Genomic DNA, 144179 nt, shown 5'->3' with positions numbered 1-144179 from the left:
TAGGGTAAGTTTCTAAGATAGTTTCATGTGTTATGAAAATGGGTAAATCTTGTCAAAATAGCCATAAGAGAATGTGACAGAGCAGGTGTGAAGAAACCCATTAACATAAGGGTTAATGATGGTGACACAGTTCAGTAGCAAGAATGACCTTTATTCAGATCCCGAGTAGAATCCTTTAATCCCTCTGGCTCAGAGGACACATCTGGTCTGCTGGGGAGCATAAGTGGCATACTGTAGGATGTTATTTCTGATGACTGTATATGCAAAGAGCACTTACTACCAAATTTTGTTCCAGCCTTTTGGGCCAGGATTTCATACGCAAATAAAGGTAGAGAGGGTTTCAAACAGCATTTCCCTATTAGGCTCCTTGAAGAGGGGATTTTGCCAAATTCCAGTAAAAAGAATGTGAAGCCAGCGAATCCTCCTGGAGCTAAAAGTCTTAAGGATAATGACAGAAATAGAATTGCACATAGAGGAGAGTATGTGTTCCGCCTCATCCAAAATAAGATGATCCAAGATATCTTTGGATATCTCCCTTACCTAAGCCTGGTCTTTAGAAATAAGAAGTCTAATTCCATAATATAGGAAATGATTTTAAAATATCTTTAAAAGAGGCGTGCGTGGGTGGTTCAGTCGGTTGAGTGTCCAGCTCTTGATTTCAGCTCAGAGCATGATCTCACAGTTCACAGGATCGAGCCCCACATTGGGCTCTGCACTGATGGTGCAGAGCCTGCTTGGGATTCTCTCTCTCCCTCTCTCTGCCCCTCCTCTGCTTGTGCTCTCTCTTTTTTCTCTCTCTTTCTCTCTCAAAATAAATAAACATGACAACAATAAAAATATCTTTAAAATGGTATGTGTATGTGTCATGCCAAAAATGGTGATGGAAAACATGTTCTGCTGAATCTCCTCTTTTCTCTCCTCTTCTGGCTAGGTCCACACACTTCCCCTCTGCGGAGCAGCCCAGACCCCCGGCTCTTCCCCCCTCTGGTGGCCTCCTGGTCCTTGACAGAGCCGTACTGTCTTACACACCCTCTGAAGGGCCAGGGCCCACTCGCTCATGGCTGCTGAACCTCACTCTCCTTCCTTTACCCTCTTCCCATGGTGCCACCTGCTTTCCCTTCAGGCGCTTTTAGCTAACACCTCACTCCTGTGACTGGCAGAGCACAGCACTGGCCTTCCCCGGCATTTTATAGCCTTTTTCCACCTACTCACTCTCTTGTCCTAAACTCCAAAGGGGCCCTTCTTTCTTCCAGGCCAACATAAGAAGCCTAGCACGTCATCTTGCTCTGGAATTCAAGTCCAGCCATTGCCCCTTAGCATCTAGTCCTGATTCTTAGATTTTCACAGACAGGATTTAATATTCAAATGTAGTAGGTAACACAAAATTATCATTCTTTTGATATTGCTTTTAATAAATTCACCAGTGTCAGGCATGTACATACACGCACACACACACGCACACACACACACACACACACACACACACACACTAGGCACCAGGACCTTAGAAAGAACTAATAACAAACAATGTTGCTGTTGTTAACTACTTTTAGGCTCTCTTAATCCGTCTCTGAATAGCTCAGACAGCATAGCTGAGTACTTAAGAGCTCTGATTCTGGAGCCACACTGCTGGATCAAATCTCAGTTCTGCTACCTTGACCTAATTTGGCAAGCTAGCTAACCTCTCCATGCCTCAGTTTCCTCGCCTGTTAAATGGGAATAATTAAAGGTGCTACCTCATAGAGTTGTCTTGTTGGTTAAATGAGTTAATCTTTGAACAGACACAGAGGTGCACTGTCCAGATCCCCCTTCAAGGGAGAACTTGACACTCAGGTACAGAGAGGGTGGTAAGAAGACTCCAGCCCTCAGCAACTTCAGGGCATCTGAGCCTTGTCTGAGGCCACGCCATTCCCAGGGGTGCCCATATCTGGGGGGAGGAGATAAAGGCAATCCATTTGAGTCCAGTGCAGGACACTGACAGGCAACGCTCCCCTCAGGCTCCCTGCTGGTGGGCCAGCAGAGCCTTTGTTGAGTGTGCACTGCAGTCTGATATCTTCCAGCATTCTCCCCTTCTCTTCAAAGGTATTAATTCCTAATAAGCATCGCCCATTGCTTCTAAAGACCTCAACCTGAGACAGCATTTGCCAAGTATTTAGACAGGTACCTGGGACACAGTGAACACTCTGTAAGTGCTTGTTAAATAAAATTAAACAAGGAATCTGGAAAGGCAGTACCTTCACTGCTCACCTCTCTTAGAGAAGATGTTATATTAACGTTCAGTATCAGGTTACTTTAAGAGCCTGAGGATCCCCCAGTCAGGATGAGGAAACAATACCACTAGCATAACTGTTGTATTGCTATGTTTATGCTTTAGGATTTTTTTTTTCAATACTATCCTTTCTGTGCTTGATCTTACCAACTCAACTTGTTATTTATTGCTTACAAGGGTATTTTCTGACATTTTATTTTTTTTAACGTCTATTCATTTTTTGAGAGACAGAGCATGAGCACAGGAGGGGCAGAGAGAGAAAGACACAGAATCCAAAGCAGCTCCAGGCTCTGAGCTGTCAGCACAGAGCCTGACGTGGGGCTTGAACCCATGAACTGTGAGATCATGACCTGAGCCAAAGACGGACGCTTAACCGACTGAGCCACTCAGGCGCCCCTATTTCTGACATTTTAGGTTTAATAACATTTCCCAACATTTCCCAAATTTCATGTCTCATGTGAATTTATCTATAACCCCTATATGGCTTCTAGAATCAAGAACATTTCAGTGCTGTCTTTACAAACCAAGATATATTGTTCTCAGGCTGTATAACAGGAGGGAAATGAGTGGACTCTGGCCTTGGGACCCTGGAGTCCTCAACAGCTCTGAGATTGTATTTCAGCTGCAAATTGTGGTTGTGTCCAGATTCACTTCGCTTCACAAAGAAGAAAGAAAGGACTCTGCTCTCAAGGCCCTTACCCTCTGGTGTGGAAATGCCACACCCAGTAATAAACAGGACAACCAAAGATGGAGGTGAATACTGTGGAGAAGTTGAGGATACAGCAAGAAGCCCTGGTCAGGGTCTAAATTAGGAAAGGCCTCTCCTGGGAGGTGACATTTAAGAATTTAAGGATGAGAAACCAGACAAGTGCCTAGGGAAGCACATTCCAGGCAAGAGGAAAGCAAATGAAAAGACCCTGAGGAATATGTGCACTTGGCTGTTGGGAGAACACCAGGGAGGCCAGTTTGGGCTGAAGAGCGGCTGAGGGAGAATGCAGCCCCCAGGTGAAGTTGGGGACATGGGGCCTGATCCTACAGGCCTTAAAAGTCACAGAGAGGAATTAGAGTTTCATCCTAAATACCATGAGACCCCAGCAAGTGATCTTAAGGAGTGTTGACCTCACAACTTATTTTTTAAAAGACCATGGCCAACTAATCACAAGCACTGAAGAAGGAAGCTGAGTTACAATTTACTAAAAGACATGGTTTCTCCCAGATTCCTGGGTGATGCTCTATTTTAGCATTGTATAATTATTTCAAAGGGCTTTTAGATGAACCTGGGGCTGTTTTATGTGGTGTTATGAGGGCACTGCGAATGAACAACACTGTAGGTTAAAACCATCACTAGCCCTGAAAAAAACACTCCTCCTGCCCACACTCACAAATTGCATCCATCCTCTCTTTTCACCAAGCCCATTCCTTCTTGTTTCTAATTATAGCGTATCACCCGGCATTGGCCCATCTGTATAAATCATCTAGAGCCAACCCTTGGTGGTAACTTCTCTAGAATAATTGTTAGCTATATCACCTTGGCTTGAAATGGGATGATAACCATTTTTAGGCCTGTCCTAGCTACGGCATCAGTCTGTCAATGGTGACTAAAAGAGAAAAAGAGGAGCACTGGCCTCCTGAAAGATGGGCACTTCTGCCTTCCAAAGAACTGAATGTAAACAGGATGTGTTTGGTTGTCCTTAATTTTCTTTCAGGCTGAGAAGCTATTCACTCAGGCCAGGTGGAGGAAACCGTGTCCAGGGAAGTCTGGAGCTGATAGAAAGAGTAGGGAGGGGTCTTCAAGACCACCAAGGAGGTAGACCAACCTGTCCAGGGGAGAAGCTGGGTTCCCAGGGAAACGAGCTATTTTGCATCAAGTTCCCACACAACCAATGTGTCAGGAATCCAGTTGCGGGAGGGCAGATTCCAGATCAGTGTTAAGGGGAACATCTGTTAACAGAGAAATTTTCAAATGATATAAATTTAATACCCGTGTCTCTCCCTCACTCATTTAAAAAGAAATAAACAAACAAACAAAAAAAAACCTTTTTTTAAAGCAAGAGTTTCCTCTCTTCTCTTGATTGAGTTTTCCCCGGCATTAAAGGGATGGAATCAAAAACATGCACAGGCAGCTACTTTGTTTTCTCTCCCCAACTTACTTGTGTTTATTCTTGGTAATTACAATGAGGACTGGCTTTTCAGAAAAACTGAAACTCTCCCTCCCTCCCCATTCAACCCAGCCTGACACACTCGCGCAGGCGCACCAGGCAATCTTGGAAAGCCATGCTTACTCCAAGCCCTCCTGAATTCATAGAGTTCCAACTAATTCTTACGTGTTAGAGCAACACTGAGCCAACCCCAGCCAAGGTTGTGAATGAAGGAAACGTGGTGAGTTTCATCAGTGTAGACTGCCAACTTGAACTTCTCCTGCAATTTAAAGCATTTCTATGAGTCTTCATTTAATTTTTCTCTGTGGGATAAATTAATCGTTTGAACAATTCAGGCCTAAAATACACGCGTAGCAGATAATCTAAATTTAGATAGAAAATGTGTTATCTGATTGGAAGTGGAATGTAACCAACCTCTTGATCCAAAGCCTTTCATTTTTATTTTCCGGGCTATGCTGCCATGTTGGCAAAGAGCTCTTAGACCCATTCTGAACCCTGTCAGATGGAAGAGGCAGGGTGCAGGGGAGGAATGTGCAATTGAGGAGACTAGAGATACCTTTAAGAAACTCATATACAAGCATGTGTATGGCTGCTTTTACTTTTTTTTAAAGAAAGTAAAAAAATTATCATAATGACAACAAAAACAGAGCCCGGCTCCATAAAGAATAATAAATAAATAATAAATGAATGAATGAATACATAAAGTCTGTTTTCTCTGAATCTCTTTGGTTGGTTAAATTTGGATGCCAAGTGTAAATTTCCGGGTCAGTTCTGGCTGGCAGTGTGAGTTTAGAAGCTACACTATGAAATTTAGAAGTCTGGGTCATCCAAACGCATTTCCTCTAAAAACCAAATGAACGCCCGGCAGCAAGTCACCAGAGTTTCCCTGCCCACGAGCTGGGATTTCCAAGTGACCGCTACATCTGAACCTTGGTCTCCTCCCACCTAGCTGAGCTGTGCAAGTTTCTATGAAACTACAAAATCAAGACACCCTGTATGCCACTTGACAACAAGAAAGTAAAAACACAGAGGCAATAAAAAGGAAGACAATAAACCCACAATGAAAACACAAACATCCAGCATAATGACAAGGGTGAAATTAGGCCTGGGGTGCCGTCCCACAGGCCTGCCACATTCCTTATTGAAAAAAGACTGGCTGAAGTCCAGATCCGTCTCCTGCAATTGCCGAAAGGTGAGGCTGGGGAGAAGGGGCAGACGCGCATCCCCGGCTCTCAGCTCTCAGGATACGCCCAATGCCATGCTGGAAAGAGTCTTAAAATATCTTTCATTCATGCTGCTGGTTCCAAACGCTGAAAGCAGTGTTCTTTCTGTTTTCCTCGGCAGAACGCATTCACTGCTCAGTCAGCTCTCCTCACCCCTCCCAGGACTGAGCTCTCTCTCAGGACAGGGTACACCCCAGTGACGCTCAGACACACTGAAGGGCCCACAGTCACCTCCCCGGGGTAGGAAACGCCAAGTAATTCTGAAGCCCCAAACTCCTCCAGGGAATGGGTTCATTATTTTCTTCTTCGGTATGGAGGGTTTCTGAAATCAATCGTTCTAGTGCTAAAGTAATTAAAACACAGGCAGGAGGCTGGTTCTAGTTTCCTCATAAATAAACTGAAAATAATGAAATGTTAGGAACTGACATTGACTGCCAAGTTTTATAGCTGTCCCCCAATTACTTTCGTACAACACAAATTTGTGCGTGGCTGAAATAATTATTTGATAACGGTGACCACAGTTCCTAAAATAATTAAGAACTGTAATCATGTATTGAAATATAGAAAAATAGCTTAATAAATGTTTGCCCTCCTAACTAGATAAACAAAAGAATGTTGACTTTGTCTATTTTGCTGCTTACATGAATCTTTATCATGAGCAGAGACTGGCCTGACAAAAACAATTATGGGGAGGTGAAAGGCTGAAAGGCCTATAAAACTGAGCAGTGTCTTATTCCTCAAAATGGGCTGCAACAATTTGGGGGGCCTCGGATGGGGAGGTCATCAAGCCATAGTATAAAACAAGGTAAACATTTGGGATACTTCCACTTTACTGTATTTAAGGGGATAGAGAGCACATTAGGTTTATCAAAAATAAACATGGCAATATTACAGAGCACAGTGTAAAATCCTCAATATCACAAAGGCATTCGGAGCTAGAGGCTCTATATCTACACAAGCCTTCACAGGCCCTCCTTCAGATCAGGCCTTTGTGGAACTACTTGGGAAGGTCTCTTGCGATGACCTGTGAACTACAAAGCTAGGTGTTTCTGCTATGCAAATTTCTACTCTTGATTAGATTGGAGAAATCTCATTTCTCATATAAAAATAGGAATAATAGGAATCTTAAAGCACAGTCCAGACAACTGGTCTTGAGCTGGGGGTAACTTTGCACTCCCAACCACCATCCCGTCAGGCACATATGTCAGTGTCCGAGGACACCTTTGGTGATCACAACTTGGAGTAGGAGAGTGGTGCTACTGGCATCTAGTGCTCAGCATCCTCTGATGCACAGGACAGCCACCCAAAATGAAGAATTTCCCAGCCTAAAATGTCCACAGCATTGAGGTCAGAAATTCCTGCTCTAGTCAATGTATATATATATATATATATACACACACAGACAGAAAACTAGTGGTCTGAAGGTCAAAGTCAGGCCTAGGAGATCAGGGTCCACAGAAGGCCTGTGAAGGTAGTCACAGTGCAAGGGAAGGAGGCACATGTCTTCCTGCACCAGGCAGGAGACAAAAGCAGCCTCTGGGGACAGGAGTTCAGCTAGTTGCTGGACCAGGGAGAGGTGTGGATTTAGACATCAGGTCATAAATGAAACTGCGATGTGGTGTTTGAAGATGTGCTTTTGTGGGACTGTGAAAGTTGCTGTATGAATTTGATCAGAAATTTGCCATCTCCTCCAGAAAGCTGCCTTAGTCCTCCAAACGGGAGTGAATCGCCCCTCTTAGTGCTCAGGCTATAGGTCTGAAGTCTTAGTTACCTTACCAGCCCCTACATTCTGCGACTGGTCCCCAGAGTAAGCTGTAAGCTCCCTGAAGACAAGACTTGTGCCTTTTCAAATATGTCTTTTTGGTTCATGGGATCATAGAACAAAGCAATCCCCGTGAAGTGGTTGTTGAATTTACACCAGTGTTGTAGGGTCGCCCCAGTTAAAAATGTTGCATGCACAGATGCAAATAAAGCACGTTACACGGGAAGGGAAAAAGGAAGTGATCTACCATTTTCATCTGGGAAGACCTCTTAGCAAAATCGACCATCAAAGGCCTGTGTATACTTCTTTTTGGATGCTAACCATCTGCTTGACTGCCTTTCCCCCTTCTTTAGCCTTTTTAGCAGTTTCCAGTAGCAATGCGGTTCATCTTGAAATTTCACTGTTGCATCTCATAAAAGGGTCACAATCTTCATTAATGCTTTTAGACACAAATGCCTGAGATCAAAGCACAGAGCAGTTTGCCTATCCTTCACTACACAACTAAAAACAAAAATTAATTAGGCTCTATAATTAGTCAATTTGCTAATGACTTTTCCCTCTAAAAAGTAGTTTGACTCTGCTCAGCTTTAACTGTAACAAAATTTGATTTAGGTTTTCTCCTTCCTCTTCATATTCGAAACAAGTCACTCTGTAGACTGAGAAGGAATCAAGCATTTTTGGAAAAAAGGCAATTTTCTACATTAAAGTATCCTGGGAAGGTTCAGTACCTTCCTATTCTTCACATTCCCAAGATGTAAGCAACTCACCCCAAGCAATCCAAGCATCTTCAACTCCACTTATAAAACACATCAAAGGATTATTCTTCACCTTATAAAGGTGAAGATTCAACCCAAGATTGCTTTCATTCAGCAGCACTAACTCTCAAAGCCATTCAAATTCAGCTCGTACTTACACATCTTTTCAGGAATCAGAAGAACTTTCTAAGAGCTAAGAAGGAATGACGAAAGAGCCCAACCCTTTAATTTTGCAGGTGAAGAAACAGGCTCAGAAGGCAAGATGAACTCTCAGAGCTACATAATGATAACAGCTAGGACTTATCAAGGGCCCATGGCTTCTCACATCTTTATCACCTCCACCCTGTCTAAGCCGCCATCATACAGTTGGTGGCCTGGTACAGGAGCCCTGCTTCTACCCTTCCTCCTGTGCCCTCCTCCCCACAAAAGTCACTCCACACAGTAGCCAGAGGGATGCATCTACAACAGAGGCAAAACTAGGTCACTCCTTTGCTCAGAAACTTTGAGGTCTCCCCACCTCTCTCAAGTAAAAGCTAATCCTCACATGGTCTACGCACCTAATCTATTTGTCATTATTTACCTCTTCTGTCAAAGCACCCAACACTTTCTTCACATACTTCACCTGGAACTTCTCCCTTGCGGTTCCCTCCACCGTTTGAAACCTCTTCTTCCAGACTTCCAAATGGTTCCTCCTTCCCTTTCTTCCAGGGGCTTCTGAAACATCACTTTACCAGAGGGGCGCCTGGGTGGCTTAGTCGGTTAATAGTCCGACTTTCGCTTAGGTCATGATCTCGCTGTTCGTGGGTTCGAGCCCCGCGTCAGGCTCTGTGCTGACTGCCAGCTCAGAGCCTGGAGCCTGTTTCAGTCTGTGACTCCCTCTCTCTCTGACCCTGCCCTGCTCACGCTGTCTCTCTCTCTCTCCTAGAAATAAATAAAACATTAAAAAAAAAAATCACTTTACCAGAGGCGGCTTCTCTGACCACCTCTATGTAAATAACACCCCTCCACTTCCTATATCTCTCTTTCCCACCTTACTTTCTTTCCTATTTTTTCTAACACTTTTACGACCTGACACACCACATATTTATTTGTTCATTGACTGCCTTTCCCTTCTAGCAGATCAACAATAACAACAAATAGCCCTGCTGGACCCCCAGGCACTCAGTATTTTTGAAGTGTAAGTGCTACTATATGCCAGGTACTGTTCTAAGGGACAAGAACCGATTTACTCAATCTTCCCAACAAGAAGGCTCTATTGTCATCACTGTCATCTCTGGTTCAAAGATGAAGAAACAAAGGCACAGAAAAGCTTAGAGACTTGTCCAAGATCACTCAGCCAGTAAACAGTAAATACAGAATTTGAACCCAGGGCACAGGCTCTTTAAGCACCGAGATGTATTGTGTCACACTTACCTAGTGACTAAAAATGACTTCAACGTTTTTTTTCCCCATACCACACTCTCAGAAGTTGGGATATATCCAAGTGTGCTTTCAAAATGTCAGTAGTTTCCTACAACTGCCTAATATTTTAAACAATCGCGAAGACTCATAAACAAGAGCAAAAATGTGAGCCACAGTTCTGCTGCACTTGAGTCTCTAATTCAGAGCCCACAGAGGCTAGGGCTGTGGCACACAGATGTGTGCAGGTAACTCTCCATACTGGGCTGGGGTTCCCATGATTAGTGCTGGTCCATAAGGGGAAAGCTAAGACACAAAAGCTGCAGTGATGTTCCAGGACACGCAGCCAGTAACAGTGGCTGGAGGGGAGCCATGGAGGGCCCCTTGGGACTGCAGCAGGTCACACATGCTCCCTGCTTATTAGTGTAAAACACCCTGATGACTCACACAATGGAATGCCTAAGCCAAGATGTCACCTAATAGAGGGTATGTTGATACAGCTTTATCTGAGAAGTTACATAATCATCCCAGCGTGGAAATGTCAAAAAGGAATTTGTGCCTTGGAATAAAAGAGGATGTACCCCTGGGAATGACTCCACAAAGGATATGAGGAGTTTTCCAGTGAGAAACTTATTACCCCAGACAGGGCAGGTGACTTGTAAAACACAGGTCCCAATGGGGGCTAAGGATTCACTGTGGGCAGTTCCACTTGGTAAGACTTAGCCAGAGGCCTGCCCTAGACAGCGTCTAGTGGCCCCCGGACCTGCCCCCACCCACAGGGGAGAGAGAGGCCTGGTCTGTATCTAGCCTCCTGGGATATAAAAGTCCTTTCTTTGAGTCCTTTCTGCCTCTTGTTTTGAGGTCAAATATTTATTTATTCAAGTCTAGAGACTTCATTATCTTTTACCCTAGAGGACAGAATGAATCTTCCCTTCCACTCTGTAGGAATTCTCTTAAAGAGCTTATTCTCCGAAATGTATTTCGAGCTCTGGAATACGGCTCTCACCCTCCAGCCTTCCCTTGACCTCTGCCTCCTTCGTCCCACCTACCCCAGGACGTGATGGAAGGAGGTTGGCTGGAAGGGAGGGGTCAAAGTGTCACAAGCACCTGTCACCTGGCAGGCCCTGGTCCCCACCTCCCCAGCCCCCAAGGCCTCCTCCCTCTGTATCTATCACACGCCCCGACTGCGACTAGCCCATCCCTCCCGCCTCAGCCACCCTCCCCAGCCTCCCGCCACCTTCCAATGGCCAAGGGGCAGGGCAAGCCGAGCAAGCCGCGGCAGCCCAGCTGGGTCCCCGCCCTGTTCCCGGTTCCCGAGCCGGGCCCTTGCGACCTTTAAATGCCGCCCAGGGCCAGCGCGGAGCGGCCTTCACCACCTTTCTTCCTCGGGCGGCGACAGTCAGCCCCAACCCCACAGCGGCGGTCCGGCAGCAGCGGCCACCTCCGACCTCCCGGCCCGCGCCGCCTCCCGCTCCCCTCCCCCCTTCCCCGGCCCAGCCTGCCGGGTCGGCGCCTGGCCCCAGGCGTGCGCGCCCGCGCGCCCGCGCGTGTGCGCGCGCCCGAGGCAGCCTCGGACCCGCGCCCCCGCCCGGCGCAGGACCGCCCCGGGATCCCCGCCCGCGCGCCGCGTCCCACGTCCCCCGCCGCCGCCGCCGCCGCCGCGGGGCCGCCAGCCCTGCACCCCGGCGCGCAGTGCAAGAAGATGGCGGGATCGGTGGCCGACAGCGATGCCGTGGTGGTGAGTGCGGAGGGGTGCACGCAAGGCGCCCCCTTCCCGCGGCCCCGCCGCCTGCTCAGCCTGGCTGCGGCGGAGAGGCGGCTGAGGCCCAGCTCTGCGCCCCCGGCGTGGGAAGGCGCCCGGTACCTGTTAACGCGCGCCGGCTGTAAGCCGCAGGCCTGGGAGGCGGGCGGGGCGCCCCGGGTGCACCCGAGGGAGAGTGTTGGGGGCGGACGGCGGCATAGGGGTGACCGACAGTCCCCTCGGTGCCGTGCAGCCGGCGGCCAGGTGTGTGCACGTTGCACGTGTGAGTGTGCGCGTGTGTGAGTGTGTCTGGGGCGCGCGCCCCACGGGCGCCTCGGACGTCCTGGGGATTCCCCCTTGGAAATGGGACGGGCTCGGGGGCTCCCGAGAGAAGTTGAGCGCTGCCCTGCACTCCAGCCACGTCCTTCGGGAAAGGACTGGGCGACGGCGGGTCCAGAGGCGTTTGCGTTTGAAGAGGGGCCTGTCCTCCACCGCCGCAGGGTTCTGGCCCCCAGGTGTGCCTCGACCTGGATTTTGATCTAGATCTGAAGGTCTGGGGATCTTCAGAAGCTTAGCTACCCGGTGGGAAGGACGGGTTTTGTTCCGGGGCTTTCTGCGGTTATTCAGTGGGCTGTGAGGGTGGCAGCATCTGCAGCCGCTGCCTGTGTCCTGTGAAGGCTGCTGGATTCAGCCAGATCTGTATAGGTTCTTCTCCACTCCTTCCCCTTCCTCCCTTCCTGCCCCACCCCCCAAAACTAGAGCCTTTGGAAAGCCAATCTATGTGCTTCTATTTTTAGAAACTAGATGATGGGCATTTAAACAACTCCTTGGGCTCTCCAGTTCAAGCCGACGTGTACTTCCCACGACTGGTAAGTGATTTAGTTCTGTGCTCTGTGTCTCTGCCTGTCACCCTTTTTCTTTCTAACTGCATTTCCCTAATGGGTCGGGTCCTCAGGATCTGAGGGCTTGGCCCTTCCCGTGCAGGCTGTCAACTTCCTGCTTCTCCTGTCATCCTTTGCAGATAGTTCCATTTTGTGGTCACATTAAAGGTGGCATGAGACCAGGCAAGAAGGTGTTGGTGATGGGCATCGTAGACCTCAACCCAGAGAGGTAAGACAGAGAGTCCTTGTCACCGGAAGGCTTATCAGGCAGTTACAAGGCGGTGCCCACTCTTGCTGTGGTTCATTGCTCCTCCTCTCCCTGTGGCCAGCGTTGCTAGTTGGAAGTGCCAAGAAAGTACCATGTTCCCATGAAAAGAATGTGTATGAATCCTAGCCATCATTTCTCCAGACAGTTATTTATAGCAGAGATTATAAATATAGGCCCACATCATTTTCTCTTTGACCCTTAGGGAGGACAAAGGATTTTTTTTTTAAGCGTTTTTAAACATGGTGCTTAGAGCAAGAACTATCAATATAAATGACAAGCAAACTTTACCAGATATCATTTCCCCTGGTCAGTTTCTGGGGCTCTTTCTGACAAGTCTGAAATGGATTAAGATACAGATGTGTGGGTGGTTTGAGGTACCGGAAACCCCTAATATTAATCCTTTTGCAACTCCACCAAAGTTTTTACCAAAGGCTCCTTTAGGTATCAAAATGCCTGGCTTGATTGTAATCCTCCTTCTCCATACATAGTCTGATTCCCTGTGTAAAAAGTGGCTCATTAAAAGCAAACGCACCCTGAAAAGAAAGAGCAACAATGGGGGCCTGGGTCATTGACAAGTGTCGTTATAGCCAACCCTGAATGAACGAGGTGATTTTCTCTTCAGCTTTGCCATCAGCTTGACCTGTGGGGACTCTGAAGACCCTCCCGCCGATGTGGCAATTGAACTCAAAGCTGTGTTCACAGACCGGCAGCTACTCAGAAATTCTTGTATATCTGGGGAAAGAGGCGAAGAACAGTCAGCCATCCCTTACTTTCCATTCATCCCAGACCAGCCATTCAGGGTGAGTACTCGAGTGCCTCAGTTCTAACCGCTGGCTGGGTGATGATGTTCTTCTCCTGCAGTGCATGCCAAGAATGCTTTCAGCAGCCAGAATTTTTGCATGTCCAGGAAATTTGTCACCTGATGATGAAAAAAAGATCGAAAGAGCTCTGTTTGCTGATAGGAATTAATACCATACTAGCTTGTGGCTCTATTTAGCCAGTCCATTTAGTAAATACACCCATGTCCGGATGGCTAAGAGTTAATACTTTTCTATGTAGTACTCAACCTAGTACTGGGCACATAATTTATAGTGGCCCCCAAATATCTGGTTAATAAATAATAAGTGCTAGAATTTTCCTCAACCTGTAAGGAACAGTAAACCTTATTGGTTGTGACTTTTTAAAGAATATAGGGATGATCTTTTTATTGTTTCTTACTGCTTTTTGCTTGTGAGGCCTGGTCCTTGTTTCTCCCTCTGGTTAAGTAGCCTCAGTCTATTTTATTGTCATAGGCTGTGTGGCTGACAGACTCCTTCCCTTGGGCCTCAGTGAGTATAAATTGGCTCTCCACTATCTAGGGGGCAGGAAGCACAGCCCAAACTTCCCATCCAACCAAGGAATATTAGTAGCACCTTCCTCTATAAAGGCCAATGCCAGAAGAAGCAAGTCGTGTGGGTAACGTGTTAGGAAAGGATTTACTGAACTATTGGGCCTGGTGATGACGTCTGCATTACACCTTGTTGACATACATCACAATAATGACAACTCAGTTAAAAGCTCCATGTTGCATATAAGCCTAATAAAGCACAGCTCTCCTTAACCTTCATTTTGAAATTTACAAAGGCCTTATAAAGAAGTAACCATTTTTCTTCTCCTCTTCCCATCTGGTGGGAGGAATAAGAATCCACAACGTCTCCATCAGTGATATAATTAAGATTGTTGCCATTCTGCTCATAGTCTGGGGAAGGCCCCCTATCCATGACCCATGCCTTCCCCCTTCTCTAGAATGGTAATGACCCCTTAGGCTCCTCCTCTTGACTGTGTCAGGTTTTTTTTTTTTTTTGACTGTGACAGTTTCTCAATGATGAATCTTAATTCATAGGTCATGAGTATGAGTAACCAGAGCTTCTGACTGCCAAGAATATAATGTTCCCCAACAACCAAATTGAACTGAAATCGGCCCTTCTTGGTGATACAACTTTAGTAATAATATGTATTAAATGTGACTAATATCACATATGAAGTCTCATGGTAGCCACCAATGCTTTTAATAAATACATAGCACAGAACCAGTGATTAGAATGTATGGTGAATTACTTGAGGAAAAGAGGAAGAAAAAGCTTTTACCATATGGAATCAGCATTTCTGTTTGGCTTAACAAAGCCTTGTTAATTACACATCAACCAGTGGTAATTACCTCCTCTTTGCTGTAGTGTTTACCATGTTTGAGTGTCTAGACTGTTATTACATGCTACTAAGGGGGTACTGGTTCTGCTTTGTTAGGGTCTTCTCTGAGGCTGGGAAAAAATTGTTCAGGGGCTAGGGGTACCTGGGTGGCCTCATCAATTAAGTGTCCAACTTCAGCTTAGGTCATGATCTCACGGTTCGTGAGTTTGAGCCCCTCATTGGCCTCTCTGCTGTCAGCCCAGAGCCTGCTTCGGATCCTGTTTATCCCTCTCTCTCTGCCCCTCCCTCTCTTGCTCACACTCTCTCTCAAAAATAAATTTTTTTAAAAAAAGAAAAAAAATTGTTCAGGGGACGACAGTGGAGGCATTATATGCCACATAAATGAATGTATGCCACTTTATGTCCGTTTCCAGAGTACTAGGAGAAGGTAGAAATTAAAGCATGAGTAAATCTTTAAAGGATATTAAATAGTGGAGAGCAGTGGTTCACAAAGTGTGTTCCTCATTCCAGCAGTGTCCACATCGTGTTGGAATTTGATGGAAATGCAGATTCATAGATCTTACCCTCGACCTACTGAATGGATAATTTGGGGGGTGGAGTCCAGCGAGCTGTGTCGTAACAAGCCTTCTGTAGGAGTCCAGTGCACTCTGCTGCTTGAGAACCACTGAAGCTGGTGCCTTTCTCTAAAATGAAGTAGTATTTGTTTTCCCCAGCGGGGTTCAGTGAAGCTGTGAACTGAGATAATGATGTTGCTTCTTCCAGGTGGAAATCCTCTGTGAGCACCCACGTTTCAGAGTGTTTGTGGATGGACACCAACTTTTTGATTTTTACCACCGCATTCAAACGTTATCTGCAATTGACACCATAAAGATAAACGGGGACCTCCAGATCACGAAGCTTGGCTGACACGGTTTAAACCACCTCTGTTTCACATAGGATCAGGTGCCACGACTCTGACTATCGGTCTGGAAGAAGTGTCCTCGCAAGATCTAGAGACTTAAAAAGAAAACAAAAACAAAAAGCAAGCTTCCCTGTCTCTTCTTTCTGTGCAGTTTAGACCCAAAATGACAACTTCAGACTGTGGTTGACCCTTAGGGAGCCGTCAGAACAAAGACACCGAGCCATTATTTCCAGAACCAAGTAATACATTTATTCTGGATATTCTTCAGACTAAACTAACATGGATTTGCGATAATTTGTGATTTGGTAGCAAGTTACTCATCTTTTCAAAACAAGGTGATACTTAGAAACAAAAGTGCTAAAGACCTAAAACAACACCACCACCAACAAAGACGGTACACCGAAATCAACTCATTTCTGCACTGAAGTGGGATTGTGTAGCACAACCAACATTTTAGTCAGGGTATTTGCATAGAATGTAGGTTGTTCAAGGTTTGGTTGGTTTTGTTTTTTGGGTTTTTTCTTGTTTGTTTTTGTTTTTGCACAACATAATGTCAATTCAGATTTTGGAAGCTTTCTCAGAGTTATTTATTTATACTCAGTGTACGTATTAGGGAATGATTAATGTCTCAAAAACGAATTATGAACTTTTGAATGTACAAATATCTTAGGTCCAAAGGGGAAAATTACATACTACAATCATGAAAGAATTGTATCTTCCATACCCCTAAACTTAGGATCTCTTGATATAAATTGCTGTAAGTGCTTTGGGGAAAACTTGGCAACATTTCAATAAAACTGCTTTTCAAGTAATTGACAATTACATAAATTCTATTTACATGACTTTTTCCCCTTACTGTGAATTAGCACAGTATTGGCTTCCTTAACACTAACTACTTTTCCCTAGGTCTTTATGACAGCTCCTTAAGTTGTTATTAAACTAATTGAAAACATATAACAGGTGATTGCACAATTTTTAAAATAACTGTTATATAAACTTTTAAAAGTATACTATGAAAATGATTCTGGAATGCAATGTAAAGCAGAAGCAAGTGGCCCCAAATACCTTACTTGGAAGTAATTTATATCAACTCAAGCTGTTAGCTCATTGTGTTACTTTTTCTATGTGACCCTCACCAATGTCCCTACGCAATGCCTTTGGAGCTTCAGAGAAGGGGATACTTCCTACCGTGTTGGCTGTGCTGAGACATTAGGGGAGAGGATCCAGATTAGGAAATGATCCAATTAGTTTATCTGGAAGGTTAACTCCCAGAACTCCAGGTCTCTTGAGCCCAGCCAATAGTACGAATGCTTCCAAGTAAGCTGGAGGAGTTTCCGTGCACCTGTGGAAGGGACCCGGCAGCAGGGTGTCATCAGGAGGAGCCTGCAGTACATGTAAATGTCCCCGCACGGCAAGTCTGGAGTCCCGGCACTGGACTTCACACACTGCGTTGGCCCTGGAGAGAAGGACCCTTGGCATTGCTCTGGTCAGGTAGTGGGGAGGACAGAGGGATGCAGGGGTGGGGGTGTATTTATATATAATTTAGGTTTTGTTTGTACAGCATACTGCATCATGTTATGACACGTCCTTGCCCTGCTTTGGAGTTTTTTTTACACAACATGCAGAGACACGGGAGTGGCCACGTCACTTCCACGTGTCGAGAATGTAGACAGTGTTTCAGTACCAAAGTCGAAGAAAAAGCAACTTAAAATTGTGAATTTCTTATAGGTGATGTATCTCAGCTTTGAAGCTGTTTAGCACAGTTCCATTGTGTTATATAAGAAGATACTCAATCCAACAAGACTGGCTGAGCATTGAAGAGCTTTAGGTACCAGCTGACTTAATCAGCCATATTCAGCCAAGAGGGCTCTTCTGTGGCTCCAGGTATTTTCAAGCTGGCGATTAACTTCTCATGGCTTTTAAAGCCACTAGATTTTGAGGAGTGTTTGTACAGACACTTAGAGGGCACCCTGAACTATATTTGTAGGGCTTTTGGTGGAAGCCCCCCACGGGAGGTTTCCTTTGAGTGGCTGTCCATCCCCATGCACTGCATAATTCAGCAGAAACCAGAGGAGCTGGGTGTGTGGTTGGTTGGAAGTGACACTGTTCTCTCTACCTATCAGCTAACTGCTTATCGGCCAAGCCCCTAGGCAGCTTAGTGTGAAGGTACACTGTTAACCCTTTCTCTGGGAGGCCAGTGGGAACCTCTTGGTTAAGCCTATCGGAATCAATCTAAGTGATGTGATGGTTTGATTCAGGTATAGGGAAATTAGCGGGACGTGGGGGGGTGGGGGTTGTGTTAATCGTTAGCTGGAAACTGGAAACAGTGTTCTTGCCTCTCATTGGCATGTGAGGTCTAAGGTGGGAATTCAGGGTGGAAAGTGCAATTTAAAGCTTCACAGGAAAGCATTGGGTATGTAAGGAGTTATTTCTGACCAGAGCCCTAATTTTGCAGTATGACCAAAACCAAGGAGTATAAATAACAATCAAGCTCTGGGGGAATAAAAGGCAGGCTTTAGACAATCTGTCCATTTCTGCATCAAAATTCAATTGAATGTGTATACCTACTTAAAAATTAATAGAAGTGACTTCCACTTTCTGGGCTGTCCCAGAATTGTCTTAAAAGTACTATTTTTTTAAAATTTGAAACCCCATTTCAAATCTTGCTAACCTCAGTTCAAAACCCCTAAGAGATCTCTCTTAGAATTGATGGTGACTTGTTAAAATGGCAAATCCTTTCATTTGTATTAAATATATATCCAAAAAGAGGGAGGGAGCCCTGTTGCCTTGACAGAAACAGCCTTGGCATTTTCCGGCATTAACGTAGAGATAATGTTCTTATGATGACATATTTTCAAAGAAACACTTTCTTATTTACTGCGTGGTGTACAATGTTGCTAAATGTGTTCTTACATTATTATGTCACTGCTGAAAGTTATTTGCACTATAATAAAGGAATTTTCTACAAAATGGCTTCTAGTTTGTAACATGCTAAATTTGGCACCAGATATGATGTACTTAGCATAAACCAAACAGTATAACAGTGTTCCCTCACTTTGATGTATACTCCAAGACCTTGTTCACATGTTTTCCCACCTTGATAAACTGATCAAAGGAAGGAAAGTACCTCAGACCTAATGAGTTTATGTTGTGTGTACAATGGGGTTTTTTTTTAAGTATAATTTATATATGGTAAATTCACTTTATTTGATGTGCAAGTTCACGGGTTTTAACACGTGCATAGATTCCTGTAACCACCACCTCAATCAGGACACAGAATTGTTCCATCACCCCCAAAATTCCCTTGTGCTACCCTTTCACAGTTAAATTTGTCCCCCACTCCTAACCCCTAATCAGGCAACCACTGTTCGCTGTCTCCTCCCTATAGTTTTGCCTTTTCCTGAGTGTCCTAGAAAGAAAATCATGCAGTACATAACCTTTTGAGGTCGGCTTTTTCCCATTTGCATAATGCATTTGAGATTCATGTGGTGTGTGCATCAATAGTTTTTATTGCTGAGTCGTGTTCTATTGTATAGATGTACCAATTTCTTTATCCATCTACCTGTTAAGGCTGCAGTGAGTTCTTAATAAATCATTAAATATAGTCCTAGCACAATATATATACAAAAGCAAGACTGCATACCCATGTCTTCTCCTTCCTGTGGTTTGAACGATTAGGAAGGAAACTTGATTCCTTGGCTATTCTGCCTACAAATAAAACTATGGCTTATAGAAGTTTGCCTAGCTTCAGTCTGGGAGGTGAGCAGAGCAGAGAGATACTTACTCACATGCTGGACCTGGGTCCTACTTATGCCTTAAATGTTTTTATTAATCCCTTTTTTCCATTTTTATTTTTCGAAGATGCAAAAGCTATGCAGAGGCAGGCAGGACTCTGTCACAGCTTTCGCAGTTAAGTATAGGCAGGGAGACCCCTATATGGGCACCTGTTAAGGTGGGGACAGTTTGCTAACACTGTTGGGCAGAGATAGGGGAGCTTCCCTGCCCCGTGGCCTAGTTAGGAAGATCCCTTATGGAATATGACATTATACTTCCGTTGTGACAGCATTGTGGATTAGATGATGTGGAAAATAGCTATAATTGGAGCCTCCAAGTGCCTCAAACAGTAAAGATCTTCATTCATGCAACGGGTATTTATTGAGCTGGGCCAGTTGCTGCTCTAGGCATTCAGATAATGTATCAATGATAAAACTGACAAAAGTCTGGTAGCTTTAAACTTTAGTGTTCTTAAGAATCACCCAGAAAGCCTGTTTAAAGGCAGAAGTCCAGGCTCACCTCAGGAGATTGTTTCAAAAGATCTGGAGTTGGTCCCAGGAGTTTGTATTTTTAGGAAACATCCTGGGTGTTATCAGTTTAAGAAACATCCTGGATCCCAAAATTAAGCAGCTCTGCCTTGGTGAATTCCATAAACATTGACCTAATCCAACTATTGGATTGTATGGGGCTGTGATACTCTGATCTGTGCATATCTTCCTGTGAAAATTGCATTTCAATGCAGGGACATCCTTGCACCCCTCCCCCCAAATCCTGCAACTGTCACTACAGCTCTACAGCTGTGTGCCACCATCCCTGATTTAACCTTCTCCCCTTCTCACTCTGCCCTTACCTCAAATATAAGACACTGAAGTAAAAGAAAGTTCCTTTCAACCAAGATTTATAGAAATCTTCCTTATTGGGGTTGGCTTAGGACCTCAGGAGGATCCGACACCTGTTTTAAACAGTGGATGCTCTGAGAAAGATTGAGGTTCTGGGGGAAGCTAGCTGCCTTCCTTATTGGTAACTATTTCAATCAGTTATTCATTGGAGAATTGCCAGGGTGGGACCCAATTGTTCTCTAAGACAAATACACAGAGTGGCTTATAACTTGAAAGAGGGCAGAGGGCAAGTAGTAATGGCCCAAATGAACTGTTCCTGGCATTTTGGAAATGAATTTATAGTCTTTCTTTCACAAGAAGATCCTGGGAAGTTGGTACACAACACTGCGTGCACACCTTGTTTACTAACTACCATGTTAATTTCACAATGATTCTCCCCTTAAAAAAAAAAAAAGTCTCCTGCACAAGGCCAAGAACTGCCTTGCAAGACAAACACTAAATAATTTATTAAAATGGGTATATACAAGATGCCAATACATACTCAACCAAGACAGAAGGGGAAGAAATAGCCACTGATGCTTTCTCTTGCTTTGATATACCTTTCATCTCCCAGAGAAAGATGGTGACCAGGTGAGCAAACACAGATGTAAGGAGACATCATTGTTTGAAAGGGCAACACAGATCGTCCCTAAATAATAGGCCCTGGGAAGCAGCGAGCCAGCCACAGGCCTTGGGGATGATGTGAGGTTTTGGGGGCCTTCCAAGGGTTCATGAGTAAGAACAACAGCAAACATTTGCTAATGACCCCAGCAACTCCCTCTCTGTCAGTATGGTGATTAATTCTAAACCGATAGATGAAAATAGTCAAAGCTTGCCTAAACAGCTGGCCTGGGAACAGAAGGGAGAGAAGCATGGAGTCCGTGGTGAGAGGTGAGAATGGGGATTCCTTGTGTAAGCTTAGGTAGGCACTTTATTTACTTTTTTTGAAAGAGGGAAAAATTGTTTTGTTGAAATACATTGGTAAATTGAGTAACCTGCATTGCAGCACTAAGTGCTAGACACAGTTGTCATCAAATTAAGAACCTTCCAAATATCACACTAACCTTCAGTCACCAGTTCAAGTGGGCACTTTAAACATCCTGCTTTACTTTGCCTCCTGTGAGAAATGGAAATAATGACACTTGTGTCATCGTGTTTGGAGAGCCAGAGGTAACAGCAGTTTGTGCAGGAGTAAAACCTTTGTCACAATTGATAAAGCCAGAGTGAAAATAATCATGATAGCTATTCCTGTAACAATTCTCCACAACGTTGTAAAGCAGTGAGAAAAGTACTAGTGTTTGAGACTGTATCTAATCCTTCAGAATAAGCTTTTAATATTGTTTCATTGAAGTCTATTTTGTTTAAAATCTAGCCATAGTTAGCGGTGTATTAGGCAATATTTAAAATGATGTTTGTAAAATATAATTAGAGATTTTTATGCTGAATTATTACATTTGTTCCAATATTAGAAGCATGGGTTTCTTCTAATACAGTAAAAATACTTTTTAGTTCAATATAAAATGATTTTTCATGTTATATTAAAAAATGAACAAGGAAGACATGCACAGAAAGATAAGGAACTATGAAAATAGTTCTTTTAATGAGAATCTTCATGAAGTAGTGCAGTCTGTTACTCTAAGGTGCTAATTCACTGAACATTCATTTATCCTACTTTTTTTTTTTTTAACTTGAGAGAGCACACACACAAGTGGGAGGGAGGGGCATAGGGAAAGTGAGAGAGAGAGAGAGAGAGAGAGAGAGAATCCCAAGCAGGCTCCATGCTCAGCCTGGAACCCCACATGGGGCTCATTCCCATGACCCTGGGATCATGACCTGAGCTGAAATCAAGAGTCAGATGCTCAACCAACTGAGCCACCCAGGCTCCCCTATCTTACATTTTTTAAATCTTTAAATAAACAAAAAAAACCCTCACACATTATGGAGCACACTGCTTTTGTAAGCAATGTAATTTCCTGACTTCCCCTGGCAATCCTTAAGAACTTTGAAATGATGTAAGTGATTTTTAAAACTTCAGCTTGCTAAGTTGAAAGGGCAAATGCTTTTATACAGTTTGTGCTCTTAAAGCATGTCTGTATAGTTATTCAGGCCCATAATTCCTCTCTCTTGTAAGAGAATCACTCAAACCGGATGCTAACGAAGTGAAACTGAGATTAAATGGAGCACTTTTATATGAAGGCTCCAGTTGGACACTGGGGGTTATAAAGAGATAAAGGACAAATGTCATCTACCTTTGAAGAGTTTATGATCTAACTGGAAAGACAGGTAATGTACACATAAAATGTACGTAAAGATAAATGTCAATAAAGAGAGCCGGTCTGAGTGGGCAGAATGTTACATGCTATAGGAGTTGCAGTGGGCAGGGCTTGCTAGTGTGACCCAGGAGGGCGTCTGGGTCCAGAGGAGTTCAGCTGGTCTTCCAAGGGCCCAAATGCTGTTCACACATCCATGCTACACCCAAACCCCCCTGTACATACCAGCTATGGGTTTGAGCTGAGTGTCAGTGTTATGATTTCTAAAGTTCATATATAGCTGAAATTCTGGTCTCGTAAGGCAAGTTCAAGGAGAGGGAGCCTGGATGGCTCAGCCGGTTAATGTCCAACTTTGGCTCAGGTCATGATCTCACAGTCTGTGGGTTCAAGCCCTACTTCAGGCTCTGTGCTGACAGCTCAGAGCCTGGAGCCTGGTTTGGATTCTGTGTCTCCCTCTCTCTCTGTCCCACCCCCTCTTGCTCTGTCTCTGTCTCTCAAAAATGAATAAACTTTAAAAAATTTTTTTCGAAAGCAAGTTCAAGAAGGAATTTGGTTTTTTAATTAGAAAACACATGGGTCTCTGGTAGAGAGAAGACCCTTCCTTTCATGAAGCCTCTAGCAAAGAAAGGGCTCCTTCACAGAGTATCTATGGAGAAATCATAGCATAGAGGCATTTCAGGTACTCAACTTCAGCCTCACATATTTGAACCAAAATATAAAACAAAGCAAAAAAAAAACAAAAAACAAAAAAAACACCTTGTATAGAAAAGAACCATTAAATACTATGGGCAACTCCATCCGGCATCCCACTGGAAGAGCAAAGAGCCTAAGAGTGAGAATGTGACCCAGATGTGGCCTCTGTGATTGTGCTTCCTGGCACTCACAGCTGAGCCCTCTGTGCCCCCTGCCATACAGGGCCCACATCTAAATATACCACTGATCTTTCCTGTGCATTGTTCCTAATTACAAACCAGATTCTCCTTCTGGTGCTCCACTAAAGGAACAAAGATCTCCAACACTGAATGAAGAACTGCAGTGTCACATTTAGTGAGAAGTAACCTCCAAAGTGACCCCTTCCTAAGGAATTTTTTCCAAGGGAAATTTTGTCATTAAGCTTTCCATGCTGACTTTTGTGCCTAGCACCTAACCAATGTGTGACAGACTGCCACCGTTTAGCCCAAGTAAACAGTTTTCTTGTTCATGCATGATAGCCAGCTTCTTGATAGCAGAATCTATTCTATGAGCTCTGGCTCTAGCCAGGGCTGTCCAGTAAACTTTCTGGGGCATTGGAGAGATTCTATAATCTGCATTGTCTAATATAGTAGCCACTAGACATATATGGCTATTAAGCACTTAAAATGTGGCACGTGGCACCAAAGAACTGAATTTTATTTTTATTTTTTAAATATTTTTATTTATTTCTAGGAGAGAGAAAGAGAGAGACAGAGTGAGCAGGGGAGGGTCAGAGAGAGAAGGAGACACAGATTCTGAAATAGGCTCCAGACTCTGAGCTGGCAGTCAGCACAGAGCCCGACACGGGGCTCGAACCCACGAACCGCGAGATCGTGACCTAAGCTAAAGTCAGACACTTAACCAACTAAGCCACCCAGGCGCCCCTTAAAGAACTGAATTTTAATTTCAATTAACTTTAAATAGCCACAAATGGGGCTAGTGTCTACCATATTGCACAGTGCAGGTGTTGAACATCAGCCAGGCTTATGTTCGGTCTAGACCCTCAGGGAATGTTGTAGGTAGCAGAATTTCCTGTTTGAACCTCAGCTACATTCACCCTCAAATTCAGGAAAGTCTAGGTACTTTCTGAAGGCCTATTCATAGAAGAGACCAGGGTGCCCCTGAGGAAGAACACACCGCAGGGGAAGAATGAGTCCATAAGGCAGTTTGTTCTAGGAAGGCAGGCAAGCTTCGGGAGAAAGCAATACCTTCGCAGTCACTTCTAGGTTGTCACTCACACTGTCCCAGGCCCACATCCGTGGAGCTATATCTGAATCCTAGAACAAGGGGATGCAATAAACACTCTGCTTCTCTGGAAACCCCACCTCCGCAGAGTGCTGAAGAGAAAGGTAGCAGCAGCATGGGCAACATGCAGGGCTATATCCACTGACATTTCCCACTCACCTCGTATGTTCCAGGCATGGTGCTAGATGCTGGCAGCCATGTGGGCAGCTGCCGGGGCACCTGCCTGGGCTTTAGTCTTCAGCGGCCTCTTCACAGCTGTCAGTAATACCACAGATGTCACCGAACAGCATCAGGAGCATGGCTGTCCCTCTCAGAATTGCAGTGGTGGTCAGAAGCCTTTGTTCATTTTTATGACTACCACCATTGTGTTTATGCGTTTGTCTAACCCATAAGTGGTTGGTGTCCTGTGACTGACCGGAAGCCAGTATTGAAAGAGGACCCAACGGTTTCTCAGATCCTCAAAAAGCCAACCTCCTCCAGAAAGCATTGGGGAACCAGAGATTTTATTGGTCATTGTGTGGGAAGAAGAGCCATTTATCTTATACCACTCAAAAAACAAAGGAATAAAAATCCCTCATAGGCATTTTTTTTTCTCGCCCAGTCCCTCTTTAACTTCTAGCCCTCTCCAGCCCTCTCCTAGGCAGTGTCTGCATCTCCCCAATTCTCTTCCTTCCGCAGAGCTATTTGGTCTGTACCCGCTCTCCAAACTGGCTTTTAAAAGGCAATTTTCTCCATAGGGGAGACTCAGGCCCCCAAGAAAACTACGAACTCTCTACCGTTTCATTTGCTAGATTCTTTAACACTTTGCCTCATTTCCAAAGCAACTCAAGGCAGCAAAGAGTGAGGACGTCAAAACAGGTAGGGAGGAAAATGCCAGAACCTCCTGGTTCTTCTGTCAAGACTTGGGTTTAATGTCGCTTCTTCAACTTCCACAACAACTTAATTTTAAAGAAGTTGCCTCTTTCTCAATGTTCGCTGATCCTTTTGTTTGCCTGTTTAACATCCGTCTCTGCTGCTAGATGATCATTTCCATCAGGGCGGCTGTCATACTAATCTTGTTCACTACTGAATTTCAAGCATTTAGCAATGAGCAATTAATAATAAATAAATGTCTGTTGGATGACTCCATGGTAGTCAAGATGTTGTATTAGTCATCTATTGCATTGCAACAAATTATCCCAAAATTTAGAGGCTTTAAAACATCAGTAAACATTTATTGTCTCACACAGTTTCTATTGCTCATAATTTAGGAACAGCTTAACTGGGTGGTTCTGACTTAGGGCCTCTCGTGATGTTACAATTAGGCCATCAACCAGGGATATAGTCATTTGAAGTCTTGTCTGGGGCTCTGTAATTGAGGTGCCTTCCTTATATTTGACAAAACCTTGGAGAGAAATCACTTTCTCTCCACTCAGAAATCCTGTGCAAAGGACATCGGTCAACGGAATAGTATGGAAAGCCCAGAAATAAATGCACATTTACATGATAAATTAATCTTTGACAAAGGAGGATAGAACATGCAATGGGGGAAAGATCAGCTCTTCAACAAATGGTGCTGGGAGAACTGGACAGCTACATGCAAAAGAATGAAATTGGACCACTTTCTTACACCATACACAAAAATAAATTCCAAAGGACTTAAATGTGAGATCTGAAACTATACAAACCCTAGAAGAGAACACAGGCAGTAGTTTCTCTGACATTAGCCATAGCAACTTTTTTCTAGATATGTCTCCTGAGGCAAGGGAAGCAAAAGCAAAAACAAGCTATTAGTACTACATCAAAATTAATCTTCAGCACAGTGAAGGAAACAATCAACAGAGCTAAAAGATAGTCTACTGGATTGGAGAAGATATTTGCAAATGACATCTCCGATAAAAGAATTAGTATCCAAAATACATAAAGAGCTTATACAATTCAATACCCAAAAACAAATAATCCTTTTTAGAAATGGGCAGAAGAGGGGCGCCTGGGTGGCTTAGTCGGTTGAGCGTCCGACTTTCGCTTAGGTCATGATCTCGCGGTTCGTGGGTTTGAGCCCCGCGTCGGGCTCTGTGCTGCCTGCCAGCTCAGAGCCTGGAGCCTGTTTCGGAGTCTGTGACTCCTTCTCTCTCTGACCCTCCCCTGCTCACGCTGTCTCTCTCTTTGAAACATAAAAAAAATTAAAAAAAAAAAAAAAGAAAAAAGAAATGGGCAGAAGACATGAACAGACGTTTCTCCAAAGAATAAATACAGATAGACACATGAAAAGATGCTCAACATTACTCATTATCAGGGAAATGCAAATCAAAACTACAATGAGATATCACCTCACTCCAGTCAAAATGGCTAAAAATAACACAGGAAATAGCAAGTGTTGGTGAGGAAGTGGAGAAATAGGAATCGTTGTGTACTATTGGTGGGAGTGCAAACTGGTGCAGCCTCTGTGGAAAACAGTATGGAGTTGCCTCAAAAAGTTAAAAATGGGGGCACCTGGGTGGCTCAGTCGGCTAAGCCTTCAACTTCAGCTCAAGTCATGATCTCGTGGTTTGTGAATTTGAGCCCCATATTGGGCTCTGTGCTAGCAGCTCAAAGCCTGGAGCCTGCTTGACATACTGTGTCTCCCTCTCTCTCTGCCCCTCCCCTACTCACGCTCTGTTTCTCTCTGTCTCTCAAAAATAAACAAACATTTTTAAAATAGTTAAAAATGGAACTACCCTATGATCCAGTAATCACACTGCTGGGTATTTACCCCCGAAATACAAAAACACTAATTCAAAGGGATACATGCATTCCTATGTTTATCGCAGCACTATTTACAATAAGTCAAATTATGGATGCAGGCTAAGTATCCATCAAGACACACACACACACACACACACACACACACACTGGAATATTATTCAGCCATTAGAAAAAATGAAATCCTGTCATTTGCAACAACATGGATAGAGCTAGAGAGTATAATACTGAGTGAAATAAACCAGAGAAAGACAACCATATGATTTTGCTCATATATAGAATTTAAGAAACAAAACAAATGAGCAAAGGAATGAGACAGACAGAGAGAGAGAGGGAGTGAGGGAGAGAGAGAGAACACAAAACAGACTCTTAACTCTAGAGAACAAACTGGTGGTTACCAGAGGGAAGCTGGGTGGGGGATGGGTGAAACAGGTGAAGGGGGTTAAGAGTACACTTATCATGATGAAAACTGAGAAACATATAGAATTATTGAATCACTATGTTGTACGCCTGAAACTACTATAACACTGTATGTTAACTATACTGGAATTTTTTTAAGTTAATAAAAAAGAGGGGTACCTGGGTGGCTCAGTCAGTTGAGTGTCCGACTCTTGGTTTTGACTCAAGTCATGATCTCATTGTTTGTGAGTTCGAGCCTCTCATCAGGCTCTGCACTGACAGTGTGGAGCCTGCTTGGGGTTCTCTGTCTCCCTCTGTCTTTGCCCCCTCTCTAAATGAATAAACAAACAAACTTTTAAAAATAAAGAAATACTATGCAAAGGAAAACAGCATTAGGACAAACAGATTGGGGTTCAAATCTTGCTGCTTGCCAGTTCTGTGATCTCCCTGCATAAGTTTTGACAAATCTGAGCCTCAGTTTTTTTCTTCTGTAAAATGTGGCTGCAAAAATCTTTGCAAGATTAGGGGCGCCTGGGTGGCTTAGTCGGTTAAGCGTCCGACTTTCGCTTAGGTCATGTACTCGCAGTTCGTGGGTTCCAGCCCCGCGTCGGGCTCTGTGCTGACTGCCAGCTCGGAGCCTGGAGCCTGTTTCAGTCTGTGACTCCCTCTCTCTCTGACCCTCCCCTGCTCACGCTCTCTCTCTCTCTCCTAGAAATAAAAATAAAACATTTAAAAAATAAAATAAAATAAAAAATAAAAATCTTTGCAAGATTATTGTAAGGATTAAGCAAAAGATTGTCCGTATGGCACTTAGCATAGTGCCTGGAATGTAATGAGAGGTCAACAAACAGTTGCTGTTAGAACCACATCAGAGGGTGGTGGTGGGGTTAAATGGGTAAGGGGGATTAAGGAATCTACTCTTGAAATCATTGTTGCACTATATGCTAACTAACTGGGGTGTAAATTAAAAAAAAAATTAAAAAGAACTACATCAGATAGACACCTGGGTGGCTCAGTCAGTTAAGCGTTGGTCTTTGGCTCAGGTCTTGATCTTGTGGTTCGGGAGTTCGAGCCCCATGTTGGGCTCTGTACTGTCAGCTCAGAGCCTGGAACCTGCTTCAGATTCTGTGTCTCCCTCTCTCTCTCTGCCCCTCCTTCATTCATGCTCTCTCTCCAAAATAAATAAACATTAAAAAAAAAAAAAAAAAAGAACTACATCAGAAATCAGACTCCCTCACCTGATACTTTATGGTCTGGACCTCAGTGTAGCAGTTCTGAGGCTACCTGAATAGCCGAGCTTGCTAAGTCCTCATATGGCAGAGGAGAAAAACATGTCCATTGAGCATAAGTGACTTGTCCGTGGTGTGACTTTGTGCCTCACTGCTTTTGGGATCCTGGTCAGGGCTTTCTGTGGAGACACAGTGAAAACCAGCTGAGGAAGGGTAATGAGTGGCCTGAGATAGAATGGCTCCCTGGGGTCATTCTGGGGCGAGCTGGGGCCCCGGTTGCTGCCTTGGTTGATTCTTCAGGAGAGGCTTGTGTGCCCAACCCACCTCCCAGCAACAGTTTGAAGGGATTAATTATTGTCTGGTAAAACAGCAGTGACAGGGCATCCTTATTCCAACAAGCCACCCGAGTGCATCCGGCCGCCATAGCCAGATGGAAAACAGCCACTTAGGCCTTAACGAGCTTGCTCGGCTGTAATTCTGGGGAGTCCTCAGAGCCTTACTCATTATCCCATCTTTTTGTTGTTGTTTGGGGCTTTTTGGTCTTGTTTTGTTTTTTGTTATAGGGTTCTTTGTTTTTTGTTTAAAGTTGCCTCACTGGGAAGGCTCCTGTTTGGATTAGTCATCCATGCTTTCTGGGCAAACTTTTAGTCAGTTGCAAATGTGAGATCGTGACACTGTGTTTATATTTGTCTGGTCTCAAGCTCTCTTCCAGTCACCCGAATGGCTTCCATCTTCATGCCCCCCCCCCACCATGAGCACATATTTCTTTTTTTAATCCATGCTAGAAAGCTACCACAACATATCCAGGGCTCTAGAGGAGAAAAGGGTCAGATTTTCTCTTTTCCACAAAAAGGAACTCCCTGGTAAGCAATGAACAAAGCACCCAGCCCTTTTTAGGTCAGGAGAGTAGAATGTCATGCCCTGCACAGGCTTTTATTTAAAAAAATTAAAAATAAAAAATTCTGTCTGAAGCATCAGCATGAAAGTGAACATGAAGTTGATCTATGTTCACACTACACTAGGTTAAAAGGAACACCCGGCCCCGCCCCACAGCCTATGAGAGAGAAAACTCCTACTTATGCACAAAGTTTGCTGCAAGTGAAGGGTCTGGGCACAGCCAAGAGTACCACTCCGACAATCAAGTTCTGCATGGCTGAGTGTTTGCGATGGGTGGTAGAAACCACAAAATCATGCTGCAGAATGCCACTCACCCACCTGATGCAGGCGTGGTGTTCCCACCGGCAGAGTCACACTCCACAGGTGAGGACTGAGGCTTGGAAGGCTAGGTCTAAAGTGAGGGAGGGGGACATCTGGGTGGCTCAGCTGGTTAAGCGTCCGACTTAAGCTCAGGTCATGATCTCATGGTTCGTGAGTTCGAGCCCCATGTCTGGCTCTCTGATGTCAATGCAGAGCCTGGTTCAGATCATCTGTCCCCATCCTTCTCTGCTCCTCCCCTGCTCATGGATTCTCTCTCTCTCTCTCTCAAAAACAAACATTAAATAAATTACAAAGCGAGAGAAGGAACTGACAGAAAGCACAAAACTCATTCTTGAGGTGATCCAATATTGCCATTTTACAGGTGAGAAAACTGAGGTCTAGGGAGATGAAGTCAATTGCTTTAAATTACAGTTTGCCAAAGGTAGATGTGGAGGAACACCTGGGTGGCTCAGTCAGTTAAGCGTCCAACTTCAGCTCAGGTTATAATCTCATGGTTCATGGGTTCAAGCCCTGCACTGGGATCTCTGCTGTCAGCTGAGAGCCTGAAGTCTGCTTTGGATTCTGTGTCTCCCTCTCTCTCTGCCCCTCCCCTGCTCACATTCTGTCTCTCTCCGTCTCTCAAAACTGAATAAACATTAAAAACTTTTTCAAAGGTAGATGGAGATGCAATGTAGACATCCTTCCGCCCAGGAGTCTTTGCAGGAGGAAAGTCAGGAGCAGGAAGAGGCTGTATGACAAGGAGAGGTGAGATGGGAGTTCCAGGCTGCTGGAGAGGCACTGGGAAGCCAGGGGTTGGGTCCGCCAAATACTTCCCGTGCTTTCCAAGGATTATTCCGGCTTAGAGAGTAATGAAGGTGGCCCTCCAAGAAAATGAATTTTGCTTCAAGGGTAAGGAAAGCACATACAGAAAGAGAGAAGGGCCTAGTCAGTTTAATCAGCTGCCCTACAAAAGAGAAGGGCTGAGATGGAGCACTGCTCGCCGAACTTGGAAAGCTGCGTGCAAATACAACAGTCTCCTGGAGGCATTGTAGATGGTTCAGCTCTATAGATGATTCCAGCACAAAGTCTGTTGAAAGAGAACAGAGATAAATTTATAAGCTGTGAGGCCTAAGCATAACATAGCTATCCAAAGACAGGTGTGAAAGGCCACCTTTGCCAGGCATGCCCACTGGCCACGCTCCAAACAGGCATTGGTTTGCAGAGATGGCTCACTCATGGGTCCTGGGATTCTCCACTTTGGGGAGGACTACTCATCCCTATTAGGAAATGAGGGAGAACAAGGGTTCCTAAGAGGCCTTCCAACTGGGTCAGAAAGTGGGGGTATGAATGCCGAGAGGATTTAAGGTCGGGACAACAGGAAGGATGGTTAGACCATAATGAGTGTATTGAGGCCCCCACTCATACCCTGCAACAGAGTCCTGTGCAGTCCATGTGGGTGAAGGACAGTGCATCGCCCCCTGGTGGCAGGAGGCCAAATTGCAGAGCCCACTGCACCTGCATGTGTCCCTGACGCTGAGAACAGACAGGGCACTGAATTCTGCAGTTCCACACACCTTCCACTGGGCTACCTGTGGTTCTGAGAGGTGGACATTTGTCCTCACAGCCAGACCCTCCAGTTTCTGGCCTTCTCCTCACCACCCAAACTCCACAAAAGATGAGCTTTTCATTTCTCCTTTCAATAACTGACCCATAACTTAATGCGGGAGTTGCAGGTGGTAGGAGACACCAAAGCCAAGTGTAAGGTGGGTCTTGAGGGAGAAGGTGCTAAGAATGGCCAGCTCAGCTGCTGGGTAACTTTCTCTCCCTCACGCTCCACTAGCCTCCCCAACCCCCTTCCCTTTAGGGAGTGTGCTGTAGTCATAAACAGTCCTTGAATTTCAGTGACTGAAAACAACAAAGGTTTATTTCTTGCTTGGTGCTACATATCTGTCTCAGGTCGGTGAATGGCATTGGTTTCACACTAGAGTTTTCACTCTAGAGTCTGTCTTCCCCCTCAGGACGGCTCTGTTGAAAGTGATATAATCCCGGATGCACAAGATAAGAATATTCACCACAGGAGAGTGGAAAGGCCAAACTGTACAGGTTTGGGAAACTTATTCTCAATTTTAAAACTGCCAGGTACTAGCTGTGTGACCTAGAGCAATTCGTACGTGTTACGAAGAGTTTCCATGACCTTGATTTTGGTACCGTGGTAATTAAATTATCCTCATGTGAATACGCTTTAAGATGTAGGTTTTACCGTCATGGAGAATACATTTCGCTTCTCAAGTCACTGATGGTTCTCAGGTCATTGATAATGAGCCTAGTCATCCAGGGCTTTGGCACAAGCAGGACTCAGGCCCATCTCCATTCCAGATGCGAAGGAGCCAGGAGCAGACTTGTGTGGTCCTCGGACTCAAGCTACACTTAGTAGATGTCACATGCCTGCAGCCAACCTTTCCAGTGACCCCTCATCTCAATAGGGCTCAGTTTCTGGTGAAAGCGTTGTAAAAAGAAGTGTTTCCTTGTCGTGCAACACTTGATGAGCTTCAGAGTGTGAACACGGAGACTCTTTTTTCCGCTCCTTTTTTGAACTGCAGAGAGCAGCTTCTGGGCCGAGAGGCTGCTCCAGACCAAATCGCCACTGCTGACAGAGTCCCAGGTACATGCGGGCACACCATCTCCCGAAGGTGCCAAAGCCAATTTTTCCCATCAGGAGCCCCACCTGGACAGGCGGGACCAACAGGCGTTCCAAAAACATTTGATGAAGCAAAAGAGAAAACTTTGTAAAGATCAGACCTTTGAAAATAGACATTCTCAAACCCACACTGGAGCAGCCTTTTGGCAGGCCATGTAGCAAAAAGCACCCCAAGTGCATCTGCCCTTGGAACCGGGAATTCCATGTCTAGGAATGTACCCCAAGGAAACGGTCTAAGGTATGTCTCAAGACTGAGATGCCAGGGGATTCGTTATAGCCTGTTTCATGTAGGGAAAAATCTGGAAACAACCTAAAGGGGAGAGCGTCTTCAATAATTAAATGTGATCATAGAATGAAATACTACACTGCTGCTTCAAATGATATCCCGAAATACTGTGACAGGAAGAGAAAGGAAGGAAGGGAGGGAGGAAGAAGATAACAAGGTATGTAGAATAAAATCCTATTTTTATAAAAATGTATGAAGGACAATTTCAAGAGATAGTGGGGATTACGTGAGAACCTTATTCCTTATGCTGCTCAGTACTTTCCAGTTTTTCTGCAGGAAACAAGTTCGTTCAGTCTTTCAATAAATATTTATTGAGTAACTAAGTATCAAGGACAGTGATCTGTGAGTCAAACTCACAGATAAGATTCCTGTCCACCAGAATTTTTTGGTTTAATGCTACTTGTGCAATTTTTAAATAATTATTGTTATTATCATTATCATTATTTTAGAGAAAAAGAGCACTAGCAGGGAGAGAGGGAGAGAGAGAATATTAAGCAGGCTCTACACTCAGCATGCAGCGCAATGCGGGGCCCGACACAGGGCTTGATCCCACGATCCTGGGATCATGACCTGAGCTGAAATCAAGATGCTCAACCAACTGAGCCACCCAAGAGCCCCTTAAATTATTTCTTAATCAGACTATTCAGTACTATAGTCCTAATGGTAGTAATCATACTATTTTGTTATTTGTCAAGCTAGAGTCCAGGAGGTAAGTTATATCAGAGGCTCTCAAATAGTTCTAGTCTTCAAACCAGCTTCGGAGTGCTAAAAACCCATGGGCCTCCTGGCTCTTTCTTTCATACCCCACTCCTGCTTACCATGGCAAAGTCAGGCAAAATCTTCAGAAGGGTTGTAGGGAAAACCAGATCTGCTTTTAGAGAAGGCTATCCTTTTGTTAAATATCCAAAGACAATTACTGATTTATGTGGGAAACAGCCAGATGCCTGTGGTAAGGAGCAGAGCAGCTGGAGGGAGCGCAAGGCTGGCTGGGGTAGAAGCCCTGCTCAAGCGCCTGGGTGGCTTTCAGAAGTTCATTAACGTCTCTGTGCCACACTTTCTTTGTGGGGAAAATGGGCACAGTAATGTCTGCCCTGCCTATGTCGCCCCCTGCATGAAATGAGGGGGAAAACATGTATGGGGAGTAGGCTCAGCTCTCACTGACCCTCTTAGGAGCCAACCTCCCCTCAGCAGCGTGTCTGTACCCTGCGGCCACCTCTGTCTGGACCAGGAGTGGACGCCAGCCTCAACAGTGCCAACCAGTCTTCCCCTCTGGGGATCTTAGAATGGGTACCAGGAGCCTCAGGTTCAGTCTGGGCTAGTTTTTTGAGAGGGAGAAATAACATCCTCAGCTTCTGAGTTTGGCCATCTTGGATCAAGGAAGCTGGGTTACAGAAGAATGCACAGCTTGCTGAGACACAGAGCTGAGACATGGTCCTGATGGCCTTCCAGTTTGGGAGCCCTGACCTGACCTGAGGGTAGCCTGAGGCCGATCTTCAAATCTGTGGAAGTGCCCCTAAATTTTTACCATAAATTCTCCCAGAGTTGCTGATCTTAGCTGAAATGGTCTCTGTTTTCTAGTAGTTTGAACTCACGGGTTCTAGTACCTTGCTCACAAAGCTTCTGTGAGAATCAAATAGACTCATTTTATATGAAAGCTTTGAAAACTGCTTTAGAGAGATGCCTGAGTGGCTCAGTCCATTAAGCATCCAACTTCAGCTCAGGTCATGATCTCACGGTTTGTGAGTTTCAGCCCTGTGTCTGGCTCTGTGCTGACAGCTCAAAGCCTGGAGCCTGCTTTGGATTCTGTGTCTTCCTTTCTCTCTGCCCCTCCCCTGCTCGCACTCTGTGTCTCTCTCTCTCTCAAAAATAAATAAACATTGGGGCGCCTGGGTGGCTTAGTCGGTTGAGCGTCCGACTTTCCCTTAGGTCATGATCTCGCAGTTCGTGGGTTCGAGCCCCGCGTCGGGCTCTGTGCTGACTGCCAGCTCAGAGCCTGGAGCCTATTTCAGAGTCTGTGTCTCCCTCTCTCTCTGACCCTCCCCTGCTCACGCTGTCTCTCTCTCTCTTAGAAATAAGTAAAAAAAAAATTAAAAAATAAATAAATAAATAATAAACATAAAAGAAGTTTAAAAAAAAAAAAGTCCTTTAGAAAGGCCATCCCCTGGCTTTGCAAAGTTAAGGTGGGATCTTAGCAATTTGAAAATTCAAACAACTATGTTGATTCCAACCCCACCCCCACCCCACATTCAAAAGTATATGTTGTATCCAATTCCTGGACTTTCTGGTGGGGGGCAGGGGAGGGTCTGTGGCACAGAGTAACATGACCCTTAGGTTCTATACTGGTTACAATAACTAACCTGGCGGCTATAGCAGACAAACCCCCAGTCCTCAGCCAGTTAGAAAAAAAGTTAATGGCTACTTCATGTCAAAGTCTGATGACACTGGCAGGAAAGCTGTGCCCCACCCTGCTATCTGGGAACCCAACAAGTTCCTTCAACCACCAGCCTGCAACTTCCGGGGCCTCAGAGTCTCCACCACCTCTGACCATACCAGCCAGCAGATAGAGAAGAGCCAGTGAGAACACAAACACCAGGCTGGAAAGGGGCATAACTTTTTTCCCTATATTTTGCTATTCAGCGCTCAGTCCCACAGTCCCACCTGACTCTGAGGGGTGCTGGAAAAACACAAGCTAACACATGTCTGTGCAAAAATAGGGCTTAGTGAAAGCATACCTGTCCTTGACTCCATTCCCGGGCCCTACTTCCCCACTTCTGTTTCTGGTTGTCTCTGGCCTGTCGTCACTTAACTATTAACACAAGGACTGGCAAACAACGAATGGCCTGTGAACCGTATCCAATCCATGGCTGTTTTTGTAAACAAAGTGTTGTTGGAACATGGCCATACCAGTCTCTGGCTGCTTTCATGCTACAATGGCAGAGTTGTGTCGTTTTGACACAGAACCACATAGCCTACAAAGCCTAAACTATTTGCTATCTAGACCTTTACAGAAAAAATTTGACAACATGTGCAAAAATGCATCAGCCTTCCAAATTCCAAGACTGTGTTCATCTCTCTGGACTGTGTCTTTTCTTCTATTTCTTTCCTGGTGGGGATCAGCACGGCCCACCAGGCAATCCACAGGATGAGACCACCTCTAAGGAAGCATTCCAATGTGCTGGAGAAGGATGGGGATGCTTGTCCACTTTTAGGCTCACTGGGGCGTCGTGGTCGTCTTGTAACATGGGTGAAGTTTCTCGTGGTGTTTAGACTTAAGGAAATTCTTTCTGAATTTAATTCCTTTCTCTTATGCACCCTCCAAAAGAAGTTCTCCTATCACCTGGAAGTTTTCTATATATTCTCAACTAATGGAACAGAAAGGAAAAAATCTGAGTGCGATCAACTAAAAGACAAAAAATGGGTTACAGGAAGGGGCGCCTGGGTGGCTCAGTGGGTTGAGTGTCCGACTTCAGCTCAAGTCATGGTCTCACCATTTGTGAGTTTGAGCTCCACATTGGGTTCTGTGCTGACAGCTCAGAACCTGGAGCCTGCTTTGGATTCTTTGTTTCCCTACCTCTCTTGTGCTCTGTCTCTCTTAAACATAAACATTTAAAAATTCTTTTTTTTTTAATTTTTTTTAATGTTTTATTTATTTCTGAGAGAGAGAGATGGTATGAGCAGGGGAGGGTCAGAGAGAGACAGAGGCACAGAATCTGAAACAGGCTCCAGGCTCTGAGCTGGCTGTCGGCACAGAGCCCGATGTGGGACTTGAACCCACGAGCTGTGAGATCATGACCTGAGCCGAAGTCAGACGCTTAAACAATTGAGCCACCCAGGCACTCCAAACATTTAAAAATTCTTAAATAAAAAAATAAAATATGTTATAGGAAGAGCAAAAAGTGGGTAGAGATCACAGACTGCATTGCCAGTCTCTAATATCTTCTAATTGTTGTTCCTGAAAAAGACCAACTATAGAATATGATGCATTGTGTAAGTTCTGCTTTCTTTATAAACTCAGAGATTATATGTCACTGCAATCATTTTTAGTTAACACTGTACGTTGCTTCATTCTCCATATATATATATATATAATGTTATTAAGCTGTGCTGTATGATCAAGGCTTCCTGGATCCTTTATTTAATAAAGATTTGGAGACTTCAAAAGAAGCTGCATCCTGCTCCGATGGCCTCTTCTCGCCCGGGGTTCCTGTGATTCACAGCAGCACCATCCCACTCCCAGGGGCTCTGCCAAGCCCTTTTGCGGTGTTTCTAAGGACATAGGTTTGATTTCACAAAGCACCGACACCTCCCTGCCTCTCCCAGCACTCAGTAAATAAGTTTTCAATCTCCTGGTTTGCTGGCTTTGGCCGGAGCCCGCACCCCGTTCCACTGTTTGCAGGAGTGCCTGCCAGAAGGGAGGCTGGGTCCTCTGGCAAAGGCACTGTCCTCTCATCCCCTAGAATTGCTGGTGGGGAGGCAGTGTGGACGCTGCCCTCCCAAGCTGGGTGGGGTTGAGGCTGGAAGATTTAAAGGCTCTTACTCTGGGCCCCACCTGAAAGAGCTGCTTGTATCTACCAAGTATCCAAGGAGCTTGGTCTTTCTGCTTTCTGGGGCTTTTTCACTTATCTCCCCTTTTGTGGATGGATCATCAAGGCCAGCTCAATAGCGTGAAATCTGCCCCGCCTCCTGCTGAAATCTTCCCTTCCTTCGTCCCCTAAAGGGTCCTGCTAGAATGTAAGGTCCATGAACACAGGGCCCTTCGTGGATGGATCCTAGAATAGCCCAGTACATATTAGGTGTTCAATAAATATTTGTTGAATGAATGGCTCTTAGATTTACCCATATGTCACTTGGGAATGACTCTGTGTCTACTTACTGGTGTTCCTTTAGACTTGTGCCTTTTTATTTCTTAGACAAAAATGATTTTATTTAGATCAACTTTACACACAGCAAAATGTCAGGTCTTTGGTGCACAATTTGGTGAAGTTTGAAAATTATATTTCCTATGCAACCAAAACTCCAGTCAAGATTTATAACAATATTGGGGCGCCTGGGTGGCTTAGTCGGTTAAACGTCCGACTTTTGCTCAGGTCATGATCTCGCGGTTCGTGGGTTCGAGCCCCGCGTCGGGAGTCAGAGTCTGTGACTCCCTCTCTCTCTGACCCTCCCCTGCTCACGCTGTCTCTCTCTCTCTCCTAGAAATAAATAAAACATTAAAAAAAAAAGAAAAAGATTTATAACAATACCATCACCCCCGAAAAGAAAGAATGCCCTTTATTAGTCAACTTGGGGGTCCTACCTCACTTTACATATTCTCTTTTAGAGTTCTTATTTCACTCTACCCTTTTTATAGGGACTCCTGTCTGCCTTCACCTACCAGAGTATAAGCTCAGTGAGGCCGGGGATATCATGACCTTTCCTTTTTTTTTTTTTTTTTTTTTTTTTTTAGAGATTTCTTTTTTTTTTTTTTTAATGTTTTATTTATTTCTAGGAGAGAGAGAGAGACAGCGTGAGCAGGGGAGGGTCAGAGAGAGAGGGAGTCACAGACTGAAACAGGCTCCAGGCTCCGAGCTGGCAGTCAGCACAGAGCCCGACGCGGGGCTCGAACCCACGAACCGTGAGATCATGACCTAAGCGAAAGTCGGACGCTTAACCGACTAAGCCACCCAGGCGCCCCTATCATGACCTTTCCTAAGCCAGGCAAATGAATAAACGTGTGGAAGTGCACTCCTGGGTAATCAGAAGATGAAAGCTACATCAGTGATGCACTGGAGTGTGTATGACCTATTTCTGGGTACAGCACTGGGTGCAGAAGTATAGAATGCAGATCCTGGCGGAGAAGGAGGAGAAGCTTCCTAAGTTGAAGAACAGAACAGGGTGCAGGAAGTGCCACCCAATGGGACACAAAAACCTCACAAGTTTGCCTAAAGTTAGATCTGCTATTTTTATAAGCAAAAGGATTCTCTTCTCAATCATTCAATGAGTGTGGTTCATCTCCACACCAAAAGCTACCCCGCAGGTTTGTGACTTAGTAGTGCTTTGCACCCAATACATGATTTTTGAGTAGAATTTATTGAATGCCTTAGTCTCATGATATAGTTGCACCTGGCCTGCTGATAACTACGACGGAAAGGGCCCTGCAGGAAATGGGCTAAGATCTGGAACCAACCAATAATGGCATTATGGTGACAAACACAAGCTCTGGAGCCAAGGTCACAGAGGATTAATGAGAACAACATGCATAAAGAGCTTAGCACAAGCCTTGCATACACGGAGTACACAGGAAGGGTGCTCCTTATTAACAATTCCCAGAGACAGCTGGAGCCTTCCAGAACAGCCCCGGCTGCAGGAACTAGGTAAAAAAAAAAAAGTAGCAATTCCATTCTAGGGCCAGCTACTGTATGGGCAGGATGTGAATTCAGCAGTTCAGATCCCAACAGAGAGGGAGCCTTGGAGAATCTGATAGGAGGGAGCAGAACAGCCCAAGAAGCAAGGGGAAAAAAACAAACCTTGAATTCAGGGGCCATAGGGATGGAGGAAGAGGCAGAGAGAAATCCTTACGGGGTGGATGGAAATTGAAAATGAGTGACTTGTCCCAGACAGAAATGGGAAGTCAGCACAGCCTTCAAAACTCATGCATCCAGTTCCTTCCCCACTTTTTTTAATTTAGCTATGAGTACACACCAGGTATGTACTTAATATTAGTGTGTGCACAAATATACCACATGTTCATTGAAAATAAAAATGGAGGAAAAAGAATTTGTGATGCATTTCTGCCATAGCAGCCTCTGCTGATGGGTGATTCCCAGCTCTATGAACCAGATACGCAACACAATTGCAAGTCTGTGAGTGAGAGCCGCAGTCTGGAAGCCCGGGCCAGAGCTTCGCTGCATCCCTAGATCAGAGCGACGCAGGGAGGTGGGTGGCACAAGTCAGAGGAGAAGCTGGTTCCAAGTAATTTTTTCCTTTCCAGGCGACTTTCCCAACATCGCAATTATTAATTATCCCTCTCTGTAGTCCCTATGAGGAGCACCCCCTCCAGGGAAAAAGCAGTTGACCTTTAAAAAAATGTAGTCCTTTAAAGGTTTAGAACTATGACTGTCCCCCTCTGGGATGTTCCAAAAATGCTTCCCTCGGCAGTTCAGCCGTGACTCATATGGCATAGAAAAGCATTGCAGGGAAATTATTTTTCTCGGTCTCTGAAGCCAGGCTTATGGGCTAGTTGCTGTTGTCTTGCTCAGCTCTGGTGGCTTTGTGGTGCCGTCCCGGTGATGGAGTCAGCGACGTGTCTGCCTACAGGACTGCTCCACTCTCTCACCGGTCCCCATGGGGTGTGAAAGATGAGCAAGGTTGAGGTGTCCCACTTTGTGTTGTGGAGACCTGGGACATCCTCTCTGGGCCCTGACATTCGTGGTTCACCTTTCCTGCCTCTGTCCTCAGTAAACAAGGGCTGTCGCACCGGTGGGGGCAGGCGGCATTCTGCCCTCCCTGGCATGAGCAGTCTCTGATGTAGCGCAAAAACAATTGGACTTGGAGAGGGACGAAGGGATTCCCTCCCGGGGGATGTGCTCACCTGGCAGCAAGGCTGGTTAGAAATTTACCCGTTGGCACAGAGCGAAAAGGACAGAGGACTTCTGTGAAAGCCGTCCAATCAAACTGGTCAGCCCTCTCGGAGCGAAGGCCAGACGTTGGAGTCAAGCCTCGAGCGCCATCAGCAGAAACAAGTGGACTTATTATTGGCTAGAACAATTACGTGCTTGCCAGGAGGCAGCATGCTACAGTGGGGCGAACGTGCTCTGCCCGTGTCCCAGCACTGTTGTGTCCCTGATAAGTGATCTGGACTAGGTCCTGTTGCGTCTCCAGTCTTCAAGTTTCTCGTCTGTAGAAGAGAACTAATAAAATTAATAGGGTTTGCAGGGAATGACTAAATCAGGTCAATCATGGAAAATGGCCTGCCAAGTGCTTGACACACCTTGACCCTCATAATTGTTAATGTCTTAACATATTTCTCTTCCCTATTCCTCTCCCTTTCCTGCTGGCTCTTATGAAAGTATGAAGAACAGGAAACTAAATAAATAAGAGTTCTGAAGGGAAAAAAAAAAAAAAAGGATAATCCAAGCAGGGAGGAAGACAGACATGCAAGGGAAAGTCTGAGATGAAAAGCTTAGGACATTCAAAAGCCAGAACAATGATGGCATTTTATAGGTTCATTTCCCTGCTCATTCCTGGCAGATGATATCTTAGTTATCTTTGGGTTCCTGAAGCCTAGATCAATGCCAAACACACAGTAGGAGCTCAATAAATCCAAATGGCCTGATAGCCACCATGAGCCTCTCAAAAAGAACAGACAGGCTGCTTGGTACATGACCACACCTTCTGGGTTCATCGCCTCATTAGGCATGAAGGTTTTTGTCAGGCGAAACTCTGATGCGTGTTTGTAAAAGTGCTTCTCAAATGAAACCACCAATTGCTCAAGTTAAAAGTAACAATTCCTTACAACTAAGAGGCCAGCCCATCAGTAACCAGTGTGGAGCCCAGTGTTAACGGGTGCGGTGCTGCTGGCTTGGAAGCTGACCAAAGAGACAGTGAGTAAACATGACGGTTGCCCAGGTGCATAAACACAGAACCAGCGTCTCATCGCCTCATTCCTGAGACACTCCAGTCGCCGCATCGGTGACACCCACAAGTGGTTACTTGTCAGCTCCTGTCAAGTGCAGCGGCAAAGGCTAACTACCCCCAAATGCAGATATTCAGGACAAAAACACAGCACTAGTAGTTTTTATCAAAAGCTAAATAATGTGTATGTGTGTGTGTGACTGTTCAGAAAAAAGTTTTCTAAAGTGAGTATAAGGGTCTGTGTTTAGAAAGGAAAGGTTTCTCTTTTTTTAAGTTTATTTATTTTGAGAGAGAGAGAGCACGCACGCGCTCTTGGGCACATGGAAGAGGAACAGAGTGAAAGGGAAACAGAGAATCCCAATCAGGCTCCACACCGTCAATGCAGAGCCCAACGCTGGGCTTGATCCACGAACCCGTCAGATCACGACCTGGGCCAGAACCAAGAGTCAGCCACTCAACCGACTGATCCACCCAAGCGCCCCCATTTCCCTACTTATGAGACCATATTCTTTTCTCCAACTAGACGCTGGATAGGGCCAAGAGGGAACTTTTGTTGGAAGTACCCACCCAACTGCGTACAGAAAGGCCCTCTGGACAACAGTCTGCATGCTACATGGGTTTGACCAGGTGGTGCCTTATTTCTCATCAGTGCAGATCTTAGGGAAGTAGTACAAAGTGCGTTGGGAATCTGTAAGGAGAGTAGGGAGGAAATGAGAAGCATGCGAGGCTGGGGTGCCATAAATAAGGAGTAAAAGATGTTTATTATAATTTCTATTCCCCTCCGTTGATTGGAATTCAACTTCAGGGCACAGTGGGGGTTATGGGATTGCAGCAGGTGGTCAGTCTCCCGTGCCATGACCGGAGTAAGGTGCAAGTCTCTTACCCCCAATTCCTCTTCCCCCTCTGTCTGTTTCATTCATTCACTCATTCATTTGTTCATGCCCTGCCTGGTTCCTGAAAGCTATGCCACCTCATCCTCTGTAGGTATGGGGGAGCAAACAATCGTTTTGAAACAAGAGAATTCCATCATCAAATATGACTTTTAGATCATCTGGATCCATGTCAAGAATGGAATTAGAAAAGACAGAGGCCAGCAGCCATCCACAGGAGTCCTTATTGGTGGCCATGGAGGGGAGAGGACAGAGATTATTTAAGAGATAGAATAATCCACATTTCTTTGCTGGCTCAATGTGGATGGCAGAGAGAGAAAAAAAACCTAATTGGAGAGTTTCCTGTTTAGATGTCTTTGTGAACGATGGCAGCACTAAAACAGCTTGACCACAAAGGTGGAGGACCAGCATCAGGAAGGGGTGATAAAAAGCTCAAGGAACTGGTGTAATGAAAAGTGGCACAAAATGATGTGTCCCCTACGGTGTAGGGGACAGATGGTGTTGCTGAGGAGTCTCAGGCATTGCTGCAGTGGTCTGTGGTCCAGCTGCCTCACTCAGAAGTACCCACCCAAGTGCATACTCTGTCCTACATCCACAGGCTTGTCTTACATGCTGATCGTGTCCCGCGGCGTGACGGCTATGGTCTCTGGAGGAACTTTGAGGGCGTGTGGGAACAAAATGGTAGTACAAGCCGAGGGCCACCCTCACAGGCCCAACCAGCAACCTCTCCTCCTGAGAGAGGGCCCCACGTGGTACCACCTTTGCAGGTAAGTATCTGGAGACTGGACTGAAATCTCCCTGTAGTGCAAGAATGAGTACAGGGGGGTAGACAATATGACTGCTGTGATTTTTCTCTGGCCCTCCCTTGAGTCTCTACCCAAATCTGACTTCCTAGCCCGAGGAATGGACCAGAGAGAAGAATCTTTTTAAATTAGCCTACTTTTCTCTCTTTCACCCAAAACACCTTCTTTCCACCTCAGAGCCTTGGCTGCTCCTTCCATGTCCCCAGACATGGAATGCCTTCTGTTTCCACACTGGGCAAGTCTATGGGCCAGCAGATTCCTTAGTAGGAGGATTGTTATCTGCTCCATCAATCTACCTCTGGATTTGATAGGCTTGTGTGTTTGTTTGCAGTACAAACAGAATACTGTCGTTCAGCTTGTGAATGTTTTTGTGTATTGCTTATTTATCCTCACCTTGTTTTAAATAAAGGGTTGAGGCATCTTGCAGTATAATAGATTCCCCCCCTCTCCCCCCCCAAATAACATAAGGACAGGAGGGGAGGCCTTGCATGGGGCCGAGAGCCTAGGGAGCAAATGTAGAGGCTCCCCCTGCTGGCTGGTTTTGGTCCTGCAGCCCGCTGCCCGAGCGCCTTAGCCCCAGGTGAAGCCCCATGTCTCAGCACAGGGGAGAAGGAAGCACCCAGCGACCGAAGACACGCTCGCTTTCACAAACAGCGGCTGGTGTCCCTGGTAGACTGACCATGTTTAGAACTCGTTCCGTCCCTTTCTGCCCTTCTCTTTCACTGGCTCTTGCACAAATATTCAGGGTCTTAACTTGCTCGTTTGTTGAACATGTGTTAGGCCCTGACGCTGAGTCAGCGCTTTGCTGGCAGCGAGAACACTAAAGCGGAGGCAACCCACTCCCTTCCTGACTTTGGGATTCCCCCACCCCCACCCGCTTAGCAAGGCACCCCTCATCCTGTAGTAAAGCGCTAGCCAGCCCACGTTGAGAACACTCAGACTGAAGGGGCTCCCCAGCCAAGGGCCCAGATAGATAACATCAGTCCGGGACTTTTAGAAAACAGGAGTATTTTATCATCAGTTAACTTGGAGGTTATCCGGGTCCTTCCTGTAGGCTGAGGCAGAACCAGGCTGCCCCCTACAGGTGGGAGGGAAAGGTAATCATTCCGAAGGCTGCAACCCTGGTTGAAGGCGGGCGGGGGCTGTGCCTCGCCCAGTTGACCATCTCGAAGGGTTTCTGCCCCCTCCACATGGGTCGGGGGGGGGGGGTGTCTAGAGCAGTGCTTCTGAACTTGTGATCCCCAGCCTAGCGCCGGCAGCAGCACCTGGGAACTTGTTAGAAATGTAAGTTCTGGGGACGCCTGGATGGCTCAGTCGATTAAGCGGCCAACTTCAATTCAGGGCATGATCTCCTGGTTTGTGAGTTCGAGCCCCGCTTTGGGCTCTATGCTGACGGCTCAGAGCCTGGAGCCTGCTTTGGATTCTGTATGTGTCTTTTTCTCTGTCCCTCCCCTGCTCACTCTCTGTCTCTCAAAAATAAACATTAAAAAAAATTTTTAAGAGAAAAGAAATGGAAGTTCTGAGGCCCTACTCCAGTCCTACTGAAAGGCAACTCAGGGGCTGGGGCCAGCAGTCCCTCCAGGAGATTATGATGAACTCTGAGGTTCAAGAGGAGGCATGGCCACCCCTGGGAGCCCTGCTTGGTAGCTTGGCTTCATGAGACTTGGCCCTTCCTGCCTCATATCAGCCTCAGAACCACAACATTTCAGAGGTACCAACTGCTATCCTTCCCTTAACAAATGGGAACAGTGAGGTTGCAAGGAAACATCGTTTGCCTGAGGTCATCCAGTCAGGGAATCTTCCCCCATGCCTCCCAAATTACAGGAGAGGAAAAGGGAGGCCGGTACAAGTGACCATCTGGAGTTCCCCAGACCTAACCACTCTGGTGTTCAGGGCTGCGCACTAGTCCACAGCCTCTCATTGTGGTCTGCCTCTCCCAGGCCTTACTGGATATCTGGGAGCCCTAGGCCCAAGCCACGTGGCACCCCACCTTATCCACCTCTCCTCTCCTCTAGGATCATGTTGCAGCCAGCTTTCTCCTCTTTGATCACACTGGTCCCAGCTGCCACTCGCTCCAAGATGAACCCAAGAGCCCAGCAGTGAAAAACAAAAAGATCACAAAAGGCCTTGGTCTTGTTTTTATCAGTCTCCAGCAGCTGAAACTACTTGTCAGTCATCATAAGAAGTCGCTAGAAAGACCACGTGGAGAAATTGGTTGTGCTTGCATAGACGGGTTAGAAAAAAGCTTCAGGCAGAACGTTGCCACCACGGGCAAAGGGGCAAAAGCGCCCGAGGTTAAGTAGCGAGAAGGTGTAATGAGATCACAAGTAACTTGTTATATAACCTGCAGAAAATTACTCCCCGTATGACGCCGCTATCACGAGCTCCGCTTGCCCCCCGACCCCTTGCTTACACACACAAGTTAATGATTACTGTCTAATTGTTTTCTCCACATTCACGTGTGTAAGATCTTGTTTGCCTCGCATTCACCACGTGGATAATAGCTGGTGAGCTCAATAAATACGGAGATGAAAACGCTGTTCGGGTTTCCTGTGGCCTTCCATGCTGTTAGTCTCTCTCGTTTTCACTTCTGTGTCTGCTCTCTCTCTAGCCAAGCACGCGTTCTCAGATTCCTAGTCTGCTACAAGGCAGGAAACGTTTGATGGAAACGCAGCTTCCTGCATTTCCCCCCTTAGCCTGCTCCTATGGCACAGATGTCTTTTCAGATAAGAGCTAGGGTCTTTTTGGCAGTCTGGCATGAGGAGAATGCTCTGGCCCTTTTTCCCCCCAAAATTCAAAAGTGTTGTTTTTCTAGAAGGGAGGTCGGGGGAAAGGAGAAATAGGGGAGAAGGATAGCATCTTTAGTATTTGTTAGTATCAGAAGCATTGTGTTATAGTTGTGCTTTTAAGGCCCCGCTTTCTCTCGGGGCGCCTGGGTGGCTGAGTCTGTTAAGCGTCTGACTTCAGCTCAGCTCTTGATCTCCGGGTTTTTGAGTTTGAGCTCTGCGAGCCTGCTTCAGATTCTGTGTCTCCCTCTTTTCCCCCTCCCTGCTCACGCTCTGTCTCTCTCTCAAAATACTTAAAAGTTTTAAAAAGCTTTCTCTCAAAGAACAGAAAAACTCAGCCCGCTTCTCTAAGCACTGCCTGCATAGTGCTAAGCTCAGCCACAGACGGTTTTTCTGTACCTTTCCACCTGTTAGGGCCTTTGCAGCAGGTCCAACGTTTCTTTGTTGCTCAAACAACACCACAGACCCACTGCTGTCTCTTGCCCGGTGGGCAAGGCAGGGAGTGGAGGGGACTTTATACAAAGGAAAAGCTATTTTTCACTAAGCATGGAAGAGTCATTTTCACAGGAGGCTCTAATCGAACGCGGTAGCCTGAAGTCTTGAAGCAGCAGCTGGGGAAATCACTAACAGGACAGTCTTTTTTCACACTTTGAGTGGGACCTCCAGACGCCTGGGGGCGGGGGGGTGATGGTGGGCTTTGCACAAAACTGTTCCATTCAGAGGGGTTTCAGCAGGTATTGGTAGCCTGGCTGGACTTGGGGACTAGAATTAGGAAGAGAGGAAATTGTAGCTGGTGTGAGAAGGAGCTCCGGGTATAAAAGCCTTGTTCACCCTCTCACACACGCTTTTGAATGTTGTGTTTTCTGGAAATGCCACCTCCTTGTAAGTGGTCAATCCTATTTTTAATCTCAGGAGCACGTGCTAAGTGGAAAGCTGATATTTTCAGAGAACTGATTCTTTCCCTGTCCTAAAGGAAAGTTTAATCTCTTTGAGGATACTACATTATTCCAGAAGTAGGCAGCGTTTGGGGGAATGGATGAGGGTTTAACTATAGGGATTCATTAAGGATTGTGACCCACTCTCTGCTGTTTGTGTCCCAGGGATACGGCAGGGAGCTTAAATCTAGGTCTGGGGAATACCTAGTTCAGAGATAATGCAGTGGCTAAAAGAAATCAGGTGGCCTGCACTTGAACCCAAGCTCTCCCACTTGCAGATTATGTGACCTCGGTTAGCTACTTCCCTTTGTGTATCTCAGTCTTGTCCCCTGTAAAATACTTCTGTATCCCACAAGCTTTTATTGAACTATATGCTAGGTGCTGTCCCAGGGATTTGAGAGAAGTAAAATAAAGATCCTACCTTGTGGAGCCTACATTGTAATAGGGAAGGCAGACAAAACACTATTAGTATGTAAGTCGTAAAGCATAGAAGAAGGTTCTGTGAACCAAAAGCACAGCAAGGAAAAGGGACAGGTAGCTGGCGGGCGCGGGGAGGCGGGGTTGAGGCACAGGTGAAAGTCAGAATGAGCCTTACTGGGAAGGTAATAATTGGGCAAAGACTTGGAGAAGGTGAGGGAGAACAGAGTTCTGGAAAAGTACGTTCTAGGTCAGAGAGTAGTTGCATCCTATGAAATTATTTATATAAATCCCTGGCACTTTAGAAACATTATATAAACCTTAGTTATTGTCTTCATGCCCAAGTGTGGCCCAGGAGCTACCAGACACAGGACTACTGTGGTGGGTGGAGAAAATAAGCATATCCACGGTGACCTGCATGCCCTGAACTGGGGGCCCCCTCCAAACGTTTTGCTCTAAGATTTCTAGGACCTTTGTCTAACTCTGGGATGACCAGAGGAATCCTTAATAATGACTAAGCCTGACTTCCCCACCAGTCCTGCCGGATGAGAACTCAGGGGCAGGCTCTATAATGACTGAAAGAAAATGATAGCTTTTTAGCCTGAGTTAGTAAAGTAAGATCCCTGCTTATCCCGAAGAAAAATGGAAGGAGGCAGGAAGGGAGGAGCCCTCTAGGTACACAATAGGGTCCCAGGATGAGAGACCTGAAATTTAATTTTACTTGGCAGTTTAGCAAATGAACAGGACTTTACGGAGGCATGGGACAGGAGTAGGAGGGAGGCGCGAGTGGGTCTGAAGGAAGAAAATGTGCCAACAAGGATCGTGTTGAAGGACCTATCTGGTGACACCAGAAGTGGTGTACGAGTGGCTCTGTCAGTGGAGCGGGTAGATAACTGGAGTCAGAGGGGCTGGGGTGATAGGGCAGAGTGACGTGTGGCTCCGCGGAAGCAAGTTCGCCCACAGTCAAAGCTGTCTGGGCTCTATAGGCTGAGGGCCTTAATTGTGTTAGAATTCAGAAAAGCTGAAATCCTAGAACAAGCTGTAGTGTTTATCTAACGTGACCTGCTCCTTTTTATAAGTGAAGGCACCGAGACTCAAACACCAGACAATTTGCCCCAAGTCACCTTCAACTTGTCAGGACTCTGATTCACAGTGGCAGAAACCCAACTCCAACCAAACGAATAAGCAAAAGGTCCTGGACTGGCTTCATAGAGCTGTGAAGACCCGGACTGTCTACACTTCAGGTTCTAGCCAGACATTTAGGAATGAACAAACCCAGGATTTAGAGCAGAGATGAGATGAAACGTTGTTGCTGTCACAGTAAGTAGTCTGTGAAGACAAAGGCAGGCATGGGGCTCCCTGGAATTTACAAGACTTTTCTCCAAACTCCTTGTGGTCCACTCCTGGGGGAAAAAAAAATCATTATTTTGAAGGAAACAGAACTGTTAGCAACTCAAAATGGCATGTTTCTCCAGGAGTGCTCGATGGGGCTCTGAAACAGAAGCTGTCAACTGATGGTCCTTAAACCAAATCAAATCTCCAGGTGTGCTGGGTGTGCCTCACACAGTGGGATGTTTTTTAAAAACCATTTACTTAACAAATGTTGGACACTGCTAGGACTGTTCCAGGGACTTGGCTTACGAAATCTAACAAAACAATTTTTGCCCTCCTATACTTTATCATAGTAGGAAATGGGCAGGCCGATCAGGTTTTTTAAATTATTTAAAAGGTGATAAATAGCATGGGGGAGAGGAAAAACAAGGAAGCTGGACTGAGCACAGGTGGGAGGGTGTTGCAGTTTTAAAGAGGGTGGTCAGGAAAGGCTTCTCTGAGAGGACCAGGTGTTGCAGGTATCTAAGAGGAAGACCACTCCAGACAGAGGAACCAGCAAGCGCAGAAACCTTGAGGCAGAGGCACTCCTATGATGTTTAGGAAAGAGCAAGGATGTCTGGTTTTTGGCTTCAACTTCATTTTGTTTTGAATCCATATGAGCTGCCAACATTAAAAATTGGGAGATTTCACCTGGATCTTCAGATTTCCAGCTTTTCTGAGGGGAAAAAAAACACATTAGTAAAGACCCAACAGTGCTGTCCCCAAATGATTTCGTAAGAGAATCAGCTAGAGCTGAGCCCTGCTTGTCTCCTACATGGGACAGGTGCCTCCGATCCAACACAGTTCTCCTACCACCCCTAGTTCATTGATAGCTACTCTATTCATTTTAATTGCCTGCTAGTCAAGCTCCCGCAGGCATTTAAGCCCTGTAGTCTGCCTATTAGACCAGGCTAGGCTATAGTCGTAAGTAAACCCTGACAGCTCATTGGTTTAATTTAACAGATTTCTTATTCACACAAAATCAGCAATGGTGGGGTAATTCTTGGAGGCCTCTGTCCTTCATGCAGTGACTTCAGGATCCAGATTTTTTCCATCTTCTGGCTCCACCATTTCAACTTCTTGGCTTTGGTCACCATGGACAGGAAAAAGAGTGTGGAAGGACACACTTACCCTTATTTTTGTGCTGAAAAATGACACGCCTCCTCACATTTTATTGGCTAGAATCAGTCACGTGGCCTTGCCTAACTGCAGGAAAGCTGGGAATTGTAGTCTTTAGAATCTAGGCAAGGAGAAATAACTGGATAGAGGGGAAAAAAAAGTTTTGGTCTTTTCCCTACTCCTATTTAAAATTGTGTTTAAAAACTGCATATAGTCCCAGCCAGAGCCACCTGGTTATATCTATATGATGTGAGGTCATTGAGAATTTTCTAGAGAGCTGAGCTAGCCAGCCAGATGGCTGATTTATCTAAGCAATCTTTGGTTAAATTATACATGACACAGGTTGAAGTGCATGCTCTGGAATCACACAGCCTCTATAAATTATGGTTCAGTCATTTCTAACAGTGTGACTTTGGCCAAGTTCTTTAACCTCTCTCAACCTATTTCTCATCTTTAACTTGCAGATAGTAAGAGTACCTGCCACACATCATTAATGTGAAGATTAAAAGATACATAAGGTGCTTCTAAGAATAAAGTATCCATCAAGTCTTCAATAAATGCTACTTACTAGATTTTTTAACTTTATATTAAGTAATTCAAGAGTGAAGAGCTGCAAAAAACTAGTGCAAAAAATTTCCACATACTTCTCTCAAGTCCCTCAAATGTTATCACCCTTTATTTTCAGCCTCTTATACATATGCAATTTTTTTTGAAATATCTGAGGGTAAATTACAAATATGATCCTGCTTTACCTCTAAATATCTCCTTGTGTATTTTCTTTAAAAACAAGGACAGTTTCTTAAACATAGTATAATTGCCAAAGTCAATAAGTCTGCATTGAAACAATATGTGAGCTACACACCTTATTCAGATTTTGCCAATTGCCCCACTAATGTCATTTTCTGGTCTGGGGTTAGATTCCGAGCCATATGTAGTGTTTCCTTGTCATGTTTCTTTAATCCCTTTTGATGTGAAACTGTTCTTTCATGACTTTGACATATTTTAAAAACACAGGCTGATACTTTTGCACAATATTCCTCAGTTTGGGTTTGTCTTCTGTTTCTTCATGATTAGATTGAGGTTCTGCATTTTTGTCAGGAATATTCTAGAAGCCATGTAGTAGCCTTCTCAGTGCTTCAATGTAAGCACCTGATGCCTTTTTGTCCCGTTAATGATGTTGTTTGTCCCCTTTGATGACTTGGATAAAGTGGTATCTTCCAGGGTTCTCCATTGTATAATTACTAAATTTACCTTCTCAGTAAATTTTATGGGGAGAGAGATACTTTGAGATTGTATAAGTATCCTGTTTGTCATCCTCCTCTTTGCCCATTAATTTTAGCTTTCCTTGATGAATCTTGCCTGAAGCAATTATTACTGTGGTGGTTGCTAAATGGTAATTTTCTAATGCCATCATTCTTTCTACATTTCCTCATTAGTTATTACATATCAATGCATCTTGAGCCTCTCAAAGGAATGGGCCCTCTGATATGAGACTCAGAGACCTGCCATTAAATTAAAGATGAACAATGAAAGAATGTGCAACATAAGGGACTTGTGGAGTGAGCACTATTTCTATAGGAACATGTAATTTCGAACATGAATGAATGTGGCCACCATCACTACCCACAGCCTTCCAAAGTGGTGAATCAGGGTGGAAGGGACCTGGTGCATGTTTGCACATCTTTCAAATTATTCAAAATAAAATGCACTTCCTAGGACCTAATATACTCTTGGTCATCTCAAAGCAGGAGGGAGTTTCACTAGGCTTTCAGAGAACATAGAAATGAAAGCGAAATCCAGGGTGGACATACTGAGAAGAGAGGAATAAGCCTGAAGGGGAACCTTGGGGTGTTTTGACTTTTACAGCTCCTGCAACAAATGAGCCAGTGAGAGATACCAGAGAGGGAGGAGTAATATAGTGTTAGGGAAACCATGGTAAGAATCTGAAGAAAGAGAAAGCAAGCAAGGATATCTTCCACTTCTGAGTATAGTCTTGGATTTGGAGGAACTTGGGTGCTTTAGATTAGAAAGACTTGGATTGAATATTTTCAATATTCCTGACTCCACAAAGTAAGGGGGAACCCCCCTGTGGGCCTTGGGGTATCTGTCCAACTCTTTCCCCTAAAACAAAAGTCATCATGGCCATTCCTCTCCCCAAGCAGCACTGTACTCGAGTGCACAAGGATGTACAGGGCCTGCTGTCCTGGCTCTGACAATAGAGCCTGGGAGGCCACTCTGCCCCCCTCCAGTCTCCACAAGAAGGAACCAAGGTCCTGGTGTGTTTGATTCAGCTTTACCTCATTAACGGCTGCTTGTAAAAACTGCACCTCCTTTCTGGAATCTCCTATGCCTCCTCCTTACTCCCCAACCTCCTTTGTCCCCTTTTCTTAAGCACAGCCCACAGTTGGGAGTATCAAGGGTTACAGCATGAGTTCATTGGATATGGTATTTAAGCAGTGCATTGATGTTTGAGAGGCCAGTATTAAAAACTATAATTCCAGGTAAATAGCCTATAGCCTACATTTCCCAGAAAGACAGGGAAACACAGCTGTGGTGTAGGTTTTTGCAGTCAAGACATCAGAGCATGCTTTTGAGAAGCTAGAGGAGAACAAGAACTTGAAGATACCAGAAAGGAGATAAAGAACAATGGGGATGGAAGTGGAGAATCATTGGTAAAAGAACCCCAGGAAACAATAGGATGTGGCTTCTCTAGAAATAGGAAGAATGAAGGGGGGAAAGCAAAGGGTGGATGATGATGTAGACAACATTGAGAGAGAAGAGCTGAGGCCTTGACTTCTCAGTAAATCAGCTGTAGAGGTCATCTGTGGGAATAGAGGAACCCCCAAAGTTCTTTAAGAAGAGTGAAATGAATTTGGAACAGCTGCCTTGAAGAATTCAATAGAAGTTTAAGAAGAATAAAAAGGCTGCTCTGACAACAAAATGACTTCTGAATCTGAAAAATAAACATGCCTGGATAATGCATTGAGTACAGATTGATTTTTCTCCAGAAAAGTCTTTACAGGTCTCTGCTGATTGTAGTGCTTGTTGGATCATCTATCTGAATGTCTGTCTGATAGGAGTCTTTGGCAGACTAACTAATGGCTGGAATAGCTATTAGCATGCACTTCTCAATACTTAGAGAAATGAAATTTTCCACTCACGGTAAGCTGTTAAAATCCTAATTATCCCCTTGGAGCCTGGCCCTCTCAATTTCAGAAACTAGCTCCTTTACAAAAGAAGGAAATCACACACACGCACAAGTAGCCATTCATACACACCATGAATAAAATAAATCGATCTTCATTTCCTCATCCAGTAAGATACTCTAAGTCACTCCTTGACACATTGACTTTCTGGTAATCTCATCATTGATCATTTCCAACAGTAAGCTTTCTACTCCAGTGACCGCAGCAGCTGGTTTTTGTTGGAAGATGCATTTATGTCAACTGTGGAGAACATTTACTCCTCCTCCCTGCACCCCATACCACACAGTGACCAATTATGGACGAAAGGCTACTTTCTTTCCTCCTGAGCTATTGTGGAGAGACTGAGAAAGTCATTTCCCGGGGAAATGAAGGCTGAAAGCCCCGTCAGGGAATGAGACGGTTCTCCAGAGAGGGGTAGGTAAAGGTTGGCAGAGAGAAAGCTGTTCAAGGACTGATGCCAGAGATAAGGTACCAAGTGTTGACAGCACCTTCCTCCAAACCCTAGAGGGGTTCTTTGTGGGCTCAAGCTGTGAGCTAAACAAAGGCAGCTTTCACCAAGCAGTGAGGAGAGTTGTCCTCATTTGGTCCTGAGAAGAAAACACTGAGTGATGAAGCCTTGGAAGCCCCAGATCAAACAGAAGCAGGTTGCCCAAGGCAAAACCCAAGAACAGTGTGGAGGTCCGAGGAGGTTTAGGAAGTAGAGCCATGCTTCAACCAGAAGGTGATGAACAATAGAAGAAAAGAGTCTTCTGTGCAGTTATGCCTGCATAGAAAATTGAATTAAGACTTTTAAAAAAGTAGCATTAAAAGACTCAAATATAGTCAATAAAATTGAAAATTGGCAGCATTTTGTTTGGGGGCTTGTGTTAGATGTGCAGTCTAGCACAACAAATCATATTACATAATTTAGCATATACAGATATATTACATATTGCTATAATTAGAGTTACCATGATCTTTGCAAAATCTGCCTTATAGGCAATGACCATCTCCCTAAATAAGGGATGACTGAAAAAGTGGTGCAGGGGGAGGGGGGTGATGTAAAGTCAAATGCTTTAGAAAAGTCAGGCTTGGAGGCCAAGTTGTACTTACCTTTAGAAGTTATGCTAGAAAATGTTGCAAATGTGCATTCTGAATCTACCAATAGTCAAAAAGAGAAGCAACCACCAGGGCTATGAGAATGGGGGACCCCATGGGAACATAGTTATAGACAGTAAAAGTACACATAGTACAAAGTTAGGTGGATAGAATGGGGCTACCCCTGGAGATAAAAGTAAACAATTGAGTTGAAACCCAACCAGACAGTTGATGTATTGTGTTCTTTCCCGAAGCTGGCTGTTCTTCCATGGTTGGCTGTTCTTTAATTGTGCTGTTTATCTCCTAAGAACACTTGAGTGGCTGCAAAGCGAACTTCGAAGTTAAGATCTGAAGTCTCAACTCCAGCACAATTCATTAACAGCTTCCGATTGCTGTAACTTCTTGATGCATAATTTTAAATCCTCCACAAATTGGTTTCGGCTTGCCTCCCCAAACTAAGGCATAGAAAAGCCAGCCAGTAGAGCATTAGGTTGAGAAAAGAGGAGTTAACATTGGGCTAACACCATGTTGCTAATTGATGGAATTCACTGGTCACCTAAAAAGGAATGGGATGCTGAGAAGAACACGACCTGGCCATCGGTCCAGGCATTGATCCTTTTCCTCTGCTACCCTTTCAACTTCCTCCTTCACACAATCCTCCATTTCCAAGGCATCCAGTTGCATTTTGGAGGTGACTTGCTGTACCCAAAACCAGTCTTGCAGCCCTTTGACATGCTCCAAAGTTACTACTCCCCTTTCCTTCCACTTGGTACCCCACTCTCCAGATTAAGAAATCATGGCATTATTTGTCACTGCAAAACCTAGAGAACTGAGTTTTTGTGGAATTAGTAGCTTTTAACATATATTTGACCACATTATGGAGTACCATGCAGCTATAAAAAAGTGCTGTAACGAAATAATGGGAAAATGTCCATAATGTTAGAGTCCGATTCCATCTTTGTAAAATAAATGAAACAAAACTACATAGATGTCTTGAGATCCCAAGGTTATGACTGAGGAAGAACAGATGATCTGCTTGGCTAAGGCCTGGGACTCCTGCCTTGCTGGGTTGGATTGAATGCACACACCCTGAGTGAAGGTGGTAGAGAACCAAAGTCAGGTCTGGCGCAAGGAGTCTGGGAGGAGGCAGGTTTGGAAGAAGGAGGGGCAGGAGAGAAAAAGGGTAAGAGATAGGTCCCACAGAGAGAACTACTTTGGGGATATCCTGTCTGACACTCTCTAAGGCATGTGGGGTTGTGATGTGATAGCCACTTTCCACAGCCAAATCCTCAGATGTGAATATTTTTTAAAGCACACTATGGAAGAAACAAAACTCCCTGAGTTTTAGGTTTATAAATTGTCAAAAGAACTTTTAAACCAATGCAGAGGGGAGATAATGGAATTCGTATTTGCTGCTCCAAACACCAGAAATCATACCGTATGTTCTTAAAGAAGTGATCAGTGATCACTTTGAAAATATAGTGAAATAGGGGCACCTGGGTGGCTCAGTAGGTCAAGCATCTGACTTCGGCTCAGGTCATGATCTCACAGTTCGTGGCTTCGAGCCCTGCATCGGGTTCTGTGCTGACAGCTCAGAGCCTGGATCTTGCTTCATATTCTGTGTCTCCCTTCTGCCTCTCCCCTGCTTGCTCGCTCTCTCCTCAAAAATAAGTAAGTATTAAAAAACTTAGTTTTCAATGTAAACATGTTGTCTGTAGGAAATCTTGAGAAGTACCCCCACCAGAAAGTGGTTGCCCTACATGCCAAAAGATTCGGAATCTGTAACTGCAGACCTAGATGGTTGATCTGTGATGAAGCTGGCAAGAGTGAACTTCATTTCCCCTGGTTGGGTGTTAACAAAAGATGGATAACTTGGATTCGGTCAGCAGGGGCAGGTGAGTGCTCCAGTATTCAGGATGGACACATTTCTGTAGAAAATAACAGACTTAACACGCTGATGCATTCAAGACCTATGTGCTCATTCATTCAATAAACATTTGAGCATGATATGTGCTTAATACTGATGGAAGGATAAAAGCTCCCAGGGCTTGGGAACCACCAACATCATTTCCTTAGTGTATGTTACTTTACAGCTTCTCTCTTACACCTGAGTACAACCCAAGATTCAACCCTGTTTCATCCCAGTCCAGGAACTGCTTTGAGAACAAGGAAGGAAGGGTCTTGAGACACCTGGAGCACTGATCCACTTGAACCCGTGCTCAGGAGTCCTCAGGAGTCCATCTTAAACTCCACACAGCTGATCCCAGTAGGAAGAGATCCGTTCTATCTCCCAGTCAGTAGGGATACAACACTCAGGGAATACCCATGTCAGTGACAACTAACATTTGCTGGTACTTACTCGGTCTCAAGCCCTGTGTTCAGTACCTTATTTGTAGCATCTTATTTAGACCTCATGGGTCCCTAAGGTAGAAACGATTATATTTAACCATTGTTTTGTTGAAGTATAAAGCCTACAGAAAAGTGCACAAAACATGTAAAATGTTTGCATGTACCTGATACCGGGTTGCAAACTCCTGAGGGATAAGGAGTGTCTTGTTCATGTTTATGTCCTCATGGCACCAGGGATGGAGCATTCACATACTAGTTAATGTTGTTTCGAGGTTAAATTATAAGCCAATAGCCAAAAGTAAATAAATGTCCTTGTCTTAATCGTTCTCAACTTCAGGTGCACGTCAAAGACCTGCCCCAAGCCTGGTGATCTTGATGCAGTGAGAAAGTCCTGATTCTGTAGCTGGATTCCGGGCCATATAAATATTTTCATTAACCTCTAACCCTATGCTGTTCTCAAATGAGCACTTTTGCCATGACTTCCCTAAATCGTATGGCTAGAAGCTTCATAATGTCTACCTGTCATTTCTTCAAAGATGATTTTTTTTTTTTTACACAATTCTTCCCTCAACTGCTTGAAGTACTCTAGGGAATATCACTAAAAGGATTTTCTAAACCCACCTTTTCAACATTTTTACAGCAAAAATGAAAGTAATCATTGGGCTAACAATGAAAATGTCTCTGGCAGTGCATAAAAGGGAAATAGTTACTAGATTAAGAAGGAATCCATTAATATTATGGATATCAGTAGTATTCAAAGAACTTACAGTGGTATTTTATAAAAGCAATACTCTAAAATTTGCTCTATTTTTTTTTTTTTTTGGTCAGGAGAACCTTACCAATGTTCTATTATGACAAGAATGTGAATCATAAAAAAAAATGCAAAAACTTGGAAATAACTATGGCTATCCAGAGTTATAAACACTAAATTTCATACCATCAATTTCATTCAGTTAATAATTCATCCAACAAATGTGAGATAAACACCATATTAGACACTAGAGCTAGAGATAAACCATTTTTTCCCTTTATAGTTATGAGTTTAGGGAGGGAGACCGTTAAGGAAATTGAAGTTTCAGGTCACCTGGGTGGCTCCGTTGGTTGGCTCAGGTCACAATCTTTTGGTTCGTAAGTTCGAGCCCCTCTTTGGGCTCTGTGCTGACTGCTCAGAGCCTGGAGTTTGCTTCACGTTCTGTGTCTCCGTCTCTCTCTGCCCCTCCCTTGCTCACACTCTGTCTCTGAAAAACAAATGTTTAAAAAATTTAACAAGGAATTAGAAGTTACCAGGGACGTGATAAGCAATATTATAGATGCACACAAGCCACTGCAGGGACTTAGAAGAAACAAATTTGGGGGTAGGGGGTACAGAGAAAGATGGGTCAGTGAAGGTTTCTAGGAGGAGGAATTTTATGGTTTGAATTGCATCTTAAGGAACAAATAGAAGCCAAATAGTTTAAGGGAATTTAAGCGCGTTCTCGGTCACCAGCAACAGAAATCCATATTGGCTGAGAGTGAAATTTTATTAATGTTAGGTAGCTAAGAGAATTTTCTCTAGGACTCAAGAACCAGTCTTAGAGTCCAGTTAGAAGCATCTTCCAAAATCATGCCAGAGATGTGGTCCAGTGAGGATGCTGCTGAAACTGGAACTGCCAGTGCCACTGGGCCCGGACATGCAACAACCACCAGCCCCTGCAGAGTTCAGTCTTGCTGAGACCTCACCATCAGAAAATTCCCTGGAGCTCTTGATTCTATTTGTTAACTACCTCCTCAAAGCCTGGGGAGCAGTCTCTGTTCAGAAAAGCCTGGGTTGCATGTTGCACCTAGCAGCAAAGGAAGATGAGAAAGTATCTGCCTGTTATTCGTTGCCCACTCCCGAACTCTGTGGCTTAAAACCTCAATGACTATTATCATATCTCAAGATTCTGTGGAATAACTGGGATCAGCTGGTTGGTTCTTCTGCTCTAAGTGGTGCCTTCTGGGTCTAAAAATCCTCTGCAGGCTCCTCCGCCTGGAATGTCTAAGATGGCTCACGCCGGGGCTGGCTGTTGGCTGAGAGCACATCAGAGCAGGTCCCTTCTCTTCACGTAGGCTGGGCTTCCCTCACTCAGGGAGGTGTAGTACATTGTACGTGCTGTCTCTCTTCCAGGATGAGCACACCAAGCACCAAAGTCACAAGCTTCAGATAATGCTCAGCCTAAAAAGTTACACAGCACCACTTCCACCCATTCTGTTGGTCAAATTAAGCCACAGGCTAGCACACACTCAAGAAGAAAGAAACTCCAGCTCAAGACTGCAGCATGACAAAAATCTGCAGCTGTCTTTAATTCCCTACACCGGCCCTTTCAGCCTTTCTACTAGGCAGAAGGGTTTGTCTCCCACCTAGACTTGTAAGTTGGTGATTTTCCCAAACATAGGAAAGGGGTTCCGATACTGAGCTCTTTAAAAAAATCAAAAGGCAAACATGAAAAAAGCAATTGTCCACTCTAAGAAGCAGGGAGAAGGGCATTTAAATAGAAAGAACAGTATTAGAAAGTCACAGGGCTTCAACTACTACATCCACTTAATAAATAGTGCACTACTTTTGATAATGTAATTCCTGCTGTTCTCTTACTAACACTGTATTAGAGCTGCTCCTTGCTAAGCAGAGCTGTAGTTCTACTGAATTTGTACATATTAGAGGATTTAAACTAATTACAATTGATTTGGAAGTTGCAGTCCTTGGTTTTTTTTTTCCCCTCCTTTCCACATCTTTAAAACCCTTCACAAGATCACTGTTTGCAAGATCTGCTCTAGGATCAGAACTGTGTATTTGACAATGATTGCCTAGGGAATGTGATAATTTAGAAAGAAAAAAAAGTAAGGAAAATCCAGACCTCATCTGTATACTCGTTTTTTTTTTTTAATAGGTTTATTTTGAGACCGAGAGCATGCGGGCACACAGGAGGGGCAGAGAGGTAGAATCCCAAGCAGGCTGGGAGCTGTCAGCACAGAGCCTGATGTAGGGCTCAAAGTTACGAACCGTGAGATCATGACCTGTGCTGAAATCAAGAGCTGGACAGTTAATTGACTAAGCCACTTTGGTGCCCTGCCTAGGGTATTTTTTAAATAGCCTTTTCTTTTGCTTCTCATTATGAAATACTCAAAATAGCAGAAAAGTAAAAAAAAAACACACACACACAATAAAGACAAACATTCATGACCTAGTTTCAACTTAATTTCTAGCATTTTGTCATACTTGGTCTATGTATTGGGGTTTCTTAAACCATTTTTTAATAATTACACATCATTACAGTTCAGACATCTCCAAAAAGTAAGGATGTTCTTATATCCATAACTTCATTACTATATAAAAAAATTAAAAATAGTGCCTCAAAAACATTTAATGCCAGGACATAGATTTTTTTCAAGTATCCCCAAAAGCCTTTTATAAATGTTTTATTCAAATAACGATTCTATGGAAAACCACAGATTGCATTTGGTTGTTAGTTCTCTTATGTCCCTTTTAACCTAGATTATCTCTTTTGAAAAGAACAAGTTATTTGTAGAATAATCCACATAAGGGATTGGTGCAATTGTTTCTTAGTAGCCCTGTTTAACTCGTTGCTCCGGTATTTCCTGTAAACTGGAAGGTAGTTTTAAAGGCTTAATAAAATTCAGATGAAGTACATCTGGCAGGAATTCTGTGTACTTCTGCCATCTCCGTACTTCTTAATCTGTGTATTTCACACTGCATCACATGAGGCGGCTCATTGTGTCCAACTGCCTTTGTCCTTCAGTTTGGGGAGGGAGGAACAAAAATAATGAACACGGTTTGGCTGAGACAAAACAGACTAGGACAGAGTTACAAAAGGACCAAAGGTGTGGAGAGAAGTGATGGCCTCCTGCGGATGCTGTCTGCTTCTTAGCCCTTAGCTATGGGCTGACTCCATTACCTGTGAGGAGAGATGCTCATCCTGATGGCACTAATGGAGGGAGGCAAACATTCTGAGTGGCATCCGAGAACAGTCCTCCTCTACCTCAGAGAAGGGTAAAGTCCTAGCATAGCCCCTGCTCAAGTCTCTCTTGTCCTGCTCTGGGAGACCTCTGGCTTGATTTCTTCCCCGCAAAAGCACCACAGCAACATTTACTTCATGGGGTCTACAGAGCTGTAAGAATTTAGGGTCCAGGGGGCGCCTGGGTGGCTCCGTTAAGTGTCTCTCTCTGGATTTCACCTCAGGTCATGATCTCACGGTTTGGGGTTCAAGCCCAACATCAGGCTCCAAGCTGACGGCTCCAAGCCTACCCGGGATTCTTTATCCCCCTCTGTCTGCCCGCCCCTCCCCCCATGCACGCACATGTGCGCGCGCGCTCGCTCGCCCAAGATAAATGAATAAAACTTTAGAAAGTAGGGTCTGGTGTACTTAATATAGACCCAGAGGCTAGGACACCTGATTTATTGTTCCTCTCTGCTCTGACATACCAGTAGAGGCCCAAAATGCCAGTAGGAAGCTCTCCAGAAAACCAGTGTGGCTCTTGGAGTGATTTTTAAGCTTGGGGGGGAAAATGGCAGACAACTGAGCGACCCTACAGGCTCTGCAAGGACTGTGTGAGAATCAGGAGAGATAATACACTTAAAAAATATTCTGGAAAGTTGTACAAATCTGAAACATTAGCACAATATGTCAGGACCTCTCTCTAGGATGCTGCTGTTCACACTCCATGGTTTTAAATTAACTGATTCTGGAAAAACTGTTTTTTAACCATGAAAAAATGAATACAAAACATGTCAATTATATATACCAAATACCCATGTACCCACTTAGATATTTTGATCAATCCATTTATATTTAATTCTAATTGTACATCCCAAATATATTTTTGTCACTTGTATCTCAACAAAGCTGGAAAAATGTAAATGGATTGTCACATTTGCTTCAGATTTTCTTAAAGATGCAAAGCATTGCAATTAAGGTAAGTCTACTTTAGTGTTTTCTGACCCATTCCATACTAGCCCTTCACAGAATTTTGCATATGTCATTCCAGCCCATATTTTTATGCTTTATAATAAAAAAGTATATGCTAAAGTATTGGTTTATTTTAAAAACTCACATTATAAAATTCCTATCATTTTGCCCATTCTTAAAACTTCATTCACTTGTTTTTATAATCTAATCCTATTGATACCTATAGCTCTAGTTTAAGTGCTGGAAACTAATCCATATATGAATATATCACAATTTATTTGTCCACTAAAAAGTATTACTTAGCCATAAAGTGTTTAGTGGGTTATAAAATAAAATATTAGGAAAACGTGTGGATGAAAAGAACCCAGGGTTTCTGAAACTGCAGTTCATAGACCCCTTTCCATGAATGAGCTCTAGGAAGTCTAAAAAATTTGAAATGAAATTTGAGATGAGCTTTTTCTGCAGAAAGCACCAAAGCTTTGACCATATTCTCAAAAAAGGACAAGTAACTAGCACATGTATCAAGAGTTGAGAACCTGTGGTCTAGTTTCACTCTCTCATTTGACATATAAGAAGACTGAAGTCCAGAGAGATTAAGTAATGTATATAAAATCATAAAGATAATAGACCCAGGTCTGCTACTGCTTTTCCAGAATATCACATTACTGGGGTTTTGTGTTTGTTGATTTCTTATACAATACAATGTTAGTTAAGGTCCTTTCAACTTTTAGTATATAAAGTAGAATTCAATCTTTTTCTTCCAATTATCTGTTTTTGGTAAGGAGGTGGTAAAATTGGTACCTTCCTATATTACTGGTGGCATTGTGAATTGATATAGCCTTTTGGAAAATGTGAGATGACAAAGTGCCAATAAGACATTAATAGCCTTTTGGCCCATTTTTACATTGAGAAAAAAACCTAAAATTGGACAAAGCCACATGCATACAATTCATCAGATTATTTGTAATAGTGGAAAATATCTACTAATAGGATAATGGATAATTCAGTGTCCCCACTCCATTGAATATTATGTAGGCAATTAAAATTCACGTTTTATAAAATGTTAAGCGATAGAAGAAAAAGCTTACAACAGAATAGGAAAAGGGGATACAAAGTTGACTTACATTATGATGACAACTTTGTAAAAAATCTACACAGGAGGAAAAACTAGAAGAAAACACATAAATGGTCATTTACTTTTTCTTGTTCCAATGTCTCAGGTAAAAGTTATGGTCATAATTTTTATTTTATTTTTAATTTTTTTAACGTTTATTTTTGAGAGAGAAAGAGACAGCATGAGTGGGGGTGGGGCAGAAGAAAGAGGGAGATACCATATTCGAAGAAGTCTCCAGGCTGAGCTGGCAGCACAGAGCCTGATGTGGAGCTCGAACTCATGGACCACAAGATCATGACCTGAGCCAAAGTTGGAGGCTTAACCAACTGAGCCACCCAGGCACTGTGGTCATAATCTTTAAAAAGTAAACAAAAATACTATCATTAGATCCAAATGCACGAAATTTTCTTCCAAATGCAATGAATTTTAATAATTGTTTCCTACAGATTTATCAACTTAAACATTCAGACTGTCTTGTACATTTTCATAGGCTTTGGAATGCTGTCTTCAGAATCCTGTGTGAGACTACCAATTACAAGTTGGTTGGTTGATTACAAGTCAGCTGACCAAGTAGCTACTCAATTTCCATATTCAAAGTTGGACACTGATTTCTAAATTGTACTTAAGTGAACAGAATTGGCTTCTGCATTTACCTGACAAAAACCATCACTTTGTAATCATATGTATGGATCAGGGAGATACTTTTCCAAAAGCAGGGTTTTCTTTTTAACGTTTTGATGTTTAAATTCATTCTTCCAATTTAAACATTTTATTGGCATAGGGTCTGCTTTAGGATTTCTTCGTATGCTTTTTCTTACTCCAATATTTAGTAGAGCTATCAAACTAAAACATGTTCATCTAAGATCAATTTCCAGTCTCTATATACACACACACTTTTCTTTCTTTGTCAATAAACACTTATAGTGACACTTTTTTCAAGCTTGCACGTGAGCTACACCAGCAGGGGGCGGAAATACAATAGGAATTTGACAAACCATATAGATTTTTCTTTAGTGACTGAGCTGTAACAAAAACTCCAGTACCAGTACCACCACAAAGCAATTTAAAGTGATGCAGTCTCCGTACTGCTTACGGCAATTGACTTGTAAAAAGACAAGTGCGGGTCTATTTTATCGCTCCAGGTTAATTTGTCTAGAATATTACAGAGGCGGGATAAACCGTGATGAACTGCTTTTGTCCTTATCTTCCCCCCCGCCCCCCTCCCGATTTGTATAATTTCTCCACGCAAGGGGGTGGACACTTCTCTGTGCCTGAGGGGGTGTTTTCCATCCTGTTTCTTTGCGTAGCTGCTGCGCTTTGCTGTTTTGGAACTATTTTAAATTACTCGAATTACCGGTGCAGGTTTGGCAAAAGTGAGTAGAAGGAGCACTCAGCAGGGCTCATGATGTGCAGGGTAGGTACCCCAGGCTCATCATCCCGGACGATAGCAATAATCCTTGAAGCCACCGCTATTCACAGTGGTCGGTGTTCTAACATATTTATGATGAGAGGGAAAGGTTCTAAAAACGCAAATAATCAACTGCTCAACACTAATGACAATAAAAGAATCCATTATGATCCCCTGCTAGAGAAATGCGTAAGTTCATTTCATTTCTTTGCTTCACTGGATATTCTGCAGCAGGTATGAAAAATTACCATCGTCTCGGTCTGTGAGCAAAATTCCCAATTTTTTGTTGGTGGTCTCAAAGCCGATTTGTCAGTTTTCAGCGGGTGCTTTCCCTCTTAAGGTTGATTTACAACCATCTCTTCTTTGTTGTTAACTACCAGCTTCTCTGCTGTCAGTTTAAATTAAAAGAAGAGGAAGGGACTTGGAACGCAAAAGTCGTTTTCCAGGGAGAAAAGGGCAAGCTGATAAAGGGTCTCCGAGTAGGTTTTTGGTAGAAAAGATCTGGTTCTATATTACAGTTTTATTTAGAGAGCAAGAGACTTAGTCCCTACTGAACGTTATCGTTAGCCCGCTGAGGAGCACCTGTCTGTCGCCAGGAGCGCTGCTTCACGGAGAGGCGGAATGCAGGGGACGTCTTTCCCGGCAACAGCTCGATGACTCGCAAGGAAGTAAAGGAAAGGGCAGCTTGCCCGCACTCAAAATGGCGGCCGGCGCTTTGCGCGGCCGCGCCTGCGCAGGAGTAAGCGTTCTGTGACACTAATTCCCCCGGAGTGTCCTCCCCCCACCCCCAACCTCCCTGCACCCACCAGCGCCCGGCCCCGACCTAGCCACCTGCGCCCGGAAGTGACGTGCTGGCGGCAGCGGTTCCCCCGCTGCATGATGGGAGAGTGTGTGGAGTGGGCGGGGGGTCTCGGCGGAGGAGGAGGTGGAGGCGGCGGCGGCGGAAGAGGGCGGAGGGTAATGGGATGGGGGTCCCGCGACAGCGCTGAAACTCCGGGTGGGCGTCCATGGCGCTGCTTCGCTGACAGGGCTGTGAGCAGTCTGTCTTCCGCTCTCACCAGCTCCGCGTCGGACTAGCCGGTTCTTCCCCGGGGAGCCTGTTCCTCCCCGGGCCCCTGAGCCATGCCCATCGCGGCCGCCCCGAACGAGCCAGGTAAGCGCCGCCGCTCCGCTTCTCTAGCCGTTTGGGGGAACAGGGTGCGGGGACGCGGCCCAGCCCAGCCCAGCCCACCGGCCCGACCCTTGCCCGGGCCAGGAGCACCTGCCTGCCGCGGGGCCGGGGACTGCGGGTGCGGGGACGGTGCCGGCTCTGCGGGCCTGAGGGCTCCGGACTTGGGCTCTGCCCTCCTCCGCGGCGGGTGCGGGGACGCCGGCGCCCAAAGCTCACGGATCCCTCCTCCCCAACCCGGGCACCGGCCGGGGAAGTGTGAGCTGTTCCCGCCTCTCCGGCCGCTGCCGGCTCGCTCTGCGCCTCCGCTTCCACCTGCCCACAGCTCCGACCGGCCGCTCCCTCTCCGGTGCTGTAGAGAAGTTTGGGGCTTTGCTTGGGCTTCCTCTTTTTCCCTCCCCCTTCCTCGTGACAGGTGTAAACACTGCCTGCTTCTCCCAGGCCCGAGGCCGGCTGCGACCGGAGTGTGGCTGCTTCAGAAGGTCTCTGAAGCAAGCGGATTTTGAATCCTCCAGCTGCCAGAGGAGAGCCCCAAAGCCCATGCATCCCCTCCTGGAAGGATCTTTTTTTGCTCCTTTCTTGCACTCCTCAAGAAATCATCCGCGTCTCCTCCCCAGATTGCGTTCGCAAAGTTAGACCATTATTCTTTAAACTCCCAGTTTGGCAGGTGCAGTGTCTTGCTTAGGCAGAGGACAAGACTACGGGGTGAATGGTGGTAGGGTCTTTTCTCCATTAGGAAAGTACTGAGAATGGCTAGATTTTTCTTACTGGTGAATGCAAGTTTTAGCATTGTTTCTCACCGAGTCTTGTTTTGGGGTTGAGGAAAGGACTAACTCCTACTTGTAAATATTTTAGTGGGGGTATGGGAAGGGGAGGCAAATGAAACAAAAGCAGTGGTTCCGTTTCAAAGTTCTGACTTTAGGAGAAAAGTAAAACTTAACTTTTGAACTTTAATCTTTCCTCTTCACTGGCTTTCACGGAGCAGTTCTACTCCAAATTGGGTTTTTTGATTTCGGGGTTTTTTTTGTTTTTGTTTTTTGCCCTTTGAAGGTGGAAGGAGGGGAGACCGTTTCATCCCTGATGTTTATATTTAATTGTTACACTCCGTAAACCTTTTGAACGTTGAAATCTTTATATGCTTTGTTTGCCAGCTTAATTGTTGGCTTTTGTAGTAGTCGTTTTTAACTTCGCAGAAGTATGTTTATACAGAGGATTTACGGTAGTCTTGTAAATTTTGTTGAAGATGTTGCACGTGGATTAAAAGATCTTGTGTAAAATCTTTAGTCCAGTAAATAATACCTAGTAAATGCTCATTAGATCGAATCTCGCTATGTACTAATCAGATATATTGATATTCAAGTGTAGATATGTTTCATAACCTTTAGAAAGCTCTTGTAAGACATTAACTAGAATTCACATAAAATGTGTAGGGCATTTGTTTTTTCTGATTTTCATTATAAAAACAATCCTATATCAAATGTGTCCATAATTGGATACTGTGTCCTTAACTGTATTGATAAAATTTACAGAATCCAGTTGTCTATATATATAATTTTGTAATCTAGATAAATCCTATCACAAAGCATTTAAACTTTCAATTTATTATGCTTAGAATTAGTTAAATCAGAAAACAAGTGAAATTTGAGTGTCAAATATTTTATCTTCGTGTGAAATCTAAAGTGCTTCCCTTAAGAGTCTAAAGTCTTGGAGTGGAGTCTCATTGAGGAATTATCCCTTCTTTCCTAACCCTATCCTCCAAAACTCCTAATAGGAAGCCATTAAGTATTTAGGTATTTTTTTTTTAATGTTTTATTTATTTCTAGGAGAGAGAGAGAGAGAGAGACAACGTGAGCAGGGGAGGGTCAGAGAGAGAGGGAGTCACAGACTGAAACAGGCTCCAGGCTCCGAGCTGGCAGTCTGCACAGAGCCCGACGCGGGGCTCAAACCCACGAACCGCGAGATCATGACCTAAGCGAAAGTCGGATGCCTAACCGACTAAGCCACCCAGGCGCCCCAGTATTTAGGTATTTTTAAACTCCTAAATTATTTAAATCAAATGTTTATGCTGTTTGTTATCTACAATTTGTAAGTTAAGAAATAAGGACTTTCTTTTTTTTGGTTCCCTCTTAGCGCTTTCAGTTCCTCTTTACTTAGGCTAGTGAACCTTTCCAGCCTGCACTTTTATAAGTATCGATAGTTTTTACACAATTTGAAAAAATATCTGACATACTGTGGGTTGTATATTATCAATTCGATAATTCGTTTTCACAGAGCGTGTATTAATACAATCACAGGTCATTTTGCAACTTATGGTAATTGCTAACTCATACACTACTTGCTGTGAGTGAGATACTTAATCTAAGTGACTTAATATAGAATATATTAACTCATTTGATCTTCTTAACCCTATAAACTTATAGGTGCTATTATTCCTATTTTTCAGAGAAGAAAATGTTAACATTCAGGCACAAATGTTAAGCAGCTTACCTAACGTCAAACGGCTGGTAACAGAGCCAGGGTATAATAGTTTTGCTTATCATACTTGCATAGTTTTATGATAGTGATTAAAATATGCAACAGTATACAAAATATCTTTTGGGACTCATGGGATATATAGCAAAAGTATAAAACATTCATGAAATGATAAATACCAAAAGAGAATAAAGTTACAACTGAAGAACAGAAGGAGGAATAAAGGATCTGTGGTTTTTCAGCTGTAGCTTTACGGTCTTTAAAATAAATCTGATGCAGATTTGGTAGAAGGTAAGATTTAACACAGCTAAGTAGTGGGTCCTTGATCATTATGTTTTTTCCTAAACTTTGTTGTATGCTTGAAATGCTAATAAAAAGTCAGCTTTTTCATTTTATAAGTATCACATTTTCAGCATTGTATATTTAAAAAGAGTAGGGAATTAGTTAAGTGTTATTTTCTTTTGACTTCCTTTTAAAACATCAGGAGCTTCTAACTTGAAAATACTTAAGTCAAGAAATTGTTCCCCTCCCAGGCTTCTCTGTAGTAACCTCCCTTGCCTGGGCTCTCCTCTTCCTGCTGCCAACCAGCTGCACAGCCCTGTGTCACACTCCTAGTTTTATTGCTGGCCTTACCCTGGGGTAGGAGCTCATGGGTCTAGATTCGACCTCTTCCCTAGGAAAGGGAGAAAGTCAAACTGTACGCTGGAGAGGAAGCAGAGAGGTGGGGAGTCATTGCTCATTAGTTTGGGAGAAATAAAAAAGGAAAATAGGTTTAACACTCTGTCCTTTCTTCCTCAGCCACCACCCATCCCTGTTTCAGATAATTTAAGTAAACGTTGTAGAAATAAATTGCTAATGAATTAAAGGTTGTATGCTCAAAACTTATTTTATAAGTACTGTTTTGGTGAATAGTTCCCAGAGGAAAATAAACTGGTAAATTAGAATAAATTCAATGTAAGTTCTATTTATGTAAATACTTAAAATGCCATAAACCATTTCAACTAAATATCTAACACCATGGTATTCTCTTCATTTTATAGCAATGTGTGAAGCCCTATTCTAAGTGCTAAGGATCCTAAAATGAACAACTAAGAAAAACCGCCCTTATTAACTTCATTTTCTTATGTGTGTGTGTGTCCATGTACACACGTATTTGTGTAGATATATGGGGATTAAAAAAAGAGATGGCAAATAAGGATCGTAGAGAAAAACATCCATTTGGAGGGATACGGGAGTTCAGACTTTTTGACTTCGAACTAGTAGTGGGGGAGGTTGTTGGAGCTTACTGTTCTATATAGGATGGGGTCAGAGAAAGCTTAAGACCTGAAGGAGGCGAAGGGAATAAGGGGAAGAGTGGTTGAAGCAGAAGTATGCCTGGGATATTCAAAGAATTGCAAGGGGAAGAGTAGTATATGTGATCAGAGAATTAGAGGGTGAGAGAGCAGTATTGCAGGGCTTTGTAGAAATACTAATGACTTTGGCTTTTTACCATGTGAGATGGGAAGCCATTGCTGAGCTTTTGAGTAGAGATGTGACATAATCTATGTTTTAAAAGGATCTGGCTGGCGACTGTACAGAAAATAGACTGTAGGATTTAAGGAGTGGAAGCGGGAGGATTCCATTAGGCAGTTATAGTGATACAGTCTCTGGAATTGGAACCTGTAGTAATTTCAACCATTGCTGAATTCAAAAATACTTCTACTCCCTTCTGAAAATTCAAGGCCCTCACAGCCTACTTTTCCAGCATACTACCTACTTCCTTCATATATCCTACATTCTAACCAAACTCTGTTATGTGACTTCCTGTTCTTTGATACTTGCCCCATACTTTATTTTTAGTGCCTGCTGTTACCTCGATCATTTAAAATCTTTTTCATTTCAAATTCTGTCTCCATGAAGTTTTTTCTCATTTTCGCAATTCTTCCTCTTCCCAATCAGGTAAGATCTTTTCTTAGAATCCTTACAACTACATTTTACTTCAATTGCTGTTCATATTCTGGCTTGCATTAACTTTATTCTCTTCTGTTGTTCCCCCTAATTGATTGTAATTTTCTTTAAGCTTGTGGCTTCTTTTACTCATTTCTACCCCTTATAGAACCTAGCACAGTTTTGTATGTCGTAGATGCTCAGTAAGTAGTGAGTGTGTATGTAAATACTTTAATTTTAAAAGTATTTTCTTATAGGGGCATTGTAGAAAATTGGGAAGAAAAAAATCCATTCTTCCTACCCAGAAATCCCCACTGTTAACAATTTAATGCATATCTTTCCACACATTTTTTACACACCTATAAATGTGCACTTTATACCAAAATGGAGTCTTAGTGCACAGGCTATTTTGTAGCTTGCTTTGCATTAGTCAATTAAACTTTCTTTACTGTTTCAGAAAATTTTTGTCTAAGCTAATGTACGAGGCTGTATTCAAATTCTTCTCCAGGTGACTCCATGTTCCTTTACAGCTGATTTGCCCAAATCAGCATCCACTCCATATTTTTCTGGTTATTACAATTATGAAAGAAAAATGTTTATTATAGAATATTTGGAAAGTGTAGAAAAGTGTAAAGAAAACTGGTATGCCCCTTGATGGCAGGGACCCATCTGTTTTAATGCCTGGCACAGAACTGCACTCAATAAATGTATATTTAAAGGAAGAATATGTATTAAAATATTGGTCATCACATTACAAAGAGATAACTAAACATTTTGAATTACGTTCAGTTTTTCTTCTAAATTTTGAGTGTCATACACATGTATCTATGAATCCTATTATATATTGGTGAACAAGTTTGTAATCTTTGACTTTGTTTTGGGTTATTTCCACAAGATTGAGTCCTAGAACTGGAGTTACTAAATCAGAGGGAAAACCAGTTGCTTTCCAAGAGGCTGTAATAAAATCACTCCTACGAGCAGTGGCTGAGAGTACCCATCTTCCTTTAATCTCAAGTGATCAGTTAAATATGCAGTTTTTAAAGTGTTTACCTGGATTTTCATTTTGGATTTAGGCTTTTCAGGAGTACAGAATATTTGACTAATTTAAACATTTTTTGAAGGGCTTAAATGGGAGATGTATCCTTGTTTGATAGGAGATTAAAATTGCTTGATGTCATGCTCGTTTTAAAATAACTGGTTCTGTTAACAAGCTATTTAAAAGACATACAATATTCTGGACCTATGTTCAGTATAATAACCACTAGCCACATGTGTCACTTTTAATAAAACTAGTCCAAAGTAGGTGTGCTCTGAGTGTGGAAAGCACACCAGATCTCAAAACTAATTTTAATATATATATATATATATACACACACATATATATAAGATTGATTACATGTTAAAATAATACTTTGGATGCTTTGGTTTAAGCAAAGTATAGTTAATTTCATAGGCTTTTTTAATTGGCTCCTGGGGAAATAATTGTCTATGTGGCTTATTGTATTTCAGTTGGACAGTGCTGATCAGGAGCAGGACATAGACTTATTTTTATCTATGGAAAAGAAACATAAGATGAACACTATTCCGGAAAGCAGCAAATGGGTTTTTAAAAATCAGTCCTTAACACTTCCGTCTGTCAGTATGTTTTGCATTGGATACTTATAATTTGAAAGATGACTGTGCAAACTAAGTGTTTTATTACAGACTATTCTGCAATTTTTATGCTCTGAAACTAATACACGTAGGAGGACTTGGGGAAAGGTATTAGATGAGGGGTCAATTCCTCAGGCAAGTTTTCTAGGAATTAAAGGATGTGTGGGAATGTTTGAGGCAATGGGACCACAGGTGCAAAGGCCCTATGGTATCAAAGACCCTATGGTATCAAAGACCCTATGGTATCAAAGAATGTTATCTGCCCTCAAAAACTGAAAGAAGCCCTGGTGTAGTGCATTAGAAACAATAGGGGAAGGGAGGAGGAGGTGACTGGAGAGGTGGGAATGGCTTATGTAGACTTTATTAAAGTTTTTTTTTTTTTAACCTTTATCATGGTGTGCCTGGGTGGCTCAGAAGGTTAAGTGTCTGAATCTTGATTTTGGCATGTATCATAATATCATAGTTCATGAGTTCGAGCCTCCCTTCAGACTCCCTGCTGGTGGTGCAGAGCCTGCTTAGGATTCATTCTCTCTCTCTCCCTTCCCCACTCTGCTTCCCCCCCTTTCCCCACTCAGACTCTCCTGTGCATGCTCATGCTCTGTCTCTCTCTCAAAATAAATATGTTTTCAGTTTGTTTATTTGAGAGAAACAGCGCAGGCAGGGAAGGGGCAGAGAGAGGAGGAGAGACAATCCCAAACAGGCTCCAAGCTGCCTGCGCAGCCCCATTTGGGGATCAAACCCACGAAACTATGAGATCATGACCTGAGCTGAAACCAGGAGTCTGGCACTTAACCCTACTGAGCCACCCAGGTGCTCCAAAATAAATATACTTATAAAAAATTAAATCTTTACCACAAGGAGGGGGAATCTATGTGATCAGATTGACTTCTAAAGAGATTACTGGAGTTGGGCATGATTGAATACCAGTCAGGGAGAGACTGTTTAAATGATAAGGCAGGTTAGACCAGAACCAGAAGGGTGTCTGGGGAGCTGAAAGGAGGTACAGATATTCTTGAATTGAGGGATTTAGGAGATAAAAATCATTCTTTAGAAGATAGGGGAGGGTGAGGAGCTTTGTCAAGGGTAGCTCTTATGTTTCCTACTTAGTAAGTAGGTGGGTGGAGGGGGCCATTCCCTAAGTTAGCCCTGGAAGAGGACCAGGTTTGAGAAAGAAAAGCTTGAGTTCTCTTAGCTCAGTTTGTTGAGGAATTCAAGAGGAGAGAACTTGCAGAGTTGGTGTGGCTGGTCTGGAGCTCAAGTTTAAGGACTAGGCCGTAGGGATAAATGTAGGAGTCCAAGAATATGGTAACTAAAGCCATAGGTGCCTGAGATTGCTTGAGAGGGGGAGTTGAGTAAAAAAAGAGCCTGGATGAAACCTGGAAGGACTTACACTGCTAATTTGAATGTTTCTTACTTATGAGAAAGTTTCAGTTTGTTTTGAGATGTACTTGTAAAAGTGAAAGGAGTAAATTGGATCAAATAAGTTAAATATTTGTTTGACGTGTGTAATCGAGCACATAATCTAACATAATGCTTATTTGATTACTTGGAAACATACTTTTTCCTGTAGCAGAAAACAAATTGGGTTCCCTAACTATTGAACAGGCTGAAAACAATTGTGAGTAAATACTGGTATTTTTGTTAAATTAATAGATCTAAGGAAAAATTATGCATTTCTCTCCGTAAATGCTGAAAAGGCATTTGGAAACTCATTTAAAAAAAAATGTTTTTAACAAAGCAACTTAAAAATTATTAGATAATTCTGTAATATGACAAAATGTATATACCTCAAACCAAAATCAGTATCTTAATTTAGGAGGAAATACTAATGCCTGCTATCACCACTACTATTGGATTTGGTATTGGAGGTATTAAGCAAGCATGATCTATAAGGAGTAACAGAGACCTAAGAATTGGAAAGGAAATGATCAGACACTCCAGTTTGCTTAAGATGTGATGATATACTTTACAGGTAGCAAGAGCTTTCAGTTTTATAAATAGCATTCAACAATTAGAAAATAGAATTGGAGGGGCGCCTGGGTGGCTTAGTCGGTTAAGCGTCCGACTTTCGCTTAGGTCATGATCTCGCAGTTCGTGGGTTCGGGCCCCGCGTCGGGCTCTGTGCTGACTGGCAGCTCAGAGCCTGGAGCCTGTTTCAGTCTGTGACTCCCTCTCTCTCTGACCCTCCCCTGCTCACGCTGTCTCTCTCTCTCTCTCTCCTAAAAATAAATAAAAACATTAAAAAAAACTTTAAAAAAAAAAATAGAATTGGAGACCCCATTTTACATGAGCAGCAAAAACATAAATAAATACCTGACAAGTTTAACAACAAATGTGAAAAAATCTGCATTGCTAACGTTGACTTATGTTAAATTTAACAATTGTGTATTTAGGTAATAAAGGACACCATTCCCAATTCACATTCTTTAAATACTACTTTAAGTGATACTTTGAGAGAACACAAGTGGGAGCGGGGCAGAGGGGGAAAGAGGAGCTGAAGCAGGGCTCTGGGCTGACAGATGAGCCCGATGTGGGACTCAAACTCCTAAATCTTGAGGTAGGTCACAACCTGTAAGTCAGTTGCTCATAGGACTGAGCCACCTAGGTGCCCCTAAATGATACTTTTCAAAGCAAGACTTCTAGAGGTAGGATCTTTAATATTTGCATATGTCTTAATGAGATCATAGTTGTTCAGAGAGGTGAAATGAGGAATTTTTCTGCCTCACCCATCCTCCCAGGTAGATATTTTTGTTGTTTTCTTCTTAATCATTGCTTAGGTTTTATACTATTTTGCTGTGGTTAATCATCTCATCTTAATTGTTTATTGTTTGGATGCAGAAATGTTGACCTCAATAATTTGTAGGTAAAACAAACACTTCTGCTACAGTGACACTCAAAATCTGAAGCGTTGATTTATTTTCTTAAGGCTTTTTTTAGTAGCTGCTTACAAAGTAAAAAACCTACATGAAGAGATAAATTCTCTTTTTGCAATGAATTTTTTAAATAGCATATTTGTTTCTTAAAAAAAAAAAAAAATCATACCAAGAGTTTCGGGTATCAAATTCAAATCTTCTCCTACCGGAGCGCAAGTGAATGAATATTCACTACTTTTTACTTGTGTTTTAAGTCATCATTTCTTACTCCTTTCATATTCAGACTCCGTTTTTCTAGATCATAATGAGCCAGTAAGTGATAGGTTTCTATCTCCTTAAGGTTCAGAAGTTTAGTTAAAACAAATGCAAAGTATTACATCTAAATAAAAAGTACAGGTTTTAATCAAATTGCCAGTGACTTTGGTTTCTTGAAGTAGAGAAAAGTTTGTTACTGTTGCTATTCAAATATTCATTTAATATTCAACTGCAACTGAAACTGATCATTTAAACATGATTTTACTTTTTCCAAGAATCCTGTAACATTTATGTTAATTATGTTTCAACTATTGCAGTAATTTAAATTTGTTCCTTTAAGGAAGATTTCCAAGTGTCATTTTTAAGAAAAGTAATAAAAATTTATGTTGAGAACATTCTTTTTCCTTTTTTAACTTTTCAATCTTGAGTGTGGTGTTTCTTTGTGACATTCAGGTAAATGTGTGTGGCATTTAAGAAATGTTTGTACAGGGGCGCCTGGGTGGCTTAGTCGGTTAAGTGTCCGACTTTCACTTAGGTCATGATCTCGCGGTTCATGGGTTCGAGCCCCGCGTCGGGCTCTGTGCTGACTGCCAGCTCAGAGCCTGGAGCCTGTTTCAGTCTGTGACTCCCTCTCTCTCCGACCCTCCCCTGCTCATGCTGTCTCTCTCTCTCTCTCTCCTAGGAAAAAAAAAAAAAAGTTTGTACAATCAAACCATTGTAAGTTAGGGAAGAGTTTGTGAGAAAAAGTACAATTTCATTTATTTACCTGTATCCGTGAGTTCAGCAGTGAAGTTTACAGATGTTTATATTACCCGGAAAGTTATAAAGTCCAGCAGCATTCTTACCCTTTGGTAACTTAATTCAATCATGTTCAACCTTTGCTAATAATCAGCATTTTTGAAACTTTTGAAAAGACAGATCTTTAGGTCTACCTGTTATATTAAAAAAAAAAAAAACTTAATACAAAGCGAAGATTGAGAAACATTAGTTTGTAGGCTGGTAGAGGAGAAAAACATGGAAACAAATTTGGTGAATGTAATAAAACAGATAGATATAAAGAGGGATTAATTGGTTCAGAAAGGCAACCTAACAGAACGAAAAGAACACTGACTTTAATGTTAGAGCCCTACTCTCCTACTTACTCTTTAGGAGACCTTGAGCAGATTATCTGACCTCTCTGAGCCTGTTTTCTCCTCTATAAAATGGATGGTTGAGGTTAAATTGGATAGTGTATGAATAGCACCTTGTGTTGTACCTATTACATAATAACTTAATAAATATTGGTGATATCACTTCACAGAAAACTTCATGCCTGAGTAAGTTTTGGGGTTTTTTGTTTTTTTTTTTTTAATTTTTTAAGGGTTTTTTTTTTTTTTTTTTTTGAGACTGCATGAGTGGGGGGAGGGGCAGAGAGGAAGACACAGAATCTGAAACAGGCTCTGGGCTCTAAGCTGTCAGCACAGAGCCTGATGTGGGGCTTGAACCCACGAACTTTGAGATCATGACCTGAGCCGAAGCTGGACGCTTAACTCACTGAACCACCCAGGCACCCCCATGCCTGAATAGGTTTTGAAGGTATAGTAAATGGGTTCTCCAAACAGGTAAGAATAGGAAATTAGAAGAAATGACTTGTGATAGTGGAGGAACCAGGGGATAATTTTGTCTGGATATAGTAAAGCGAGAACATCTTAGCCATGGGTAGGATAGGAATTTCAAGTGGACTCTAGTAATCCTGGCCAAAATAATGAGACCCTGAAATGAGACCCTATTGGTCATGTGATGTTAAAACAAATATAATAAGAAATATCAAAGATTTAATTTGTGGGAGGAAGATGGCAGAGTGGGGAGCAGTCAGGCTATCACTCTGATTTCTGGACTTAGAATTCAGAATATTGTATAGGAACAAGTAGTTTCTGTTCTCTGAGTACAGGTTGACTTCAGTTTTGGAATTGGAGAATACAAGATCTCTTTGGGACAAAGATACACAGAAAGGCATTTGGGTAGACAGATGTCGAGGTTGGGCAGCCTATAGATTGGGGTTTCAGCATTATGAACATATAAAAACAAAAGGTGGGTGAGATCTTTCTGGGATAAGAATATGGGGTGGCCAAGGCCTGGGAAACACTGAAATGTAAGAAGAAAGCAGAAAAAGACAGATCTATTGAAGGAGGAGAAAGGATATAAGAGGCAAGAGGAGAATCCAGAGAAAATGCCTTTCCAAAACTTTTTTTCACTTAAATATGTGTTTTAGACCCCTTTTCCTATTAGTAATGTAGCTTTATCTTTTTTTAATGACTATACTTTTTATTTACCTAACTCTTCATTGATAAATGTTCAGTTGCTTCTTAAAACAATGCAGGAATTAACATTTCTGTGGAATCATCTTTGTGTACTTACATGAATGCTTCTGTAGGATACATTCTTGAGGATGAAATTAGTCCAAAAAAATATGCATTAAAATTTGTGATGTTTTGCAGAGTTGCCTGGAGTATGAACCAACATGTACTCTGACCAATAGTATCTTTAATTTTATCCTTAAATTGGCTTGCTTCCTAGATTGAGGGTATTATGAATTTGAAAAATAAATAGTATTTTTATTTAATGCAAAATTCTGTGAAGAGAAAACACTTTCATTTTATCAAATTACTTGGTTCATTCAAATAATGTAATTTAAGAATGTGTTTTGTCCTTGTACGTACTGGATCAAGGAGGAGTTCTTTGTTTTGAAAGAAGTTCTGTTTCCTCCTCTTATATGCTGGAGGCCGTAATTGGATTTAGAGAAAGTGGATCAGAAGGAAAGAGAATGATAGTATTAATGTGAGGGGGATCAAACCTTGAGCAAAATTGATGCATGCAAACAGTTCTTGTTATGGTAGATCTACATTACTAATACAAATTCTGTGCTGAGATTGTTGCAAAGAGGTATGTTGAAACTTTTTTTTTCTTGTATCAAACTTTAAACAATGGCTATAAGACTGTAAAATGAGTTTCCTGTCAAACTGGTTAGAGGAGAATTGTCTTAGAAAATACCCAGAATAGAAATACTGCAGAAGTTTTAAGTCACCTTTTTTTTTAATGTTTTTTTTTTTTTTTATTTCTAGGAGAGAGAGAGANAAATATTTTTTTGTTTTTCTAGGAGAGAGAGAGAGACAGCGTGAGCAGGAGAGGGTCAGAGAGAGAGGGAGTCACAGACTGAAACAGGCTCCAGGCTCTGAGCTGGCAGTCAGCACAGAGCCCGACGCGGGGCTCGAACCCACGAACCGCGAGATCATGACCCAAGCGAAAGTCGGACGCTTAACTGACTAAGCCACCCAGGCGCCCCAAAGTCACCTTAAATTGTACTGCTTACACGTTCTAAAGATTAAAAAAAGGACAGATTTTAAATTTTTTTAATAACTTGACATTGTTCATAATGTCTATATGGAAGGGCTTATCTTTTCCTAACCCCAGTGGTACTAGGAGAAATTGTTGGTTTTGGTCATTTTCTCTAAATTCTTTAGTGTCCTTTTTGGTTTTTTTGGTTTTACTTAGGGTTATGACCTATTTCTGGTTTGTAAACTTAGGTTTGTAAAATCAAGTTAGGGAATCATGACCAACTTTTTATGATAAAATGAAATAGAACTAAAAATATCAAAAGAGTACCCAGTAAGTAAGGTTATGTACTGTTTGGTGAAGTGTTATGTTTTGTTTCGTTTCTTTCTTAATGTATATATGTACTTTGTGGGTCATCATGCAAAATATATTTCTCTGTGGGTTTTGGGAGGGAAAGTTTAAAATTCTGCTTTATATGAACAGCTATTCTCAAGTCCTTTCAAACCAAAAGTATAACAGTATATTGCAAATAAATGTTACCTTTTTTGTTGTTGTTACCCTTTAGCCTTTCTACTTCTCAGGAGAAAAACTTTAAGCCAAGAACAACATCATTAAAAGGTCAACCACCTAGAATTTGTTTGCTATGGGAATTCCATCCATAGTTTCCATGAAGGTTATCAGTCCATATAGACCTACTTGTGGCATTACCTCTGTGTGTGACACACATGTACACTCTTGAGCACTGTTTTGGAATGTGTTTATATTTGATTTTTCACATTTCATATAAAGCTTCTATTTTATAATTCACCCTAAGAATGTCATTATGTTATTATCTGTGGATGATTTATGACTTTTTAAGCCTGGTTCATTGTCTGGTTTCCTTCTATTGCCTCATGTGTTTCTAGGTTATCTTTTCCTCAATTTGATAGGTGGTCAGGTAACAAAGGAATAAATAGCACTTAGCAAAGACAATTTGTAAAGTAAATGTTCTGTTACATAGATCATATTTTAAGACCAAATTTGTGTTCTAGATTATCTAGAACCCTGTCTGCATCCTTTCTCATTAGCTCAGATAATTGAGTTCTAACTGCATTTGGTTGCAGTTTTAGACCTTTTTGCTAGATGCTTTTTCTCTGTAAAAGGTGAGTTGCTCTCATGGTAGGCATTTGTAGTATAGAGAGTAACACCGTCAGAGGACGGGCAGCTGCCAAGGTACACATTTTAGTTACAGAAAATCCATAAAGTAGGGGCTTTTTTGTTTTCAGAATACCATGGGATCTTTGTTTAACTTCTCAGTCTTGACCAGAATTTAAATCTAAAGCTTTATAACAAGAAATTTCTTTCAAAACGTGTCTGCTGTTCGTGTCAGCTGATTGCAACTCTGTGGGAAATTTTACATGAAGTACTAAAAACAGTTGCTGGGAGTGGAGAACAAGAGCAGGGGAAATTAGTTGGGCCAGCCAGAGTCCCGGTCCCGCTCCGGAGATACCGGCTGACCCCTCCACTTCACGGTGAGAAACTCCTCACAGTCAAAGCAGATAGTCATACTAGCTGGCCTGTCTAAAAGCTGAACAAATTTTTGTACTTTTGCTGTGTTGCTTAGCTTGCATTTAAGTATTCCCCCTTTCAGCTTTTTTTTTTTCCAGACTGGTGCAGCACAGACGATTGGATTTGTTTTTACATGTGCTACATTTCAGGCTGGCCCCTCTCAGATCATACTTCCCTTGACTGAATTTAGGTGTTTGCTTACTGACTTGGAGCATCACAGCTAGGGTTATAGAAATCTAGTGGGAGGCGGAGGAGGAGACGGAGACCGTTCGAGTGTGGTCAGTGGAATACATGGCCCAGCCAGAACAATAGCTGTGTATTCAGTTCCTCCCGTGCAGCAGGCCCTGTGGATGCAGTGGGTCAACAACAGAGGCCTATGCCTGCACAACATTTCCAGTCTTTTGAGCTCAAGTAAAGTACCTCTTGCAAGAGCAGTTTCAGTGGAGTGGTAGGATGGAAGCCAGATTGTGCTGGCTTGAGGAGTGAGTGGGAGGTTAGGAAGTAGAGATAGCAAATAGACAGGGCCCTTTGAAGAAGTTTGGTGGTGAGGAGGAGGAAAGCTAGAAGGATACAGAAGGGAAGAGTTTTTGTTTTGCTCTCATTTGGTTGAGGTTGAAAGACTCTTGAACACTTACAGGCTAATGAGAAAACCTCAGTAGAGATGGAGAAATTCAAAGGGTCCCCTGAGTAAGCAATTCAGAAAGAGAACAGAAGGTCCAAGGGTTATCTCTAGACACTATTGTAAATGTAAGTAAGATTTTAGTGAAAGGAAATGAAACTGAAGTAGTTCCGGCTTTTAGATTCTGTTTTCATTGTAAAGTTTCTGGGATATTAGGGTGGAAAATTAGAGTGGCTCATTTGTTCTGCAACTGTGTAATAAGAGCAGAGAGTACTAGAGAAGAAACTTTCCAAGGGCTGATGCACCTGTCCTCATTGCTGCTTTTATTTTGTTGTCATTGTTATCAGCAGTTATCCAATATTTATTCTGTTTCAAGTTGAAGTACCTTTTTGGGATTAATCGTAATCTCTCAAACATGGTCGGTTGATATGAAGAGTTAAAGGTAAAACAATTTCAAATGTTTTTATTTATCTTGTTTAATTTTTACTATACAGCTATGTAAACATAAGCAAAAAGTCTTAGGGGTTTACATAGAAATTTAAAACACACGGTGAAAGGAAAGCTCTTTCTTAGAAACTTCTGAAAACTATCTTCTGTAAGATATCCCGTGCCTCTGTTTAGCAACAGTCATTGAAGAGTGAATGTGTCTTGCTGCTTATGTTGTCATTTACATCATGTGTATGATATTTGTACTCTTGTGAATCATCCTTAGTGACGTCAAAATCCGGAAGACAGAAAATTTGGTTATCACTTTTGGCAGTCTGGCCTTTTGAGGATGATCAACTTAGTTATAAAGATATTTTGCTGATTGTTTCATTCTTTACCACATTTTTACCACTGTGTACATTAATATTAAAGAAGACATTCACCTCTTTATTGATTATTAGTTTGTAAGCATCTTATTTTCTCCTTCCAAATTGTAGAAGTTTCAAAAACCTTTTTCTGAACAACTCAGAAAACTTTACAGGATGATTCCTGTAATTCTCATATTTGCTGTCAGTTTCTGCAGTAATGCATCTTTCAAGTATTGGCTTCTGACTGATTTACCACTTACAAGTTACACTACCGTGAGGAATCATTTAACCTCTAAACTTGTATTTATTCATCTGTAGAATGAAGATAGTAATTCCTACCTCATAGCATAGTATAAGGACTATATGAGAATTCATGAATGCTTTTTACATAGTATCAACACATAGTAAGCATTGAATAAATATTATTAACTTTGATATTGGTATAAGAAAATGAAAGCACATGGAATATACCTTTTTTTCAACAAGTGTTTTAAATAATACTGCAGGTTATTCTGTTGATGACATTGATACAGTTGATATCTATGATGTCTTGGAGTTTGGTTTTTAAATTTGAGAGAGAGAGAACACATGGGGGAGGGGGGGGAGAGAAGCCCAAGTAGCCTCTGCACCATCAATGTGGAGTGCGATGTGGGGCTTGAACCCACAAACTCTGAGATCATGACCTAAGCCGAAATCAAGAGTTGGACACCCAACTTACTGAGCCACCAAGGTGCCCCTTGGGTTTTTGTTTTTAAATCAGCAAATTCGAAGGAAATCTAAGATCTCTTAAAAATGCCCTGCTTTGGAATTATGGAAGTTTGATTAAATAATCTTGACATTTATAGCCTATATTAAAGGAAGTCCTAAAAACACAACAATAATTCTCAATTTTTTACTAAAAAGCATCTATTTTTAGGGACTTCCTTGTCAGCTGCCATTGAACAATAAAATGCTGGAGACAAACCACTCAAAAAGAAAATTTATCAATTTTGTTGATTTTAAATTTTAGAAGCATGAAAACTTTAGTGACATCATGCATGGTCCAGTCATCTCTAAATGTATCAAAAACCAGAAAGTTAACTAAAATCCCTGTCTTCCTGTGACTCAGAGGGCTCCTAGTTTCTTCATGACAAGATGATTCTTAAGCAGAAATGTAGGCTGGACAGATTCATTGACAGTACATTTTGATAGTATCTTACACTCCAGTAAGGATATTATAGTAAAGATTTGAATAATTTGACTGCAGTGGCCGCCGACATTGGTAATGCAAATAGATGATGATAATTGCTCTTATAACATTTTCATTCATTTTTCTAAAAATCTACATTTTCCACCATCACTTACCCAAGTGATTTAACAGGTGAATCATCAAAAACCTCAGGCATCATGGTAAAAAGGGAGCAATTTGTGTGTGTGTGTGTGTATGTATGTGTGTGTGTGTGAGTGATTACTAAACCTTGCTAATGTAGTTTGTACCATGTAAAGTCCGTAGCACAATTTCAGATACAGTATTTGTATTCTTTTTTCTTACCACCATCCTTCCTGCTTGTGTTCTTCTTCACCCTCACCCCCATTCCAGTCCCTATAAAAATAAGTTTGGAGTGAAAGGTTCTCAGTAAAGCTGAGGATTATATAATCTAGATGTGCTTCTCTGACCTTGAAAGTTGATGTACACGTTGATACAGTTTGGCTGGTGCCCTATATAATGTGGCAGTTTCTCTGAGTTTTTAGCTTGTCTAGAAAGTTCTCTCAGTGTTTGAATCTGGGAAATTCCTAAAGGGCCTATTAGGGACCCCACCACTACCACCAAATGTGAGCCCAAGGCCCCCCGTAGGCTGTTAATTCATTGTGTCGATGATGGAGGACAGAGGATGGTCAAGGACTAACTCTTATTCCTCTTTCTTAGAGGAATATGCAGAATCCTTTCCATTCCAACGAGGCACCTTCTTAGAAGCCTTTATTCTCTTGGTCTTTCTCTAAATGGATAGTATCTACAGACGGTTTATTTCAAATTAAGCAACTTCTCGGTTGTATTGTGCTGTTCTCCTCATCAAAACATCCATCTTCTTTTTTTCCAGGTTTTAAATTCTAGTTGGCTAAAATGATAAAATGGTTTCAGGTGTTGAATTTATTTTTTTTTTAATTTTTTTGCATTTATTTATTTTTGAGAGACCGACAGAGCGTGAGCCGGGGAGGGGCAGAGAGAGGAGGAGACACAGAATCCGAAGGAGGCTCCACGCTCTGAGCAAGCATTCAGCACAGAGCCTGATGCACGGGGCTCGAACCCACAAACTGAGATCATGACCTGAGCTGAAGTCGGACACCAGACTGAGCCACCCAGGCGCCCCTTCAGGTGTTGAATTTAGTGATTCGTCACAACAAGCGCCCTCCCTAATACCCATCACCCCAGGTACCTGGGAAGTTTAGTCTGTTAAGCTTGAGACTCTTGATGTCAGCTCAGGTCACTATCTCATGGTTCGTGAGTTTGAGCCCAACGTTGGGTTCTGTGCTGACAGTGCATGCAGAGCCTGCTTGAGATTTTCTCTCCCTTTGCCCCTCCCCTGCTCTTTCTCACCTCTCTCTGAATAAATAAATAAACTTAAAAGAAAAATAGCCATCACCCATTTAGCCCATCCTCTACCCACCTCTCTTCATCAACCTTCAGTTTGTTCTTTGTAGTTAAGAGTCTCTGTGGTTTGCTTCCTTCTTTTTTTCCTCCCTTCCCCTTGTGTTCATCTGGTTGTTTTCTTAAATTCCACATATGAATGAAATCCTACAGTATTTGTCTTTTTCTGACTGACTTATAAAACCTCCATCTTTTAACTGAGTCCGTTGAGCTGATTGAGTCCCTTGAGAGGCTATGTTCTCAGTCCTTCAACCTTGGGTATTGTTTTGTATTTTCCAGGGATGGGTTATAGAAATCGGCAATAAAGTCAATGTCCTGTATCTTTAGTGTGGTTAGTAATATATTTCTTACATGACCTATTCTTTCACTGACCTTCTAAAGTATATGCAGAGTCATGTGAATGTTTGTGCCACCCAAGCAAACATTTACTTAGATTTTTGTTAAGGGTAGATTATGATTTGAACCACAGACTTGGTGAAGTTAAAATGTGATGATAGTTGATAGCTTGCTGAGGCACAGAATGTGATGGTCTGTTTTCTGTAATCCTCACAAAGGCATTAAAAGGAGGAAATGCTAGCCCCCTTTCTCTGGATAGGAAACTAAAGCTCAGAGAGGACAATCTCCTATAACTCGTAAATGAGGAAACTGGAACCTGAACCTAGGATCTGTTTGATTCTGAGTCTAAGATCTTCCACCTATACCATACTCCCTCTTGAGACCTATATATATTACCTTAAATCCCAGAGATCAGCAAAGTATAAATAAGCAAAACTTTTTTTTAATAGAATGGTATGTTTATTGTCACATGCATTTGTGACTCCATTCGTAATGGAGTCACGTAATCTAAGTATATTGATCTGAGAAGCATTTTTTGATGCATACATATAGCAAAGTACACAAGTCTTAAGTACACAACAGGATGAATTTTTACATATACCTGTGTGATTAGTACTTGATTGAGATAATTGTATTATTAGCATTCACCAGGCTCTTTTATGTCCTCTTCCAGTCAGTACTATACGTGCTATAGTAACCCCTATTCTGAATTATCACAGTAGAATAGTTTTGCCTGTTTTGAACTTCCCAGAAATGGACTCCCATAATATGTATTTTGTGTGTATCTGGTTTCTTTCACACATCTGTGGTAGTTATCCATGGTGTTGCATATAGTAACAATTCATTTCATTGCTGTGTACCCCATTGTACCTATATACTATGTTTTGTTTTAAGCATTCTGTTAATTTGGGTTATTTTCAGTTAAGGATAAAGTTGTCATGAACAATCTTGTACATGTCTTTGAGCGCATGTTTGTACTCAATTTTGCGGAGTATATACCATGTACAGTTTTAGAAATACTGCCAAACAGTTCTTCAAATGGGTATACCAATTTACACTCCAGTCATTAAAGTATGAGAACACCAATTTTTCCATACTGTTGTCATCGGTAGCTATGGGTAATGTTTTAATTTTAGCTGTTCTAGTGGGTGTGTGATAGCATTGAAACTGGTTAATGTGCATTTCCCTGATGACTTTTCATATGCTTGTTAGCCTTTTGGATATCCTCTTTTGTGATTTACTTGTTCATATATTTTGGTCCTTTTTCTTTTGGGTTGTCTCACATTGATTTGTAGGAATTTCTTATATATTTTGCATATGAGTTTTTTGACAGTTACATGTAACCATAAGTATTTTCTCCTGTGCAGTGGCCTGCGTTTCCACTCTCTTAATGCTATTCTTTAGGTGGACACAGGTTTTAAATCTTAATGAAGTCCAAATTATTTTCTCTTTTATGAGTACTACTTTCTATGTCTTATTTAAAACACCTTGTCTTAGGGGCGCCTGGGTGGCTTGGTCGGTTAAGCGTCCGACTTTCGCTTAGGTCATGATCTCGCGGTTCGTGGATTTGAGCCCCACGTCGGGCTCTGTGCTGACTGACTGCCAGCTCAGAGCCTGGAGCCTATTTCAAAGTCTGTATCTCCCTCTCTCTCTGACCCTCCCCTGCTCACGCTGTCTCTCTCTCTCTCTCNTCTCCCTCTCTCTCTGACCCTCCCCTGCTCACGCTGTCTCTCTCTCTCTCTCTCTCTCTCTCTCCCCTAGAAATAAAAATATTTAAAATAAATAAATAAATAAATAAAACACCTTGCCTTCCCTAAGGCCATGAAAATAATTTCTTAAGTTACCTTTTAGAAGGTTGCTTTTAGAAGGTTGATTGGTTCTTTTACCTTTTAGGCCTGCAATCTGTCTGGAGCTGATTTTTGTGTGACATAGTAGGTAGATTCAAAGATTGATTCCCCTTAGTGGATATTACTTGATCTAAGCACCATTTGTTGAAAAACAAGACTGTCCTTACCTCACCACACTGCTCGTATATTTATTATCCCATGACTATGTAGCTTTAAACTGAGTCTTGTTATCTAGTGGTTGAAGTCCTCTAACCTTGTTCCTCTTGGGAAACTGTTTTTAAATTCCCAGATAGTCTTAGGAGATAGTTAGCCCCAGTCTTCCTTTGAGGTCTCTACCTTCCCAGACCCACCTTTCCACTTGACCCCAAAGCTTTCCATCTACGGATTCACCATCTCTTCTTTTCCGTGACCATTTCAGGTTTGAGGATAGAACTCTTTGAGCAGGTGTGGCTTCTTTTCTTGCAAGAGATTAACATTGAATCACTTTGACCTATTGTATGCCTTGCTACCCTGGCTGCTAATCTGGTGCAGGACTCTGTGTTCCTCTGCTGATTGCTACTAAACTTCTGGATTGTTCTCCTCTGTATTGGACTTCTTATATTAGAAGTCCCGAAATTAAGATCCTTTGATTTTCATGGTGTGTAGTCCCAAAGGTCTTTTTTGGCTTGCATTTATATTTACTATTTTTCACTTACATAGCCCCCTAGTCTCTGTATAAGGATGTGATTTCCCATGGACAGATCTCCACAAAGTGCAGGAAGTCTGCCCAAATTCTGTATCTCATGCTCTAACTAACCTTAGAATCCCCCATTTACTACCCAAGCATGAAAGCTTCATGTCTTTTTGTGTGTACTATGGCTTGAATCTTTCCTAGATACTCCTGTTGTTTCCTAGATACCCTCTAAGAGGTCTTGAAATAAGCAGGCATAAAAATGAGAGTGGAACACATCCTTCTCCACACACACTGCACATGTGTGCACATGTTTGTTCAGATTATAAAGAAATTAGACCACTGTTTAGAAATCCTTATGGTGTGGAGTAAGTTGTCCATTAAGAAGGATGAAGAAACATTTTTTAAGGTTCCTATGTGCCAGGCACAGTATTAAAGTAGCTCATCTGTCTCTCTTTCCTGTTAGGTAGGAATAGCTAAATTCCATATTTTCTGTGTTTAAAAAAAAAAAAAAAAAAAGCACCTGGGTGGCTCAGTCGGTTAAGCATCTGGCTCTTGATTTCATCTCAGGTCATACTCTCATGGTTGTGGGAACGAGTCCCTGCATCAGACTCTGTGCATGATAGCATGGAGCTTGCTTGAGATTCTCTCTTCTCTCTGCCCCTCCTCCTGCTTGTGCGTGCTCTCTCTCTCAAAATAAAAATTTTTTAAATTAATTCATATGTTAATTCACCATACAAATAATACTTCAATTAACAACAAATCATACTTCAACTAACAAATTTTACTGAGTTGGCCTGGACACGGAAGAATTTTTTTTGGAAAATTTCACGCCGCCTCCACACTGGCTGGTTGGCATTCTTGACTGAAACTTGAGAGTGGCATTCTCTTAGATTTTGAAGGATGGGTTGGGCCAGAGCCAAGACTTACTGAAGGGGAATATGCCGCCCAAGTTCTTCCCATCGATAGGTGACACAGTTTTGAGAAATATGGAAATGTTCATAGTGTAGGAGACGGACAGAGCCTGCTGCATCTAGGAGAAGAGAGAGTGCTTTATGAGAGGAAGAAAAACTTCTCTATGTTGTTGGTTTGTTTGATTACAAAGTTTCTTTTTCAGATCTTGGTATTTCCTTAACCTCTGAGTTTGAAATAGGCCTGAACCAATGAAATGTTTTCATTTTTCAAATAATGAAAAGCTTTAGGAAAAACAGGTTGACCATGAACAGATTCTACTAATAAGAAACATCACAGGGGGTTCTTTAAAAGTAAAGTATTGTGGGAAGCTGAAGTGGTACAGCACTCTGAAAAATAGTTTGGCAGCCTTTTCCAAAACAAACATGCACTTACCATAGAACCCAGTAATCACACTCTTGGACATTTATCCCAGAAAATAAGAACTTCTGTTCACCACAGAACCTGTACATAAGGGTCGTTAGCATCTTTATTATATATACTACTTAAAGATATTGTTGATACATATATCATTAATATAGTATGTATACTATTTATAATAAAATACAGGAAATAACTCCTGTCATTCAGTTAACGAGTGGTTGAACAAAGTGGTATATCTGTACCATAGAATACTACTTTGCAAAGAACGACTTGATACATGCAATAACCAGGATGGACCATCAGAGCATTATACCTTGTGAAAAAAGTCAACTTCAAAAGGTGTTGTATACTGAATAATTTCACTTACATAACTTTTGAAATGACAAAACTATGGAAATAGAAAACAGATCATGGCTGCCCAGGGTCGGGGGGAGGGAGTAGTTCTGTATCCTGATAGTTGTGGTAGTTACACAAATCCTATACATGGGATAACATTGAACAGAATTATGCACGAACACAAGTGGATGCAAGTTTTTGGGTTTTTTTTTAATGGTTAAGACAATGACGTCTGTAGTCTAGTTAATAGCAATGTACCAACAGGGTCAATTTTCAATTTCCTATTGTACTGAAGCTACTTAAGATTCACCATTAGGGGAGCTAGGTGAAGGGTGTGCAAATGTCTACTATGTTTATAACTTTGTTAGTCTTTTGTTTCAAAATTAAGCATTAAAAAAAATGTGTTGTACACCTGTGTTCATAGCAGCATTATTCACAGTGGCCAGAAGGTGGAAGCAACCCAAATGCCTACGACATACAGTAATAGATGCATACAATGAAATTATATTCAGCCTTTAAAAGGATGAACTTCTGACACAGGCCACACAACATGTACCTTGAGGACATCATGCTAAATGAAATAAGCCAATCACAAAAGGACAGATCCTGCGTAATTGCACTTACATTTGGGTACCTAGACGGGTCAAATTCATGGAGACAAAATAGACTGGTGATCGCAGGAGCTGGGAGGAGGGAGAATGGGGAGTTACTGTATAATGAGTATAGGAAACATTTTAATATTTTGGAAGATTAAAGAGTTCTAAAGATGAGTGCTGGTGATGGTTGCACAACAGTGTGAATGTACTTCATGCCACTGAAAGGTACATTTAAAAAAAGTCCGTTTCTAAACTTTTTAATAGTAAATTTTATGATATTTCGTCACAATTTTTAAAATATGTAAGTAACACATGTTTATTATACAGTGTGCATATTTAAATTCAAACGTAAATTTTTTTCATTTTCGTTTTGAGGTGATTGGTGATCACAATCCCATAAAAGTTGCAAGTGCAGTACAAATAAGTCTTTATCTGGAGTAATCTGGGACTGTTACCAACCTGATGTGCCATCTCTCCCTAGCATGTTAGTATGCATTTCCTACAACCAGAGACATTCTCTTATTGTAACCACAATACCACCCTCAAAAACAAAAAATTAGCATCAGTGCTTTTCTGCTATCTAATCCTTGGACTCTACTCAGGTTTCACAGTCATTCCAGTAATGACCTATACAGAAAGGGAAGCCAGTTGAAAATCAAGTGTTAAATTTACTTGTCATGCCTCTTAAGAATTGTTCCAGATTGAAGACCACTAAAATTTTTCCTTAATTTTCATGACAGCGATACTTTTGAGGATTACAGGCCAGTTGTTTTGTAGACTCACTCTCAATTTGAACTTGTCTGAAGTTACCTCATGGATCGATTCAAGTTATGTATTCTGGGCAGGAATATTCCAGAAGTGATCCTGTGTTCTTGTTGCATCTTGTCGGGTGATGCAGGATTTCACTATTCCCGTTGCTAATGTTGTTCGCTTTGATCGTTTGAACTATCAGCTCTCACCACTGTAAAGTTACACTTTTTTTCCTATATAATTGAGTATGTTGTGGGGAGGTATTTTGAAACTGCAGTATCTTAACATGTTTATATCTGAGAGTGTTGATTATTTTATTCAGTGGATTGTAATCCATTACTATCTTGATTTTGATGCTTAAGTTATCACTAATTTTACCAGTAGGAATCACTTCAAGCTGCCTTTTGTGTCCTTTTGACCTGCTGCATCATTGTGAATGCTTTTAAATTAAAAAAAAAAATCATCATATGAATGGCTACATAGTATGCTATTGGAAGGATAAAGCATAATTTGCTTAAATAACCCCTTTGGAACATTTTGTTTTATTTTTAAGGAAAAAAAGTGTGGTATAGCCAGATTGCCCTCTGAAATCCTTCTAACAATTTACACAGCCACCAGCAGTATGTGTGTGCAAATGTCCTTTTTGCCACACTGACATTAAAAATCAGTATTTTTAAATAATAGGAACTTCATAATCACAGAGAAACTGTTAGAGGTCAAATAACCCTGTATACTTAAGCATTGGAATGGGTTTTCAGGACTCTGGACAAAGGAGAAAACTGCGGTTTATGTGTATCTTTTCTTTTTTTCCTTTTCTCATTTAAAGAGCAAAAAACAAAAAAGGTATCTTGGAAGTAAAGCCGTCATTCCCTTCTTTATGATGCTGATTTTGTAAGGAAGACCATTTAAAATAGATCTATTACAATAGATCTTTTACTTTTCTTATGATTTGCTCAATTTCTTTCAAATGACTCTCAATGACTGACCAGTCACTGACCTCAAAGATCCTTTTCAAAATTCTGAAGCCATTCTCTGCTAACCAGCTGTATGACCTTTGAGAAAGTTGCTCACCAGTAGACCTAATTTTCCTCATATTTAATTAAATTAAGTGGTTTGTAAAGTACCTTCTCCCTAAAGTTGGAAGATTTTATGAAACTTTATTCTGAGAGTTGGAAGGAAGTGGTGGTTTTGGTTTTTGGGGTGTACAAAACTGAGTTTTGTGTTGAGGTATTCATGTATCTAACTTAGCAACTTGTGAGTGGCAGAAAATACCAATTCTTTGGGCTTCAGTTTAGTTCATTGGAAGTATCGCTTTATAGGCTGGTTTTATTCTAGGGCTTTTGTTGTTAATTATCCCTTTACTTTTAATGTAAGTCTGTATTAAGACATTTTTGACTAGCTGGAACAGGGTAACTCAAACATAGCTTCCATTCAGGAGTTATATAGAGAGGGGAACCTGGCTGGCAAATAAATAAGTAAATAAGTACATTTTAAAAGAGAAGTGAAGAAGATATCCTAAACTAATAGATATGGGAAGGATCACTCAGTAAATGGGATTAGGATAATTGCTTGGTTTTGTTTGAAAAAATTACTTAGACCTTTGCTTTTTAGATCATATACCGAATTTCTAGATGTATTAAAAACTAAATGCAAAGAAAACCACCTAAAAGTGGAAAAAAATAAAAGTGAATATTTATTAAATCTCAAGCTTACATGAAAGCAAAATAATGAAAATTACAAGTGAAAAGTTGAATTGATTTGACCCCATAAAATTTAACTTTGGAAAACAGTTTGACAGTTTCTTATAAAGTTAAACTTAATGTGACCAAGCATTTGCATTCTTGGGAATTTATCTTAGAGAAGTAAACACTTGTGGTCCAATAACAATCTGTATACACATATTCTTAGCAGCTTTACTTGTAATTGTAAAATACAAGAAACAACCCAACAGCTCTAAATTGAGTAAACCGAGGAACAATCTGTGGTACAGCGATATAATGGAATACAACTTGACAATAAAAATGAATGAATTCTTGACATGCAACAATATGGATGGATTTCAAGGGCATTAAGCTGAGTGGGGGGGAAAACTCCCAGAGAATTACATATTGTATAATTCTCTTTACATAATAAGTACTTGTGAAGTAGCAAAATTATGGAGAATAGATCAGTGACTGACAGGAGTTAGGGCTTAGGGGAAGGTGTGAATATTGAGAGGTAACACAAAGGAGTTTTGTGTTTTTTATTTTTTTATTTATATTGAGAGAGAGAATCGGAGTGTGGGGGAGGGGCAGAGAGATAGGAAGAGAGAGAGAATCCCAAGCAGGCTCTGCACTGTCAGCTTGGAGCCCCATATGGGGCTCAAACCCACATACCGCAAGATCAGGACTTGGTGAGATCAGGAGTCAGACACTTAGCTGATGGGGCCACGCAGATGCCTGGAGGGAGTTTCTTTATATTGATGAATATTATTGAACTATTTTTGCAGCAGTTCTTATCCTACTTGTAGTGGTGGTTACTTGAATCTAATCTGCATATGTGATAAAATTTCATAGAATTACACAAATAAATTGATCAGATCTAAAGTGTGTAACTGAGTTAATAGTGTACTGATGTCAGTTTTCTGGTTTGATCATGTGCTGTAGTTATTTACCACATTATCAGTGTGGGAAACTGGTTGGAGTAAACCTGAGAGTTCTGTATGTACTGTTTTTGCCACTTAAATGATTTCAATATTGAAAGTTATAAAATAAAATTGACTTAGGGGCACCTGGGTGGCTCATTCTATTAAGTGTCTGACTTCAGCTCAGGTCACAATCTCAGTTTGTGAGTCCGAGCCCCACATCAGGTTCTGTATTGACAGCTCAGAGTCTAGAGCCTGTTTTGGATTCTGTGTCTCCCCGTCTCTCTGCCCCTCCCATGCTCATGCTCTGTCTCTCAATAATAAATAAAAATGTTTAAAAAAAAAGATGTTTGAAAAAAGTTCACTTAAAGTGAGGTACATCCAGACAATGGAATATTAGTGCTAAAAAGAAATGAACTATCAACTATGAAAAGACATGGAGGAAGCTTAGATGCATGTTACTAAGTGAAAGAAGCTAATCATACAGTATGTACAGGGTACGTACTGTGTGACTTATGCATGTCTACATACTGTATGATTTCAACTATATGACATCCCAAAAAAGACAAAACTGTGGAGACTGTAAAAAGATCAGTGGTTGCCAGGGTCAGAGGAGAGGGAGGGATGAATAGATGGAACTGAGGGTTTTTAGAACACTGACAGTACTCTGTGTGATACTGTAATTAATGCATTTGTCCTAAACCATAGAATATACAACACAGAGCGATCCCCAATATAAACTATGGACTTCGGGTAATAGTGACATATGTCCGTTCCTCACTTGTAACAAATACCACTCTGGTGGAGGATGTTTATAATAGATGAGGTTGTGGATGAATGGGGTTGGAGAATATATTGAGATTCACTTACCATCTAATTTTGCAGTGAACCTAAAATTGCTCTAAAAAATAAACTCTGTTAAAAAAAATTGGGTCAGAAATAAACATTGAATTGGATAGCAATTATTAAAGATAAAATTGCCATGTCTTATTTATAAAGAACTCTCAAATCCATAAGGCAGGCCCTGAATCTCCAGTGGGCTAGAAAAAAGCTTGAGAGAATAAGCAAGTGCTCCAAGGGAGAATTTTGTAGATCTACTTTTGTGTTTATTCAAAATTTTCTGGAATCTCCAAATTCAGTAATGTAATACCAATGTTCTTAGAAACCTACCCTAGAAAAGAGAAATGTTTTTTGCCATTATAGCTGTGTAAAGTAATCTTCTCTAAGAGAAAAATAACTTAAAAAATAAACAGCACTGTACATTTAACATTGGTTGAATAGCTTTGAGAGAATTTTGAAAACCTTTGTATATGTAATCTGTCCACTCCAAGAAAAAAACAACTGTTTTTTTTTTTTTCCAGGTGTAAATTAATTATTTGAAAGCAGTTGAACAATGGAGCCAGACATCATTCGAATGTACTCTTCATCCCCACCACCACTAGACAATGGAGCCGAGGATGATGATGATGATGAATTTGGGGAATTTGGTGGGTTTTCGGAAGTTAGCCCTTCTGGTGTAGGATTTGTTGATTTTGATACACCAGATTATACTCGTCCCAAGGAAGAGTTTGTACCTTCAAACCATTTTATGCCAATTCATGATTTCTCAGAAAATGTAGATAGCCTTACTAGCTTTAAGTCCATTAAAAATGGTAATGATAAAGACATCACTGCTGAACTAACTTCTGTGAAAGGACAGTCTGATGTTTTGCTTTCTACCACCAGCAAAGAAATAATTTCATCTAAAACTTTAGATCCTTCCATTGATGGCATAGAAAGTCCAGGAGATTTAAATAGTATAGGGAAGCAGAGACAGAATATTGGAACACCTGAAAGTTTCTCTCCAGAAGATTTTAGAACTGATATGAATGTTGTTCATCAAAATAAGCAGTTAGAGAGCTGCAATGGTGAAAAGCCTCCTTGTCTGGAGATTCTAACAAACGGGTTTGCAGTATTGGAAACTGTAAATCCTCAGGGAACAGATGATCTGGACACTGTAACTGATTCAAAAGGACGAAAGTCTCTTAGCACTCATAGTACTGAATATAACTTAGACTGTGCACCTAGTCCTGCTGAGGAATTTGCAGATTTTGCCACATTTTCCAAAAAAGAAAGGATACAACTAGAAGAAATAGGATGTGCAGTTTTAAATGATAGAGAAGCATTAACCATTCAGGAAAATAATAAAATTAATAGAGTCAGTGAACTGAGCTCTGTAAAAGCACTATCTTTGGGTAGGAGCTTTGACGATAAAGGAGACATTGATGGAGAGGATCAGGTTTGTGTTTCAGAAATCAGCATAATGAGTACCAGAGGTTTCAGTACTGAAAAACAAGGCCTTCCAACATTGCAACAGGATGAATTTTTAAAATCAAGTGTTCAATCAAAGCCTTGGAGTTTGGCAGATTCAGCTGATAATTCAGAAGCCAGTATGAGAGAACAGTATAAAACTGAGGAAAAACTTGATTTGTTTACTTCGAAGTATGCTGACCTATGCATGGATTCTGTTAAAACTTCTGATGCTGATGATGAAGTTGGTTCTTCCAAAGAAGAAAGTAAAAAGTTTATCGATTTCCAAAGCCTCAGCGTTGATCCTACAGAAGAAAATGTTCTGGATGATTCTATAAGTGTAAAAAACGGTGATGATAGTAATGACTTTGTGACTTGCAATGATACTAATGAGGATGATTTTGGTGACTTCGGCACAGCCAGTGGCACAACTCCACCTTTTGTTACTGGTACTCAAGATTCAATGAGCGATATCACTTTTGAAGAGTCCTCAGAGCACTTTCCACATTTTAGTGAACCAGGTGATGACTTTGGAGAATTTGGGGATACAAATGCTGTGTCTTGCCAAGATGAAATTATATTTACTGAGTCCGACCTAAAACAGACTCCTGATCATTTATCAGAAGAATGTAAGTTGGCAGGAAAGTCTATCGAGACAGGAAGTGATCCTGTTTCAAAACTGGAAATTGGGCAGGAAGGTGAATTTGGAGATTTTGATTCTGTGCCAAATATCCGAGAGGACTGCAGTGCTTTTCAAGATTCTGATGATTTTGCAGACTTCAGTTCAGCTGGGCCTAGCCAAGTTGTAGATTGGAATGCTTTTGAGGATGGACAGAAAGATAGTTGCTCTTGGGCTACTTTTGGAGACCAGCAGGCTACTGAATCTCACCATCGAAAGGAAGCCTGGCAGTCACATAGGACAGATGAAAAGATTGATACTCCAGGAACCCCCAAAATGCACAGTGTCCCTTTAGCAGCTTCCAAAGGAGCAGTTGCTGGTGGCCATTTACAGAAAACAGCCACTTCAGTTCAGGTATTTACTGGTTTTCTCTGTTTTGTATGATAGGCTAATTGCTATGGAGGCTTTTAATTCAGCTTTCAGGAAGTATTTTTAAATTGGGTACCTGTTGAAGGAGTCTCTTATGACACATAATGCTTGCTTGACTTGTAGTTCAGTTACATTTTTCACAACGCTTTGGTAAACTTTATGAGAATGGTCCTACAGTAAGGAATGCTTGGTGAGGTTTTTCTTTATCTCAGGGAGTTTAATATTTACAGAAATTCATCAACTTGGTTTTTTTGATTACCATAAATATCACTTATGTAAAAATTCATTAATTAGCTAACTAGTTCAGTGAATCCTTCAGTTTTTACCTTTACAGTGATTTCACGAGAAAGTTAAACTGAGATTTAGAAGACTTTCTAAGTTTCAGAAAATGTCTCTTAATTTTGCCAATCAAAGACCTAGGAGGTTGAAGTCTAGTTTTGAGTGTGGGAGGGAGCAAGCAGAATTTGAAACCTTAACCTGTGCTGAAAGCTGTAGGGAATTGAAGGGTAGAAAAAGAATATGAGCAAAAAAGATTTGGACTTCATGATTTGACAGCTACTGAAGACCTGGGATGAGGGTATGAGAAGACTAGAACAAGAAACAGCCATAGGCTGACTTACTGTGGTTGTATTTAGTTGCTTATCATTTCTTGCAAACATATATTTATGTTTATACTTCTTGGGGAGTAAGTGTGTCAGGAAGAATATATTTACCCCCCAGCCCCTGTACTTTATCCCTTCCTGTTCCAGACTCTTTCAAAGAAGATTCACAAAGATTTAATTTGACCTAAAGTAGCCCCTAGAGATGCAGCTTTATATCCGGGTTATTCCCCAGTCCTGAGTTGTACCCTGTGCTAAACCTAACCTTTTCCTCCACCCCATTCAGGTATTGAAAAGAAAACTCCCCAGAAAGTCACTGCTTTATATTGACAATTGTTATAGGGAACACTTTGCCCACCAGCTTCTTTTAAGGATAGTGAGAATAAAATCAGAATCCCCAAACTCTTCCAGTTATCTTTTGCTAAGCAAACCATTTTCAACTGGAAATATTTCCAAAGTCTGAGTGTCAGTTGAAATGGTTATACATCATTGCTTTGATACCTTTTGATACATGAAAATACTATTATGGTATTACCAGGTGGAGTGTACAGCTAATCACTTTTAATTTGACTTTGAGTGTCTGAATAGCTTACTTTGCTAATTCAGTTATTGTATGGTTTGGCTAATATGTATATTTCCTGTTGATTAATTTATTATGAAAGTAGAAGCTTGCAAGGAATGAACTAATTATATAATGCAAAGCTAAGACTCTTGATTTTGACCCAATCCTTTCCCTGTTGAGCTTCATTTTACTGGAAGGTGACACTGGTATTGAATGATCTTTAATTTATAGCCGTAGAACTTTTAACATCATCAGATAATAAATTTCAAAATATGACCAGCTCAAAAAAAGACTTGTTTCACAAGTTGATTGAAGTTATTTATAATTTGATAATTGGATATAAGAGGCAATAAAGTATATGGGCTTTATTTATATAATACAAACCTGAGTTTGAATCTTGACACAGCCTCTTATAAGCTTTATGATTTTGGACAAGTTACTTCTGAGTTCAGTTGTTTACAAAAAGGATATAATATGTACTTCATTGGACTTTCATGAAGATAAAATGACAGTAAATTTTAAAGTGAGTGAAAAAATCCACTGAAAAATAAGAATTTTATAGTATGATTCTATTTTGTGAAGTTAGAGCAAAAAGCATGTGGATATGCCACGATCCATTAAGACTTCCTGAGATTTGTTTGGCTCGGTCCTCAGACTTTGATTTTTGCTGAATGGGTTTGGAAAATGAGCAGAACTTGGAGATGGATTTTGGAAAGGAGAAATTGTTGGAAGGGCCTGAAAGATAAGCTTAGAAGGAAGTTGAGGTAAGGAAATGGGTAAGCCCTTTTGAGTAAGAAAGTGACTGAGTTGGAAGTCCTGCTGTTGTGATCAAGGCTTATGGCCCACAGTTTCTTTCTTTTCCAGAATCTGCTGGAAAGGTACATTATCTAAGATCCAGGGAGAGGATTAGATTTACTGATTTTTTTTCTTAAAATGTTTCTCCTACTTGTTACAGTGTTGGAGACCACACAGAAATCCTCACATATTAATGATGTGAACATTAGGGTTTTAGTGGTAAAACTTAAAATGGTTTATTCCTGTTCAGTCTTAACATGGGTGCAACAATTCTGTTTTACACTGAGTGCCTTCAGTGGTTTTGTCCAAATTCTGCTTTGACAGAATGTTGTGAATCTTTTGGAATTCATAGCTTGGTTAATTCAGTTAAACAAACATGGGGAACAATTCTTTGTTTTGAGAAATGAGACAAATGGTGTACTTGTCATTTCAGATTTCTTCTGCTTTTCACTGTGACATTGTCTGAGTCCCTATTTTTTAATACTTTCCCTTTTTCAGGCTACCAAAAGGATATCTTAATATTTTAATAAAATGTATCTTCCTTGAGTCAAGAGACCATCAATTGTTGCAGCTTTATTGTTTGCTACTTAGGGAAAAGTCAACCAAAAAGAAATCTTTCATACTTAGAAAATGTTCTTCGTCAAACTAATTCTCAAATGTGGGTCTAGTAGACTCAGAATTGAAGCCTTAATAGTAAAAGTCATGCATGACCATTTATTGAGAAATACTCTACCCTTTCAGTGAATATTTTTTTCTGAGAATGCAGAGCTTAATGTGTTTCATTTTCTTGTTAACATTCTTCTGCATTACATTGTAGTGGAAAACAAGTAGTGGTATCTATGTGGTACACATTAGAAAGAGGTCCTAACTTTGCCTTTTGAGCTCAAATTCAAAACAAAACAAAATGATGATTAAAAAAAAAAAAGTTCTCCTTACTTTCAAGGCAGTCTTTCTCCCAGAAGACCATTTTGTATACTGTTTTACCAATTCGTTCGTTCTTTCTTTCCTTTCTTTATTTCCTTCCCCCCCCCCCCCCAGCATGTTAATGTTCCAGAAAGGAAAGCTGATGAAATAGCCAAGATTATTTTGTCTTAAATGTATGGTAAAAGAGGTAATATTATAAGTCCTCCATTTAACTCTGAGGTTTGGGTAAAATTTTTTAAATATTGCTGTGGATGTTATTTGAGAATTTAGGTAACTGATAAGTAATCTCTATGTTAACTAGCTATAGAAAAGGAAACTGAGTAATTGTTTCTTTATTAGCCATCTATTTGATAATGCTACGGAGAAAATGTTACTAGATGAAGATTTCTTTTGAGAGGCTTGAAAATGAAGTGTCACAAAAAGAAGGAAGAGAATTATGAATACTTTGGCTTACTTTACTTAAAATTTAATTGGTAGTGGGGTGCCTGGGTGGCACAGTTGTTGAGCGTCTGACTCTTGATTTTGGCTCAGGTCATGATCCTAGTAGGGTCATGGGATCGAGCCCCACATCAGGTTCCACACTGAGCATGGAGCCTGCTTGGGATTATCTCTGTTTCTCTGTCCCTGTCACCTGCTCACTTGCTCTTTCAAATAAAAAAAAAACCTAAACAATAAATAAATATAGTTTGTTTGCTGGAAAGTCAGCATTCTCAACCTGACTCTAAGCCTATGTTTTCACCTTCGTTTATTTAATCATCCGCCTAAGATTTGTGCAGATTTTCCTTTCTGTGGATGAACACCTGAACTTATTACTAAAAACAGAAGTAAGCAACCAAATTAAGTGGTCAAAAGGTACAAACTTCCAGTTATAAAATAAATAGGTCCTGGGGATGTACTGTATAGCATGGTGACTATAGTTAATAATACTATATTGTATATTTGAAAATCTCTAAGAAAATAGATTGTTAAAGTTCTTCTGACAAGAAAAATTTGTAGCTGTTTGTGGGATGGCTATTAGCTAGACTTGTGATCATTTTGCAATATATACATTTCAAATCCTTATGTTGTACACCTGAAACTAATGTACATCAATTATATCTCAGGGTTTTGTTTTGTTTACTTTTTCTCTTAAGTGTATTTATTTTTGAGAGAGAGTGAGAGCACACAAGCAGGGAAGGGGCAGAGAGAGAAGGAGACACAGAATCTGAAGCAGGCTCCAGGCTCTGAGTTGACAGCAGAGAGTCTGATTACACAGCTCAAACACACGAACGTGAGATCATGACCTGAGCTGAAGTCAGACATTTAACCAACTGAACCACCCAGGTGCCCCATCTCAGTGTTTTAAAAAATAAAGACAAAATCTTAATTTCTTTCTATTTACTTGAAATATTTGGATATCAATTTCTTTTGTTATTTTTCTCTCAGAAAAATGGAAATTCTGGTCTTTAATTCCAAAATAGGTAGAAATACTTTGTTAGATTTATGCACTATGCAGAAGGGCCAAACCATCTTTTTAGAGCATGGTGAATATTACAGTTGTTCAGTCTTACATAGCTTGAAATTGGGAATTGACAAAGTGTACAAGTGTAGATTGTACTTGATATCTTACTTAATATTTAATGATGGTAAGGTATAAGGTAACCTCTTAAATGGAAGATTAAATTACCCAGTGGATTTTATGTTTGTTCTAAACTTCCACTTCAGAGCAAGATCTAATGCTTATCAATGTTAGAACTATTAATGTTAATCAACTTTTGTTCCTAAGGAAGAAAAGAAAACTAACTAGAAATACGTTGAAGGAACTTTAGGAATTAGTGTCTTAAATACAAGACACTTTTAAGAAGATATGCGTGTGCATGGCATAAGACCCAGAGCCTTGGACCCTAGGTGCTGTTTTACACACCCCTTTGGAAAACTGAATGATCTTTTCAATACACTCCAGTACAGTCATTTATAAAATAGAGGTATATTTAGTATTCTCCAGAGAAACAGAACCAGGAGGATGGATGAACAGACAGACTTGGGAGGGAGGGAGAGAGAGACTTATAAGAGATTGGCTCATGTGTTTATGGAGTCTGAGAAGTACCAAATACAGTCCTAAAGCTGTCTGCAATTGATTGCATGAGGCCCATTCATATTAGAGAAGACAATCTGCTTTACCCAAGTTATCAATTTAAAGTTAATCTCATCCAGAAACACCTATACACACACACCCAGAATAATGTTTGACTAGTTGTCTCGGGCACATCATGGCCCAGTCAAGTTGACACATAAAATTGACCTTAATAAGAGGGAGTGCCGTTTTACCCTGTGTAGCATTCAGGATTTGGGGGAGACTTTTCGTGCCTGGGACCTACCAGTTGGGAAGTTCTGCATTTGTAATGTGACTTGTTTGCATCAGTTAATAAAATGAAATGGCTACTTATATACCTTCTGCTCTAAACATGGAGATACAAGAGACCTGAGAATGAGTGTAAGTGAATTCATACATGATGCTTTGCCCCCATTGATGAATTAAACCATTGGATAGTTGAGCATTTGTGCTTTTCCAGAAATCCTATCCGGTCTGAAAAAGTAATAATTGTTATTGTAGAGACATTCAAGGTAGTAAAGGACCCTGATAGGAAAACAAATATATGAGAAATGAGAAAATTGGGAAAGATAAAAGTCAGTGTACCTTGTGAGAGCAGTATAGCCAGGGCCACACATGACTTTTATATGACTTACCCATAAAAGATATTTAAAATTCTATTTTGTAACTTGGTATAAAGATGAGTATGTTAATTTAAGCTATTAAAACATTTTCATGAATCCCTAAGTGATTGTGGGCCTGAGGCCCTGGCCCTGGGTATATATAGTGAGTGCTTAAAAGCAATGCTCTGGAGTCACATTGCCAGATTCAGATGCATGTTTCACCATTAACTTGTATTAGTCACTTTCTTGAACCTTAGATTTAGAGAATAATAGTACTTACTTAAAGTCCCTCATTCTGAAAGTAAAATGAAATTGTGCATGTCAGTGTGCTTACCACATTCTCTTGTACATAATAAGTGTTCAATAAATGTTAGATATTACTGGAAAATCTCAGAAATGAACTTCTTGGAAAATGGTCTTTAAAGGTACAAAAAATCATGTTGCCAACTGCATTTTTTTTTGGTGAATGGCAGAAAGTAATAGGGGAGGCAAATGAGAATTTGTGTAGGAGTATCTCTAGTTTTGGCTATATACTCACCTGTCAAATGATTTTGAGAGAGAAGCTACTTCTTTGGGCTAGTTTCTCTTCTCAGAATAGTTTTGACAGGTTAGGAACTCTTCTGAGCACCAGGCTCTTCTCCTTTGTCCTAGCACTGGACATGAATAGAGAAAATAAAATGGACACTGGCACCTGCCTTGAATTGCATTTGACTTTCAACCCTACATTTATCAAAGCCCTCTGGTTCTTAAATGTATAACAGCCAGACGTGAGGCTGTTCACCAGGCTGAGAATTTGCTACATGTGTGATTGAATGGCATGAGTGAGTTACAGAACTGGTATTCAGCTAACCACCCACCAGTTTTCTGATCCCACATTCAAGGGAGAACTGATGACTGTTTTTCCTCTTTGACTCTGAAATTAAAGGCATTTAAAAGGCAAGTAATTGAGGGGCACTTGTGTGGCCCAGTCTGTTAAATGCCCATCTCTTGATTTCAGCTCAGGTCATGATATCATTGTTCTAAGTTCGAGTCCCACATCAGGCTCCATATTGAGTGTGGAGCTTGCTTGGGATTCTCTCTCCCTTTTTCTGTTAGCCCCTCCCCCACTTCACTCAATCTTTCAAACACTAAAAAAATGCTTATCTTTAAAAGAGAGAGAGAGACCTAGCTTGAGCTGGGAAGGGGCAAAGAGAGAAGACAACACAGAATCTGAAGCAGAATCCATGCTCTGAGCTGTCAGCACAGGCCCTGACACAGGGCTCAAACTCGCACACTGCAAGATCATGACCTGAGCCAAAGTTGGACACTTAACCAACTGAGCCACCCAGGTGCCCCAATAAACATTTTTTTTTAAAAATCCCTGCTTCTTAAAAAGATAAGTCAGGTGATTGTGAATATTCCTTAGTTTGCTATAGTTACTGTTGTAACCTCAGCTAAATAGCATGCTAAGTGTGTGGGCACTTGTTACCTTCTCATGATTTCTTTAACAAAGTAAATTGTAAATATTTACTAAAAACTATGAATTATATTGTTAGATGAAATAATTGCTTTAAGTGTGGTCATCACCTCAGCAGTTAAGAGTTGAATCCCTCATCTGTTGGCTACAAATGGTCGAAAGACCACAAAAAGTGGGTAAAAGCATGATTTGGTGAAAAGAGAGTAGAGTATGGAATTAGACTTGGGATCAAATCCTTGCTGTGTACCATACCAACATGAGACTACTTAATTAATCTCCATGAGCTTTAGTTTCTTCATCTATAATGTGGAAACGGCAATACTTAACTTTCAGGGTTTGTTTTTTTTAAAACATTAGTGAAGAAATACGTAAGTATCAAACATAGCACCTAGAACATAAAGGCATTCAGTTATTATTTATACTTGTTACAAGTATATAAATGTATCCAATCTATGTACAAAATGATTTAGATGGCTTACACTAGGATCTACTTTCATAAGTAGAACAAACATGCCCCCTGCAGTCCTTAAATAAAAAGGAAGTGCCTTTTTGTTTTTGTTTTTTTAATTTAGTGTACACTGACTTTGCTAACAATTCTGTATCTGCTGTATGCAGGGACCTAAGTACTGGAGATTTGAGATGAGACCTAGCCCCCTCTCAAAGCTCTTATAATTTTTAGAAATTGAACTTACAACTGCTTTGATGGCAACACAGTCTAGTATTTAAGAGCACAGACTGTGAAACTGGACCTCCTAGATTAGGATTCAGCATGTAATATTCATTGGAGTATGAGCAGATTAACCTCTTAGTGCTCCGTTTTTCTCATCCAGACAATGGGGATAAGATTACTGTTCTCTCCCTCCAATGGTTCGGCTGTGTTCTCTGTGAACTTCTGTGAGCTAATATTCATAAAGCATTTACAATAATGCCTGGCATGTGGTGAGCACTGCATAAGTATTGAATAAAAAACATACCACACTATATCAAGCTTTTGCTGTTTGTGACTGTGTTTCAGAGAACATCTTTTGATCTTTTACTGAATTTTTTAGGCCTTCACTTTGAACTGGGCTGTATGATATTGTTTGCTTTCCAGATGCTGCCTTACCTGCTAAGGGAAACTAGAGCTTAGCCAGTCTGACTTTACCACCAATTCCAAATAATAAAATATAATCTTTTAGAATTTTACATTGAGTACAAGTCCACATGTATTGGAACATGTTAATAAACATTAATTCATATCTTTTTTTCAAGTTAATCTGCTACAAGGAGTTTAAAACTATGTAGTGTCCTCCATTTAGTCAAAACCAGGAGTAGATTGCCTCTTATGGATAGATACAATCTATAAAGAAACAAGAATTCTCATAAGTTATTTTTTACTCTTACAGTAGAATAAATCCAAGTTTAAATAATATTTCACTTTATTGACTCTAGTGTTGATGTGATACTAATTTTATTACTGATTTGGTTTAGGCTGTTGTATGTATTAAACTATCCGTGCCTGATAGTATTGAGGAAAAAAGTGTGTGTGTGTATGTGAGTGTATATACATGTATTTTACAACAGTTAAAATTATTTAATAATTTAAAACTTTCCTATATCAGAGTTTTCATATATAACTTCTATGGTCAAAGTTTATGCTCAAAATAACAATGATTTTTTAATTTACTGTGTGATTACAGTCAGTTTGAAAAAATCTGTTTCTTGAAAGAAACCTTTCTGCTTGGTCACAAGAGAAACTGTTCTTGTGGTGGGCTGTTTAATTTCTCTTTTGAGCATTATGTTCTTAAACCTGTTCTACCAACCAAGTTACTTGGACTGTGTTCCATTACATTTTGAACTTGTAACTTTATTGTGCTTCTTGGGAAGTATAACACTCAGACACACCTAATGTTTGATTTGCACACTTTGCATTTTATAATGTGATTAAGATTTAGGTCACAAATGCCAAAACGTGAAGCAAAATGTTCACCAATTTCCAAAGTTTAAAATCTACAAGGAGTAGCAATAACATGTTCTTTTTATGAAAGTGGCTGTTAATGATAGACATTTTTCAGTTGGTACTCGTTTTCCAATTCAGTAAGAGGATCTTGGGGAGGGTACAAAATTTTGGATTATTTATTTTCTTGTTAAAATATTGTAGAAATTGATAGATTGAGACAAACATTTTCATAATGATTTAGAATGCCAAATAGTGGTAGAGAAACATCCTTAATGAGCTTTAATGTAGTTTTGATGTTTATTTTATTTCTTGGTAGGCCACTCTGTTTCTGTGTATCATCTGTACAGTAACAGTAGTAGTGAAAAAAGCTATCACTTCTTGAGCACACAGTGCCAAGTATTTAATCCTGTAACTCCTTACGCACCCTGTGAGGTTGCCCCTGATAGCTCCAGTTTATAAATCCAGAAGCGGAGTCTTCGCTCCTTGCATCCACAGTCCTCCACTGAAGTGTATAGTTACATCAGCCATTTACTTACTGGAATTAATGAGTAGCAAATGAAATTTGACATTTATTACCATAAACAGGATATTAGTATGGAACTCTTTCTAGAGGATTCCCTTTACCATCAAACTAGTCTTGTGGATACTTGGAAAATGATGTACAAAATGTCAGCGGAAATTCAAATTTCATCAAAATCTTTGTTGATTGTATTAGCTGCTTGAATTGTTGAATTGTTTAAGAGTTCCTCCTTGTGGTGGGTGGTGCTGTTCAGTTAGTGGGTTCTGATTATTTGAATCTCTGTTATTTACTGCCATGCCACAGATGTCAGCAGGCTATGGCCTGTGAGGCAAATCTGTTTTGCTGCCTCTTCTGGTAAATAAAGTTCCACTGGAACACACCACACTTCTTTATGGGTGGTGCAAAGCTGAAAATGTTTACTGTCTGGCCCTGTCTAGAAAAAATCGCTGACCCTTGGCTCTACCTCATTCAACAAAATATTTGAAGCAATTGAATGTAATATCTAGCCCTAAACACAGATGGAACTTTCTTTTAAATTTTCCATGTAATTTATACTCTGTACGAGAAAGGTAAAGTAAGAAGTAAAAACTTGAGGTGAATGTAATGGTTCATGTATCTTCCACTAATTTAAGAATTTGCTCACTGCTGTACCTAAGACCTGGTAGTTAAATGTAATATTGCCCAAATGACAAATGTATTTTGGAGTCATTTCTTTCTTCTTTTGATAAATATTTTTTTCTTTCCCATTAAAAGGATAACAAAGAGGATACAAGAGAGATTCAGTTTTTAATTTACAGAGAAGTAAAATATGATCATATGTGAGTTTTTGTTTACCTTCTCTGCCCAGAAGGAGCCTGTGCTCATCATGTTTCCAATTAGATGGTTATCTGATCCCTTTAAAAGTAGTGTCTGTCCATTCCCCTTGTTGAAGCAAGTAAGTGCCAGTCCCCTTGACGCACTCAAGTTTCACAAGCCTTGGGATCTTGAGTCTACTCTTTACCGTAGGTTTCATAATTGATACTGAGAACCTTTTCCCATATCACACACATGAATATAATGAAGGTGTTAGAGTAACTTTTGTAGAGATAGCAGAAGAGTACCCTGAGACTAATTATGCATGTTAAGTTTTTGCTCTGATACTGCTTCCAAAAGAGATTTTTGGTTTGGAAAATCTGTTTGGAAGATTTTTCCTTTTGTTTTTCATTTTCCTGTTTGCTGACTATGCTAAACAACAGAAATCAAGCGTTAACTTGTCTTTGTTACTTGGCAGGAAATACCACCATGGTGTGGCATTTTCTTGTACACTTGGTAGCATTTCAGTAGTAGACTTCCAACAGTCTTAACTTTGTATTCCTACTTGATGTTTAAGCGGTAAATTGAGGTAAGTTGAAAAGATTTTACATGTATCTGAGGTTCACTTAGGAAAGTGGGGATAAATGTTACTGTGGGCTGCACATATAGAATAACCTAGTAGTACCCCAAAAAGTGCAAGTTAATCTAAATTCAACAAATTTTAATTAACGAAAATATTCCAAAATGCCAGTGTTCTCAGTAAAAATTACTCTCGGGAATATCCAGTCTTTGCTTGGAAAAAAGATCGTATTCAAAAATACACCTGTATATGCCACACAGGAGTAGAGAAGTGGAATTTCTAAAAGATAACACAGATTATCAAAATGAAACATGAGCCGTTACTTTTCTTAGTAAGACATTCTCTCCTACTTTGTTCTATTAGCAGCAGAGCTATTTCTAAAAGACTTTTAAGATTCAAATGTTTTCCGTTCAAGAAAAAAGTTCTCTTCAACTATAAAAGCATACTTTTCACAAACCTTCAATTTAGTTATTCCTAAATCTAGAGTACATGAGTGGTAGTAGGGAACATCTCAGTGATGGAAAGACTATGAATGCTCCCTGGTTTTATGAACATTTTTGTTTTTGGTTTTGCTTTGTATAGATAATTCACACTTTGAGATTGCTTTCTCACTGTACAATTGAGTAGTAATTTCTTCTTTGTGAATTTTGTAATAGACTAAGGTAATATTTGTAAAGTACCAGATATGTTGCTTGACATATAACTACATTTATTTGTCACCACTGTATCACCAAGAGCATTGAATGTAATCATTTAGAGCAGCTGTTCTGCTAGTAGTTATGCTCCTTTCACTTAGTGCTTCCTGAACCTGACTGCTCCCTCTCATTTAATAGTGACCGAGCATGGGGTTGAGGTGTGTGTGGTGATGATGATGATAAAACTGAAATCATTAAAATTAGAGAAATGAAAATAAACTTTTGGTGGGGGGTGTTTTGATGCAGACAGCTTTACTAAACCGCCTGGAGCGAATTTTCGAAGCATGTTTTCCTTCAATATTTATCCCTGACACTGAAGAAGAAGTTACTTCCCTGAAGCACTTGCTGGAAACAAGCACCTTCCCAATAAAAACAAGAGAGGCCTTAGCTGAAAGTGGGTAAGTAGTAGACAGTTTTTAGATAGCATGTATGTTTAGTTTTAACTGTTCTAATTTATAAAGTTACCTTAAAACATCAAGGTTCTAAAATGTTGTAACATTATTATGTTGAAAGTTTAAAAAAAAATCATACTGTGCTAAAAAAATAAAAACAAACCTCCCTGTTCCATATTTGAATGCTTTTTCAAATATTTCTAAATCATTATTCTCATCTTTTTTTTTTTTTGTCTTTTAACTTCTGAGTACAATAAGTAGGGATTTAGACTTTACTGTTTGCCTCCCTTTATCTTCCCTGAATGACTTACATCCTAGTTTTTCATTAAGTTGATAGCTGGTATTTTCATTATTTTAATCCTGTAAGTAGTGTTCACTGCTAAGCCACTATTTCCTTTAGAGTAAGCTGCTGCTTGGACTTAATAGTTGCCTCTCTCTTTCATTTACTCAGTCTTTTCCTACCCCCAGCAGGCTATTAATACAAGTTTACTTGTGATCAAACCTGTCAGGCTAGCCATTCCATTTTTTCCTGAGCCTTCCATCATTCTATCCCAACCTGGGTTGGATTCAATGTAAGCTTCTTAAACACATGTTATCTTGGGACTTCCATTCACTTAGAGCCCATGTTGGTGGAGCATATCCTCTGATAACCTCCTGAGAAATAAAGGTACATGGGTAGTAAAAGTTTTATTCTACCCTTACGTTAAATTTATAATTTAGGATTTGTGTGTGTGTGGATATTCTGAAATTTCACAGTGAAGTGTCTCTTTATGAGTCTTTTCATTAATTAGACTGAACACTAGGTATACAACCTTTCAATCTGGAGGCTTCTGTTCTTCAGTTTTGGGCAGTTCTCTTGTATTGACAATTACCAATATAATGCCAATACAGTTACCTTCCCTCTGATGTCCGTTTTCTTTCTGGAACTTCTATTAATTATTAGATGTTAGAGGATATAGATGGATTTTCTCATTTTAACTTCAGAGTTATTCTTGGACTCTTCTCTTGCATTTCAGTACTCTCCACATCTGAACATACTCTCTCCCTCTGCAAGTCCCTCCTTCATCCCTCTTTGTGACCTCAGTGTTTGTGGTGCAGAGTTTTAAGTATCTCTTAACGTTTTTAAATATGGAGATTATGATTTGCTTCTTGGGTTTTGGGGGTAATTCTGAGAAGAGAAGCAGACAAAAAAGGTTTATGTTTTACCATCTTAAAACTGTTGAGATGTGTTATTTAAAAATATGCTAGTTGTACAGATGGTTCATACTCTTAGATCCAGAAATCTCTCCAAGAGATTGATTTTTGGGAAATAACACAACTATATGACAGAACACACCGTAAAATACAGGAAGATAATTTACCTAACAGTAGGAGATGAACAGTGAAAATAACTTAAACTGTAAGGTTGTGGTCAAATAAATAATGACGCATCTAACAGAACATTACATGGCCATTGGAAAAGGTATACATGTAGATGAGGAGGAAATGCTTAAAATCTGAAAAAAATACAAAATTATGTATTTGCTGTAATTGCAGCTGTGTGTGGATGAAGACTCAAAGAGACAGCCTGTTAAATGGCTGTAGTAATATGGTGGAATGCTGAATGATTTCTTTCCCCCTTTTAAATATTTTTGTTTTAAGGGGTGTCTGGGTGGCTCAGTTGGTTAAGCGTCCAAATTCGGCTCAGGTCATGATCTCAGGGTTCATGAGTTTAAGCCCCATGTGGGGCTTGTGCTGATCGCTCAGAGCCTGGAGCCTGCTTCAGATTCTGTCTCCCTCTCCTTCTGCCACTCTCCTGCTTGTGCTCTGTCTCTCAAAAATAAATAAATGTTAAAAAAAAAAAAAAAAAGTTTGGGTCCCCTGGGTGGCTCAGTCAGTTAAGCATCAGACTTCAGCTCAGGTCACGATCTCACAGTTCAAACCCCACATCAGGTTCTGTTTTGACAGCTCGGGCCTGGAGCCTGCTTTGGATTCTGTGCCTCCCTTTCTCTCTCTGCTCCTCCCCCACGCATGCTCTGTCTCTGTCTTTCAAAAATGAATAAATGTTTTAAAAAAAATTTTTTTTAAGTTTAAAAAAAGTGTTTCTTTTTTACAATTGAAAAAACATACAGGCTAAATTTTGATGACTGACATTGTTTCAAATGAGTTTAACTTAGCTACTAGCTACTTTAATGACTACAGGTGGTGGCAGTTGGTTTTATTCAGATAATAGCTGTATACTCATGTTAAACACAAGACTAATTGGAATGTATATTATTTCACAGTCACATTAAAACTAGAATTCATGGTGAAAGCAGTTGAGTAACCCATTGTCAATGGCTTCATCATGACCTTTGCAGGGAACTGCTGGATGTGTGGACCGAGCTACAGGACATCCATGATGCACATGGCTTGAGATATCAGTGGGGCGGTTCCCACAGCAACAAGAAGCTTTTGTGCTCCTTGGGAATAGACACTCGAAACATTGTGAGTTTTGTTAGTACCTTGGAAAATCCTTTAATGGACCTACGGGTTTTTAAAATTCTGTTACACTTTTGTTCAAGCTGTGATAACCTAGTTCCTCAGAAAAATAAATGTTAATTAGCTTAAATGCTCATGGATTTTGAATATACCAGCTTTTAAACATAAATGTATCTGAATTTTTTTCCAGTCAATATTTATTTTTAGAGAAGATTAGTTTTAATGTTTTTCATTATCAAATAAAGGAATTGTACTAAGAGATCCAAAATATGAGCCATATGGGCAACTTAACAATTTCTATTTATATTTCACAGTATATGTGATAACATGTTTTGTTAACTGTTTCAGTGTATGATAGATCATTCTCTGAGTATACATTCTTTTTCTCTAACACACATGTGTAGCTCTTCACGGGTAACAAGAAGCAGCCTGTTATAGTGCCCATGTATGCAGCAGGATTGGTAAGTACAAAGTGTCTCTGTGCGTATTTATCTTTGCTGCATTCATTCTGGAAAATCCTCTTATGTGGCATGACACAGAAAGTGTATTTTAAGGGGCGTTTAGTGTGGGAACACTAAGAGAATAAATATTAATATCCTTTTTGATCTCATCTCTTCAAGTCTTGATTTAAGGCCTTTTTTCTGTATCAAAGACACTTATTTTAGATTGAAGATTATCTTTATCCTAGTAATATAGTGCTCATAACTCTTTGTAAAATGTACCTTTGGAGGTCTTGCTTTTCCTTCTTTCCTTTTTGTCTTCTACCTAAATTTGCTTTTAAAAGTGGAAGCTGAAGTATTTGAAGGCTTACATAGCATTTGCTTTAATCCAGTTATGATCAATTTTAAATCCTGCACTACTGAAGCGATGGATGGATGTATCTAAAAGCTTGAATACCAAATGATAGTAATTGAAAATGGATGAGGACCCATAATTGGTCCTCCGTTTTCCCATTAATTTTTTAAATGTGTTGAATTTTGTTTTTTCAGATATGCCAGGTAGTCCAGGATAACTGAGGAACTTTCTTCCTGTATCTTATCAGGACTCAGTCACACTTTAAAGTTTGATGTGTTTGTGTTTTTTGGTGTGTCTTTGAGTTATTGGTGAATTAAATTCTTTCACCAATAACTTTTGAAAATAAAAATATGTTTAAGAAAAAAAATATAGCTTGGTATGGAATTTAAATTATACAACTTTATGTGCATGCAGAAATGAATTTGCTGTGAAATTTGACCTTTTTTAATCTGCAAAACTTTTCCCTGAGTAAGATCTAATTATTGATATTGAATTGGAATGTTTTACTTGTATGTTTTGTTTTTGTAGTTTGGTTTTGTGGAATTAGACAAAAACTTGTATTTGAATCTTTTAATCAGTTTCTTCTCCTGTATAAATGTAACTTGTATTTTCAAAACACCTTGATTATCCCTATACTGTTTTCTGTTGTGGGTAAATATAATCCAGGACATACTCTAACCTTTGGTTATTTGTTTTTTTCCTCAAGGAGTAGCATTGTAGAGGTGGTTGGTGTCACTGTCTCTTACTGAGGTAGAAAGTATGAATTTCATTTGTAGGAGTTTTCATTCAGCACATTGGGGCCAGTAAACTACTTAATCTTTAAGTGCAGGCTCAGCACACGAGCCAGTTCTTTAAATTTTGTGAGGAATTAGAGGCTAATATTCTTTATTTTTCTGCCTTAATTAGTTTTTATTAGTAATAATTCTACAATCTTTATAAGCTTCTAATACCAGAGTTGATTTAGTGAATACATCTCTCCTCCTCTGCCTTTATGATGCCTTATGTTTAGATACTTACTCTTTTTCATAGTTGGTTTCAGATTTTAATTATACCTGAATTTTTCCAATGGTGCTTTACACAGATGAGGTGTTGAGTATCTTTTTATCTCATTTGGAGCAATAGTACCTAAAATGGTCAGTTACGTCACTGATTCTCAGACCTTAATATGCATCAGAATTGGGGCACCTGGGTGGCTCTGTTGGTTGAGGATCCAGCTTCAGTTCAGGTATAATCTCACAGTTTGTGAGTTTTAGCCCTGCATCGGGTGCACTGCTGTCCACACAGAGCCCGAGCCTGCTTCAGATGTTCTGTCCCCCTCTCTCTCTGCCTCAAGCCTGCTCTCACTCTCAATCTCTCCAAAATAAATAATTACTAAAAAAAAAAAAAAAAAAATACTTTATAAGAAAATGCATCAGAATTGCTTGGAAGATGTGTTAAAGCACAAAATGCTGGTCACCACTGAGTTTCTTATTCAATGGGGGTGGGGTTATACATCTGACAAGTTTCCAGGTGATTAAAAAAAAAAAAAAAACTGGTGTTAGGGACCACTTTAAAGACCACTGCTTTAAGTGGACAGTTCACATTAGAAACGTTGGCTAAGGTTGGTAACTGTTTGCTGAATGCATTGTCTCTTTACATAAGGGCACACTAGAAAGCCTGCATAATGTATATGCTATTGAGTCAGACCATGAATTTGTTTTCATTCAAGCTCTGGAGGGAAGCCTTTCGCAAAATATCATTGTTAAGAATTGAATTTGTGTGGGGTGCTGGGTGTTGGCGTCTGACTCTTGATTTTGGCTCAGATCGTGAATTCATGGTTCTCAGGATCGAGCCCTACGTGGGGCTCTGCTCTGATGACAGGTTCTGAGAGAGAGAGAGAAAGAGAGAATCCCTAGCAGCCTCTGCACTGTCAGCTCAGAGCCCAGTGCAGAGCTCTAACTCAGGAACCTTGAGATCATGATCGGAGCAAAACCAAGAGTAAGATGCTTAGCCAGCTAAACCACCCAGGTGCCCCAGCATATACCCTATTATAGGAGAAGAGGAGGGATTGTCTTGAAACCTTGTTTTTAGAAAATTATAGATTCTTAAAAACATTCCAGATTCTAACCTTATTTAGCAGTTTTGATATTTTTCTCCCAAGTAAAAGGAGACTTGTGTGTGGTCTGGCTGATTTAAAATATTTAAGAATTTATCAAGTATTATTTTAAAATGTGTTAAATCTTTTTTTGTCAGGCCATTAACCTGATGATTACCCATTATTACTAGTGTTTGGTAGAGTATTGATGCAAAATGCTGATTTTCTTTTTTCCTTCTTTATTTCTGCCCCCATCGTCAGTGCCTTCCTTTCCTCCTCAAAAACTATGTTAGATTTTTAACACAAGTAGTGGAACATGTAAGATGTTTTCCCCTCTGAAATGGCTTTTCTCTACTGTGCCAGTCCAAGGAACTAAGTGTTAAACTTCCCATTCTCTAGTGGAGACAGGCTCAAATACTAAATATACATTAAAACGTGTAGACACCATCATATTAGATGGTGTGTTTTAGTTGAGCAAAATGGTTTGATGCTGATCTAGCTGCATTTCAGGGACGAGAGAAACTAAGAACTTCCATGCTGCTCCGCCATCTTGGCCCCTCTGAGAGTGCCACTCTCTAGATAGTGTGTTTTACAATTCTCACTTCTCCAAACACCACGATGGTGTAATGTGTACAAAGGGTTTCCTTTTCTACAGTTTCAGTGTCTGACACCTCACAAAAGTGTTGGATTCTTGGGGCATGGATACTGTATCACTGTTGTGCTTGCCTCTTCTCCATCCTGGCATCCCGCGTTACTTACGCTTTTGTATAAAGTGCTAAACTAGGCACTTTAAAACAAATCTGGTTTCAAATACCAAGTCTTGCTTCACAAGTTTGGATTTCAAAGGTACTATTGTAAAATATTTTCCATTATAGTGCTATAAAATTTTCTCTAAACAAAAATTAACAATAGTTGCTTTTTGTCTTCAGCACTCTCCAAATGACTTGGTTTTTTACTTTGTGCTACATTGATTTTTCTCATAAAGTTTGAGTTGGTTTTTCCCCCTCCCCCAATAATGGCTAATATGCCTTTTTCAGGGTATGTTAGAACCCACCAAGGAACCATTGAAACCACTATCTGCGGCAGAAAAAATCGCTTCCATTGGTCAGACAAACACCATGTCACCAGAAATGAACACGTGTACATCTGACCAATTCCAGGTAAAAATATTCGCGTATTGCTACATTCATACATGTGTACACACACGTCCACAGTGTTTCCCTTAATGTATAACTTTTAGTTTAAAATATTTAAAAATTTTGATTTCATGATGGACGTGATTTTGAATACTTACTAATATCCCTTGGAATATAATGAACAAACTGTTTTTAATTTTCAAAAAAGGCACAGCTTGAGCACTAGCTGGTTATGCATAAGTCCTTTAAACCTATCTAGGCCCTAGTTTCTTTACCTGTAAAATGAAGACTTTGAAGCAGGCATCTTTAAAAACCCCTTATAGGTTGAACATTGTATGGTCATAATAACTGATACACCAATCTGGTTAAATGCTGATTTTCAAAAAAAGAAAAATTGGGAAATGCTTCATTTACACCAGCTCATTTGCTATTATGTGGTTTTTATTGAAACCTGCAAATTTTCTAGAGTAATGAATATAAGTGTGTTTATTACATCAAAAACTATTGCTTTGGGAGTTTGAATAAAAGTTACTTACGTTGAAAATAGTGTGTCTTTTATAAAACATTCTGTGGATTAAGAAAAGAAAGCAGTGTTACCTTTCTTACCCTTTATCTCCTTGGCATCATTAAGCACAATTTTTTTTTCAGTCTAATATATTAATATCAGAGCCTTCCCCCTTACTTTCTTATCTATGGAAAAACTTGCTTACTCTTTCCACATCAAGTTAGAAACTGACTCAGTGCTGGTTAAACATTCTTTTTTAAAATATTTTTAAGTGAACATTACCATAGGTAACACATATTCTTGCCATGTTTGTCATTTTTTTACCTTAAGTGTCTTCAGTCCTATTTAACACAAAAAAATGTGTATTTGGACAGCTTGTCCCTAAGTGTGTGTTCCACTGAACACTAATCCCTGGAGATATTCCACTAAGGAAGGGTTTCAGGGGGAAGTAAGTTTGGAAAACTTTTCATACTGTACCCTATAACCACCCTTGAAGATTCTCAACACACACATTGAGGTCTCTGGAGAATCCTGCAGTGAATAACCCTATTTAATTTTAATTATTTCTGAAATTTACTTGGCCACAGGACCCTTCTCTGCAGGAAACAAGGGAAAAGAGTCCTAACAGCCATTGAACTAGTATTTTGAAGAATATACTTTAGAAAATGACATAAAGCAAAGTCCTACCCTTTCAGCTGTGTTTCAAGAAACATCTGATATTACTGCTGTGTACCACTGTGGTTTATACTTAGCCTCGCTTAAACATCACTTTATTACTCACACTGAAGTAGTAAGCAAGGAGGCCCGAAATGTAAAATGCCTGGCCTTATTGATGGTTGGGTAACAAGGAAAGTGGTATGGGCAAAGTTGCCTTCGTAGGTACAATACGTTCTTAGTTCTCTTCTTTTAATTGTCCTTACATTGTTCTCTGGCTCTGCGCTTCCTTCCCAGGCCTGCCCTACATAACCAGATTCCAAAATTACTTCTCCCACAGCACATTCCCACTTCTGCCTAAGGCAACATTTTTATTCCTACAATGAGAGATATTAGGAAAGTAAGTTGAACTACCTGGTTCAGACTCCCTGGTACATTTACTGAAAATGAAGCCATTCTTACTCGAGGCCTCCTGTCACTAGTTTTGCTTGCTGCCTCCTCCTCTTCATGCAACCACTTCTGTGTTGCAGCCCCATAAACTATTGCGTATTTTATCAGAGTTAGTCGTCACTTGTCATTTTTGCCTCTAGTTGGTTTCATTGATCTTATATATTTTATTCTAGTCTCCCCTCATATTTATCATCTTTCTTAATATTTTAATTATAATTGACTAAGAGTCTAGATGACCTAATAAAAAACGTGTGTTAATGGAACTTTTAATGGAAATTAAAGTGTATTAATTTAGTGGAGATGAGTTAGGGCTCCATGATCTGTGTTTGGCTGCTGCTGTGTCTGTACATATGCACACACCTGTCTGTGTTTATAATTGAAGGACTGCTGTCCCCCCGGACTAGACAGCAGCAGTGAAGCACCTCTAACTCTTTTTGTTCGCAGCTAGAACTGGGTCTCTTGCTAATTAAATTAAAAAAACTCTTCTTATCACATGCTTTTATTCTCTTTAGTGCACACATCTCTGTCTTTAAAGATACATAAATATTGACAAATTTATTCTGTACCTTTTTTGGGGTTTGTGATCCTCACTAGCTTAATTTTTTAGGCTTTTTGGGAGCCAATGAAAATAATATCTCCCAATTGAAGTTCAAAAAAAAATTTCTTTGATGTTTATTTTTGAGAGAGAGCGTGAACAGGCAAGGGGCAGAGTGATGGAAACACAGTCTGAAGCAGGCTCCAGGCTCTGAGCTGTCAGCACAGAACCTGATACAGGGCTCAAATCCAGGAACCGTGAGATCATGACCTACGCCAGTCAGATGCTTAACCGACTGAGCCACCCAGGTCCCCTCAAATTTATTTCTGAATCAACTTAAGCCTCTGTAGGTCTTCATTCTAGCATACACACACTCAAACTGAAGACTTCATCTCTGTATCAGAATTTTGTGCTGAGATCCCTGACTGTCTTCACTAAATTGTATGATCTTTGCTTGGCTCCATACTCCTGAGTCAGGTTAAAATACTCTAAAAACATCTAAAGTACATTGTAAGATTCTCTTTATGTAAACCAATATTTCTTTCCACTGTTCTTTGGCAGGCAGTGTGTGTATTATTTTTACTTCACATTTTGGCCATGCAGTAATACTATTACATCTTTCTACTAGTCATGATATCCAGAGGAAACAGCCATACCCTTTAGTGCTAGAAGTTCAACAAAATGTGTCAGGAAAGATCTGTTTAATACCTAATTTATTTATTTATTTGGGGGGGGGGGTGAGCCATACACCATACCTTCCTTTTATGTTTTTATATTGACATCACTAACAGTGACTTCCACACTTGGCATCATTGTATAATTCTCATTATGACTGCCTGCTTTCTGATCTGTCTTAATTTAGGTAACCATTGAATTTTTACCATTTCTTCCAAATTAGTTTATACCATTGCATCTCTTGTTTAGGAGTTTAATGACTTAACAGCTGTTTCTAGGACACTTTTACCTGAAAACACAGCTTATGGGCAAAAAGCAGTAATGATACTTTTGTTGTTTTGTTTTTTGAAAAATCTTTATTCACTGAATTTCAAGGTCACATCATTCATGGTGCCATTACTGATTTCCCTATTAACAAGATCAGTACATTAACCACACTTAATCCACTGCTGAATAGAGTCAGCTCTCTGGCTAACAGTTACCTAGCTAGACAGTACTGGAAAATTTCCTCATAGGCTTCATGATGTGGCTATTTCACTTATGAATCAGAATTTTTTTTTAAGTTTATTTTTTTGAGAGAGAGAGCACAAACAGGGAGAGGGCAGAGAGATAGGGAAAGAGAGAATCCCAAACAGGCTCTGCACTGTCAGCACAGAGTCCAGTATGGGGCTTGAACTCACAAACTGCTAGATCGTGACCTGAGCCGAGACCAAGAGTCAGATGCCTAATAGACTGAGCCACCCAGGTGCCCTGAGTGGAAAGAAGAAAGAAAAAATTATGTAGCACTGTGCTCTCTTTTTACAATAAGAGAATATATTTGGAAAAGCTAAATGATGTACCCAAAGTCATACATCAGTGGTACAGTTAGGACTAGAACCCAAGTCTTTAGTTTTCTAGTTCCCATTGTTTTTTTGGGAGGGAGGAGGGGTTGCTCTTTTTTTTTTTTTTTTCTTAATTGGTATTCTTTGTCTTTATTAACAAATGACATGATCATCTACACAGAAAATCCCAATGAGTTTACAAAAATATAGTAATACCAAGAAGTGAATTTAGCAAAATTTCAGACTATAACATCAATATGTAAAAATGAACTGTATTTCTATATGTACTAAAAACAGTGATTAGAAATTGAAATTAAAAAAAACAGGCTATTTACCAAAGCAACAAAACCATGAAATACTTAGGGATAAATCTAAAGGTACTTAATTTTTCTCCTTTCCTTTTTTAACTTCAAGGTTTTACTTAAATTATATTTAGTTAACATACAGTGTTTTTGCTCTTCTTATTATGACCTTTTCTTCCTTAGTGCTTTAGTCTCTACAATAATCATTCATACCACATTGCTTAAGGTTGTTTTAAAATGCTTCGTTCAGTGCTTTCTCTTTAAGAAGCCTTCCTTGGCAATGCCATTAGTTAACTTCTAATTGCTAACGTCTCCTGTTTTACTTCTGTCTCATTTTCACTAAATGTTGAGTCGTGTTTCAGCACCTCGTTGTTATAATATTGGCTATGTCTTCAAAATGACATATACCTGGATGAGAATCTAAAATTCCTAGCAAATCATTGAAATATTTCTAAGCAACCAGCTACTTGACATCATTTAGATGAAACATGTTGATGAAAGAGCTTTGCTCCATTTAAACAGAAATTTTGTTACTGCATAAACCTGAGTGTTGTCCATCCAGTCACTATTCAATAGGCCTAAAGGTTTCAATGTAAAATAATAGGAGTTAAATCTGTTGGAATACTTAGAGCTTTTTTGCTTGTTTGTTTTTGAGATCAGCTAAGGATCTTTTCTAAATGTTTATCAGTCTGGCAGGTAGGTTATTCACTAGATTTTCACCAGCGTTATTGTTAATTTTATTTGAAAGAATTACAGATTCACAAAAGTTGCAAAGATAGTATAGAGGAGATTCTTTGTACCCTTCACCAGTTTTTCCTCCTAATTACATCTTGCTAATTGTAATACAGTATCAAAACCAGGAATATGACTTGATTTCAGTGTTTGTATATAGTTCTGTGCCATTTTATCACATGGATAGATTCCTGTAACCACCATTGCAGTCAAGATAGGGAACTCTTCTCTCACCATAAAGAATTTTTTTCATAGCCCTCTCCACCCCCAACTGTCCCCTGCACTGGGAACCACTAATGGTAGCATTTTTCTTTGTTTACACCTCCCTCCTCTACCTCCAGGCCTGACCTGATTTAGGGAAGACTAAATGCTTATAGTGACGTGCTTACCCTTGATGTCCCAGTTCTCAAGACAGTGGTATTATAACGTCATAGAATTAGACTTTCAAAAATAACCGATTCATGCTCCTTTCCTACAAGGAACAAGTCTTTACACAAAGGGAAAAAATGAGTATAAAGTTGTAATAATACCTAGCTTACAATAAAGCATAGTGGTAACCACTACCAAAAAAAAAAAAAAAAGACAGCAACATGTTGATATTAAGAGTCTGCTTGAGGGACGCCTGGGTGGCTCAGTCAGTTAAGTGTCAGGTCATGATCTCCCAGTCCGTGGGTTCGAGCCCCGCATCCATCTCTGTGCTGACAGCTCAGAGCCTGGAGCCTGCTACTCAGAGTCTGTCTCCCTCTCTCTCTGCCCCTCCCTTGCTCACTCTCTGTCTCTCAAAATATAGACCAAAAAAATTAAAGTCTGCTTGAACACCAGTTATGTCAGTGTTGTCAATACTACCCCAAAAATAAAAGAAGAAAAAAAACCAAGAATCCCAATTTTTTAAGACTATTCTTAAAGCAATGATCATTTTAAAAATAGTTTGTACCACTTTCCATCTCACATGTACTATTTGCTCAATTTATCTTTGTGCTTGGCAATTAACAAAATTTTAAAACCCTAGACTATGCAGATGAACTGAGTATACTTTAAAGTACAGTATTTTTAAAATTAAATTCTGATACTGATTATAAGTAATTTCTAAATTAGAAAAGTTGATTTAATTTTTTAAATTTTAGATGTAGTAGGTATTTACTGACTCATAATTTTCTTTGTAATTTGGGAAATTGTAAAGAACCAGAGATCTTGGACTTTATCTCATTTTTTGTATAAAGAGAACAACTAAATTAAACCACACGTGGTCATACAACTAGTTACTAGTTACTTGGCCTTTAATAACACAAATCTCCTCCTCTTCAGTATGGTACCTTCTCTATTGCATTAGACATCTACGGAGAATTTTAAGTGGCCGGTCATTTAATATAAAGTAGATCACTCCAGTGAAAAGAGACAGTGATTTTTTTTTTATTTGTATTATAATATAGCCAGTAGTTTCAGTCCTGAGAATAGATTGAAATCTTGACGTGGAATCAGTCTATAAGTATCTGTTTGAAAATGTAAAAATAATTCCATTTCTCAAAGACCGTTTTTCTTAATAAGCTGTACTGTTTATCAGTTTTTCAATTTCGGTTTGTGTTTATATTTTTAGGTAATCTTCTGAAATTGTCAGTTATCCCAGTTTTGTCTTTAGGTACTTCATTGCCTAATGATCTTGCTATAATAGTTTTTTGTTTTGTTTTAAGGATTCTTTATGTTGCTACAGCCTGTACTGATTAATTTTGATTTTTTGGTTTTCAACTCTAGGAGTCTCTACCACCCGTCCAGTTTGACTGGAGTAGCAGTGGCCTTACTAACCCTTTAGATGGTACGTCTCTCCGTAGAGCCTCTAGCACCAGAGCTAGAGTTAAGAAAGCTACAAAGTTCAGACAGACTTCTCTCTGCTGATTTCCTTTTTTGTTTGAACATAACTTCTTATTCTTATCTTTGGAAATTCAGGCTTTCTTTCTGAATAGTAATTGCTCAAAAAAAAAAAAAAAACAGCTGTTACTATCATTAACAGTATTAATGTCCAAATACAGGTAGCAGTAACTAGGTAAAATTTTAATTTCTTAATCTTAAGTAAAAAACAAGCTTCTTTATTTTTTATGAGTATCTAAGTAGTTTAAATGATATTTTAGGTAGAACCAGTTCACTTGAAATTTGTTTCTGTAGTTTTAATTTGTGGAATTTTCTTGGATGCAAAGTCTTGTGGCTAGAGGCTGCTTAAAAAAAGCACAAAGCACAATTATATAACCAAAAACAATGTGCAAATAGATCCATATTTATTGACTCAAAGTAGTTTTCAGATTTAATAATATTTTATAGAGCACTTATTATGCAAATGGAAAAGGAATGATTTTCATGATCTTTTTCTAAAACTTATCTCAAAATACTAGTAGGTAGTTGCAGAAATAATTGGTTTCTCTCATGGCTTTAAGAGAAAATCCTGAAAAGGGAATAACTTATTCTAGTAATGTGGGTCTTTAAAATGCGAGTTTTCCAGTGTGTTGACATCACAAATTTTAATTGGCTCTTATGCTACAATTACCCTTACTCTTTATACTTCATAAGTTATTTGAGCCATTGTCTAATACACCTGTCGTTCGATCAGCTTTGCCTTAGACTGGGGGTCCTAGGACGTGGAAAGCATCCAATTGAGTAACAGTGCTGAAGGAAAGCCTGGATGCACCTTTTGCTGTTGTCTGGTGTCTTATTCAGTCAAATCATCATGCTTTTTATTAACAAACAACTTCTTTAAAAATGTATACTATTTCTGATTACTGTTTTAGAGTTAAAGGGGAACAGTACAGCTTGAGGTTACACATCAGGGTAGGGCAGTTACAACATTCCTTCTCAATGTGATTTTAATTTAAACCAAGTTAATGTATTGGTACGTGTCCTGAAACTGACAACTTTGTCACTTTTTAAAAATCATTAATTAGAAACCAACATTACTAACACGGAAGATTGATTTGGGCATGTCCAGTGATTTAATGTTGGGTTGAGATTAAAGTATTGTTTCCCTTTAACGGGTACACTTTCCCCTTGATCTTTCTGGTATGGCTTCGAGTTTTGATTGAAAGAACTGAACTCCTCACTAAAACCTTACTAAGTGTTAAATTATTTACTTTGTACATGAGAAAATGTACATTGGATTAAATTGTTACTTTAGAAATGTCCTTAGTAATGAAAAACTAATACTGTACACATTGTTTAAATGTTGATTTTAAAATGTGTAATGACTACTAATTATAACCTGCATGTTCAAGTGTGTGTCTTACCCCTTTTTACACATAACCCCTCCTCCCTTGGCTTACCTTCTGTGTGGCTGCCCACCAACACGGTCACTGAATTTCAAGCTAGTGGAGGTTCCACTCTTCTGAACCTTGATTTCTTTGGGCCGGTGGATGACAGTAGCTCTAGCAGCAGCACCACAATCCCAGGTCAGCAGAGTGTTCAAACCACAATTCTAGTTTAATTACTAAAAGCATGACCACACCACGTGACTTTCCTATAAACAAGGAAACCAGTAAATTGTATTCTCTCTAATGTCTTTCTGATACTTTTCTTTTGTCTGTCTATTGTTATTTTCTAGTATCTGATTATAACAAATGACCTCTGTGAAATGTCTTAAGGAAAGTTTTCTAAGTGTAATATTCAGAGCTGAAAGTAATTTCTGGAAATAAAATAGCCCTACTGTCCTTAGTTAAAAGTGGGGTTTATTTGTGGGGGGTTTTTTCCTGTAAATGGAAAATGTGATATTTTATATGCTTATTTTTACAAGCATATTCTATAAAGCCATTTGAGAAAATACACGTTTAGAGATACGAGAATATTTTAGTATACAAAGATGACTTTACATTGTAGTGCCTGTGATAATAGAACCTTTACAAATTCTAGCATTCAGTTAGTTGTTTATTAATGCTAAGTGTATAATTAGGTTCCAAAATGTTAGAGTCTAGCACTTAGATATGTATGGGTCCCACGTAGAACCATTATGTAGTTTTCATGTAGCTCTTAAATAGAAAGTATTCTGTTAGCTTTCCATGGAGAGGAAAAAAATGTTACAGAAGTTAATGGTAGGAAATAATTGCTATGAGATATTAAAAGCTAGCAATTAAAACTTACTGGAGTGCCTGTTAAATTAATGTTCAGTCCTGCAAAGTTCAGTTTATTGACCAAAGGACTAATGTACTTTGTCATTTTCTAACTGAATAAAAGATTAAAATATAATGGCATTTTTATGTTTACATTTTATTCAATATCATTTTAATGAGTCCCTGTCATCCCACCTTGTGATCTGGTAATCATGCCCATTGATCACCAGACAGCTGTTGGGGTGCCATATAGATGCTGATGCCTAGAATGCATAGCGAGGATCCCTCTCCATCCCCACTAGCAGTCAGTTACACAGCCAGCCGGGTTCCTGAGAATTTGCTGGTCTTGTTCCATTCCACTTGATAACCCTGCCACCCACTGCCAGCAGTTTAGGAGCCATGGTGAGAAATGGGGGAGACCACAAAAGTCAGATAAGGGTGAGCCTGGAAGCCAGATCATCCTTCTCCAGAATCTGGTTATGGAAATCTAATCCTGCTTTGAGGAAGTTCCAAGGCCATTTGGTAGAATGACTGGATTTCTCAAACCTAAGCCCCTGGTTATCCTTTTCATTATTTCCAAGATTTTGCAAGGATATGAAAAACCAATCTGTGTCTGGTTTTGACTTGGTTCCAAATGATATTTTACTGTTTACTCAAGTTACTTCTAAATACATATGAGCTCTCAAATGACCTGGGTGAGCCTAATTAGCTGTTTTTAATACTTAATTGGGGGAAGAAAAGACAACTGAAAACTTGTGTATCAGTTTCCTTATTACAGTGTTCCTAAGAATGAATTACCAAGCTCCCGTTTTTAATTTGCTCTCAGATTTGTTTTGTAATGAGCCATTCTGTAATTTACATGAGGTCACTACTGGACACCTAAAATCTGGTTTTAACTTAATTCTTCATTACATTTCAAACTCCACTAAAAACCATCCATAAGAACACATATAATCTGACCATTTAAAGAAGTACAGAAATTACCTGGTAACCAGGCTCAGTATACACAGCTTGGAGAAGAACAAGTGGTTTCAAAAGCTTAAAGCTGTAATGGAAGTGAAATTAGCATGCTCCAATGGGGTCCTCATTACTTTGGAACCCTTTAAATATTTTTGTTCCATATTTTCATTAGTACACTCTAGCTGCTGTATAAACTTGATTACTATAAATTTGCTTTGGCTTCTTTTTATTGCTATTGGGTTTTGTTAAAACTTACCATTAAGCTACAGGTATCAGCACCTTTCTCAGTATTCCATTTCACCATTTGCTTGCACTTTTCTGACTTGTTTCTGGGAAAGTCATTTTGTCTTACTTAGCTTGCAGTTATTATTTTTGTGTGTGAGAATTAGGAGGTTGGCATAGAACTTGGTTGGCTAACTTTAGTTATGTAACTATACTATGCCTCATTAAGGTTCTGTAAAAAAAAAAAAAACAAGCAAACTCTTCCATAAAAAAAAATTACTTCAATTATTAGTATAGAGTAAGTTATCTTGTTTTTGAAAAATATATAGTCATGGTACTTCCCCGTGTGTGTGAGTGATGGTGGTTGTTTGGGCTGGGGGCAGTGGGTGTTCTCTATTTTTTTTTTCTTATTTCCCACTTTATTATTTGACCGCTAAGTGGCCAGTATTTTATAAACCCAACCAAATGTGTGTGTGTGTGTGTATGTGTGTGTGTATGTGAGTGAGTGAGTGAGTGATGGTGGGTTGTTTGGGCTGGGGGCAGTGGGTGTTCTCTATTTTTTTTTCTTATTTCCCACTTTATTATTTGACCGCTAAGTGTATTTTATAAACCCAACCAAATTTTTACTACCACTTTCCTGTTGCCAGTCAAAATGCAGTTGTTTATTCTGCATTATGTATTAGACGCCAGCTTAAATTTTGTGGTTACTTGGAATCTAACCTTACACAGTGGAGGAAGGAGGTACTTTGGGTTCCCTTACAGGCATCAACAATTGTTTAGATTTTAATTGAAACCTATATTCTGATAGAAATACAAAGAAAAGGCCTTGTTTAGTATATTGTGAAACTGTACCTTAATGAAATCTTAAGACTTGGGAGAGTCAACATTTTCTATAGCCTTCCTCCCTTGTTGGACGTGGTAACTGTGGAAGCTGCTTTTGCTTGTTTGATTTCTGTAAACATCTGAGATCCTGTTTTTACATCTGCTAGTCTTCTGCAAAGGTGGTTACTAAGAAGGCAGTTCCTGATTTTTTTTCTTAACCTTAAAATACCTTAAAAGGAAGAAACTTGTCAATAACATCAGTATTTACATTTACATATATATATATAACTTTATCGCTGATCTTTAGAACTTTTTTAGAAATAACTAAAAATTGATGAAACTGTAAGCCATTCTTCTTATAATCTGCTTTTCTGCTATTCTGAAACTACTCAACTTTTTATCTCCAGTAACTTGCTGGTATCAAAGAGAGTATAGGATTAATGTTTTTCATTTGAGGCTTTATTATCCAACATTTAACTTGGATCAAAAATATTCTTTTTAGTGTTTTTGTAGTCATTATTTAATGTAAATCTGTATTCGAGGGAAATATAAAAGCATATGCATATTTTAGTGATGTCAGATGGGGGAGAATTTTTATAGACTTTTATAATCTCTATGACCTCAGCTTCATTTTGAATTCCTTAAACAAGACCAGATATGAGACCATAGAAATATTATTAACCCTTGAGACCATTTTCATTTTGTCTAAAAGTTGTGCTTTTATTGCATTTTCTGGGAATATTTAACCCTCCCTACTTCCTACCTGAAGAAAAAACAATGTGGTATATAATTTATCATTAGTAGTAATGTGATGCTTTGAGTAATACTTCATGTCCTCATATGGTCAGAATATATTTAACTAAGTCATTCACCATATTTGAGACTTCTGTTAGCTTCCAAATCTTGTGGTGAGGAATAAAGTAATGGAGAAAAGATGGTTAGAGAGGGAGAGGGAGAAGAAAGTTCAAAAATGAGGTGAATCAGTCCATTTGAACATTGAAACCTATAACAAATCATGTGCAGTCAATAAAGCATTGATAACTTTTATCACTAGTCAAAATTGAGCGAGATTTCTGTAGCAGATAGAAATTTTAGAAATATTTGCATGATATCCATTACATAAATGTTAGGTTACTTAAGGCTAAAGTATTTTCCTGTTTTATAAAAACTCTGAAAGGTGGAATCTATCATTTAAAAAATAAATGCAATACTACAGTAGTCTAAAGATGTGCTGTGCTTGGAAAAGACTCAGATGTTTACAGAATAATTTGCCTTTTGCATCTTGGACTGTAGCTAATTGAGTACCTACTGTAGCTGGCCATCACTGACTTTCATTTTATACTATAAGGTGTGGATCCAGAGTTGTATGAGTTAACAACTTCTAAGCTGGAAATCTCCACCTCAAGCCTCAAAGTGACTGATGCATTTGCAAGACTCATGTCCACAGTAGAGAAGACAAGCACGTCTACCAGGTAAATAGCTAGTGTTCATTACACTCTATTTTGAATTCTGTGTTAAACAAAACCACCTACGTGGAAAAGCAAATTAGTTGCCAGTACTTCAATATTAAATGTGTATTAAAAGTCATGTTGTATTTATAAAAATCATTAGATGCCTAATTCCAGAAAACAGTTATCAAACTTTGTTTAATTATGAACTTTATTAGAGCAGAGCTATTTCATAAGAGGCTGGAAACGGCTGACAGATGTGGTTTTCTCCTTTTATCTCCACCCTGCCCAAAGTTAGAGAAGAATTCTGATTAAGTATTGAGATTGGAAGCCATTGTGAAAACAGTCCCCTTTCTCTTCATAACCAGTGAGATTAAGTAGGGGATGCTGCTATTTTATTTTCTTCATTTTTGCTGATATGCAGCACCTCTGACTTGAGATGTGAAGGGTTGCTTTGCCAGACTTTCTGGGAGGCCAGGGGCATGGCCTTTAGAAAAGCAGTTCTCCGACACCTGGGTGGCTCAATCGGTTAAGCGTCCGACTTCAGCTCAGGTCATGATCTCAAAGTTCATGGGTTCAAGCCCCGCGTCGGGCTCTGTGCTGACAGTTACCACAGAGCCTGGAGCCTGCTTCGGATTCTGTGTCTCCCTCTCTCCATGCCCCTCCTCTGCTCACTCTCTCTCTCTCACTGTCTCTCTCTCTCCCTCTCTCTCCCCCTCAGAAATAAATAAATAAACATTAAAAAAAATTTAGAAAAGCAGTTCTCAGTGTCGGAACCAGATTGAAGGAATGTCACTTGGGCCTTGTGTTTAGGATTCAGGAAGCTTTTAGTTTTACACAATTTAGCGCTGGACTAGTAAGCCATTGCTTGGACGTGTTAGCCATAACAATAGGCCAGTTCCTAATAAGTAGTCATTGTGAACCAGGAAATCACTACTGCTAGAGCAAATTCTGGTTGATAGGCCTCCTGACTCTGCTGCCCCAAATCCATTCTTCATCAGCATTTTCAAGTGGAAATATTTACCTGTTAGCTGCCCGCTTTGGCAGAGGTATTCTAGCCCTTAGTCCTAAATAAATACATTGCACTTACTTGTCAGATTGAGATTTATCATTTGAATCAGGTCTTCTGTAGAAAAACCTCAATTTAAAAAGTCTTTTGGGGAGTTCTTGGGTGACTCAGTCAGTTAAGCATCTGACTCTTGATTTCAGCTCAGGTCCTGAGATTGAGCCTGGAATCAGTCTCCACACTCAGCATGGAGATTCTCATTCTCTCTCTCTCCCTCCCTCTACTACTTATTCTCTCAAAAAAGAGAATTATATATCCTTTTTTTCTTGCGAATAATAAAGGTTTACCAGTCTTAAAACTTTGACTTGAATTAATCACATCGCCTTTCAAACTGTATTTTGTGCTTAAATATCCATTCATTCAACAGATATTTTTATTAACATCTATAATTCTGAAACATTATTATAATTGTGGATACCCTTAGCTTTTCTCTAGAATAAATTGATAGCATGCATGCACGTTCCCTTTCATCCACAGATTTTCTGTATTCTCTTTGTTCCTATTTCTTTGTAGTAATGTCTCCTGGCCCTGTTAAAGCCTCCTGTTAAGTGAACCTACTTGTAAATGAAGCTTCTGTGGGTTTTTTTTTTTTTTTTGCTTGCTTTCTAATGTTTTCTCTTTTCAAAACATATTTTCAAGTCAAAATTCTTCTCATACCAATTCTCTATTTCTTTTATATATGTTAGCCAAACACTGCATTTGACTTTAAAAAAAAAAAAATGTTGCTTTTATTGTTTGGGCTTTCCTCTGCTTATTTTCAGGGCAATCTTTTCCATAAGGACAGTCCTTCTGTTTCCATATCTTGTTTCTCTGCAGTCTCACTGAGTGAACTCTAGTAGTCCCAGTGATGAGAATTCAGTCCTTGTGCCATTAGGAGGAGCTCTAAACCACATTTTTAACTTGGTCTTCAACTTTTTAACTCATCCTTGAAACCTCCCTTGTACATCAGGGAACGTTTTTAACTCTTACTGCTTTAAGAAGTTATTTTCATTATTTCACTTATTCTGTACCATTATGGAATGAACTAAAACTAAGGTTAATGTTGTAACATTGAGAGCATTGAATTGCTTCCTAGTATCTGTCCAACTTCATGTTTAAAACACAACAAATTGAGGGGCGCCTGGGTGGCTCAGTCAGTTAAGCGTCCAATTTCAGCTCAGGTCATGATCTCTCGGTTTGTAGGTTTGAGCTTCTCCCCCCTGGCTCCCCTCCCCCCCCCCTCCGCTGCCCCTCCCCTGCCGTCTGTGCTGACAGCTCAGAGCCTGGAGCCTGTTTCAAATTCTGTGTCTCCCTCTCTCTCTGCCCCTCCCCTGCTTGCTCTCTGTCTCTCAAAAATAAACATAAAAAAATTGTTTTTAAACAACTAACTGAAAAGAAAATGAGTTGCCAACTTTGTATTTTGTTTTTAGGAATTAGTTATTTGAAAATGATAGAAATGCAAATATTCACAAGTCTTAGAGTTAGAAGGTAATCCTCTAAAATGTCCCCATGAATGATTCCCAGTTGTACAGGGAAAAGAAAGGGGGATGCCATGTATCATTTCAGAAAATTTCAGTCTTTGTTGTTTCATGTTTTCTTTTTCTTTTTGAGTAAAATAAACTACAGGAAGTAAAGCTCAGCAAAATCATCCTGGCTGTTGACAATACACAGAAGGTAGAGTGACTATAGGGCACGACAGGGATAAGAAACTGGTACATATAGAGGACTTTGGTGTGTAACAAACAGCATGCGCTTTTCAAAGTGGCTTTGCAAATGTAAGAAAGAGTACATGTGCTCATCTCTTTCCATACACAGGTTGTTAAAAGTGACTTCTCACTTTCTAAAGAAATGCAAGTTCGTAGTTTTAAAACAGTTACATCTTGGGGCGCCTGGGTGGCTTACTCGGTTAAGCGTCCGACTTTCGCTTAGGTCATGATCTCGCGGTTCGTGGGTTCGAGCCCCGCGTTGGGCTCTGTGCTGACTGCCAGCTCAGAGCCTGGAGCCTGTTTCAGTCTGTGATTCCCTCTCTCTCTGACCCTCCCCTGCTCACACTGTCTCTCTCTCTCTCCTAGAAATAAATAAAACATTAAAAAAATTTTTTTTAATAAATAAATAAATAAAACAGTTACATCTTCTTGCTTACCTTTTCCAATGTAGAGAAAAATTTCTTCCTTATCTGAATCAGTGGGTGGCCACCTTGTTAGTAGCCACAGACCTCTAATTCAGGTTTATAGAAGCCAAATGACTAGTCGCCAAAAGGGGTACCTACATCTTTTTTTTTCTTTTTGACCTTTGAATTGACATAGAATCCACATACCATAAAATCCATTGGTTTTTAGTATGACCACAGCATTGCACAACCGTTACCACTATCTAATTCCAGAAGATTTTTTTCACCCCAGAGAGAAACTCCATACTCATTAGCAGTTACTCCCTATCTTCCACTTTTCCCAGCCCCTGACATCCACTAATTTGCTTTCTGTCTCTAGGAATTTGCCTGATTGTTTCATATAAATGAATTCCTATAGTATCACAAAATGACCTGTTATGTCTGGTTTCTTACGTTTAATATGTTTTCAAGTTCAGCCATGCTATTGTGTGTATCAGTACTTTTCATTCTTTTTCATGGCTGTGTAATATTCTTTTTGTGATGACACCACATTTTGTTGCTCCATTAATCAGTTGATAGATATTTGGGTTGTTTTCACTTTTCGACTATTATGAGTGATGCTGCTGTGAGCATTCATGTCCAAGTTCTTGTGTGGACAGATGTTTTCAATTTTCTTGGGAGTAAACTGCCAGGTCATATGTTTTAACTTTTGGAGGAACTGATGAACTGTTTTCCAAAGTAGTGGCACCATCTTACATTCCTTCTAATAATATATAAGGATCCTGGTTTCTCGGCATTCTCGCTGACATGTGTTATTGTTGACTTTTTGGTTATAGCCATGCCAGAAACCATTGCCTACTTCAGGGTCAGAAAGATTTACACCTAGAGTTGTTTTCTCTGAGTTTTATACCTTCAGCTCTTACATATAGGTCTTTGATTCATTTTGATTTAGTATTTGAATGTGATGTGAGATAGGGGTCCAACTTCATTCTTTTACATGTGGATATCCAATACTGATGAAAAGACTTTTTTAATCTATTGATGGTCTTGGCACCCTTGTTGAAAATCTGTTTTTACAAACATATGGACTCTGTTATATTCCACTGACAAAAGGATAAGTCTTAGCTAAAGAGAATATAAGTCAAAATTAGGTCACTGCTTTGGGGCTTGAGAAGAGTTCATGATACAACTTTTATTTTCAAATTTTCAAGCATTTTCTTCTACTGTAAGAAAACTAGATCCCATCAGTGCACGCTGAGAACAGATGAATACACGAACTATCGACTCTGTAAACTTTGTTCGATTTCCTGTTGCCTCCGAGGAGTGCCTCTGAAGTTAGGCCTTTGGTAGAAAGTCTAGAGTCCTCTTTACCAACCATTTCCTGGGTGGAAGCTTCTACTTTGCTCTCCTTTCCCACACCCCAGCTGCATTCCACAATGAGAAAGTCCGTTTAGGTATAATTTTATTTGTTACTCTTTTTAATAACCTTTTATCATTACAGAAGCAGGCAGGTATAAAGAGTCAGAAAATGCACACCAAAAATTAAAACTTAGTCTCACATTCTTACCATTCAGATCGATATAACTCCTCATGCGTATTGTTTCAGATCATTTTCTATGCAAAAACAGATATGTGTGGTGTTTTAACCAGAAGTGAGATTTTGTAGTCCATACTGAATTGAACTTATCCTTGCAGTCTGTGATCTCCATCTGTCTACTTCAGTACATTTTTATTCCGTATAATACCAAGGCTTTATTCAAATGTCCCCTCAATTGAATATTGGTTTTAACAAAGCAGAGAATTACTGTACCTGGCCGTTAACGGCTCCGAAGTCTTCTTTAATCTAGCCTATCTACCCCCATCCCTTTTGTTTTCGGTTTTACACTAGCCTATTAAAAAGATCAGTCTAGGTGTGCTGTAGAATGTGTCAACTTCTGGATTTATCTGTTGGCTTCCTTCAAGTAGTAGTTAATATCTTCCTCTATTCCCCTTATTTCCTGTAAGCTTTAGAAATTCTATTCACAAGCGTGATGAACTCAGGTGAAATATTTTGCCCAGAATACGGCACAGGTGTTGAGCCACATCAGAAGATGTGTAATAAATACCTGGTTGACTCCGTCATTAGTGATGCTAAGATTGAGCGTTGTGAGAGGCCAGCGTTTTCCATTATGCACTTCCAGTCTTTCCCTTGGAGACTAAAAATGAACTGGGCGAGGGGGGGCCCTGGGTGCTCAATCGGTTGAGCATCCAACTCTTGATTACCATTCAGGTCATGATCTTACAGTTGTGGGATTGAGCCCCATGTCAGGCTCTGCACGGAGTGTGGAGCCTGTTTGGGATTCATTCATTCTCTCTCTCTCTCTCTGTCCCCGTCTCCCTCCCTCCCTCCCTCCCTCCCTCCCTCTCTCNCCCCCCCCCCCCCCCCCCCCCCCCCTCTCTCTCTCTCTCTCTCTCTCTCTCTCTCTCCCCCCCCCCTCTCTCCCCCGCTCCCTACTCACATGCACTCTGTCTCCCTCAAGTAAATTAACATTTTAAAAAATTATCTGGTTTTTCTTCACCAAATATCCACCTAGTAATTTTGCTGTCATTTAAATGCAGTTAAAAAATGTAGATTTTGGGGCACCTGGGTGGTTCAGTTAAGCGTTGGACTTCTGCTCAGGTCACGATCTCACCATCATGAGTTTGAGCACCGCACTGGGCTCTGTGTCTCCCTCTTTCTCTGCCCCTCCCTGCTCATACTCTCTCTCTCTTTCTCTCCTTCAAAAATAAACAGTTTTTTAAAAAGGTAGACTTTAATCAGAAAATACTGGATTGCTATTCCATTCTTCACTCACTCTAGAACTGAGTATTGGCTGATCTGATGGTTTCAGTGTGCCTGAACCTCGACCCCCTATTGAAGAACTCTGGTCCTAAAATTCTGGGGTTTGATTTTTCAGGCATTCTATTAAATCTTTTCATTTCAGCCTGATTTCAGAAATGATAACAGAAAAGTCTAGGTATGAAATAAAGGCCTATATCTGTCTTTCTCTTCTCGCTTCATCTCGCAACTTCTGTTCCCCATCCCAAGGACAAAGAACATATTTAGGTAGAAGAAATAACTTGTGTCACACCTAATACAGTACCAACTATCCTTCACCATAAAAGAAAATTGGGCTTTTTAGAGTCAACAGTTTAAAAATGAACTTCGGTCTAAAATTAATATCTGTATGACTGCAACCATTCTTTCAATATATTTAACATCCTGAAAAAAATAAAGGTTGGCCTACAGTCATGTGCGCAATTGGAGCCACGTTTGAGGCTCACTTCACATTTCTGTAGCTCACCAGCCGGGAGGCCCTGGGTCAAAAGGAATTCTTCTATCTGTGTTAGGCACAACCTGCTCACCTTTAATATCAGGGGCCAGTGTAATAAAATGTTCTCCATCTACAGAAGCCACCGGATTTGGAGGTGTCCCCTCTCCCCAAGTATGTCCTGCCTGTGTCCATTCTCCACGTCCACAACCGGCTCCCCTGCTGCTTTGGACCCGCTGTCTGTCCCAGTGGGGCTAAAACTGGGTGTTTGTGAGCTGCAGGCTTTCTCTCCTGGAATTCCCCATGCGGGGTGAAGAAAGCCTGAGGTTAAAGTGACTTACAAGGTCTTGTGCCAGACATACTTTGTTTTATGTTGAAGTACTTCTGGTAGTTTCACAGGGGTGCAGGGGGAAATCCAGTTGGGTGAAGTTTTATTAGGGCTCCGGCATTACATTTCAGCTTAGTAACTTGTTTCAAGTGTTCCTGGGTAGTAGGTGCTTCTGGCCTCCAGCAAATCTGTGAGCCGTACATCCGTGCGTGTGACTGTCTGCAGGCACACAGCCGGCTGTAACGAGCACGCGTCTTTGGGAGAGATCCGGCCCGGGGAGCACGCAGCACCACGCTCTGCGCAGGTTCAGGACCGGGTAGAGGAGGTCCCCGCAGATCGCTGCCTGCCTCTGGAGTGGCCTTTCTCCCATTTGACCTACAGCAAAGTCACAGAGTCTTTTTTCATTTGCCAATAGGAAACCGAAAAGGGAAGAGCACCTAAGTGAAGAAGCCATCAAGGTGATCGCTAGCCTTCCTGACTTAACGTTCATGCATGCCAAGGTGTTGATGTTCCCAGCCACGTTGACACCTTCCACAAGGTCCCAGGAGAAAGCAGACTGATGACTGGTGTGAACTGGACACTTTCAATCGCTTTTCCTTTCCTCCAGTCCTTCCCTACCATCAAAAGCATACCTGCTCTGATTAAAAAAAAGAAAAAAAAAAGAGAGTTCAGCTGATTTGTTGGTAAGCCGCACTAGAAAGGTATACATAGTAATGTATATTTATTTACATACTGAAGTCCTAAATTTATATTAGAAAAAATGTAAATAATCGGGGTTGAACATTTTTGAAGATTTATTCTTTTTGTGTTGCTGGGGTGTATACATTTATGTCTTTGTGAAATACACTGGTGGTGTCCTTCTTACAAAACTTTTGAAATAAAAAAAAAATTAAAAACTCAAATCTCCACTGTCTGTGAAATCCCCTTCAGTCTTTTCAGATTGCATTGAATGTTCTATTAATTTTTCATATCATATGTTGAATTACTTTTGCTATCATAAATAAGCTCCAAAGTCCCCATTTAACTTTTTTTTTTTCTTCAGTTTTTTGTGTGGTGGGTTTGTTTCAGATCTGGCTTTTGTTAACATTTTTGCACTCTTTTTTTTTTTTTTTAATCTTTTCAATCTGGTTTATTGCTGTTGGACCTCTTGCAAGGTACTTAATTGATTGCTCTTTTGTTGTAGGGTATGGATCATTGTCAGAACTTGGTTGGAGGGGTTTAAAGAGATTGTGTCTGTTTTAAATCAGTTTGGTTTGGAGAAGGACCAAATTATATGAATGTCTTACAATGAAATTTGTTTGATGACTTTTTTGTTTTATCGTACCACTATTTTTTGAGGATTTTGCACAGTGTAAAATGACATAATCATAGATTGCTATGGTTTAGGCTGTATATACAGTAAAAACTATGGGTTTTAAATGTTTGGGGAAATTCCTATGGAAAAAAGAAAGACATGTAGAGGAACCTCTAACAAGGTTAATGTGCATGCCCAAGGTCTTTTGAGATTTCAGTGTGTAAATTTCCTTTTAGCTTACACAAAAATAAAATAATTTAAAAGAAATTTAGCCTGGTGGTGTTGTACTTGGGTATCTGAGGGAAAATATAATGACTTTGGATGTGAAGTTTTATTCCCTTTTAATGTCTCAGCCTGGAGGAAATCATTTGGTAGGGCTTCCGCCTTTTTGCACCCAGAAGGGATTAGAATCTGGCCCACAGGAACTGGATCAGTACTGAGCTGAGCTGTTTTTATGTAGAACATGAGATCATAAAAGAAATTCCCATGATTCACTATAATATGTCTTCAACAGAATTGGCAAGGTTAAATAAGGATTTATAGAGAATTTTTTTCTTTTCCAGGAAATACATGCATGATATTAAGGTGAGCAGAAAATTTCTGAAATGTGATTTTTAAACCTTGTATTAGCTACTGCCCCCACGGAGTCACGTGACGTATTTCATTAGAAACAGGCAGGCAGCCCGACACTAGTCCACCTCGTGTGCTGTGGAATGTTCACTGGGACCCTGTGCCCCTCCCTCGATGACAGACCCCGTGCTGCCAGCGTACGTCACAGGTTGTCGGAGCCGCTGGGGAGTGTGGAGGACATGTGGCCTGGGGTGGCCGTGCCTGTCCAGTCCATCTCCCACCTTGGCATCCAACCTAGGGTTTTTTTGTTTTTTGTTTTGTCTTTTCAGAGAAGGCTTTGTTTCAGAATAGGCACAAGTCTTTGCCTGGTGGCCCTTCTGAAAGGAAGGGTAAAAATATTCCTTGGCAGAACTTCACATGTTTCAGGACGGGCTGCTTCTACAGCACATTGCAACTACCCTATACTGGCAACCTTCACCAATGCTAAGTTCACAGCCCATTTGTTAGCTGTGCTACTATGAGAAAGTCAGTCAACTTCTCTGAGCCTTCATTTAAAAATGGGAATGATAGGGGCGCCTGGTTGCCTCAGTCGGTTGAGTGTCCAACGTTAACTCAGGTCATGATCTCATGGTTTGTGGGTTCGAGCCCCACATCGGGCTCTGCTGACCGCATGGAGCCTGCTTGGGATTCTCCGTCTCCCTCTCTTTCTGCCCTTCTCCTCAGGTGCTCTTTCAAAAATGAATAAATGTTTTTTTAAATGTGTTTTTTAAGTAGGAATGGTACTACCTTCCTGTGGGGTTGACATATTGAATAGTAAGCATAAAACACTTGTCACGTGAGGATAGCGAGAGACAGTAAATAATAGCCAGAATGTAGAGTCGGCAAAAACTGTGATGGCCTCTGGAGTCCCAGTAGATTCAAGAAGCCAATCACAGGATAAAGAATCATGTAAAATAACAAGTTACTGCATTATTTAGAAAGAGTCAAGGGGCACCTGGGTGGCTCAGGCAGTTAGGCATCTGGTTTCAGCTCCCGTTATCTCACGGTTTGTGAGTTTGAGCCCTGCTTCAGGCTCTCTGCTGTCCGGGTGAAGCCCGCTTCACATCTTCTATCCCCGTCTCTCTCTGCCCCTCCCCTGCTTGCGCCCGTGTGCACTCTTTCTCTCTCTCAAAAACAGACATTTAAAATAAAAATAGAAATGGTCAAGTGGACCTTCCTCATGAAAGTGACTCTGCTTTAATGACACAGAATGGATATTTCATCTTAGAACCACTTGTCCATAGGCCAGATTTCCCTTTTGTTTGCCCTATCAGCCTTCAATGTTTTAATCACAACAGGCACGTCAGTACTGGATCATCATAGGTTAAAGTCACCAGAAGTGCTTGCACCAAACCAGGGCTTAAGTTGTACCAGAAGACAGTAGCAGTGGCTGGTGGTGCGGGAAGAGCCTGACGCGTCTCTCCAGGTCCCAGCTAAGGGAGGGCTTGTCGGCTGCAAAGAACAGCTGACCGTTTGTCTTTCTCAAAGTCAGGAGAACCCTGCAGAGTTGGGGAGAAGAAACCACGAAGGCAGAGACCCTAAAAGCCAAATCACACACGGAGGCTGGTTTCACGATCAGCTTGCGTTTGTGACACCTTAAAGCCAGCTCAACTCCTCCCCCAGCGTCTCATTCCACTCGACGGCCAGATCCACGTAGCCATACGTAAGCTCCCGTTTAATCCAAGCCAGACTGGAAGTATAGGAGAAATGTCCCTAAACTGAGTCATGTCACTACTATTTTTGTGAGTCATTCTCTTATATAGAAACTTGTTCTTCCTTCTACATGATTATCATGTTCTTTATTTAGAATTTGTCATCTTTTCATTCCCTCATGTTTCTTGAATCAGGATTAGGCTTGGCTGTGAGTAACGAAAACCCAAAATACTGCATTTCATGTAATAAGATTCATACTTCTGTCACTTCTGAACTTATCTGAAATTGCAATGTGTCATACAGTCAGAAGGGTATTCGTTTCGTGGGCGGTGGTTTCTTTGCGTGATCTGCAAAATAATGCTCTCTTACAATTAATGACAAGAGTTGATAAAATGGTAGTGGTGGCCAAACAATAGAAGTTCATTTCTCCTGCCTGTAAGACCCAAGGAAAGCTGTCTGGGGCTGGTGAAGGGACTTCGTAAGGTCATCAGAGACTTAGGCTCTTAACTCTCCTGTTCCACCATTCCCAACACTTGGGGTCTACTTCATGGTCCAAGGTGCCTGTCGCTGGTACGGGCACGGTGCCTATGTTCCGGCCATCAATAAAGGAAGAGTGAAGAAGGGCATCCTCCCTCTCGTTAAGAACACTTTCCGTAAGGTATACAAAATATTTCTAATTACAGTACCGTCTTTTGGGCAGAATTTAGTTGCTGTGCCACATCTAGCTACAAAAGAGAGTGGGAAATCCCTTTATTCTGGGCAGCCATCTACATGGCGTTCTAGTGGTAAGAAGGAGGGAACAGATATTGTGGGACAGCTGGAAGTCTGGGCCTTATTTTTCACTTCACATTTCATGCACACGGTATTGCGCAACATTATACATCTATAACTAGAGACAGAACCTGAACGAATCCAGTTTTCCTGACTCCAGGCCTTTTCGTGTATACCCTCCTGCAGCTCCCCTGTGAAGGGGTGGCCAGTCCAACCTTTGCCTGAACATGTGCAGGGACCTCAAGTGACAGAATCTCACAAGACAGCCCTCAAGCACCTTGCTTTGATGGCCAGCACTGACTGCTAGGACTTCTAGTGAGTGGCAGCCTAAGTCCCCATAGGCTCCCCGGATTGTGCTCCTGACTGTAAATCAGAGTCAGCCGCACCTCCAGGGCTTTCTATTTCAGTATCCATTGTTTCCGCTTCTCCTTCCCGCCTGGGCTACCGCTGAGGAGAGCATTGCTCATCACTTCACATAATACGGGTCGCACAGCACCTGGGTCCCAGAAATGCTCTTTCTCACCAGCGGGCCAGCACCCCTTCCTCTGGGAGCCCTTCTGGACGCCGCCCGGCCCCGCCTCCCCAGACACTGCGGCTCTCCAGCTTACCAGGCTGTCGGGCAAGCCTCTCTGATAATACAACACTCGTAACAAACCTAGTTTACATGGATTAAGGGCATTCCTGAGGGCCAGACATAGGGCTTCACACACATTCCCACCCTGAGCCCTCCCAGCAACCCTAACAAGTACCTCAATTTGCTCCAATTGACTGGTGAGGAAACCGAGACTTGGAACGTGATGTGACTTCCTCAAGGTCACTCAGCCAGGAAGCAGAAGAGTCTAGAAAACCAAGTCTATCTGATCCCAGAGAATGAATGCTTACCCCAAGTGTATCAGCCTCCTGGCACGATGAGGGCTGTTATAGCACCTGTCGCCTTGCTTTGCAATGACAGGCTTGCTCCTTTCTCCCTCAGGCTGCAAGCATCTTGAGGGCAGGGACAGGGTCTGGTCCCGATTTGTCCCCCCTGTTCCCTGTCCCGGTGCCCGACACATAGGCAAACTCTCACCTTGTTTGCTTCCTAAACCAGTTTATGCGTAAGCCTCTCAGTGAAATGGATAGGGATCCTTCCAGAATCCGTTTTGCCTTTGCCTGTAAATATTGTGAACCCCACCTCAAGCCCCATCTGAATTTTTCCAAAACAAACCCTATTCTGTTGATCCCTGACTCAGTCCTCCAAGCTCTGAAGCAGCCCCCAAACACCAACACCAGCCCCACGGGGCTTCCATTTTGCCAAAAGCTCTTTGTTTTCGTTACTGTTGCCTCAATCCCTGCCTTGGACAAGCAGCAAGTAGGGGCTGGACATTCGGGGATCTCGGCCACTCCTGGGGCACAACTCTGTAGTCTACACCACCAGCGGCTCCTGGCTGAAAAGTACACGGCTCTCCAGAGACTCCCAAGCCTAGAATCACCCTGACCACTTCCCAGAGGGTGCCCTGAGCAGATGGTTATGGGGAATCAGTAAAATGCCTCGCGGTCTCCGAGCAAGGCCCGATGTGGCTGAGACATGCTCAGATGACCACACTGTTGGGTCCTCAGATAAAGCTGGCTATCCAGAAAGGGCATGTCACCCTGACAGTCACTCTGCAGTGACAGGGCGAGGGTGCCTGCAGTCGAAACCTGCCCGGCGTCCATCAGCTTTCCACACCCCCTCTACCCCCACCCCTTCTCTTCTTTCCTGTTATCCAAGGAGGAACTTCGGCGCTGGAGCCGGAGGCAGTGTGGGCATGGTGGGGTGGCTTCCTCCTGGCTCTGTGGTTCTGGGCCCAGGCTCCCGTCGTGGCCCCAGGACCCCAAACCCAGCAGGGCTGCCGCCAGAGCAAGCTATCCCAGGGGCTTCCCTTTCATTGCAAACCCAAGCCTCCACGGAATGCAGACATTTTCCTGAAATCAGTATTTTTACTCTGTGGGAGGAGAGAAGTATAGCCCAAGGACTGTCTAACTCCTCCCTTCATGCTCCGGTCAAGGGAAGCATCATCCTGATGGGGTCACAATTTGTTACACTTTATTTTTGCTGAGTTGCCTCAGGAGTCTGAGCTCTGATCCGGGTGGGAGTCATGAATCCCGTGGCTCCAGGGAATGACACAGAGCAGTGTTCCACCCCCTGTCAGAATAAACTGCTCTCCCTTGGCTCAGGGAAGAGGCCAGAACTCTGGGCAGTCACCTCTTCCGTGTCGTCGGCCCGCCTGCGCTCAGACCCCCTCCCCGCCCCGTTTAATCACCTTTCTCGGCCCCTCGGCCTGGCTCCGCAGCAACAGCTACAACCCAGAAAACAGGGAGGCGTTGTTTCCCTTCAGCTACTATCTTGTAACTAACTCCCTCTTAATTTACAATCTGTTTGCTGTTTCAGATGTTTTGGAAAGAGAAGTCCTTAGTCAGCAGCTCTGGAAAGCTTCATTTTCAGTGAAATCTGGACTCTTCTTTCCCACCCCAGATTTTTTTTTTTTTTTTTTTTTTTTTGGTTTTGTGGCTGGAACCTAACATCTGGGAGGCAGGCAGAACCTCATGGGCCCTGTGTCACCACACACCTATTGAAAGGACGCATGCAGGGGTAGAAAACCTGGACAGAGCGCACTGGGGACAACCGGTATTTATCTACTATCAGCCGCAGCCGACCAGGAGATGGGTGGGCCATCGGCCGGGGGAGAGGCGCAAGGCTGAAAACCCGTGGCGGGTCCCAGCTCAGACGCTGGTGGGGACCCGCCTGGGATGCCTTTCGCCCTAATGACTGACAAGAAAGCCAAAGGTGCTTGAAAACACGGTTGTTTTCTCAGCTGAAGGGGAGTGTCTGTCGCCCGGTGGTACTTATCTCGGCAGGCGGACCTCAGGGGAGAGGGTCCTCCCTGGCACTTTCATAAAAGGTGACACTTGTCGCTCTGCCCCACTTTTTGCCTTTTTGCAGTCCTGCCCTGTGTCCCTGCAAGGCTGTGAAAGAAAGGGCACGAGCTATTGTTTCAGATGATTGTTTCAACACGGAGCTCGGCAGGGGATGAAGATTGTAACTAGGGTCCCTGGGACCCTGGTGGCTCACCGCTTTCCTAGGAAGTGTCCTCAAACTCTCCACAGCCCCGCGACAAAGGAATCCTCAGTCTTCCAGGGCCACATCTTCTGTGGCCCGAATATCCCTCCTGGGAGAGGAGCAGGAATGAGGCAACCGGAGTCTGACTCCTGGCACCACCTAACTGTGAGACCATGAACCAGTCTGCAAAATGGGGATAGGAATTAGCATCAAAAAGACCCAGACTTCTGAGGAGAATTAAAGACATAACTCATGTTAGACACTTAGCATGACACTTGGAAAGTGCTCAATTAATGTTAGGTATGATCATTGCTGTTGTTATTATCAATTATTATTATTATTATTATTATTATTATTATTTAGGATGCCAAGTTCTATCAGGTGCCCACAGTGTGCTCTGCCTGATTTGGGAAACTTTTGAGACACAGGCTGTTAGGATTCAGTCCCTGATTCAGTGAAAAATTAGGGCCCGGCAGGCCAGCTCTTCGTGACCTGGTGATTATGAGCAGCCTACTCTCCACCTGAGTGGCGAGGCCACAGAAATAACTGGGGGCCCCGACCAGGCCACCAGGAGATGCTGGAGGGGCTCCGCGGGTGGGGGGCGGGGCAGGCAGATGGCGGTGATGTCTGCAATCATCCAGAGAGACCTCTCTGGGCATTTCCACAAAACGTGACCCTTGACAGTCTGCGCATGTTGTTACTGGTCTTGTGACGAGCTTCAAGGGTAGGTGGGGTGTAAATGTTAAGGGGGGAGTGCTCAATCCCACAGGACTACCCACTCCTCATCTCCGATTAAGCAACTGAATGCCGGGTGCTGTGCACAGTCCCTTCCTGGACACAGAAAGTGTACACGGTGGGGTGTGTCGAGAGTTTAGGGCCCAGCGAAGTCCAGGAGGGTGAGCCATGTCCCTTGGGGCATCCCTTTCTCTTCCTTGAGCCATCCTAGACCTTAGGTATCTTAGATTTTATTTACCTATTTACTTGGCTGAACAGTTTCAGAATAAATTATGGATATCATCATATGTCCCTCCCACACACATCGACCCCACACGCATCGACGTCATATCAAAACATGGAGATATGCTCATCTAACCTTAATACTATTATCACTTAAGAAAATGAACAATAATCTATAAATGCCACTTGAAAAGCAGTCCGTTTGAATTCCCCAGAGTGACCCTAAAACGTCCTTTATAGCTTGCCTGCTCAAACCAGGTCTGCTCAAGCCTATGCATCCCATTGACTGTATGTTCCTTTTAATCTAGAACAGTCCTCCCATCCTTTTATTTTTTATTACAGTGTTGTTGTCTTTAAGAGGCCAGGCCAGTTGTGATACAGAACGTCCCACGTTCTAGACGTACCTGATTGTTTCCTGCTGGTGTCATGTGGCTTGTTTGTTTCTCTATCCCCTCTGTTTCCTCTCACAGGGTCTTAGTCCCTTCAGGCTGCTTAAACAACAATACCATAGACTGGATGGAATTTCTTTCTCACAGTTCCGGAGGCTGGGAAGTCCAAGGTCAGGACCTCAGCCTGGCTAGGTTCTGGTGAGAGCCTGTGTCCTGATTCACAGACAGCTCTCTTCCACCGCATCCTCACATGGCGGAAGAGGCGAGGGGCTGTCTGGGGTTGTCTCCTAGGGACGCTAATCCCATCCCAAAGGCCCCACCTCCAAATACCACTGCAGTCGGGGTAAGGATTTCAACATACAAATTCCGAGAGGACGCAAACCACACACATTCAGCCTACAGCGAATAGGAGAGCCTTTCTTAAAGTCAACATCTTGAAATATCGCCAACTCCATCCACGTTTCAGCAGAAGTCTTGGGCTCTGCAAAATGTAAGTACAACAAGGAGGGGTAAGGCTGAGGAAGAAACAGCCCTTGGCGTGCTCTCAGCATGGCCGAGAGGTTCAAGCACACCGCCAGGAAGGACCTATGTACCCTTGGGAAAGTTTCCAACAGAGGGCTGGGGGCATCCCAGCCTTGCCATCCAGAAAACCCCAGCTGTGGGAACTGGCCCTCTGGGTCCTCAGTCATGCTGGGGCTGTCCCAACAGCCCCAACCTGGTGGGTGGCCTTCCTTCCTCCCTGGGACCCCCCGCCCTCCCAGGCCTCTGTATGGCTCTGTCCCTCACTCCTTTAGGCCTCTGCTCAAAGAAGCCTTTCGTGAGCACTAGCTAAAATAGCACCCCGCCACCCTGTCTAGCCCCTGCTGGCTGTGTCTTTCTTCTCAGTACACATTACCATCCAACATCTATCTATCGTTTACTTTGTGTTATCTGTCTTTCCCGCCAAAGCCGTGCACTTGATTAGGGCAGGGACCTTTGCCGCTGTGTTCACTGCTATATCTCTAGTGCCTAGAACAGCTTCTCATGTGTAAGGAAGGTACCTAATAAATCTTGAATGAATGAATGAATGAATGAACGAACGAACAAATGAATGAATGGGCCCCACAGCCTAGAGCCCAATTCCAAGCCCATAATTGACCTTAAGGGAGCAGATACTGTTGAGGTCATCAACTTCCCAGAAACATGTACTAAAATTCTGAAACTACACTTAAGTACATAAGGAATCACGCCAGCGGTGAACAATAAAATCTCCCCCTCCAAGTTGTCTGATTGCCCCAACCCCGTGTCTCTCTTCCCTGCTGCCAGAGTTTGGGCAACTGAATGAATCGCTCAGCTCAGGGTGAGTCCAGGGCCTCTCGGTCATAAATACCATTTAGTCCCACTCAGCGAATAAGAGCCCTGTGAATTACGGCATTTGGCTTGGAGGATGATTCCTTCTGTCTGATTTTTTTTTTTAAATGAGTCTGCTTCCTCTGTTTCTTTTCTTTTTTTTCCCCGATTTTCAACCCTCAAACGCTGAACAGGTGCTGTTCTTAACTCCTAGCCAAGGGTCGTGGCTTGACGTAGGCTCTGAGCAAGGGGGCCTGGGGAAAGGTAACCGGGGGCCAGGGAGCCAGGGCGGAAGCCGAGGTGGCGCCCACTGATGAGTGAAGGAGGAGAAATGGCTTTTGTAAAACGGTTGGAATAAAACCGACAAAACAGACATGGAGGGCATATCATCTAAAGAGGGGCTTCTCACCGTCACCCTCAGGGGTGTAGGAGTCCCCTGACACTCTGTGCAACATATTGTGGATATTTGCTTCTGAGCACCTATCTGGGGACCCATGACTTTCATCGGTTCCCCAGCAGAGTTGGTGACAGCACCCCCCCGCGCCCCCCCACCCACCACCACCATAAAGGGGAAAAACGGGTAAGAGAACAGAGACAGCATCTGGTAGCTTTTCGGACGGTGAATCGACAAAGTTGTGTCAGACTCCCGCTGCAGCCCATCCCACTCAGGAGCGCTGGCTAACTGGGGGGCTAAGGCCCAATGGGAGGAGGCGCGCTGGGGTGTTTGGATTTGTTTTTGAGTTATTTCATGGGGGTTTCCTCTCCGCACAGCACAGTGCTCAGCTTGTAGCAACAGCAGCTGGCACGTGCGAAGTGCCAGGCACAACTCAAAGCGCCCTCTCATTTATTCTCCCGACAGTCCGAGGAACTAGGTGCCGTTCTTCTCATCTCACCTTACAGGTAATAAAACGGAGACTCCGAAAGCTTCAGTAACTTGCCCAAATCCCACAGCAGACAGAGTGGATTTAAAGCTGGAGTTTAAAGTCCAGGCGCCCTCGTACCTCTCAAGCTCTGCGATCTCCTTTGAGCCCCACACCCACCCCCTGAAGTATCTGCAGTGATTATCCCCATTCCACAGGTAATAACACTGAGGTTGGGCAACAGGCCCCACGTCACCCTGGCTTTACAGACCTCCTGCTGTGAGGGCTGAGAGCCAAAACAAAAGTCAGAGGAATTCAGAGGGGTGAGAGATCACTCTGGGCAGGGGTGGCCAGGGGAACAGCTGAGCATGGAGCAGTGGGGAACCGGAAGGCCATCAAGCCATCAAGGACGGCTCCTGGGGGCCACCACGCAGGGGTCCTAGTCCAGAGCCCCCAGCCTGGGAAGAGGTGGCTTGCAGAGGCGGGGCCCAGTCTCAAGGTTAACAAACCCCCTGGCTCCCTCTTCTGCATCACAGTCATGGGGTCTTTCTTCCAAAGAGTGCCTTCTATGGGGAGAGAGAGATGAACGAGGCGGCCTCCCCGGGCTGTCCCCTCTCAACCCTCCTCAGCCGTCCACCCAAGGGCCTGCCGTCCGACGTGCCCCCCCCCCCCCCCCCAGGTACCCATTTACACTTCTTCAGAAGAGGCCTGGGCAAAGCAGTCTGGGCCCCGGCAGCCCTTCCTCAAATGCTCTGCGTGGTTTGCTG

The 144179-nt window shown here is 41.4% G+C and overlaps 2 protein-coding genes across 4 annotated transcripts; both read left to right on the top strand.

Moving 5' to 3' along the window:
• The first annotated feature begins 10787 nt into the window (after positions 1-10787).
• On the top strand, positions 10788-18514 carry LGALSL (galectin like). Its single transcript, XM_039243178.1, has 5 exons — positions 10788-11304; positions 12105-12176; positions 12329-12417; positions 13079-13256; positions 15406-18514. The coding sequence occupies exons 1-5, from the start codon at positions 10906-10908 to the stop codon at positions 15547-15549; spliced, it is 882 nt and encodes a 293-aa protein (XP_039099109.1). The 5' UTR covers positions 10788-10905; the 3' UTR covers positions 15550-18514.
• A 46459-nt stretch (positions 18515-64973) lies between these two features.
• Positions 64974-134035, top strand: AFTPH (aftiphilin). Of its 3 annotated transcripts, XM_039243152.1 has the most exons (10): positions 64978-65157; positions 93105-95065; positions 106883-107034; positions 109368-109494; positions 109893-109949; positions 113395-113517; positions 119917-119977; positions 121512-121595; positions 125602-125725; positions 132890-134035. In XM_039243152.1, exons 2-10 carry the CDS (start codon positions 93137-93139, stop codon positions 133032-133034), a joined length of 2802 nt encoding a protein of 933 aa, XP_039099083.1. In that variant the 5' UTR covers positions 64978-65157; positions 93105-93136; the 3' UTR covers positions 133035-134035. The 3 variants fall into 3 exon arrangements, with proteins under 3 accessions (XP_039099086.1, XP_039099083.1, XP_039099084.1); XM_039243153.1 differs by lacking the exon at positions 121512-121595 and having other exon boundaries at positions 64979-65157; XM_039243155.1 differs by lacking the exons at positions 119917-119977; positions 121512-121595; positions 132890-134035 and having other exon boundaries at positions 64974-65157; positions 125602-125719.
• The last annotated feature ends 10144 nt before the right edge of the window (positions 134036-144179 follow it).

The sequence above is a fragment of the Hyaena hyaena genome, unplaced genomic scaffold, assembly GCF_003009895.1.
Source record: "Hyaena hyaena isolate Hyena2069 unplaced genomic scaffold, ASM300989v1 scaffold_224, whole genome shotgun sequence".
Taxonomy (NCBI): domain Eukaryota; kingdom Metazoa; phylum Chordata; class Mammalia; order Carnivora; family Hyaenidae; genus Hyaena; species Hyaena hyaena.
This window is presented reverse-complemented; position numbering and strand designations above follow the sequence as displayed.

Bases quoted from the DNA above. Each gene is read 5' to 3' on its own strand.
- LGALSL (XM_039243178.1), top strand. From the start codon at position 10,906: ATGCCGCCCAGGGCCAGCGCGGAGCGGCCTTCACCACCTTTCTTCCTC. The intron at 11,305-12,104 runs GTGAGTGCGGAG...TTCTATTTTTAG, and splicing joins CCGACAGCGATGCCGTGGTG to AAACTAGATGATGGGCATTT. The intron at 12,177-12,328 runs GTAAGTGATTTA...CATCCTTTGCAG, and splicing joins ACGTGTACTTCCCACGACTG to ATAGTTCCATTTTGTGGTCA.
- AFTPH (XM_039243152.1), top strand. From the start codon at position 93,137: ATGGAGCCAGACATCATTCGAATGTACTCTTCATCCCCACCACCACTA. The intron at 113,518-119,916 runs GTAAAAATATTC...TTTCAACTCTAG, and splicing joins GTACATCTGACCAATTCCAG to GAGTCTCTACCACCCGTCCA. The intron at 125,726-132,889 runs GTAAATAGCTAG...ATTTGCCAATAG, and splicing joins AAGACAAGCACGTCTACCAG to GAAACCGAAAAGGGAAGAGC.